The sequence below is a fragment of the Conger conger genome, chromosome 14, assembly GCF_963514075.1.
Source record: "Conger conger chromosome 14, fConCon1.1, whole genome shotgun sequence".
Lineage (NCBI taxonomy): Eukaryota > Metazoa > Chordata > Actinopteri > Anguilliformes > Congridae > Conger > Conger conger.
The window spans coordinates 25,355,016-25,476,911 of NC_083773.1; the positions used below are offsets into that span (position 1 = coordinate 25,355,016).

The 121,896-nt window shown below is 45.7% G+C and overlaps 4 protein-coding genes and 1 long non-coding RNA gene across 8 annotated transcripts; 1 reads left to right on the forward strand and 4 right to left on the reverse strand.

Annotated features, from left to right (window-relative positions):
- Positions 1–8,466: 8,466 nt before the first annotated feature.
- On the reverse strand, positions 8,467–14,229 carry LOC133109288 (uncharacterized). Its single transcript, XR_009704715.1, has 4 exons — positions 13,782–14,229; positions 12,729–12,781; positions 10,263–10,314; positions 8,467–8,773 (listed from the first exon to the last, which is right to left on the reverse strand). It is a non-coding gene; the product is annotated as an uncharacterized LOC133109288 (long non-coding RNA).
- On the forward strand, positions 13,779–19,754 carry LOC133109287 (MRG/MORF4L-binding protein-like). Of its 2 annotated transcripts, none has more exons than XM_061218547.1 (5): positions 13,779–13,928; positions 14,962–15,083; positions 15,163–15,244; positions 15,513–15,587; positions 18,356–19,754. In XM_061218547.1, exons 1-5 carry the CDS (start codon positions 13,874–13,876, stop codon positions 18,541–18,543), a joined length of 522 nt encoding a protein of 173 aa, XP_061074531.1. In that variant the 5' UTR covers positions 13,779–13,873; the 3' UTR covers positions 18,544–19,754. The 2 variants fall into 2 exon arrangements, with proteins under 2 accessions (XP_061074531.1, XP_061074530.1); XM_061218546.1 differs by having other exon boundaries at positions 13,779–13,932; positions 18,356–19,753.
- Positions 19,755–22,083: 2,329 nt separating this feature from the next.
- On the reverse strand, positions 22,084–23,375 carry LOC133110189 (DNA-binding protein inhibitor ID-1-like). Its single transcript, XM_061220106.1, has 2 exons — positions 22,776–23,375; positions 22,084–22,616 (listed from the first exon to the last, which is right to left on the reverse strand). Exons 1-2 carry the CDS (start codon positions 23,142–23,144, stop codon positions 22,581–22,583), a joined length of 405 nt encoding a protein of 134 aa, XP_061076090.1. The 5' UTR covers positions 23,145–23,375; the 3' UTR covers positions 22,084–22,580.
- Positions 23,376–51,914: 28,539 nt separating this feature from the next.
- Positions 51,915–66,481, reverse strand: LOC133109597 (minor histocompatibility antigen H13-like). 3 transcript variants are annotated; one of them, XR_009704767.1, is made up of 14 exons: positions 65,964–66,481; positions 63,886–63,984; positions 63,217–63,299; positions 62,781–62,869; positions 62,327–62,412; positions 62,028–62,153; positions 61,719–61,776; positions 61,478–61,561; positions 60,601–60,637; positions 60,411–60,513; positions 60,241–60,326; positions 59,170–59,331; positions 58,009–58,054; positions 51,915–52,078 (listed from the first exon to the last, which is right to left on the reverse strand). XR_009704767.1 is itself a non-coding variant. In XM_061218986.1 (13 exons), the coding sequence occupies exons 1-12, from the start codon at positions 66,177–66,179 to the stop codon at positions 59,193–59,195; spliced, it is 1,206 nt and encodes a 401-aa protein (XP_061074970.1). In that variant the 5' UTR covers positions 66,180–66,481; the 3' UTR covers positions 56,956–58,054; positions 59,170–59,192. The 3 variants fall into 3 exon arrangements, 1 of the variants encoding a protein (XP_061074970.1); XR_009704768.1 differs by lacking the exon at positions 51,915–52,078 and adding an exon at positions 55,537–56,307; XM_061218986.1 differs by lacking the exon at positions 51,915–52,078 and having other exon boundaries at positions 56,956–58,054.
- Positions 66,482–66,689: 208 nt separating this feature from the next.
- LOC133109596 (nuclear receptor coactivator 3-like) lies at positions 66,690–121,524 on the reverse strand. The gene is made up of 23 exons (XM_061218985.1): positions 121,400–121,524; positions 94,330–94,396; positions 87,798–87,902; positions 86,625–86,785; positions 84,767–84,867; positions 84,066–84,240; positions 83,671–83,847; positions 82,460–82,546; positions 81,708–81,848; positions 79,749–79,896; positions 78,785–79,317; positions 77,523–78,478; positions 76,621–76,750; positions 75,660–75,851; positions 74,781–75,005; positions 74,343–74,463; positions 73,885–74,056; positions 73,109–73,396; positions 72,784–72,885; positions 71,666–71,933; positions 70,655–70,835; positions 70,153–70,423; positions 66,690–69,430 (listed from the first exon to the last, which is right to left on the reverse strand). Exons 3-23 carry the CDS (start codon positions 87,881–87,883, stop codon positions 69,419–69,421), a joined length of 4,527 nt encoding a protein of 1,508 aa, XP_061074969.1. The 5' UTR covers positions 87,884–87,902; positions 94,330–94,396; positions 121,400–121,524; the 3' UTR covers positions 66,690–69,418.
- Between the last annotated feature and the right edge of the window lie 372 nt (positions 121,525–121,896).

The window sequence follows — 121,896 nt, forward strand, 5'->3', positions numbered from 1 at the left end:
CACACCATGCCACTGCGCCTCTCTCTCACACCATGCCACTGCGCCTCTCTCTCACACCATGCCACTGCGCATCTCTCTCACACCATGCCACTGTGCCTCTCTCTCACACCATGCCACTGCATATCTCTCTCACACCATGCCACTGCGCATCTCTCTCACACCATGCCACTGTGCCTCTCTCTCACACCATGCCACTGCGTATCTCTCTCACACCATGCCACCGCGCATCTCTCTCACACCATGCCACTGCGCCTCTCTCTCACACCATGCCACTGCGCCTCTCTGTCACACCATGCCACTGCGCCTCTCTGTCACACCATGCCACTGCGCCTCTCTCTCACACCATGCCACTGCGCCTCTCTCTCACACCATGCCACTGCGCCTCTCTCTCACACCATGCCACTGCGCCTCTCTCTCACACCATGCCACTGCGCATCTCTCTCACTGTCTGTGTTTCTGTGTCTGTGAAAAAAAACTCTGTTTATGACTATTTAAAATTAAACATGAAAAACTGTGTTACATAGAAAACAGTATTAACACAAATGTCACTGATGCTGCCCTATAGAGTTTGGCTCATAGGCTTGACAGATTCTATTTTTATGGGAAAACATGGATGGAAGAGGCTCCAAAAAGTGGCCATCACTGACAGTAACCAAGCTGTGTTATTATATTATTTAGATGTAGCTCTCTAATTATTATCTCACTTAAGGCACAGCTCCAACTCTGTACAGACCTGCAGCTGTATTTCACTTTGTCCTCCGTCACCTCAGCTCAAAGCACCATGGGATTTCCTCATGGAAATGGGGCGGTGACACAGGACGCACAGTGTGTCTCCCATATTGCAGGCTTTATATTTATAATTGTATCAGTCTAGACTGCATTGTCTACAGTAATTAGTGACATCCTCGGTGTCTCTCAGATCCTCGGACACGCACCGCTCTGTTATAACAGTTACCGCGCTGAACAAGACAGACAGACGGGGAGTCACTTCTCCTCCCAGGTAATTAGAGAACAACTTCACCCCAGTTAGGCAGTGGCAACCTGGCAGATCTGGAAAGATCAGCAGGTGAGAGAAGTGAGAAAGCAGATACTAAAATAGAAAGCGAGAGGAGCATAAAACCTAGCACAAATACTAGTGTTAATTTATGGACTACACTCCAGCAATATTTCTTAAATCATGCATAATTTAGTTGAACGTTAAACATTTAAAATATTGTTTCTTGCTCTTAATACCAGGAGAGATTGTAAATGAGTAGTTTAAGACTAACAAAAAGGTACCTACGTTACTATTACCACAGTGATAAAACGTCATAGGGCCTTTCAGAATGCATATACAAAGCTCAGTCATGAATGTACTCATTGTCATTGGTTTGCAGTAAAAAAACCCAGCTAAATACTAAACATTAATAATAATATAACATAAAGTGCAGGGCAAAAGAAAATAATGGAATGACAGCAACAATGTAATGAATGAGTGCAAGAGGTATGTACATATCCTTTCTGAATCGAGATTCAATGAAAGGCTCATTCAACAAATGCTTTTGTAAAAGGAGGCAGATGGTCATCAACAAGAAATCTCTCCTGGAATCTGACTTCTTGTTCCATTCTGTCAGGGGTATTTCTGGTAACTGTCATTTCTGATGTGCCAATATTGCACCTGGAATGGTCACTTATTGTTAATTTTGTGAGAGAATTTGTTTCCTAATAGCTGTACAGCATTTTCGTAAATGCAGCAGATTTATACAAACAATGTGTCATTCTCAGCGCCTGAATGTAAGCTATAGAGGCAACAGAAAGATCCATTCACCTGATCAACACAGAACTGAGGAACAAAGGCTTCTACCTCTTCAGCATAGCCTAGATTTTTAAATAACTCCACTCAACACTGCTGTCTTGCTGCACTACCTGCTCTACCTTGAGGAAACTCAATATATGTTCCTTAATCCAGCAAGATAAATGTAAATTGCATTATTAAAAGGCACTCACGAACCATGACCTTGCATGTGTGAAGTGGCATAGAATGTGCCGTCACTAGAAGCATCTCCTCACTGTAAATGTGCCATGTATTTTGCAGAAAATCCAGTAAGTTTATTGAAATTCTCATGCAACTGGAATCATTTGCAATAATATTATTGTGTGCTACTGGGTCGGTTCAGCTCCTGGGGAGAGCTTGGTAACAGAGTACCAAGTAGTACTGGCAGTTGTGGGTGCATGAGTGCACGTGCAAAGCTGGGGTCTTTGCAGTGTGCTGTGCTGTCGTCTGGTCCATTTGGTCGTTGAAAGATGTCCTTTTTCCATGAGGAAAAGTCTGTTAGCTGCATGTTGTGCTGCAGTTCATTGTGGGCAGCTGATGCAGCGATGTGCGTGTGCCAGATTCCACTTGGTTAGGCCTGTAGACTTAGTTACCGCCTGGTAAGCCACAGCATGTCTGTGAGGCCTAGTCGCTGTGGAGCACTCGAGCTCTGTCTGCATTGGGAGCAGAAGGCCAATGAGAGAACGGCAAAGAGAGCCAAGAGCCAAGTGACTGGACAATGGGATTGTCCTAGCTCTTATACTGTAAAAGTTTATTGCTTCTGGCGTCACAGTATTGGTTTAACTGTAGCTAGACATCATGCCGTCAGTGCTGTAAACACTGCGGAAGTTCCAATCTGTGGGGAGCTCAGGGCTGTAAACCGTGATAGTGGCAAGAGGGAGGCTGGGGTTTTATTGCCCTGCTTTGCAAATAAGAGGCGGGTAAGCATCTAAGCTGCTGTTATCGCTAGCAGAGAGTCTTTTTAACAATCTGGCATCGCCGTTTTGCGTTTTGTTCTTTGTATGATATAAATATGAACGCAACAAGAATGAGACGTCAACAACTCACCACAAGGGGACAAAGTGGATAGGGCTAATATGACATATCCACAGAAAAGATAGTGTCTCCTATATCTGCTCTGGATGTGCCACATTTAAACAGGACATTTTTAGAGTATCTTGGTGATATTTTAAGTGACTGAGTGGACCCTTTCCAGTGAGCACCTTGGACACTTTTTAACTAGCTCTCAGCCCAGCAGAGCTCCTTTTCCTTCCCCTTCACACTGACTCTGTCGTTGAGTAACTTTGACTCTGATGCGGTACCTGTACATTTCATAACTACAGTCCAGGTGTGATGAATGTGCCAAAATTTGAATAGATGAGTGAGTACTGTGACAATTTCTTTTTTTTAATTGAATTTTTTTGCAGTTAGCGGCCCTGTTGGACACAGCCAAGAAATTATGGCAAAGAAATATCTTCAACACATGTAAATGAGTTGCTCTCCTTTACTGATGAATTAGCCCTGGCATTTATTATTCCATTAAAAATAAGCTTTTAGTACTGCATTTTCTTCGCCTTTTACATTACACTTTATTTATCAGATGCCGTTATCCAAAGCAGCATACAAAAAGTGCATACCAAGGTCATTGTAACAAACTACGGAGCAGGTCAGATAAGGCACAATTCACAGAATCAGTTGTATAGACATGAATATTAAGTCCAGCACACACAGTAAATAGGCCAGGCCTGTAAGTAATATGGTGAGGAACTACAGGACTTGCTTTAATTGAAATTATACTTCATATAGGAATAGGCATATGTGGCAGTGTGTGATATAGGATGTTTTACATACTTACATACTGTACATTTCTGATGACCTGCTGATTTTGTATTGGCTGGTATTTTAAGTAAAAAAAAAGAAATACACTTCATGTCACTCCAAAGCAGATTGCACATTGTCACCTAAAAAATCCTTCATCACACACAAAAAAACCACAGAAAATAACTGAAATACTGTCAGAAAATCCAGAAACAGAATGATCCATGTAAATAAGCACTGTGCCCAAGGATGTAATGTCATGCTTATGATTCAAAACTACAATTATAAGCTCAATTTGCAGTGCCAGAACTAAATCAGCTGTAACCAATTGGCTAGAAGGCTCAAAGAATCTCCTAAACTATGCCTACACTATGGGGTAATTCATCCCCTCTCAATTATTTATATGCAATTTTTAAAAAACTGATAATGCATTATAAAACAACTGATAGTGTTGTTACCTGTTATTCATGAAAAAATTGTGTTTTTGAACTGCCAATAGGTTATCTGTTTATATTAGTGTGTGTGCCTTTGTGTGTGCATATCTGATGTAGGTGTATCTGTGTGTATGTGTGTGTGTGTGTGTGTGTGTGTGTGTGTATGGGTGTGTGTGTGAGAGTGCACGTGTTTCTGCTTGCGAGCATGCTTGTATGCGTGTGTTGTGTCTGTATGTGTGTGTGTGAGGGTGTGCACCACACATTTATGTGCAAGGGTTTTCAAGTGCAAGTTGCCTGTTGCAGATGGAATATGTCAACATCCTGCAGGGAGAGTTAAGTATTGAAGGCAGTGTGGGTCTACGCCCTGCTGGTTTATATGCATTAATACAGACGCCCTGCCAGGGAGAGGAACGAGACTACAGGCAGTGCACAGAGCCTGCAGCACTTCACAGCTGTTTTCATACAATATTATTACTGTCTAAATTACTGTATTTACACATCCAGCAAAAATGCTGAAATAGACCCATAACAGCAAAAACATAACGACTAGCAATTATCCTTAAAAGCAACACGCAGGCATCACACTAATGTGAACAGCAAGTCAAACAATGGCCTGAAAATGCCACATTACTGTAAATCATAGTCTCTGTTTGGTGCCAGACCATTACCAATAAGAGACTGTTTCAGTTATCGTGGTAAAAATCTCCAAGTTTCAAGCAGTGAACAGAAAAGACCATTCTGAGCAATATCAGAAATGAGTTCATGCTGGGCACTAGGCAAAGGACTGGCCCTGTTCTGGACACAAAGGTGAAGTGCAGCCTCTAACACCGTGGCCATGGCTAATGCAGCTAACACCAAGGCCATGGCTAACGCATCTAACACAGAGGCCATGGCTAACGCAGCTAACACAGAGGCCATGGCTAACGCAGCTAACACCGAGGCCATGGCTAACGCAGCTAACACCGAGGCCATGGCTAACGCATCTAACACAGAGGCCATGGCTAACGCAGCTAACACCGTGGCCATGGCTAACGCAGCTAACACAGAGGCCATGGCTAATGCAGCTAACACAGAGGCCATGGCTGACACAGCTAACACCGAGGCCATGGCTAACGCAGCTAACACCGTGGCCATGGCTAACGCAGCTAACACAGAGGCCATGGCTAACGCAGCTAACACAGAGGCCATGGCTGACACAGCTAACACGAGGCCATGGCTAACGCAGCTAACACAGAGGCCATGGCTAATGCAGCTAACACAGAGGCCATGGCTAACGGAGCTAACACAGAGGCCATGGCTAATGCAACTAACACAGAGGCCATGGCCAGCACAAGCACATTCCTATCCGAAGGCTGAAGAGGCCTGCACATGTGGCAATTTACTTACTGTAAGATCCATAACTGAATTTTGAAGGGATTACGGCAGTCCTGAATAAAAGAAACCAACCCTATTAGTATAGTAACCTCCACTAGTTGAATCTAGCTAAAGCAAAATTACAAATACCCCTTCCCAAGAAACCATCCAACATTTGTTTGGAATGACATGTTTTATTCTCAACTAATGCCTTTCCTTTGATACAGCAGCTAGCAAAACGTTTGTCACTTTGAGTGAAGCTCCAAATGTCACAGCAATTAGTCAGGAGCGCGCTAAACGCCAGCCTATCTGCAGCAGCTGCAGGATTTCTGATAAAACGTGTGAGCTCCGGGAGAGGGTCCCACCCCGATACACTACTGATACCGCAGACTGTACACTGTGACAAACAATGTGACAGGCTGAATTTTAATCAGCCTGTGCAATCTTCCAGCAGGGAGAAACTTAAGCTAAGTGACCATCTACTGGAGCTTCAAAGTAAGAAAAGGTCATTTGTCTGGGAAGGTAAAGGAAAGACAGCACTATACACAAACAATGCGCCAAAGTAATTTGTAAAATGTTTGGATTATGAAGCTGTTCCTTGTTTAAGATAAGCACAAGAAAAATGTCCTCACAAGACAGGCCTCTGCTCTGTGTAGACAGACAGCTGGCGTCTACCCCATCAGGCATGCTGTCATTGTGAGCCTGCTGACAGCTAGAGCATAGCATATGGGGATTAACATATTTCAAAAATTTTCCTTGTAAAAATAATTTAACAACATGTCTTAATTAGATCTTGCAGTGAATATGTGCACATGGGCATCCATCCAGCCATCCGTCCATCCAATAAAACAATATGGACACTTGTAGATATTGGGTCACGTTAAAAATCCCACACGATCAGTAATGGCAAACTGCTTACAGATTACTGCTGCATGGATTTCGCAGCACGTTGCAGAAGTTGATTATGTTTGATGCCAGGGCCCGTTATTTAGTTTCATTATTTGGAATGTAAAGTAGGTGCTCTCAAAGCCAAGATGGTGAGCCTTCATAAGGGGTACAGCACTTCCCGGAAAATATAACAGCAGTGTGCATGCAGCTTCTCACCCTTTGGTTTGCACTTTTCCTCCAAATTTTTTATTCAGAAACATACATTTCATCTTCCAAATAGAAGCTAAACCTTTGTTTGCAACAATGCACAGCTGGAAAGAAAACTATTCTAACGTTTCTTGTTTGGCTTCAGTTTGAATGTTTGACTAACTGCACAAACCCAAAAAACCACCCCCCACCCCTGCTTCCTTCCAAAGACCTTGGTTTGACTAAACAGCAGTAGGCCTCATCCCCATCCACACAGGCACACCCTCAAAATAACTGACAAAAGGCCACTTCCTGTCACCATCAAGAGGGATGTGATTGTTCCTGAATAATTCCCAGAAAGTTCAGTTGTGTGATGAATGTGCTCTCTAGACACATTACAGACTACTCATATTAATATGGGATAAGAAACTTCACGTACAGCTTCACCCAACCGAAAGAAAGCCCAAGACAGATTCGAACAGTTGGGAAGTTCTGTGGTTGGCTGCCCCTAGTCTCAGACCTTCAAACCAAACAGCAAACGTGTTCACGTCCATGAGCCTCAGTGTTCACAGTTACAGGCAGCCTGATCCTATGATGGATTATTCATGCTCACCCTGAATTATTTATTCCTCCTGGTTATATTTGGATTGTTCTCTGAGGTCGTCTGCTGGATTAAAGAGCCATGAGGAGCAATATGTCACCTTTCAGAGAGTTGTGTAAATTAGCTTTGGCAGTAGTAATTGCAAACAGGTGCCTTCATGGCGAGAATGTGGGATGAGACACAGTACACCCGCACGCCCGTAGCACCCAACAGCCTTTAAACAAAGGATGGAGCAACACTACCCTTGTAATAATCGTTTGTCTCAATTTGTTTTATCATCTACCTAAACCATGTACCAATTATCTGAATAATCTATTGGCAAGTCATCCCAAAATTTTTATCATATCTCACATTTTACCACTTTCTTTTGTCCCATTAGAGTATGTAAGTGCTCAATTAAATTAAATCAGCTTAATAGTTACAGCATGCTGCAATGCTCTATTCATTGTAAAACATCACACCTTTTTTTAGTGCAATGTGTAATAATGGTAAGAAAAATGAACTTCAGAAAAAGCTCTGCTTTTTCATAATCATGCTAAACAGCAGAAACTATGCAGATTAGGATAAGGGATCTATATGCCAACAATATTCCCTGAATACTTTCACAGACAGCACAGAAAAAATGTCGAACAATCTGTGGAAAACGCTGCACTATTGTTTTTGCTAAAAAGAATGCTAAATAAAGAGAAACAATCTGAAGCTGATTTAATTGTGTTCCGTTAGAACCTCCCTAATCCAGGAGTGGGTTACTTCAATATGACAACAGGCAAAAAATAATGCTACCAAAGAATTACCTGGAAGAGATTAAGGCATACTAATATAGAGTATTCTGATACTGGTAGACTGCTAATCAAAGAAAATGGATGTCAACAGGTTGAGGACAACGATTGGTCTAAGGGCATGACTCCATCAGTACGGAACACACTGGCTGAGCATGGCTTGGTGCTCCTGTCTGAAAGCTATTCCATAGTATTTCTGCCTCTGTCCTGAGGTAAACTTTGAGTACAGGTCTTCAGACAGATTTACCCTGCTCACAACGGCCACTGGGAACAATATATTACATTATTTAGTGGCCTTATTCAGGGCCTGTTAGTGCACCTTCCATTTAGACAGCCGTTTAACTTTTTTCCCGAGGAAATTCAGATCGAGTTCCTTGCTCGATGGCACCAGGGAAATGGCAGACCTGTGAAATAAGAAGCGAAAGAGTCCCAGACCTGCTCCTCTAATAACCCCCTAAATGGGCCAGCATGTGGCCGAGGACCCACAGCTCAATAAGACTGAAAGTGTGACTCTTTTTCCCCAGACCCATTCAGGCTGCAATGCACTGTCTATTTACCACAGAAGGACCAAGCAGCACACATAAGTCATGATGTTGATTTATTATGTGTCTATACCAGACATACACAGTAAAATGTTCAGTGTTGAACCAACTCTTAGAGAGTGCATATCGTCCCCTATATTTACTCTATTAGCATTGAATTAATACTGGATATTTTACTGCATATGTATAGCTGTTTAATTAAATATGTATTTCATTTACAATAATGTGTAAGCAAGAAGATGTTTGCCTATTATAAAGTATGTACTGAATGTAATATGGAAGTATAAATAAAATATAAATCAAAGGGAACAATTATTTCTTGGACTCCATTCGGGAATATGATTTATCACCAATGGATGTTCATTCTTCAAATGAATTCCCTGGAGACAAAGAAAAACATTGACGTATCATAAATATACAAACATTTCCTATTTGGCTAAAACACCGTGGAAGGCAGCAGGTATGCATGAACCTGGAAAAGCAGCGATGATGTACTGGAACAAGGCACAATGAATGAGTGCTATGCTACAGGAAACCAGGAGAGGCACATTTCTGGAACATATGATCACTGATTTGCATATGTACCTTCAGGACAGAAATAAATGTCTTTTGACATTCTCACTTCTGCATTTGGGATGTCTGTTTTTTTTTTGGCCGTCAGACATCTGCATTGCTTCTATATTTTCAGAACAAGTCGTCTTTAAGTGGTCATTTATATGAATGCAAAAACCAAACTTATTAATAACTGATCAAAGGCCACGCAGTATGAAGGCTATATTCCTTCACTGGTACTGCTTCATAATGGACACAGAGGCACAGACAGGACCATAAGAGCAGTATGAAGGCTATATTCCTTCACTGGTACTCCTTCATAATGGACATAGAGGCACAGACAGGACCATAAGAGCAGTATGAAGGCTATATTCCTTCACTGGTACTGCTTCATAATGGACACAGAGGCACAGACAGGACCATAAGAGCAGTATGAAGGCTATATTCCTTCACTGGTACTGCTTCATAATGGACATAGAGGCACAGATAGGACCATAAGAGTGGCAGCAGTGTGTGCTGCACGGGAGGAGAAGGCCATTCTGCAGGTTTTCAGCGGGTTATTCAAGGCCTGTGATGAGAGCTGCAGTTTTCATATAGCTTACTTGAAACTTTTTTACTCATGAAACATTTAGCTCCATTTATATTGCATTCCTCTGCACACTACACTGTCTGTTTGGCGGTGAGGCAATCGCTTAGTGAATACTGCATGGATCCTGCCACTAAACCCCATTTCTCTGTACTTGTGTTCACCAGGTGGGCATGGGGCAGGAAAATGGAGGCATAAGCAATATCCTGGCGGAGGATGGACCCCGTCTGTGCTCCACAGCCCATCATACCTGCTGTAATTACACGGCTTGTCTTTTAATCACAGCCTCAGGCTTTTCCCCAATGTTTACCAAATCAAGCAAAAGAGGGATGCGTGTACCAACCAGCAGACTCAGCTGAATACCCACTAATATCTGCACTGTATTCCAACATGGTGGGATGCCTATGTAACAAGAGGGTGGCTGGTTCACCTTTTAACTGGTCAAACGTGTCCTTTTTTACGTTCATCTTTTGCTCACAAAAATCTGACTTTAGATCTGAGCTACCAGCCCAGGTACGGTTGGAAGGGCTGTGGGTCTGTTGTGTAGTGAATGTAATATTTTCAGTGTTCATCTAAAGCTATTAATCAAAATTGTATTCTATTATAACTAAATGTATCATAACTGGTTTAAGGCTGAGCATTTTTATCGGGTTTGCCTAATCCGTATTGGAAAATGAACAGTGACTTCATTAAAGTGTAAAGCAATGGTTAAAGATAGGACTGTACTGTACCAGGCCGGCTGAGAGCACAGTCTTGTCCATCCTTTGGCACTGCATATGAAACCTAGATGAAAGAAAAGCATTTTCATGTCAAGTGTGATGATCTATTATATTATTTACATGTACAGTCAGGTCCATAAATATTGGGACATTGACACAATTCTCATCTTTTTGGCTCTATACACCACCACAATGGATTTGAAACGAACAAGATGTGCTTTAACTGCAGACTTTCAGCTTTGAGGGTATTTACATCCAAATCAGGTGAACGGTGTAGGAATTACAACAGTTTGTATATGTGCCTCCCACTTTTTAAGGGACCAAAAGTAATGGGACAAACTAACAATCATAAATCAAACACTTTTTAATACTTGGGTGCAAATCCTTTGCAGTCAATTACAGCCTGAAGGCTGGAACGCATAGACATCACCAGACGCTGGGTTTCATCCCTGGTGATGCTCTGCCAGGCCTCTACTGCAACTGTCTTCAGTTCCTGCTTGTTCTCGGGGCATTTTCCCTTCAGTTTTGTCTTCAGCAAGTGAAATGCATATCCAATCGGATTCATTGGCCATTAACATTCCACTTCTTTGCCTTAAAAAACTCTTTGGTTGCTTTCACAGTATGCTTCGGGTCATTGTCCATCTGCACTGTGAAGCGCCGTCCAATGAGTTCTGAAGCATTTGGCTGAATATGCCCAAGCAGATAATATTGCCCGAAGCACTTCAGAATTCATCCTGCTGCTTTTGTCAGCCGTCACATCATCAATAAATACAAGGGAACCAGTTCCATTGGCAGCCATACATGCCCACGCCATGACACTACCACCACCATGCTTCACTGATGAGGTGGTATGTTTTGGATCATGAGCAGTTCCTTTCCTTCTCCATACTCTTCTCTTCCCATCATTCTGGTACAAGTTGATCTTTGTCTCATCTGTCCCTATGATGTTGTTCCAGAAATGTAAAGACTTTTTTAGATGTTGTTTGGCAAACTCTAATCTGGTCTTCCTGTTTTTGAGGCTCACCAATGGTTTACATCTTGTGGTGAACCCTCTGTATTCACTCTGGTGAAGTCTTCTCTTGATTGTTGACTTTGACACACATACACCTACCTCCTGGAGAGTGTTCTTTATCTAGCCAACTGTTGTGAAAGGGTTTTTCTTCACCAGGGAAAGAATTCTTCTGTCATCCACCAGAGTTGTTTTCCGTGGTCTTCCGGGTCTTTTGGTGTTGCTGAGCTCACCGGTGCATTCTTTCTTTTTAAGAATGTTCCAAACAGTTGATTTGGCCACACCTAATGTTTTTGCTATCTCTCTGATGGGTTTGTTTTGATGTTTCAGCCTAATGATGGCTTGCTTCACTGATAGTGACAGCTCTTTGGATCTCATATTGAGAGTTGACAGCAACAGATTCCAAATGCAAATAGCACACTTGAAATGAACTCTAGACCTTTTATCTGCTCCTTGTAAATGAGATAATGAGGGACTAACACACACCTGGCCATGGAACAGCTGAGCAGCCAATTGTCCCATTACTTTTGGTCCCTTAAAAAGTGGGAGGCACATATAGAAACTGTTGTAATTCCTACACCGTTCACCTGATTTGGATGTAAATACCCTCAAATTAAAACTGAAAGTCTGCATAAAGCATAAAAGCTTAAAGCATATCTTGTATAGAGCCAAAAAGATGAGAATTGTGTCGATGTCCCAATATTTAAGGACTACACTGTATATGTAGTCTATTAGCAGACATCCATATAAAATATTACTTCCATAGCTTGTGAATTGCAGATTCTGCACTGACTATTATTGATTAGTGTTGTTGCCTAGGTAAGGCACTGTACCTTACTGAAGGTACAACAACATATCCCACCTTGAGTTAATGCTACAAATCAACCCTATTTAATCTTATAAGGGTCCATAGCATATACCAATACACTGAACCAGTACTAAAGATTCTCCTACCCAAACCAATCCTTTGCCTCTTGCACTGCAAAGGCAATAATGAGACATAATATTGACTCTGGAACTGCGGAAAGGCAGCATCTTGTTCATTTATCCTGTTATGATTAACTATGTGTCAAGTCGTCATAAAAATAGAAATACCAGTAACTACTGCAGCGCATAGTTCTATAATTGATGATTTAATTAATAGATTAGCATAAATGTGGCAAAACATCTCTGTACTGGATAGATGAGGTGCCTCAGAGTTGGTAGAAATGGGTGGAACATGCCTGCCCTCTAGTGGTCATTGCTTGCGTGGCCACTGCTTGTGGCCTGTACCTATTGGGTTACACTGGCTTGTCACTGGGACAGTACCCTCAAATGTATGTTATCTTTGTATTTAATCAAACCATAGAGGATAAAAATTTACCCATTTTCACATGGGGGGGGGCAATAGAAGAGTAAAACTTCTGTATTATGTAATGTGTGTGATAGACAGTGAAAAAGGATGCAGCATGAATTCAGTAGATACTCACATCAATTGCATGGGGCCATCAGGGCAGACCCAGGAAAGTCCATGAGAGACAACCTGCACACAGAAGACAGCACCCAGCATGTGTAAATAATGCTTATCATATGTAAACAAGGAGAAGCTGAGCCACATCACAAGTTAGAGACATCATCACCTTAAATACCACAAGAACGATATTTAGACTTTCAAGATACAAACGACTTTGTTACTTTTAAATTTGGTGAAGACCAAAATACCCTTTTGTACATAAGGAAGATTACCAACATTTTGTATAATTTTTGTATCTGCCTTTTTTAGGCATTATCTCCTGCTTAGTCTAATCAACTGTACGTCACTCTGGATTAGAGCGTCTGCCAAATGCCATTAATGTAACACTCACATGCACTTGCAATTTTCATGTTTGTTTAAACTAGGACATCCAAATTTCTGGAAAAAAGACAACACAACTTTTTAAAATAAGTTCCTTATAAATTATTGTTGTAGTGTTTACCCCTGTAAAAATAATTCCGTTCTTCAGCAATCAATGTAATGTTAAATAACACTGAATCAAAGAAAGATCCATTTTCAAAAGATCGTACATGACATGACTTCATCCAATCACACGGTAACATAAGCAACGTTTTTTAAGGAATTAATAAAACTTGCATATTTGTTTTCCCACCAATTCTTCCTTTGTGAGCCTAACACCGAAACATTCTTACCTTTTTTAAGAAACATTTGCTATCTGTCCTTCAATCTACTTTGTCGGGTTTCTATTTTCGTTGTTTTTCTTATTTCGACAATTTAATTGTATGGCCTAATTATCCGATGATGCCGTTTATATCCCACAAACATAGACAGTCAGACGAAAATTGTACATGTTTACTAATAATTCTTCAATATTTACAAATGACTAATGTTCAGCTTTCATATCCGAAATAAATTGCCCTCTTTTCTCCCCAAAAACAGAGGTTTCTCTGCCCAAAATGCCAGGCTGCACTGCCGTTCCTATGGCTGTGGTTGGGGGGCGTGCTTTGCCATTCTTGCTCGGGCTCTTCCTCTCTACTCCGTTTCTTACCAGAGCAGAAGAGTTATGGGTGAAGCTGACGCGTCTCCCACAGAAGAGAAACATGAAGATTCGGGGATTTATCCTGCCGAGGACTCTGTCACATGGAGCCAGGAGGTGGAGGTGTGCCTTTTCCATGCTATGCTGGGACACAAGCCTGTAGGTATGACTGTAAAAATGCAACTCGTCGTGTTTTGTACGTTTAGGCCTGTAGACCCACGGCTCTTTCTGACACTGGCAACCACAAAGCAGTCGATTTCAGGCAAGCGTGGTAGTTACCTAGCTCTAGCTAACAAGACCGCTACATTTGTTTTGGAACATTGGTCTATCGAAGTGAAAAATGTGTTGGCAAAAAATAGCACAATAGCTTCCAGGTAAAGGATGGTAAACCAGACCCTCAGCTGACTTCAGCAAACTAACTTTAGCGTAAACTTTTTGACTGCATCGACGTCGACAGATAGCTAGGTGACGTCTCTAGCGTCATTGCGTCAAAGCGTCTCGAAAATGTAATTTTACATGTGCCAGATATTTTTGACAGAATGCTCATATGCAGTATAATAAAGTGATACCAAATCAGAGTCGTTTACGGTTTCGATTAAATTGGTTTAATTCATTTCAGTGTGTGTGCGCTTAGTACTTTTAGTAAGTAGCTAAGTTCCTGGCATAACCACATATGCAGAATGATATGATAGGCTACTTCGGTCTTATCACACATTTAGATGTTTTATAAATATTCCATACGCAACGTAGTTGTTCATATACTATTTGTTTCCTAAGTGATTTAACTTTAATGTCTAATCGTGTTTCTGCTGCTGCCTAACAGTGACCTACTCCATTTTGAGGTTGCATTTTAAAGACCAAAACATACGTCGGTCTAAACATTATTTTAGTCATTTAGATTGCATTTAGAGATACAATATTATTTATATGACATTTTCGCTAAATTAAACAGAGCTATTCAGAGTAATTTGACAGTTTGACTCAATTTACTTATTTTCACTTGCAGTAACAAGCTAATATAAAAAAATATAAAAAAAAGATTGTCTCTTTACAAGACTACAACACTTGTTAAAACAGATTATTTGCACTGTGTAGGCTACACAGCATCAGACTTTCAGTTAAAAAGTCAATGCATCATAGGTCTATCTGTTTGACGTTTAATTGTGGCTATGTTTTCTCCTGTCCATTTTAGGCGTTAATCGGCATTTTCACATGATTTGCATTCGAGATAAATTCTGCCAAAATATCGGTAGACAAGTGTCCTCTAAAGTGATCTGGGATCATCTCACTACCATGTATGACATGCAAGCTCTGGTAAGTGGGGAGAAAAAGTATTTTTACGTATCATTCAGTTTGGACCAACTCAAATAAATATGTTTCTTGTTCACTGCAGGATGAGTCTGAAATATTGCCTTTTCCCAACTTGGAGAAGAGTTTTGTCCTTCCAGAGGACATAATTCAAGACGTGAAAGAAGGTAGAGTGGTCCTCCTCTCTGAACAAACTGACACACATAGCTGTGCATTATTTGTGGCTGCGAGCGGGAAAAAAGAAGCAGAAAGCTTGAATTACAGGGGAAGAATGTTTTTTTCCCTCTTGCATTAGAGGGGAATAATTGCTCTATGTGCATATTCTGAGCAATCATTCTTACTGTAACAGCAGGGGAACCTTTAGGGGTTCTGGTTGCTATTTTTAGGTAGCCGGTTCAGAGGGCTCATTGGCTCTTCTTATTCCCGCCGTGGCAGGTAAACTGGGGCAGGAGGAGGAAACCACAGAGGACGCTGGAGAGGAGGACGCCCTGTGTGCATCAGCCAGAGAAGGTTCATATGTTGTCCTGTAAATCTTATTTCTGTTTTTATTTCTCTCTGTTTCCTCTTTGTCTTTTTGTGACCCGAGATTGTTGGCCACACCACAGCTGCTCTTAGCTATGGCCGTGTAATAAACATCAGTACCTCACCTTTGGCATCTAAGTCTCATTGTCCAAGGTCAGGCTCCAGTTTTGGCTGGCCAGGATTTTTAGAGGCATGGACAGAAGAACAGTTTCACTGTCCAAAGCTCCAGCAGGAGCTCAGAACATAATGTGCTCATAACCAGAGGCCTTTTGTGTGACTGTGGTGCACACACATTATTGCATTTCTCCTTTTATTATGAAGACTGTGATACTTCTTTGGTTTTGTTTTTAGCATTTTATTTTATTAGATTTTTTTGGCTTTGGTACTGCGTGCTATGACCAGGGCTTGACGTTAACCAGGGCTAGAATTGAGCAGTGTCATGAAACTCACCACTTTAGTGGGTTAAATTGTGGTAGCATTTTCTATTAACAAAACGTATTGTTGTTTACAAAAGGCATCTGAAATAAGTCAATTTGAGGCTATATTACATCTTACTACTACTCCCATGAGCACTGGGTGTACACTGTGTCCTCTTCAGTCAAGCTGGGAGTATATTTGATAAGGCGAAACCTCAGCAGAACACAGTGCCGTATACAGATGTGTTTGTCATAGAGTTCAGTGGTGTATAGGATACTCATAGTGCCTTCAAACTGCACCAGTGGAGAGTGGAGATTCAGATTATCCAGTTGTGATTGCAAAACACATTAGTGACAGCGACTGCCAATACCAACAGAAAAAACAAGGAGCATAATACAGAAGGAAATGGGCAAAGTGGTCAGCTTCACCAGTGGCAAACGGTGTGTAAGCCTACACAGTACGCAGGTGTAGTTATTTCCACACCGCCAATAATAATTATATACAATTTTTAATAATATTTTCTAGAATAAATTATTTTCAATTTAAAATGAAAGTGAATGTAAGAAGGTGCATTAGCTTAAACTTTATCGACATTATGAAATAAATATAAGCATCATTCTCAGTACCATCAGCCAGTCCTCCTCTGCCATAGGCAAGTAATAAAATCATTTTTATTTACATTACAATATTGTGTGTATTTTATCAACATTTAAAAGTGTGGATACATGTGCTCCTCGTTCGCCGCACTGAGAATATTCAGGGCTAATTTCAACAATCTTAAAGCACATGTTTTGTTAAAGATAGCCTGCAGGTTATGCTAATGCAGTAGCTAAAAGAGGGATTTCTGTTCAAATAAAATATTCTTTCCTAACAAATGCATACAATTACATTCTCCAATGACCTATGTTTAGTGTTGGCTGGTTTTGGAAAACCACTAGCCACAGTGACTGGTGAGCCAAAAATGTTATGTCAAGCCCTGGAACATATGACATATAATGTATGACAATCATTTAAAGTGTAATATTCAAGGTATTACCTTCGTGTTTAAAATGACGATGCTATAGTGTTTACTTCAATAGATTAACTATATTTGGGTATTGTATACGTTTTTGTTTGGCTGTGAACTATTTTTCAGTCATTTTAATCTTTGTTTAATTCATATAACATGATATTTCAGATATTTTCCCTTCATTTTTTTAACCTGGTTTACCATATGAGATGGTTATGACTGTTAGAGCGTGCATGCAGTTTAATAGGCACTTGTTGTTACACAGCTTTAGGCTGAATTACTGTGTTTGTTCTTTCGAAAAAGGACAAGCAGGTGGTCTCCCTCAAAAGGAGTGTACATTAGACATTATGTTCTGTATTCGGATTAAAAATCCTGACCTGCAGGAGTCCTTTCTCACTTTATACATTTCCTAATCTCAAGTAAAAACTGTAACTTTGCTTCAACTGTGTGGGAGTTATTTTACAGGTCTTTTGATTATTCTGAATGTTTCCAATGCCAGTGATCATTTAGAGGTTTCAACACATATTTTCTATGGACTGGATTTTACTATTTTACCGAGCCACCCCACAGGATTATGACAAAGCTTTGAGGCAACACCTTGAAACAGGGAGTTAATGCTTAATGTTAATTTTACATGGAACTGTACAGAAAATGTAGATGCCAATCTTATGTAGCAGTGCTATGCTAGACTTGAATTCAGTCTGAGTTTCATACACAAATCTAAACCACACTGCACACTATAACCAGCTTTTTTGCTTGTTTGTATGCAGTGTGTCATGAACATTTGAGCGCACACACACACAGCCTACTGGCTGTGACTAACCATAGTTCTAATCTAATTGCTGGTTTATTCAGCTGTCTCACCTACGCTACGTTAACCCCGGAGGAGGGGGGGGTCACAGGTGTCTGTGTAATCTGTGCAGCTGTGGCTGCTGACCGTGTTAGCATAACGGCTCGTCACATTTGACATGCAGCGGGTGGGAGGATATGCGATGTAGAAGACCATGGGTCAAAGAAAGAAATCTAACAAGCTTCCATACAGCAGTGCAGCAAAGGGAACGTTTGGGTCCTTGTCTGCACAGTCTGTAACTGAAGGAGAAAGATAAGACCGATAAGGCACGAATACAATTTAATACATTCCCGATTGGGAGAGAAATAAATTGGGAATAAAAATACTTATTTCCAAAGGATGGACAATCTGAATGTTGTTATGTGTACAGTGAGTTTCAGTCTGCAGTGTCTTGCACCACCCCGAAGCCCCGAAAAGCTGAAAAACAAGAAGCGGTCTCTCTCGGTTCGATTTCATTTCTGATGTTCCTGACCCTTGCAGGCAGCTCCTCTGACACGGCCGCAGACAGCCCCCCGTCGAAAGAAGAGAAGGACCGAGAGAGGGGTCCGAGCGAGAGCGGCGCGGCGGAGACCGCAGAGAAGAGGAAGAGGAACCGCTCCGTGGAGAAGCTGCTGGGCTCCAACGCTGACCCTTCCAGCCTGAGCGGGGCCAAGCGCCGCAGGATATAGCCACCAGAGGGCGCCCGTGAGCCAGCGAGGACTGGGGGCCCCTCTCCTCAGGGTTCTGTGAGGCTGCGAGGGTAGCCTGGGGGATCGAGGACCTGCAAAGGATTGTTGGAGAAAGTGATACTTCAGAAGAAAATGGACAGGATTTGTTTTTGAAGGAAACCTTCCAAAGCTTAAAAAAATGGAAAATGTTCCAGCCTAGGATAGGCTGCCTTCTCTCATGTTCTGTCTTGAGATGAGAGATCTTTACCACTTGAAGTTGCTTGGTCTGTTAGCTGTCCATTTTAAATATGGACTTAGCCAATGAGAAGTAAGTTCCAAGGAAGAAAGTTATACCGTGAGGGCCTGTAGCTGCAATGCTAAGGTTGTGCATTCTCTCTGACGACGACCTCATCCTCAGTGAAATCACTATAAATCCTTCAGTAAAATATGTCAACCTGTCCTGTGCTGAGCGGCAGTGCCCCACGGGTGGGTGTAATGAATGGGCAAATGGACTTGACATATGGCTGCTTCTGTCCCTGCCAGTACGCACACTTAATGCAGAACTCATTTCTGCATGAAAAATAAAGAAAATGTTTCAAATCCTGTTGGTTCAGGCTGACTGTTAGCTGTTTCTTGTGTTAGCAGTCTTGGCTTAATCCAAATGCCCCATTGAAGAGAATTGTACATGTGTAGTATACTCAAACTGCACGTGTTGTCAGTGTGCACTTCTTTGTAATGGTGTGCCTTCCCTGCAGTAATTCTGACCTGTAGGTGTTTACTGGTTAATACTGCTTCATATGAATCCTTTTCTTTGTCTGTCTTTGTTTTATTTGTATTTTTCTGGCCCATGTACGAGGCTTTGGGTGAATGTTTGCATTGGTACGCTGACAGCAGCATCTCCCAGCCTTGTTTGGGCATTCATGGGAAATCAATGATCTTTCCCACTTCATTTCACCAAGAGTGACACAGGGGTGCTGTACGAGCTGTGATATCTGTAGCTCTCAATAAGCATACTCCTTTTCCTCACAAAACCTGTAACATCATCTGTTTCAGGTTTCCAGTTGACGCCAATATTCTGTCAAATCCACTCACTGAATATAACAAAGGACATTTCTTTAGCTGTCAGTGTACATTTCTTTAGTGCGGGAACTTTCCTTTTCTATTTTTTGCCGGATTGTTCACTGGTTTCATTTCATTTTTTTAATTTATTGTGCATACCAGGTACTGTTTTTGTCTGTTTTATTAAATTTTTTAAAACAAGAATATGGGTTTGTTTCATTCATTTTCATTAAAAAATAATTCCATCCCTTCTCGGGGATATTTACGTTGTAATTGGTGAAGGTGGGATGTATGAATGCTGTTAGCTGTCATTATGATTATAGAGGGCTGTGATACCGCAGTCTTGTGATACCGCAGTGCTTTAGTCCAGCTCGTTTTAGCTCTTCTTCATATCCGGGGGTTTCTAGCACTAATGGAGTTAACTCTGTGTACTCAGCATTAAACGGAGGGAAGATCACTTTGGGGTGTTGTAAGAAACAAGTTTTTATTTTTAACGCTGATGGCAGCAAATGCTGAACTCCCTTTTACCAATAAAAGTCATATTTTAGCCATAATGGCCTATTAAGTAATGTAACCTACTACACTATCAGGAATTTAACAGTAAACATTCCAACCCGTAAGACATTACGACATTACAAGATATTTCAGAATCATTTTGAAAAAATGTGCATAGTTATATGGAAATAAACAAATATACAAATAGATATCTGCATGTGATTTCTAAAGTACTACAGTCCAAATACTGTCAACTGATTGTGTAATTCTAGTGAGTGATACTGTGATTTAAAAGATCGTTCCCCTGCCATTTATTAAATATCTACCAAACTGCATGCAAAAAGTCATCAAGCATCAGCCATTAGAGATTTTTTGTTTGTTGAAGTTGCGTTGCACCCTTTAGAAAGACACCCCTGTTACTTATCAAGCATTAAGCACAAAACAAAACACCCATACAACAGATAGGCTAGTACAAAAACAACTCTCATTCTGAAATTGCCTATAGCCATTTAGTATGTCAAAGAGGCCAGCTCTATGTTTAAAAGTATGAGGCACTGCAAAGATCTCAGAATTTTAATTTATTTTATCTGAACTAACAAGGAAAACATTGTTTTAATGTGGCTGTTGGGTTTAAATTGCTGTACAAATATTTTGAGACTCATAGCATAATCTCCCCCAGGAAGCCAGAAAGAAAAGCAGTAGTTTGTTCTGGAAAGGCAGTGGTTAACTGTGTGCTGTGCAGCGCCGGGTAATGGCGATTCGCTGCATGATTTATTTTATCTCCCTGTTTTTCCCATTCCCCTGCAGTGCGATGCACACAGCTGCGGAGCAAACGTTCGAGCAGAGCCAGAGTGTGATTCTGTGTGTGCGATAGCTTTGTGCCAAGGGCACAGAAGGGCAGGCAGCCCAGACTGAGAGGCGCCTCGCCACACCTGGAGAAGTTCAGGTTAAATAGCTCCGCATTCCTCAGCGCACAGCTGACTGAAACATTAACAAACAGTAATCCCTGAGCCAGACCACAGATGGACTGGGACGGCAGCCAAGCCTCTGTGTGTGTGTGTGTGTGTGTGTGTGTGAGAGAGAGAGAGCGACTGTGTGTGTGTGTGTGTGTGTGTGTGTGTGTGAGAGAGAGAGAGAGAGAGAGAGAGAGACAGCAGCCAAGACTCTGTGTGTGTCTGTGTGAGAGAGACTGTAGAACTTCAATTATAGAATTTGTTGAAGTGTTTCAGAATTGTTTGACACTGCAGAATATTTAATATACATCTACTGTATATTACAGCTTTATATCTACAGCTTTAAACTGCCACACATCAAAATTATTTTTGTGAATAAACTCAATGGTAATTCAGTTTTTAACTTTAGAATTTGTTGAAGTGGTACAGAATTGTTTGACACTGCAGCATATTTCATATGTCTACAGTCGTAGCTTTAAACTGCCACTAATCAATTATTTTTAGTGAACAAACAATGTTAAATTAATTACTTTTATGGACAATAGTGTAGTATGTTTTGTGCATCACAAGTACTGTGGTGAACATCACAGTTTATTAGTGGCTTATTTCAATGAACTTCTCAAATTCAACCTCAGTAAAAACCCAATAAATTGTAGTTATCCCACATTCAAGTGACTGTGGATCCTAGATAAGTGTTGCAATTGTTAGTTGTTACAAGTAGCCTAACTCAATTGTTTCAGTAAATATGTCACTGAGCCAACATGAAAATGTTGCTCTAGGTAAGGATACATGATCTTTATATATATATATTGTTTGGATATACCTAGTACATGAGGTCATAGCAAGTGGACATTTACAGGCTCTTGCAAACATCCATTCTGATAAATGTAATTTATAGATTTAAACTGGAGCATGAGTTTTGTTATGACTTTACCATACAACTGTGATAATGATGGCCTAGCAATGTTAAGAGATCATTAAGAGATGTGTTCCTAAGAGTTTGGTATATGAAAGACAACCCACACACTAAAACATGAGTCATTTTTCCAAAAGGTTTTCATTCATGTTTTTAATAAAAAACTGTTTTAGATACATTGTAAAAAAACAATATGACTCAAAGTCGTAAAGCATTGTAATATACAATACAATATTACTCAGCAATCTGAGAAGTTGACATTTCTTTAACAAAATATAAAGTCTCCTACGTGCGAATTACAAATGTAACAAGTAAAAACAAATAAAAAAATAATAAATGGAATGTCTCTCGTGGAATCAGATGCAACGCAACAAGAGCAGAGATGGATGTGGCGCTATACATTGCCACATTTGTGACCGTTGATCAATCGTGGAGTCTTTCGGAGTTTGACACAAACTTGTCGAGCTCTTCTGCCACCTCACGGGACATTTCCTCTTTAGTCTCTTTACAGATCACACTCGAAAGTCTTTCTGCTATCACGGGAGGCTTGCTAAGTCCCTACTTGGTTCAAGGTTTTGGGAAGTGATGGAAATTCACTCGTAGTAACCTTGTTTGTTCTTCATGTTGGTATTGATCTAGCGGCACAGGATTCGATCATCCGAACACCCATTCTGTGAAAAGGAGAGAGCATACATTTTAAAATTTGTGACATGATGCACTGCATTCACATGGTTTTAAGCAGTTCCTTAGCGTAACATGACATTTAACACCCGTGCCTTATACCATATTCAGTTGGTAGATATAGTAGCTTTGTAGAATACAACACGTACCTCAACAGCGATGCTTGCCAGCTCTGTGTTGAGGGTAGTCAGTGGCGAGCGGCTGAGAGATGCTCCATTAGTCGACTGCTGACGGTTCATGCCTGGCTCGTCCAACTCTACCTGAAGGTCCCAAATGTAGTCAATGACGTGCTGCAGGATCTCCATTTTGCTGGCCTTCTTGTTGGCAGGCAGAGTGGGTACCAACTCTTTCAATTTACTGTAACAGCTGTTCATGTCCTGAAGGAAAACGCTCATCTGTTCGTCCAGGAACGGAATTTTACACTTGGAAATCGCCAGACTCTGGTCAGCGAGGCAACGGACCACCTCCCCGCTGCCAACTTTGCCGTTGAGTGTGCAGGTAGATCCGACAACTTTCATCTTGGCTTTTTGCTGGTTTCGGTTGCACTACTTCAAGGTTAGAAAAAGTTAACTGCAGGCAATTTTGCAGAAAGACAACGCTTGCAAATTAAAAAAAATGACGTAGGCTATGTAGCTAAACTGTTTTGTAGCCCGGAAAAGAAGGAAGTTGACTCGAAAGTGTATTTTTAATTTTTTTTTTGGCACCGAGTTGACGCTAAGATATTACTCCTTCGCAATGACAGTTTGTATTTCTGCCGGCCCCAGCGGCTCTTATTTAAGGGGCCTGGGGATTTCTGGGCGTGAGTGAGTCAGTCGTGTTTTCTGAGAGAGTCCAATAGGAAGCGCACGTTTGCATGAGAAAGGTGGGACTGCACTTTGCTCTCAGCCAATAGGAACGCCGGTTTGCTTATCGAAATTAACAATCTGTTAGGGGATGGTGTTACAAATGGAAACAAATGTGTTTTTTTTATGGGTGATATGTGGGAACCCAGCTGTCCGTCGCTCGGGGACTCCGCAGGTGTAGAAATTGCTTCGAGACAAGGCGGACGCGGGAGGGGGGCGTGCATTTTCATAAGAATGCTGCAATTACGTGGGATGAATAGGCTTTTAATTATATACTTTAGCCTACTTCACAGGGCATGTGCTCTGGGTGTACTATAGCCCAAACTATGAAACTACGATTCTCAATACACTGATATTAGTTGTTTTATAATTACTGTTTTTGCAAATACTATAGATAACAGTTTCATATACATATTATAATGGATTATAAGAATCACAATATTCGTCGTGATACAATATTTTACGAGTCTTAAGTGCAAACTTTGGAAAAATAAATAAACGTAGCCTACCAACAGCATAATGCTCATCGGAATTTTTTTTTTTTAATTGCAAGGCAGTATCACAGTAAAATGTTAACTGTTATAAAGTGTTAAATCAACTCTTAAGAGAGTAGGCAATATATTATCCCTATTTGACTCATAGATAGCCCACTCTTGAGGCTAAACATACTTCTGATTGCTACGTGTTTTATACGATTGCGAATTTGGAAGTAGGCTAGATGACGTCTTAAACTCGGAAAATAATTAACATTTTATGTTTAACCTAAATTGCTAGTAGGTATTTGGAGTTGAATTCAAGTACTTAACGCTACGTTAAAATTCATATAGACGGGCAGATGGCTGTGTAGTGTTGCATTATAATGAGACTGCGTCTAGCTTTTTCAGAAAATTCCCATACACCTTGGCTTGCTATCCCGTCGTTTAACATGTTAAAGAGGTCTTTATGCTTACAAATTGCATATTTTTACTCTCGCCCTACCCCCTTTCCCCTTATTAAAAAGGATTCCCTGTGAATAGCTCCACAGATTTTTTTCACATGTTCCCACTGTGTTTAGCGTTATGTGCATCGCTCTGCTCTCAATCTTCCCCAGATTGTCCAAACAAGCCGAGGCAGACTGGCAGGCGCCAGCCCCGTGACGTCAGCCATTCATACAATCCCTGACGGCTGTCAGCCTGGCGCCGCGCGGGCGGTCTCCATGGAGACTACAAACAACGGGCTCACACTCCCCCCATTCACCTGCGCAGCGCAAACCATGAGAACAAACTGGCTGCAGGACTCGTCATTCATTTATCACCTAAAACCCTCTCTCTGATGAGATTACCGCCCCGCACACCTGCAAACGGTCATTGTCGCCAGCTTGCTCGATCTCCTGTCAAAAGGAAGAGAAAAAAGAGCGGCGTTTTTTTAATTAGCCCATAGCGATAGTTCCTGGAAGTCTAAAGAAATGTAAAGAAAAAAAAAAAAAATTAGCCTAGTCTTGAACTATGGCAAGGGAAATGGCACATACATTTGAGCGTTATGTTGAAAGCTCTCACTAATCAAAGCATATTCATTGTTTACATTAACAGAAATTAAGAAGCGTTTAACTTTACATTTTAAAATATAATGGTCTTTGTATATAAGATTATTCAGTAGCATACACATGTATTTTGAGATTTTAGTTGTTTGACAAGTCTTGTCCTGTCTGCCTGCACTGCCCCCCCCCCCCCAAAAAAATAAATAAATAAATAATAATAATAAAATGAAAACATAAATAAATAATTATGTTAATAATTAATTAATTAATTAATTAAAATAAATATAAACAAATGAAGCTTATTTTTCTAAGTTGGTCAATATCAAACAAATTATGTCATTTCTTAAAGGCTGCAGGCTTTATACTTTATACCTTTTTTTACCTCCTGTCTATTTCTCTTTCTGTTTCTCCCTTCCTCACTCTCTTTCCCTCTCTCATCTCTCTCAACAGTCACAGCCAGAGTTTTTAAACATCCTATTGTCCCCCCCTGCTACCCAATGTCTCAGGTCATGACTGAGGGAGTTGGGCCAGGGGGAGGGGGGCAGTCAGAACAATGGGAGCAAAGAGCAAAGGATTGTGGGAGAAATCTAGCTGGAGCCACTGTGTCTGGAGCTCCCCTCTGGTCTCTCATCCAGCTTTTGTTCAGCTGCAAAAGCTATCAGCACTTCCTACCAACACCAACAATAACTCCACACAGCTGGTCCTTTTAATCTTGTTTACAGCACATCAAGGCAGGGGGGAAGAGGTGGGAGGGGGGACAAAAAAGTGAAACATTTTAGCTCCTGATTGTAACTGACAGTAAGGAGTACGCACCGCCCCCATCACTATCAGCCTCCCCCAGACTTATGAGGGCTAAATGGGTAACGGTAACGTTTTAGCAGCTGCTTTTAAACGAACAATGAACCGATGTTCCAAATAACAATATATAACTGTTCCTTTTTTTAGTGGAAGTTGAGAGTAAATCTAATTTTAATTTGGGTGCTAATCTGGTGGCTAAATTCCAGTACCCACCTCAAGGGACAGAGGGACGGGGGGGCGGGGGGGTCATGTACTAACTGCTGTTTTCACAAGCCTTCACTGCCGAACGCCCTTTCCCTTCATATTGTACTTTCCTTTTCAGAAAGAGGAAGTGTATTGGTCAACCACGCACCCTCTTTATCGCTGCAAAAATAGACGTCCAGAGGCTGTGAACAGGATGTTGTGTGTGAGAAAAGCTGGATGACAAGTTTATGTTGAGGAAAAAGGACATTCCACAAATGTTTGGATTTTTTGGGGGGGGGGGGGGGGGGGGCTGCTGCTGCGCTTGTGATTAGAACAATAAGTACTGCCCATGCAATTACAGGAATATGCTTTCAGCGTAAGCGCTGTTGAATGGAGAATTGTGTTGAGACTAGCTGTGACACATTACAGCCTTTGATTTAATCTGTTTGATGGTCGTGGTGCTTCCATGGCAGCAAGCTCTGGGCTCATGGGAACATTTCCACAAAGTGTGTGTGTGTGTGTATGTGTTTGCGTGTACATCATTATTCTTTAAGTAGCAGCATCATTGGAGGAGCTGTATTCACATGTACATTTTATAATTTTATTCTACATTTTATTTAAACATTTAAAAAAATACTAAAATAACAAATAAAATGAATTACATCATCACATCGTATCCAAATACAAACATAATGCCCATGAATGACCTTGACTTGCTATTGTTCATGAGAAGAATGTCAATCTCATCTTAAATGTCCAGTCAGATGTTCATCACTCATCACTGCTGACATTCCCCTGACAGTTCTGGATTTGTCTAGATGTATTTTTGGCTTCCTATCAAGTTATTATTATTCTTTATTTCTGGAGAAAAGGCCAAAAGCTGAAAAAATAGCTGTCATTCAGATGTCTGTCAGCAACCAGCAACTGCAGCAAGTGAAATGTATTCCGCTCACGCCCTGCTCTGCGGTGTGATTTGGGCGTGCTACCCGATCTACGCCTTTCCTGCTTGGGGGATAAGGCTCACCTGTGTGCAGGTGTGCACACTACAGTGGGGGTGGGGTGGGGGTATTAACCATTAGCTTTGCTGTAAGACAGAGGCACGATGAAGCAATCTCTGATGTTCCATACAGGACCAGGGGGCAGGATTGTGCAAACTGAGGTTTCATATGAAGCACCAAATGAGAAGCTATTCGCTGGAATAAATCTGACATTAGAATGTTTCTATTCAGGTTATTATTTTTAACCCCAAAACAGACCTGGGTTGATTTACACAGATTATATTGTACTCGGCATGTATGTATGCGTTCCATTGTATCTTCACAGAAGAGATTCAGGAAATGATCATGTTGAAAGACAAGCTGAAATCAAAATTAACATTTTCCTCGATTTAGTCAATTCTTCATAACCATATGAATATTTCCTCAAATATAAGTATATTCCATAAAATATATAAAATTGTAATACTTTAATATTTTAATGCAAATCCACTTCCTGGAAAACACAGAGGATGACATAGTGTGTAAGTACAGGCTGCTCAGTGAGGTGAAGAGGTCAGAGGTCAGGCAGTGCTGTGTGCAGTGGTGCAGTGCACCTGGCTGGCCCTTCATCTGTGCGCTGTTCCAGAACCCCCAGGGGACTGCTGGTTAATGAGGGTCCTCCGGGAGACACTTCCTCCTGTTCACAAGAGCGGCCTGTTCACTGACACACCGCGTGGGGCTCTGGCTAATCCCAAACATGCAGACCCCCTCCCAACCCCAACCCCAACCTCAACCCCAACCCCAACCTCATCACCAGCCCCAAACCCCAGCCCCAGCCCCAACTCCAACCCCAACCCCAACCCCAACCTCATCACCAGCCCCAAACCCCAGCCCCAGCCCCAACTCCAACCCCAACCCCAACCCCAACCCCATCACCAACCCCAACCCCATCACCAACCCCAACCTCAACCCCAACCCCAACCCCAACCCCAACCCCAACCCCATCACCAGCCCCAGCCCCAACCCCAACCTAAACCCCATCACCAGCCCCAAACCCAACCCCAACCTCAACCCTGTCACCAACCCCATCACCAGCCCCAACCCCAACCTCAACCACAACCCCAACCTAAACCCCATCACCAACCCCAACCCCAACCCCAACCTCAACCTCAACCCCATCCCCATCCCCATCCCCATCCCCATCCCCATCCCCATCCCCAACCCTAACCTCAACCTAAACCCCATCACCAGCCCCAAACCCAACCCCAAACCCAACCCCAACCCCATCCCCATCCCCAACCCCAAACCCAACCCCAACCCCAACCTCAACCTCAACCTCAACCTCAATCTCAACCCCATCACCAGCCCCAACCCCAACCCCAACCCCATGCCCATCACCAGCCCCAAACCCAACCTCAACCCCATCACCAGCCTCCCCCCCCCTCTGCCTGTGTTAGGCCCTGTGTGTGGGTAGGGCAGGGTAGGACAGGGTAGGGCATGGGGGGGTAGGATGTGTGGATGGGGATGGTGGGGTGAGGGGGGGGGGTGGGGGGGATACCGGGTGCTGCTCTCATAGACAGGCATTCCAGCTGAAATTCAGCCACATGCAGCAACAAAAGAGCTCTTTAAAGATGAATGACTGACCGACCACCAAAAAAAGGGAAGAAAAGGAAGAAAGTAGAAAAGGCTGAGAATTGTCCCGTGGCAGAAAGGCGCTCTATATGAAGGGCTCCTCTCTCCCTGCCTGGGCCGAGCGGCCAGCGCTGGGCAGCTTGTGTGCGTATTGAGGGCCTGAGCGGTAGGGTCCCCGCCAGCCCGGTTCCCACACACGCTATCAAAGCACTTAATGGCCTCTAATTAGCTCACCATCTGCTGGTGACAGTGCAGCAATGGCACGCAGGGACCTATTGAGAGTGCGGTCATTGTGCTCCAAATACTTTCCACTCCAGTGACAATTGCTGCGAGAAGCCAGAGCCATGGGAGACAGAGAGGGCCTGGGGACCCAGGCACATCACAGCCGACAGTGTTACAGCCTGTTGAGTCCTTTCTGCCACAACCCCCATAACCCCGTGCACCCCCACAACCCCCATACCCCCCCATATATATGCTCTCACATACATTCACAGCCGCATACCTGCACACACACGTGCAGATACATAATTGCGCACACACACTCATAAACACACACACATAAATAGATACGTGCTCACACACACACACACACACACACAGACACACACGCACTTGCACGTCCGACCCTCTCCACCCCCCACATAACCCCATCAGCTGCATCGCTTCCTCTAATCTCCCAAGAGCATCTCATATCTGTGAAAAGAGGCACTTCCTGCGACAGAGCAGCCGGGTGGTTGGAGTAATAAGTGCGATCAATCTGGCCATTGTGCCCCCGCGCCCGCCCCCCTGAGGGGGAACAGAGTGTCTCTGTGAGAGCCCGGTGCAGGGGCACCGGTGTGAGCTGGGCCCGCTCCACAGAGCCCCTATGCAAAGCAGGTAGCAGCTCTGCAGCGTGGGGCGGGGACCGTGGGCACCGGCCTTATCAGCTCTGTGATGGCATCTCCAGAACCAGATACTGAGGCGCAAGAACATAGAAAAGATCAAAGGGATAGGGAAAGGGTTGGTATGAATGCGCTGGTTACAGTAGATACAGACAGGACTACGTCTTATTATGCTCTTATAACAGTGTACATTCTCTGAAGTTGTGCAGCTCATTTATTAAAATTCACACGTCTTTTCTGCCAGGCAAGAGCAGTTTTGCCAAATAGTTTTATCATTTATGTATTTATTAGTTCATTTAGAGGCGGAATATCTCTCTGAATGAGCCCTTTTAAAAACCCATTACTCTGGTGGTTTGGATTATCTGACCATCCCCTCTGTTTCCCCAGTTGCAACTTCAGACACATTTTTTGGAGGGAAGGGGGGTGGGCTTAGAAGAGCCCCCTTCAGGGAGACCAGCTGTCTGCAGCTGGGCAGCAGCAGGACATCTCTGGCCAGGCGAAGAATTATAGCCTCTCAGACGCCAGCTGTCAGCCAACGGAAACGAGCGGGCGAACAAAGCGCCGAGCGAACCCAACCGACACCAGCCGCTCGGCTTCCTCCTCCTCCTCCTCCTCCTCCTCCTCGCGTTTTTAAACCGGAGCGCCTGACCTGGACAGCGCACCTGGCGTTCCCGCCCGGAGATCAGGAGCGATGCGTGTCCACCAGAGGAACGGTAGCTGATGTCACATGCACATGGCGGTGATCCAGACATTCTGATGGGCCCGGATACAGCTGCATGAGGAACCCCAGGGAGAGATCCCCCCCCCCCTTCCCACTATTCCCTGGACTGAGTCCTTCAGTCAGAGCCTAAAACGTGGGCACTCTGTGGCCCAGTGCATCATGCATTTTTAAATCGTAGAGAATAATTACCTTGCACATGGACCCCAAAACAACTGTTTGTTAATTAGCTACGGTTTGATGATAGCAGTATAAAAAGCATTCACAGAGTTCAAAGACAGTGCCAAGATACTCAATGTCCAGTACCATGCGGAGGATTACAACACTGCCCCTGCTTTCGAGCTGTAAAGGGATATTACACTACTCAAGAATGTATCTATTTATCCTGCTATAACAACCATATAACTCACTCTGAAAAAGTCAACGATGCTCAATAAATCGATCAATAAATAATATATGTATACTATGAATGTGCTTGTTTTAGACAAACTCTGCAAACATCACAGCTGAATGTTTGTCAGTGCTGACCAATGAGGGTGAGTCTGATCACTTCTGTCTGGCAGTAGGATAAAGACTGGCAGTGACCTCACTTCCTGATCAGTGTTAATGGCCAATAACAAACAAAGCGGAGACTGATACCGACAAAAGCAGAATAAAATTAGTACCAGTTGAATTCGCAGGTGAATCTATCTAGAATCTATCAATTTATACACCAGTCGTTCTCTCATGGGCTCTTCCACTTTCCTCACCAGCTCCAGCAGGTCCATGGCCCACCTTTCAGCCTCAGGCCCAGAGCTGCTGCAGGAAACAGGAAGTAGCACTAAGATAGAGCAAATTTACATGGCTAGCCGCAAGGCCCGTCGTTCTTCATTTTCCTTGTTGTTTATCTTACCAGATATTACCACAGTGTAACGGCTTCCACCACTAATAAAAAAGATTAATAAAAAATAAAAAAACGAAATAAAAACAAACAGCCATGTGATGGAATAGGGGCTCACTTTGTGGGGCAGTACGGACCACCTGTCCAGGGCACTGTGGGATGCCATTGTGAAGTGGCTGGCCCAGGACAAAGGACACAAAGCCCAGCCCTGCATTCAGAGCCTGGGAATGGAGAACAGGTGTTCAGCCCCGACCGGCAGCCAGTGCACAGGGGAACTCCTGCCAGCACGTGTGTGTGCAGCGCTCCTGTCTGCGCAGTTCTCCTGTCTGTGTATGCACGGCTATCATGTCTGCGCACGCGCAGTTCTCCTATCTGTGCATGCACAGCTCAGCTCCCTGCATGAACATAGATCTCCTGACTGCATGTGTGTGTGTGCAGCTCTCCTGACTGCATGTGTGTGTGTGTGTAGCTCTCCTGACTGCATGTGTGTGTGTGCAGCTCTCCTGACTGCATGTGTGTGTGTGTAGCTCTCCTGTCTGCATGTGTGTGTTTGTGGCTCTCTTGTCTGCATGTGTGTGTGTGTGTGTGTGTGGCTCTCCTGTCTGCATGTGTGTGTGTGCAGCTCTCCTGTGTGCGTGTGTGTGTGTGTGCAGCTTTCCTGTAAGTGAGGACACAGTGGTTCCACACCTGCTCCATACCACACATAACTGTACCCCCATCATTCACTCTCCCTCCATCCCTCCCCTGTACATAAACAAATTGCAATAAATGACATGACAATAAAACAAAATTTGCCCAATATTGAATTTGCTATTGAAAGAATAAGTTCTACCAGATTATTATTTAATACGGTTATTATTTCTGCTACAATTAATAATAGCTAATACATTATATGGAACAGCAATGATTATCATGTTGCTATTTACGAGCAGTAGCAATAGAAATACCAGTAGTTCCCTGCATTCACTCTGTGTTTTGAGGAATTAAAGTTAATACATGCAGGCATGCGTTGAGCACACATAGGAAGGGAGCGCTACACAGTGTGAAAGAATGTCCCATCTGTCTTCATTCTTTTTGTCCGCATTCTGGTAATAAAGGAGTGAATGCTGCTCCCCTCCCCCACCCCTGCCATGTTTAAAGAAGTGTAGTTCCCATAGCATAGCTCACGCAGTCATACAGGGCTGGGGCTGTTGTGCTCCCTTCTGTTGGAGCTGTGCAGCCTGCCCTGTTTTCAGCCCGGGCTTCTGTTAACCTGGCAGACCTGAATGCACCAGAAGGTGTCCCACTTTCTGTCTCAACAGCGTGATTGTTTTAGGTCACAGACAAAAGGGAGAATGTGCTGAGTGTCTGTGTGTGTGTGTGTGTGTGTGTGTGTGCGCGCGCGCGCGTGTGCTTATTTGTACATTTGTGTGGCTGTATGTGTGAACAGGCATGATGTTTGTGCAGACATTTTTGTGCATCTATTGTATGTGTGTGTAAACATGTTTGTGTGCTGTAAAAATGTGCAGGTTTGAGCACACATTTTTCTGCATCTATGTGTGTGTGTGTGTGTGTGTGAAGTGTGTGTGTGTGTGTGTGTGTGTGAGAGAGGGGCCAATAGTGGAAGAAAAAATGAATGGGTCTTCTCAACACTAGTGAGAGAGAAATAGAGAGAGAGTACGAGAAAGAAAGAAATTCCTCTGTCCGAGACAGAGGCTGTGTCTTTTTCTCCCGGCTCCTGGGAAAATCAAACAGGTGGTTACGGCCAGGCTGGTAAGCTGCTGCAGCCAGCTGTGGGCAGCGCTAACAGGCTGCCGGGCCTATCAAAAGTGCTCCTGACCAGCTTAGCCAGGACCGCAGAGAAAGGCCGACGGCTTCATTACCATCTGAATTCTGGGAACGGGCGGGAGCCCCGGGCGACACCGGCCGCCCAGCCCATATGCTGCCTGCTCTCCCGGCAACCTGTGGAGCATCATGGGAAATCTCAGAGCGGAGCGCTGATATCAAAGGCTTCTGGCGCACAGCAGACTTCAGCACGGCCCTCCACATTACTCCTGCTGAGCCGGACCACACAGGGGACACACACACAGCGCTTGACTCCCACATTAATGAGAGCTTTCCCAGCTAGTAAAGTTCTCACTTTTTCAGGTCATTAAGTTTCCTTTGCCCCTGTCTGTGATATAAGAGAATCACACAGGCTGGCTATTGCACCAGTGGATTTGTCTATCCTACTGCAGTAAAAAAAAAAAAAGAAGAAAAAAAATAAATCCATGCCACAATTTATTTACAATTATTTGCTGCATTCTAGAGCAGGTGTTCTCAAACTAGAAGGCCCCCATGCATGCTCATTTTAGTTACAGCAAGAATCTTGATCAATTAATGGTGTTAAGTTTTTTCATATTTTTTCATAGAACCTATTAATCCTGCTTGTTGGTATTTGTTTATATTTTCATTTTTTCCACTTATAGGTTCATTTGCCATACAACACATAATGATGAGAATGATTAATTAATCTTGCTAATTTAAAGTCCTATAGATCACTTATTGCATAGGTGTTTCTTCCATAAGGTGGTTTAACAGGGTAAATCACTCTTCAATAGACATTACAAGTGCCTGATTAAGAAGAATTAACAGTTTGTCACAATTATTATTGGAATCAACATCAACAGACAAGTGAATGGGGTTAGCCACTGGCTGCTATGAAAAGTGGTCTATGGGGGGCGGGACTGATGGGGTGGGACACTGTCCTCATGGATCACCCACCCCCTCTCCTTACCTCTCTTACCACCTTACCTCTTCTTTCTGCTGGCAGTCAACATATCTGAGCTGCTAACAACACATCAAGCAGCCCCCTGTGACAGGGACACAACTCCCTCACCTCTTCTCCACACCGTCATACCCAACACACTCCTATTCACCGCCTCTTCTCCACACCGTCATACCCAACACACTCCTATTCACCGCCTCTTCTCCACACCGTCATACCCAACACACTCCTATTCACCGCCTCTTCTCCACACCGTCATACCCAACACACTCCTATTCACCACCTCTTCTCCACACCGTTATACCCAACGCACTTCTATTCACCGCCTCTTCTCCACACTGTCATACCCAACACACTCCTATTCACCACCTCTTCTCCACACCATCATACCCAACACACTCCTATTCACCACCTCTTCTCCACACCGTCATACCCAACACACTCTTATTCACCACCTCGTCTCCACACCATCATACCCAACACACTCCTATTCACCACCTCTTCTCCACACCGTTATACCCAACACACTTCTATTCACCACCTCTTCTCCACACTGTCATACCCAACACACTCCCATTCACCCCATGCTAGCTTGGGTTCATCAGGTTCACTCTGTCCTGATTGGCTGGTGAAAGAGCAGGATGCAGCCTCAGGGCACTGCCCAGGTGGAGCGGTGTGTAAGGGCAGCAGGGCCTCAGGGCCTCAGGGCACCGCCCAGGTGGAGTGGTGTGTAAGGGCAGCAGGGCCTCAGGGCCTCAGGGCACTGCCCAGGTGGAGCGGTGTGTAAGGGCAGCAGGGCCTCAGGGCACCGCCCAGGTGGAGCGGTGTGTAAGGGCAGCAGGGCCTCAGGGCCTCAGGGCACCGCCCAGGTGGAGCGGTGTGTAAGGGCAGCAGGGCCTCAGGGCCTCAGGGCACCGCCCAGGTGGAGTGGTGTGTAAGAGCAGTAGGGCCTCAGGGCACCGCCCAGGTGGAGTGGTGTGTAAGAGCAGTAGGGCCTCAGGGCACCGCCCAGGTGGAGCGGTGTGTAAGGGCAGCAGGGCCTCAGGGCCTCAGGGCACTGCCCAGGTGGAGTGGTGTGTAAGAGCAGTAGGGCCTCAGGGCACCGCCCAGGTGGAGCGGTGTCTAAGGGCAGCAGGGCCTCAGGGCCTCAGGGCACTGCCCAGGTGGACGGTGTGTAAGGGCAGTAGGGCCTCAGGGCACTGCCCAGGTGGACGGTGTGTAAGGGCAGTAGGGCCTCAGGGCACTGCCCAGGTGGACGGTGTGTAAGGGCAGCAGGCAGGGCTAGGGGAAGGGTGGGAAGCTCTGGAGTGCCACAGTAGCAGGGCTGTTCAAATGGGCCGCTTCCTGCTGCAGCTGCCCACAAAATGTCTGAGAGGAAAGAAGGGAGAGAGAAATAGAGAGAGAGGGAGAGAGAGAAGGGGGTACTGAACCCAGCAGGGGAGAGTCAGAAGTATACTGCATGCTGGTGGGCCATTCTTTAACCAGCTGCCAGCTGCTACAGAGAGAGAGAGACTGCGTGCACACACACACACACACACACACACGCACACGCACACGCACACGCACACGTACACACACACACAAACACACATACACATGCATACACACAGGCACATTTCTCTGCTTCCTCACAATATCTGAGATACATACACCTTCAGTAAGTCACAGTTTAATATACAGTACACACAGACACACTCAGCTCCTACTAAACAACCACTGCTGTGCTGTCATTTTATGTCTAACATTCCTGTTTTATTACAGCTTGTTCTATCAATAGTATGTTCTTATTCCTATATTTAAAATATCGCAATTGCTGCAAGACATTTTTGAAGTTCCAGCCTCATTATGGTTTTATTCTAGCAATCAATGGTAGTTATAATGTAAATTAAGAACATAATGACCTAAAAATATGCAGCTGAAATGCACTTTTAAAGTAGTCAGATACATTTATATAATTAACCCCTTAAGTCACACCATGGCTGGGCCGGTGTGGGTTTTTTTGGATTAATTCAGTTTTTAACAGTGCAATTTTCAATCACTATTGTAACACAATATATGGTTGGAAGCGCTAAAACTCTGTATAGCCTATTTCGAGATGCCATTGCTTTAGCAACAACAGTTCCTTATTTTGAAACATGTGGGTGGCAAAACAGGCCTGGGGGACCTCATCTTCTCTGCATTTTCGAAATCCATATCCTACACAAAATAAGGTAATATAACAGTCCTTTTCACGGCAATGGTCCAGCAAACCAAATGCATAATAATGCAATTACAAAAGCGTGGAGAAATGTCGATAGAAGGTCCACTGTTCACATAGAATGTCACTGGAGAAATTGTCATTGTTATTTGTTTCATCACTGCATACTTCTACAAGAGTACTTGTACATATGAATGCTATTACCTACGTTTTGTATAGGCTCTCCGGAACAAGAAGAGCCCATGTACAAACATCTCTGAACAGTATCAGTAGACCTGTTGCATAGTGAAGGTGTTATCCCCATCCGTGAGCCAAAAATACAGTATAACTTAAGCTGAACCGGCTAGTGGTATGGTATTGAAGTTACGACTGAGAATCATGGTAGCTAATGATATCACATTTCCAATGGTGTATAGTTTGTTATGCTTTCATAAATTACACAGCATTTGTTTGCCTGCATAATGAAACAGTAGCATTTTCAATACGCACGCTAAGACTGTTATACTTCGGCAAAAACTATTCTTGAGATTTTATGGCCAAAAAAGTTGACATTAACAAAAAAATTGCAATGCCTAAGCCTAAATAGAAGACTTCCATTGGGGGACTTCCAAGTAATCTCTCATCTCTCTAACCTGAGGAAGACAGTGAAAACACCTTTGGTGACACAATAGAGGGCATTTTCATCATCATGACCCCATTTTATATCATAAATCATCTAAATACATTCTCAAAATGTTGTATTATTATTCAGAATGTTTATAAATAAGGAACAAGACTGGTTTTAAATAATAAATAGCATGTGAAATTCTGGAATGTCTGGACCTCAATGAATATATTACTATTGCACTTATTTTTTTACAATCTTCCTGACCTGTTGCTATCTGAGGAGAGCACAAGGAGAGGGGAAGGTAGGGGGAGGATGACATGTGGGGGAAAGTGCAAACATATAAAAAATATAGTATTTCACACACTATAAAACCCATAATATCATTCAGTTTCCACGTGTCCTTTTTGGAAAACTGCCTAGACATAACTTAGAAAAAACAATGCACAATGCAATTTTTGGTGATATTGTCATCAAATTTTAAAGGGGATTTATCCAGTGTTGGCTGGGGCGCTATTCTGTTTTAAAGTGCGCCAGGCACCACCACAATACTCTGTATCCACTCAAAAACAGTGAGAAAATAATCTGCCACTTTCACTATTTTTGAGCTTCTGTAACTTTTATTTAGTCATACTTGTTAGTCATTCTGATTGTTGGGAAACAAAAAACCTTTCAGAAGACAACAGGATTACGCCTGTAGTCAAAAGGGTTCAAGAATAGTAAGCAATTTATTTTGGGCATGTCATTTTCAGGCTTGTGTTAAGAAAAACGGTGATACTTAACCGGTTACAGAGACCTGTTTCCCTGTTTTTTGCCCTTCTTTGGAATACCAAGTTATACATATAAGCCTGCAATGCTGGAGTGGACTCGGAAGGGAACACAATATTTTCTTTCAATTATTCAATTAATCAGAGTCACTATGGCCATAATACCTTTTTTTAACCAGACAAGACCTTTTGGTTATGCCATCTGTGACATTTGCAAGTGATTGATAAGGTTGTAGATAGATGCAATGAGCAGCTATCTACCCATAGATGTGCTGAAACAGTTGTCTGACATTTCATATAAAGTGTACAAAATTGGAACAATCATGTTTTTGAATACACACACTGTACCTTCCTATATGGGATAAATACAAAGGATTGTTTTCAGAGAAAGGGTCAAAGAGAGCCAACAGATCTTGTCTCAGCTTGGGCTTGTGTTAGTAAATCATGAATAGCTGAGGTTGTTGGGTGGGTGAGGTAGGCTTACAGCATGCTGAGTAAAGATATGCGGTAAGAATTTTATTATGAAGCAATTCCGTACTTTTATCTGTCAGCTTTGGTGAAGAGGAACAGCCATACTTAACTGAACAAAAAAAAAACACACAGTACGTTTTGTACTTAATTTGCGAGAAAATGTGTAAAGCCTTTAACTACGGGACACTGAGAGCTCCTCACATACTGCAGCCACCTGCAGAGCTTTGGCTACACCCCAGCCCCAGGGAGAAGCACTGACAGGGGCCCAGGTGACGCCCTGAGGGTCTCCTGGGGTTAGCGCGCACACACACACACGCACGCACACACACTAACGGAGACAGGCCTTCACACACCAGCACACACTGCAGGTGTTACTGTGACCCACAGTACCCCTACACATCCACCATTAGCAGAATTGTGTCTCTTAAATCAAAAGGGAACTGTAGAGGGAAGCAGAGAGAGGCGTAGAGAAGGGTGGGATGATGGGGGCGAAGCTGCTTTACTGGTGCGTGTGGCTACGCGTCTCGCAGACGTAGGTGTACGGAACGATGAGGAGCTAAGAAGGGTCTGACACAGCGTTTAAGACTTTACCTAGACTAACATTTCTGTGCAGGGCGATTCTCCATTCAAGTCGCACTTTAATAGATCACTTGTATCTTGATCTCGTAGTTCTTTTGTCTTGGCTCTTCGAATTGCGCCTTACTTCTAGGTAAAGACTTAGTCATAGCATTACTGACTTAGCCTTCAGGCTTATCTTTAGCTTTACTGTGTAAACTAGACTTGATGTTCATGACTATGGATAATTGGTACTTTATGGCAGAATTGTACTTTATCTGACCTGTGTTCATATTTGTTCAAATAACCTTTGGTATGCACTTCTTGTACATCACTTTGGATAAAAGCATCTGGCAGTTGAATGTAATGTAATGGAGCGAGTGAAGGAGGAAGAGAGGAGAATCATCCCTGTGACTCACTCTCTCACCACCCCACCCTCACCCCCACCCCAGCTTGGCCCACAGCTGCAGCTGCTGCCCCCACATACTGCCAGCACCACTCTCCTTATTTTGCAACATCTCCCCATCCGTCCTTGGAAATTCCTTTTTTCTTCTCTTCTCCGCTCCCTTCCACCCGGGCCACGGTCTTTCGAAAGAGGCTGACTGTAAAGCAGGTGCAGGGGTTAGTCACGGCCCCCTTTCCGGAGCGGCCTGTGTGTGGGGGGGGGTGTTGTTACTCATCGTAGCCTCGAATGGGATTCGCCCTCATGACGTACCAAACCCTGCTCATTACCTCCTGACCACGGACACTCCCCTGGTCACAGGTAGGTGTTGTAATCATTCTCATGAGAACCTGCCCAATGGCCACCTGTGAATGTCCCCAACCCCCCTCCCCCCACACACACACACACACACACAAACACAAACACACACACAAAGCACACCACATAATGACTCCCACACACACACACACACACACACACACATAGACACACACACACCACATACTGACTCCCACACACACATAGCACACACTGACTCCCACGCGCAATATTCTAAATACCTAAGCTTTTCTGCAAAACTAACACATTCTCGGTCCACACCAAAAGGCATTCTGCTATCAGACCATTTGTTCTGGACGTACAGAATGGACTTTTTACTCCAGCAAAGTGTCAATATGTAAGCAAAACCACAGAAACCAAACCCAGTCGGGCAACAGTGTAGCTGTCAGAAAGCCCTGTGGCGTGAGCAGGTGGTGGTGAGTCAGTCCGCCATTTATCTATTCTTTTATAACCTTAAAGCAGCCCATTGGTGTGGATGTCCTGTTATCTGCCAGGTCACAAACCCATTTCCTTCAGATGTCCGTACCTTCTTCAGATGCTAATGGTGCAGCTCTCAGCATCCTCTCATTGGCATGACAAAGCTGGGCCAAACTCTTTCACTGTGGAGTGAAAGCAGCCCTGCACCTTCAGGGCAATCCACTGTGGCCACTGTGCTTATCCAGAACTCATACCAAAACTAATGAGCTATCAAATGTCAACGAAAGGCCCATTCAGAAATAGACCGTTAAAGAAGAAATGAAATTAGAATTTGTCATTGAAATGATAATAATGAAAATGAGTGTCTAGTAACCAGGTTAGTCTAGAGCAGCATTGTTCTCTCTAAACAGAGACATTTACATTAAATGTCATTAAAATTATTTTAGGATTTACTCTAGTTGGTCTTGCAGAAGATATTGTATATTGTATTAACAGTATATGTCTCTACGGTAAAGGAATGTGACAGATGGATTCTGTATGAAGAATAAAATGATAGAAAACCGCACAGAAGCCTGATGGACCACACATAGCCATATAGAGAATGTTAAAAAAAACATAATGATGGATAAAGGAAGGAAGAAGAGGAGAAAAAGAGGCTGATGGAATAAAGAATAAGTGAAGGCCACTGTTCACATAGCAGGGCTTCAGAGTTCAGACCACCAGACTTCTGTACTCCACCAGAACTGCAACAACTGCCCTGCTCTCACAGGTTAGGATCAGTTGGACATTTTCCAATAGACTTCAGTGGACTGATAAGGTTGCTTGTAATCAAAGATGTTAGAGGAACTAAGAAGACAGTCAGACTGTAGTCCATTGGGGAATTTACTATACAGTACATTGCAACTGAACCGTCTTAATGTATGAATATATCGATACTAAATACTATAACAGCATCTGGACATTAAGTAAAACAATTATTTCCAGAGCTAGATAGAAATCAGGTGATTTGAACAAATGTATTATGTTACTCAATCCAGCAAGGTAACTTCCCAAACAAATGTCAAACTTTTACATTACATTAATGGCGAACTTACTTGATTAATGTGCATGATTGTTCCCAAAACTATAGTTTATAGTGGAAATGTGTTGACACATACCTAAATAATAAGAAATATGCCTTGTCTTGTGTGCAGGCTTGGATATGTAGGCGCACTAATTCCTCTGCAGACTGGAAATGCAGGATTTCCCTCTCTCATCACCACCTGTTGCCATGCACCAGCTGAGCCAGAGTAAATATGTAAATCACCGGCAGGTGAGCGTGAACTGTCACCTGCTGCTTCTGGCCCTTTCTGCAAACAGCTTTCCAATGGCTGACAATTAGCAGCCAATGGCCCATTACTACCTGCATCTGTAACCCCTCCCCTCTCTCTGACTCCATATACTCACAAATGAGCCTCACGACAGCCCTGTGTTAGTACAAACAAATATTTACAGCACTGTATACGAGACCAGCTGTAAAGAGCCACTGTATTCACCCTGGGAACAGACAAAAAGAACTGTGACATGTACACAGCTTTGCCTCAACAAAAGGATAACAGTTCTGTTTTTACAAGACTGCTGACTGCCACTTAAAAAGAGCAATTGAATGTCATCACAAACCACAATCTTTTTCTGCTGGTGTTCCACTGTCAATTGTATGTGCGAGCCTATCTCTTTCTCTCTCAGTTTTTACCATAAGGTCGAAAAGCACGACAACGAGTGATTCAGATTCAGTTGGAATGAGATGCCTCAGTACTGCATATCGTCAGCCATAACGAGGGCTGCACACTTTCAGGGTTAAAAAAAACATTAGCAAAAGAGTTTGATACATGTTTTATACTTTAACATGGGTCTGGTATGGTAGAGACTGTGAACAAACAATGGCACTGACTCTCATCTGTCCTGTTTTATAAGCCTGTATGAGGCCTCTATCAATAGACACACATGAACAGGAAGTCCCTACAGGAAGTGACAACCTCCACATTCCATTAATAGAAACGAGCAGGCTTGCACAGCCTGTGTGTCCTCAAGAGGGATGAACACACAGAGAATACTGGCTGTTTAGGAACAGGAACACATGGATTTCACGTGAGAGAGCCCAGGAAAAAAGTTTTCGTTGGGTGGTTCAAACAGTCGCCAATATACTACGCACAGGACATACATCATGCCTCACAGCGGAGCTCTTTCTCTTGGTGTAAACACCCAACACAAATGCCAATGATTATGGAGGCATGATGGATTATTCATTAATAAAATGTGGCAGTACCACACAAAATCTTCTGCTTGTGCGGGCACAGTTGGGTGAATTCCAGCAATAGAAGAAACAGTTCTGGATTAAGATGTGCCTTTTTTTTCATCAAAAAAGTTGTGAAATCATCACAGCTGGGTGATAGTATTATGAGTAAGGGAAAACACACTTAAATTTTTTTAAAAATTTTTGGTGAACTGCCCCTTTAATAATAATGTGTGCAACCATAGTCCATCATAGTTAAATAAATCTAGTGATTCATTGTTTTGAGTGCGTGCATTTGTAGCTGTTTAAAAGTAGAAAGGCTCCACCCTGCATTTCAGCGTATTTAAGGAGGAACTCATGAGTAAATGTCGCACAGCTGCAGCAGGGCAGCCCGTCATGCCCTGGGAAAACTGCGTTTTTTTCTCTCTCTCTCTCTCTCTCTCTCTGCTTCCCTTCCTTATGGGCTCTCTCTTTTCCTCTCCTCCACACCCAGGCCCCAGCCAGACTGACTGGAGCCAGTGCTGACTTCCTGTCATTTTGTCTGACTTCCTGCCACTCCTCTCCGATTGGCTCCTGAAGAGGCTTCACTCAGGGGCACTTCCTGTGCGAGGCCGCAGCTGCCCACAGCGGGGAGATAATATCCACTTTCTGCTTTTGTCAGGATTTTTTTTGGTGTTCTTCTCTTCATAGCTGTCCTTTGCTTTCCTCTTTTTTTTTTGATCCCTTTCTCCGCTGCAGATTACATGGAGTGGAGCACGCCCCATTTCCGCTCGGGATATAAACGTAGTTGTGTGTGTTTTAGAAAGAGGCAATGGAACGGGCCTTTTCTCAAAGGGACGAGAGGAAATGGCCGTCCTGACAGCCTGTCTGTCTGAGCTGACTCAGCGAATCACACACGGCATTGCATAGGCAATTAATGGGCATTTCTGATCTCTTTATTTCACTCGTAAAGTGTGGAACAACTTGGCTCTTGCGTGAACCTTCCCCACCTGTGTGTGATAGCCACAGTAGGGTGATACACACAGAAGCATAGCTGGGTGCTCACCTGTACAATTCCACACTGTAACAGTGTGTATGTATTTGTGTGTGTATAAGTGCACACACAGGTCTCTCTCCTGAAAGAGCTTCTTATTCCTCGCTGAGGATGTGCTGTGGGGGCGGGGGGGGTCTGTCTGCTGACCACAGGTCTTCCTGTCTCCTGGCAACAGCAGGGGAGCTGGACCCAGGCTGAGGGGTATATATCAGTCATCACATTTCAGCAGAGAGACTAACTCTAACTCAGAGTTAGAGCATCTCATCTGAGACACAAGCAATGCCTGTGTGCAGGCAAGGTATGTACATATAAAACCACAGTCACTCCTCAATTATTCATCACGCCAGTCAGTTACCACAACTCAGCTACCACACACATATAGGCTGGCTACTGCTACACTGCAACACTGCACCGTGGCTAAGGTACATGAAGTCACCCAGAAGGTTGGTGGTTCAAGCCCCAGTGTAGCCAAAATAAGGCCTTTAACCCAGTATTGCTCCAGGGGGGATTGTCCCCTGCTTAGTCTAATCAACTGTAAATCACTTTGGATAACACCGGCAGCTAAATAACAATTTGTATTATTAACTCAGTTGCCACACAGTCACCGAGTTGCCACATGTGTACTCAATCTGTCCCTGCAGAGGTTATCTGGCATTGTAAAGCAGTATTTTTACACAGAGCTGTGTATTATTAACAGCTGGGCAGCCTGCTGGAGCCAACCTCCCCTCTCAGAACCGGGGACCTCCCGCACAGACGTGTGTGTGTGATTTAGGCACCCTGACCCCAGCCAGGGAGCCCCCCGCGGCGCTGACACGCTCCCCACCTCAGCCTGCCCGACGCCGGGCCACGGAACAGCAGGCCCCGGGGCCCTGTGGAGGTTCATACCACAGGGCCTGAACCGTAACACCGCCCCGCAGACACAGCTTCCCGAACGGCCCCAGCGCTTCTGTGGCGTGTGTGCTCCTCACTGAGGGGAGGGGGGAGGGGGGTGCTGCCTCTCTGTGTGTACTGGGGGAGGAAGAGAGGGGGGAGGGGGTGCAGCTGTTCGGAGCGGCTGCTGTTCCGTGTGGGAGGTGACTGAGAGGAGCTGAGGCCCACTGCAGCACTGCAGGGGAGTAACATGAGGAGCACACGCACACACGTACACACATACGCATACACATGTATGCACACATACGCATACACACACACACACACACACACACACACACACACACATACGCATACACATGTATGCACACGTACGCATACACACACATACGCATACACATGTATGCACATGTACGCATACACACACACACACACACATACACATACGCATACACACACACACACGCATACACATGTATGCACACGTATGCATACACAAACACACACACACACACACATATGCATACACACGTACGCATACACAAACACACACACACACACACACACATATGCATAAACATGTATGCACACGTACGTATACACACACACACACGCATGCACACGTACGCATACACACACACATATGCATACACACGTACGCATACACACACACACATATGCATACACATGTATGCACATGTACGCATACACACACACACATACGCATACACGTATGCACATGTACGTGCACACACACACGCATGTATGCACACACATGCACACACGTATGCACACACACACATACGCATATGCCTGTATGCACACACGCATACACATGCATGCACACACGTATGCACATACACACACACGCATACACATTTATGCGCATACACACACGCATACACGTATACACACACACTTGCACACAAGCCACACGTTCCGTTGATCTCTGCATCAAGTGGATCAGCGATTGTTCTTTGCATCGTGTGTATTCTCTGTTTCGTGCACCAATCCACTTATCTATACATTGTGGGGATTGTCTAATTCCTGCATAGATGCACCAGTATCTATGGCATATGGACCACTTGACCCTGCAGACACGGGGACAGGGACCTGGAGCTACCCTGCTTCAGCTGCGACTCAAACACAGCCACAGCAAGCACATTTCCCAGCATGCATTCTCGCTCTCTGATCTGCACCAGATGTGATGTTATTTTAAATCTAACAAATTGCGGTATGCGAGTCAAACAATTCACCAATCATTACACGGATGGAGTATTTGACTGGCATGTTAAATGAAAAACAATGGCACATCTGGTATTGTCTCTACAAACACAGAGGCTCCACATGCTACAGACTTATCTCCATTGTTGTTCACACATTGCAGAGCTAAGCCATTTTCACAAATGTGTGCCGATTGCCCTGCTGTTGTGAGCTGCAGTAAGAAGGGAGATGTCAATACAGGGCACTATTTCACTTACTGTTTTTATTTATTTATTAATTAATTAATTAATTTTTTAAATATGAGAAGTACCCTGATTAATTATTAAATGTTATGTGACGCTTGATGATAGACAACAAATTAGTCTAGAGGCACTCCCTACTATTAGTGCCTTTAAGGTTATGCTACAGAGAGCCCTACAGGAAACATGTAATTGCTTTACCTGATGCTGACTCAATTATGCTTTTTTAAAATGCACTTGTAGCCTACTGCGTCTGTGTTTGACTTTTTTTTTTTTTTTTTGTCATGTATATTGTATATGCCTTATTGTTTCTCATGTTGTAACTTTATGTGTGCCGTCTTGGCCAGGACTCCCTGGAAGAAGAGATCTTGTATCTCAATGGTGACATTTCCTGGTTAAATAAAGGACAAATAAAAAAAAATAAAAAAAATAGAGCACATTCCTGTTCCTGTGATCCCTAATGTCCTCCTACTGCTATTGCACATGCAAACACAGGCACCATCACGTATATAAACATACATGTATATGCACATATTCAAACGCAGGCAAACACAAACACACACAAGCAGACTGTAATGCACTCAAACACACACACATATAGATGGTAATATACAGTACACACACACAAACCTGCACACACAGACATGTATGCACACTCACAAACACACAGTCGCATATGCGCACACGCGCACACACACACCCACAAACACAGTCATGTATGCATACACCCACCCACACACACACACACACACACACACACACACACACACAGACAAACACAGTCATGTCTGCACACACACACACACACACACACACACATAAACACACAGTCATGTATGCACATACACACACAAACACAGTCGTGTATGCACACACATACACACACACGCGCACACACACACAGTCACATATGCACACACACCCACACACACACACACACAAACACACACACACACACAAACACACACACACACGGCGCTCGCAGGGGGAACAGCAGTGAGGAATGGCGTCTCGTTTGTCGGACACTCTGCGGACTCTCCGGCGTCCTGCTGTCGGCCGGCAGCGCACTCGGGGCGCGGGCCCAGGATTCCTGCGGCCTCTCTCCTCCCGCGGTCCTCCCCCGCGCAATTTACTCCCCGACCAATGACATCTGCTGCTCATATTTACACAGCTGCACACATCTGGAGTCTAGACTCACTGGCTCTATGGTAGGCCTCCAGTGCTGGTGAGTGCCCTGTCCCCACTGTCCGTGTTTGAATAGCTGGCTGCATTTAATCAGCATTAAAGTGACTCCTCTCTCTCTCCCACTCTCAGATTCATATTCAAGATGCACTCCCGGCAGGAAATACATCTGTTTACGTTTCCAAAGTGTACAGCTGTACATTATTTAAACATCAACACGGATCATTATGAAGCAAAAATAACTAGCTGTGGAAAGAAAAAATATAAACCGTGTTTAGGGGTAGATACATTCATAAAAAGAAGAGTGCAAGTACAGCTCGAATAACCTTCACATCGGACTGTTCGTCGTTAAGTCTGAATAGAAGCTAAATACAGATGAAACCAGACAAGAGGCTCAAACACACCTAACTGATTAAAAGCACAAGCACCCTTGCTTCATGGCCTGAACATACAGTACATAACCTGTATGAATATTTATATTTGTGCTGTATTCACGCCCTGCCAGATGGGAGTCTATCAAGCTTCTGTTTCCCCTCTCAAAGCAGATATATCATCAAACCACAGAAACTGAACCGGCGCAACAGTAATGGTCCTGTTTACGAGAGCTAAACTGGGACCCCACACTCCGCCATCTCCTTCAGGCTTTTCTGCACCGTACTGCACCACACTGAGGTTTCTTACGAACACGAACTGTCTCTTTCACACTTTATTTTGCACTTTAGCAGCATGAAAGAATTTGCAGCAGGTAACTGTGTCCTCCTCATGCCACTCTGGGGAAAAAGCAGAATGGCAAGAAAAAGAGGAAGATAGGCGGGGAGGAAGAGGAGGTGACACTTGAAAGCCTGCAATTACTTATCTTGCAAAACAGCAGTCCTGCAGCGGTCTCTCACTGTTCCACTGCCTCCCACTAAGTGAGAAATGAGGGAGAGGAGGGTATGTTGTGTAAAGATGAGGATTGAGCGGAGTGAACAGAGACGGGCCTTTCTGCCCTGGCTCCCTCTGTTGTAAGATGTGTGCAAGTGCCACAGGCGCTAAGGAACGATGGGGCTCACACCTGAAGAGAAGACGACTAATTTAGCCAGAAACGTCCACCGCTGGAAGGAGGGAACCAGTCATCGCATAGCAGAGATTTACGGACTGAAATGAAGATGTTTCCCGAAAGGGAGTTTGGCATTTTGGTGTTCAGCACATTGCGCTGTGGTCCTGCCACAGTAGTCTTAGTAATATATGACCCTTTCAGGCTTCGGTATTAAACAGCTCATAAAAGGGAACTGACTCACGACACACGGCTGTTTGTCATCTTTTCCAGCGCTGCACACATTGTACTGGCTGCACACACTTTAGTAGGTCCTTTTTTTTCTTCAAAATAAACATCTGGAAGGTGCTGGCTTTGGTATCAGGAACTTTACAATCAGGAGGAAAAAATGTGAACATGTCCTCACGCAACGCATAGATGTCCAGACAGGCCAAAATGGAGCATGCTCATAAACACAATAAAACTTTCACATCTCTAAACATGCTCGTTTATCATGCTTACTCTCACTTATGGCCCATTTTGCGCACAATGAGAACTCGTCCAACGTGCAGGAACACTGACAGCAAGAAATAAAATGAGTTAAACCTCCTGGTGCGAACTGCCAGAAATGTCACTGAATGTCAGTGACAGGTGAGTCTTATGTATGAATCGTGTGCTTATACATTACAGTAAATTACAGTTATTTAGCCGATGCTTTTATCCAAAGCGACTTATATTGATTAGACGAAGCAGGGGCCAATCCCCCCCCCCGGAGCAATGTAGGATTAGGGGTCTTGCTCAAGGGCCCAACAGCCTTCCACTTCCCAGTCAAGCACCGTAGCCACGAGGTCATAGACTTATACTTCTTTAAGTGAAGTGCTTCTGCACAAATGAAAGAACACAGGATGTGATGAGTGGGGAGGATGGTGTTCTCAAAATGGTGCAACACCACACAGTTGTCCCTGTGTTAGCTGCGCTGTGGTGATGTCAGCGACTGTGCTGATGTTTGTTCAGTGCTGGCCCTGCTCTCTGTTCTTGCTCACAAAAAAACATTTAAGACAAAACAAAGTCTCACCTAAGAGGTAAAATCCTAACCCAAATATCAGCATGTTCCCAGAAGAAGACGTTTATTATTCGTCCTTTCTATTATTCACATAACTCCTGCAGTAAATGATTTGTTTTTTCCCTGACTCCAGATCACAATCTGTTTTTGATTCTCAAAATGGAAAATAAGGCAGAAAGTGGTCATTTATAAGAATTTATTTGCAGTTAGAAAAAAAAAAAACTCTGAGTGTCTGAAGCAGGTTCCTTCCTGTCTCGTGGCCCGGACAGCTGTGGAATGGAAACCCTGTCCTTCAGATATCAAACTGAAGCTTCATTATTATTTATTTGCTGAACAGGCTTTCTTCACCACAATTTTTTTTTCCCCATTCTGTCCATTTATACAACTGGTGAATTGATGAAGGAAGTCAGATTCTCTACCATGTTCAAGGGAATTCAACTGACAAAGTAAATTGCAAGACCAGTTGCTTAATCCCACCACAAAGCTGCTGCAATATACTTGTGTTTAACAGTTCAGCTATATTGTGCAAAAACGGTTACAGAGACCCAAACTCTACTGTTCCCAATGAACTAAACTTCAAGTGCCTCCCATTGTTCTCTGAATTGAGTTAAAGAAGATAATGTAAAATAACAATCTGAATTGAGTTATAGAAGATAATGTAAAATAACTGAAATATCTAGCAGACAAAAATAGCAAGTCTCATATAAGTAGGCCTCTTGACCACTGGTTTTTCTCCCCTGTGGAGGCCAAAGAGGTCTGCAGCATGGAGCGACTCCTCAGAACAGAGCAGACTGCTGGTCAGCAAGGGGGGAGTGTGCCAGGGTGGCCAGAGGCTGCAAGGATAACTTTAGCAGGGGTCACCTAGTAACTGCCTAGCAACAGGCCACGCATATTGAAAGGGGTTGTTCCGATTTTGGGATGGGGGGACAGGGGTCACGGCGTGGCCAGGGTGAGAGCCAGGCTTTGTGGAGCGCACCTGCAGGTGAACACACATGTAGAAGAATGCTGAGAAGCAGGCATGAGGGAGAGAGAGAGCGAGGGAGAAGCAAAGAGGGAGAGAGGAGGGCGGATAGGCGCGTTGGGGCAGTTCTGGTGTCCCCGCTCTTTGAAACCTGACCTCCGATGGGTGTCTGGTCCCTCCTTCCTTCCCGCGCTCGTTGGCCATTGTCTCCCTTTCCCTGGCTGCCATTGATGAAGGCCTCCCCACACAGGGGGCATTATTCGACTCGCTCAATGTGCTGGAATGAGGAAACGCCTCGCGCTATTTTTCAACCGCAGTGCGATGACACCCCCCTCCCGCCCCAGGGGCACACACCACAGGGCCTGACAATGCACCTGCATCTGCCGGAGACGTGTGAGAGACTGCACACAAGCCCCTGAGTCACAGGCTGAGGGGGCGGTGTGCTGGGAACATTTCACAATTTTGCATCTACTTTCCATGAGTTTTATAGATGTATGTCATCCATCTGCAGCCCGTTCCTGTTCTGTATCTATCTGATTTGATAGACCTTTGATTTGAAGTGAACAACAGTTGAGCACTCTCGTTAGATGCTACTAAGTTAAAGGAGATGGAGATGTTGACGGCTGATCCTCTTCAGCCTTTTCAGGCATGAAGAACAGATTCAGAAACAGATTCAGAGACAGACACAGAGACAGGTCTGATTCAGGCTGTTTGATGGAGTTTGAGACACAGAGCGAGGTCTGATTCAGGCTCTGTTTGATGGAGTTTGAGACAGAGACAGGTCTGATTCAGGCTCTGTTTCATGGAGTTTGAAACAGAGACAGGTCTGATTCAGGCTCTGTTTGATGGAGTTTGAGAAAGAGACAGGTCTGATTCAGGCTGTTTGATGGAGTTTGAGACAGAGACAGGTCTGATTCAGGCTCTGTTTGATGGAGTTTGAGACACAGAGACAGGTCTGAAAGCTCATTAATCGCGAGTGGTGAAGACTGTGTATTATTGAGGAACTCCAAACAGTCAAACTCACTCTAAAACGTGTTAAAATAGGCGAGGGAGGGTAGGGGCGGCAGCTGGCTTTAAAAACTAGTCATACTTGTTTTGATATGAACCCATGTGTTTTTCCTGTGAAGCACCTGAAGGTGAAAGGTCACACTCTGCACTGTCACAATGTCAGATCGCATTACAGTCTCTTGGCCATGTTCCCCACTAACACTCACGCTCCTGGGATCTGTATTCAAAGCAGTAAATGGAGAAGTGTGATACAGCTGACAGGCATGCAAGCATCCATGAATTAATGGTCATGTGGGAATGTGTGTGACTGCGTGTGCCTGCGTATGTTTGTGTGCGTGGGAGTGCAATAGTGTAAGTGTGCCCTGAGACCCACCTACAGTTTGCTGTTCCACATCAAACCCACAGGTGCACACCACCCTCATCACTGAGGGCAGCCTCTGTTGTTCCCAAAGCAACTCCGACTAAGGTGTGATGAACTCTGGGATACGAAACAGGCTGGAATATTCAGTTACTCAGGGAAGGTTATGAGAGTCCTGCTTAGCATCTCCGCCTGAACAGCAGTAACCAGAGAGAAGTCCTTCCGCCAGAGCTGGACTTCCACACACATCCTCTTAATGGGTAATCCCTCTCCGAACAGGACATTTTAGCAGTGCCATAAGAATAATAGTCAATCACTCACCAGGCCATGGAACTTAGCCAGGAACCCTCAGGCTACAGCTGTTTTTGTTCCGTCCAATGATATGCCAGGTGCCCTGAGCCCTCTCATCCAATCTACAAACTTTGTTCGCCTTATTTACATGACCAAATTTGAAAGAAAAGGGGGTATTAAAATTCCGAACAGAGCAAAGAAGTAGGATAATGAAGAAATTACAAAAAAAATATGGAATAAACGACACAGATACTGCAGACTGAGGAATCCAGACCAAAATCAAGACATACACAGCTGTTTTTCATTTATTATTCAAAAAGGGCAAACACAAAACAAAGTCACACTTTCCACTGATGAATCAGTACTTATTAATATTGCTAAAGAATATAAAGTCGAAAAATCAGCAGTACTTCATATAAAGAAAAAATTCAAGTTTGCAAAAGAAGCCAGTAATAGATCGCACTGCAGATTTTGCCTTTGGAAGTAGGCATATAAAACCAATGCATCAAAGATATCTGAACAACCACTGGTTTGGTCAATTTTAATACAACTAAGGTTATGAGCTATACATTTTTCTTAGCATGACCTCCCTTTGTGAAATATGCATATTGCACAGTATATGGCCCAGGGATAGGCAAATCCAGCCCTGGAGGGCTGGTGTGTACGCAGGACTTTTCTGCTACCAGTAACCCAGGCTCAGTCAGCTAATTAGCCATATGCACCATGACTGATTCACGCATAAATTAGACCACGATGAAATGCTACAAGACAAGAACATTTATCAGCCGCCGAATATGGCTTAAAATGACAAAAATTATTGTGCTAATTAAATAATAGCACATGAATAAGAGCAGAAATTAGTCTGAAATTGAGAAACAGATATATCCCTCCTTGCCCATCCCTGATACTGACTAAGTAGGTTCTTCTGGGATTCAGGTGGATGCTGCCAGAGTGGTGCTGTGGGTTCAGATCTGAGATGGGAGACATGGGGGTTTAATTCACTGAGAATACTAAGAGAATACTAAACTACTTAACCCCAATCACTGTAGCAATGAGCAGCTGGATAAATAGGTTACAGAATACACAATATAAACAATATAGCCATCATTGTGAGTCACCCAGAATGAGAGTGCATGTTGATCAAATAAACAGTGATAAGGGCTTTATATCACATTTATTTTTGGAAAGCGATCCTGTTTGAGAGCAGAGAAACGTGTTTATTGATGATGACATGGTTGTTTTCACAGTGATTGCATTTGATAAAATCTCCACTGGAGGTCCAGGGAAATAAAAACAGCATTGCCATATTTCTGTAGTGTCACATGACCCAGGATGATTAGCCCTGATTTGCTCCCATCACTTCCTTGGGCATGACCGTTTAAAGCAGACGTGTAGGTAACAAATATCACTCTCATCATGTACACTTTCCTGGCAAATGGACTGAACAACAAAGCCTCCAACCCGTTTTAACAGTCATAAACACCAATAACATCACTGCAGAATGTGGAGTAGCCTGCCAGGTTATGTAGTGGATGGGGGTTTTCAAGTCCAGACTGGATATGATGCTGGATACCATCTAGTTTTGAGTTAAACAAAGCACTAGGTACACATTAGTGGTGGGAAAATGGTGAGCATTGTTGGGCTAAAAGCATTATGTTATGTTACTATAATGTTCTTAACTGAAAATCCTAACGCGAATGCAACGGTCACTACTGGTCACAAAGGATCGGACAGGATAACTATCGAGGCACGCATAATCCTACAGCATGTTTCTGGAAAAAGCAAAAACATTCCTCAGATACTTAATGTTCTTTCGACACAGAAGTCCGGCTGGCTGTTAAAATAAACCTGCGGGGCTCCCTGGGATATCTCAGAGCCCCTCTCTCTCTCCCTCTCCCTCTCCCTCTGTTATGGTATGCTTTTCCTGTCATCGTTGGCATTCCCTGCGACTGTCAACAGACCGGGATCTGGAAGTGACCCACGTATGAACTTGTGTTCCTGCTGAGCCAAGGGTTCTCATGCCATCTCCTGCACTGATTGGACAACAGGCAGCCCTGTGCTTATCCAATGGGCTTTTAAAGTCAGGGTAGAGGGGATGTAAGCTGTGAGTCTCAGTCACGTAGCTGGTTAAGGGTAGGCATTCATTAGCTAGTGATAATGCTACAGAATCAATATACACATTGTAGCCAAAAAAGAGCATGAAATGTTGTGTGAGGTTAGAATTTCCCACTCCCAGGTTTTTAAATGTACACAAGGATAGACCATTTCCAGTTTTTCACAGTATAAATAATCTTTTTCACTCACAGCAATAGGAAATCTGCCAGTGTGCTTCTTACAACAGACTACTTATTCTGTCCTATATAAAAACAGCAAGTTTTCATTGCCGTTTTACGGCTCAGCCATACAGTAATTCCCAGCTCTCAGAAAGTACTTAGAAGTCATTAGGAGTCCTCATTTGCTCTTCAACGTTTTGTCATTTTATCAAAAATTATGATCTAGTTCAGTGGTACCCAATCATGGGCTATGGAGGGCCCAGAGTATGCAGATTTTCATTCCAACCCATCACTACACCAGCTCATTTCACAAATCAGTTCCTCAACCTGGTTTAAGGTGTGTTAATTAGTGAAATCAGCTCGTGCTGTGACTGGTTGGAATGAAAACATACATACTCTCAGCCATGGCACAGGATTGGGCACCCCTGAGCTAGTCTTACACTGAAGACAAGGATCTTCTACCAACTATACTGACTGTGGCGGCCTCTAGTGGAAATGTCCTGTAAGCACATCCCAGATTAGCTACGCTTGAGGAAGGAACTTACATTTATATTACATTTTGGTATTTAGCAGATGCTATTATAAAATCCATGTATACAGATGGATATTTACTGAAGCAATCCAGGGTAAGTACCATGATCAGAGGGACAAGTGCGGTGCCCCAGCTGGGTATTACAACCTTGTAAATGGTTTATTTTTTCCATTTACTGGCTCCAGTTAACATATTCCCCATTGCAATGGAACTGCATTACAGTTTCTCAAACTTATATGAATGCACAAATTAGAAATACAGATTAAATCCAAGTGAACGCCCTGAAGAAATGTCCTACTAGCCATTAATTTACAGCCACACAAAAAATTAATGAAGTAAAATTGTTTTACAGTTATAATTGAACATTCCACTGCAGTGAAGACCAGAGGGATTCAGGCAAGAAAAGAGAAAAGATAAAGAGTGTCTCATTCCCTTGGTGGTTTCCCCTTAAAATGACAGCAATAAAAAAGATATAAAAAAATAGCCTCAATGGCAGACTCACAAGTTTATAGCCTCTATGGGTGTAAAATCTAAAAGAGGAAGCAGACGAAACAAAATGTATCCTTAGCCTTGTTCTCAAAAATATATATCCCAAAGAATATCCCTTTAAGAAACAACTTTCTAAAATAATTGAAAGGAAAACATGAGAAATGGAAGCGAGAAGGGCATGTTTTGTTGTTTAGAATGGGTCTTCTTTTTCAATTATACAGCAGTTTCCACAATGGCTCTATTGTCTAGGAGAAAATGTGTGAAACAAGGATGTAGTTAACCTGCACTACAGAACATAATGTTCCCCAACTGACCCCGCGGTCTGAGTTTTATGAGGGCACCCCCACACTACCTCTCATCCGTCTCGGTGTAAAGCCGAGACCAAAGAGGGACGTCAACAACTGTAGATTTCCAGAGTTGATGCTGCTTCAAACGAGGGCCCCGCGGCATTGATCGCAAACTGACACAGGCCAAAACTAGAAGCATTATGTCCAATTAAAACGTGTCTGTAGGTGCTTTTCTCTACCATTTATCAACCCCAAAATGCCCCCTTTTTCAATTCGTACGCCACCTGCAACATCCACCTCTTCTATTATTTCACTTCCTTCCGTTTCCACTCGCAACACTAGCCTACGTCACGGACTGCGTACTAATTTAACTGCTTCTAATTTCCCCCCACTTCACGCCAGCGCCGGTGCGGTTACTTGAAATGTTAAGAAAACATTGCCGCGCATGGTGTGATAAACACCTGCTTCGCAAGGGCACCGAATGCGAGACTCGCAGCGACTTCAGATCAATCGAGGCGCTTCTGAACAGCGCGCCGCCTCGGAACCCCCGGGGAGACAAAACTGCCCCTATTCAACCGTACATCTGGCCCGACCGGATCAAACGCATTCTCCACGTCACCTCCAGGAATGCTCGACTGCAGCTGGGGAAGAACTCACAAGAGAGGAATCGCACTCAGCGGTATCTGACCAGGATGTTCAAGGGAAACACACATTTGTACTGCAAATGGAAGTGCACGCTGACGCGCGCGCAAAAAAAAAAAAAAAAAAAACCTCATCCCGTTTCACTCCCAGAAATCCCAACAGCTGCGATAATCATGATGGGACCGTATTTCTTAAATTATGGACAGTCAAAAACCTTGCATAAACGGCACAAAACTCCGAAAAAGCGTAACATTCATAAGTGGCAACCTCAAAATTTCAGATGTTCACAAATACCCACAATTATCGAAGATAATGAGCCCCAAATACGCACAAGAACCGAAGCTTATTAAAAGTATAAATATGCAAATGTATCCTGCAGACTGTAAAATCTGTCTACTGTACAGCCAGTTTTTATGGATTCAAATGTCTTTTCTCTGCATACATTTAATAGTATCTGCAATGGATAAGCATGCAGAGAGACAGGAATTCATGCAAACCATTTACAGCAAAACCGCTCCTCAATAATAGGCCTTATTGGCCTTACAGCATCCAATCTTTTCTTTTTGTATTTCAGAAATGGCTTTTTCTGTGAAAATCTGCCCGTCAGGCCAGCATCCTGGAGTGCTCTTCACTGTTGCAGATGAAGCTGATGTTTAGTGGGTGCTGTTCAATGAAGCCGCCCGCAGAGGACCTGAGAGGCCTGTTTCTCAAACTAGCGACCTAGTGTCCTCTTGCACAGTTGTGCATCACAGCCTTTAGAGTCCTCTTTCTGTCCTGGTTAGATCCGGTTTGCTCTCTTCTTTCAAGGTAGTGCACACCTTTGTATGAATCTTCAGTTTCTTGGCACTCTCAGGCATGGAAAAGCCTTCATCTCTCAAAATGAACATTTACTGACGAGTTTCTAGAGAAAGAGGTTTCTTTTTGGCCCCCAAAAAACCAAGATGGAACTTCAGAAATGCCAGTGTACTAGATAGCAACTGAAGGAAAGATATATTTAGCTTCATTAAACAGCACAATTGTTTTCAGGTGTGGTTAATATACTGGAGGTGGTTTCTCTAGTATCAAATTAAGAAACACATTAGCATGATTATTTAGTGAAGTGGCAACACAGTGTTCAGACACTGAAGTAATGGCTGCTAAAATGGGCCTTGACAATCAGATGTAAAGACTGAATTAAAAATAATAAACTGTAATACATTCATTCATTCATTCATTCATTATCCTAACCCGCTTATCCTGAACAGGGGGGGCTGGAGCCTATCCCAGCATAAATTGGGCAAAAGGCAGGAATACACCCTAGACAGGTCACCAGGCCTTCGCACACTATTCACTCACACACTCATACCTACGGGCAATTTAGACTCTCCAATTAGCCTAACCTGCATGTCTTTGGACTGTGGGAGGAAACCGGAGTACCCAGAGGAAACCCACGTAAACACAGGGAGAACATGCAAACTCCACACAGAGAGGCCCCGGCCGACCGGGATTCGAACCCAGGACCTCCTTGCTGCGAGGCGGCAGTGCTACCCACTACACTAGTGCTGCCCTAAACTGTAATAGCAACTTGCAATATTATCAATGTCTTGGCAGTATTTTCTGATCAATTTAATGTGAATACAAGTATTCAATTTCAATTTCTTTGAAAAACAAAACTAGTGGTTTCAAGTTTTGTTAATGTTTTGCTAATGCCCACCTAAGAATTTAGATATAAAGTCATCCTGATGAACGATCGTTTTGAAAGATTAAAGTGTATGAGAAATTGCATACATATGTAACACTTTATAACCAAGAGTACCAAGAGAACTAGATTTAGCATCCTAAATAGAACTCCCGAGCTTGCATTACAGTTACCTGGGAACTACTACATACAAACCATTAAATCCAACTTAAAATGTGAGGTTTTAAAAGACTGCATAATTGGTGTACTGATCAGCACGTTCTCAGTTGCGTGCTAGAGTTAATAGGCAATAAAGAAACCTGCCCTTGATAATCTGAGATAAACCTTCGGGAAGCATGAGCAACATAAGCTAGCTCAGCTCTTGTGCACTTTAACTAGCTGTATTGGCTTAACCTTGTGAGTACATTAATTACACTGGTGTAGTTCAATCATAAAAACACCCTCAGCAGCTAACATCAGTTAGAAGCTTACCACTGTTAGGACTAAATACAGCAATGACTAAAAGATCTGTCAAAGATACTCTTGTTTAAAAAAATGTAACACATACAAGTCTGAATTCTGCACAAATGCATACAGAGAATCCTTTTCAGCAATACAGTCTTCTTCAATGCTTTTTGCTTAATTTCACTCCCAGTACAGAAATTGAACTCCTGTCTCTTATATGAATTCTAATACAGTCTATGCAAATGGAGTTGGAAACCATCAAACTTTTTACCCTTTAAATAAAATCCTACAAACATAACACCTAGAAACATCCAGTCATACAGTCACTTAATATATTATACCAGCGCTACTCAACTCCACGTCCTGTGGGCCACGGTATGAGCAAATACCTGCAGACACTGTGGCCCGCAGGACGTGAAGTCCAGTAGCGCTGTATTAAACACTTCCATACGCAAAGGGGATTAAGAGCGCCACCCTGTGGTAAGAGTGCAGCTCAGGCATGTGTAAAAGAAATGGGAAATGTGTTCATTATGAATCTTTTTTTCTCTGAGTCTACCTCTTCTGCAGGTGGAGTGTCCACCTTGGCTAGAGATTCATCACAGCTGGAGGAAAGAGGACACAGAGAGGCTGGGTTATTAACATACAGGCATGCGGGCGGGCACACACACACACACACACACACACACACACACACACACACACACACACACACACACACACACACACACACACACACACACTCTCACACACATGCACACACTCTCACACACACACTCACACACACTCTCACACTCACACATATGCCCACTTGAGTACACTGTTATTCAGCACGCATACACAAGCATGCCAATACGCAGACACAACATGTAGCACACACAACACACAGTAGTATGCAACACACAATATGTGCGCTAGGACATGCACACAGCTTAGCATGCAACACACATACACATGTAAACTGCAATATCTATCAGGGCAGAGGAATAGGTTCTGAGGAGGAATTAGAGGTCTGCACTGAGATGACTACAGCAGCCCCATCCAGACAGAGCAGGACTACAACGCCCAGCCCACCCCAGCAACAAATGCTCCCACAATCCTGAACCACCTGCAGAGCTGAACACATCACTCCATAAATCACACGGGGCTTCATGGTGCTTGCGGGCCTATTTATAAAGCGCTATTTGTCCACCCTGCAGACGTCTTCATCCTCAGACGTAATCCATCAGAAAGCTTCCAGCCTCACACCCCACACATCCCAGAAGCCCTTTATCCAGCAGCTTCAACTGCCGCAGCCGGGATATCGTGCCTTGAAGAGGCGCCTTATGGGATTTAAACACACAACCTTCTGAATCTTCCCACTAAACAGGGCTCTACAGTGCTCCTAGTATTTACTCATGGAAATTGATGTGTGCTGACTGGAAAAATATTTATTTACTAATTGGGACGCTGTAGTGTGATGTAAAAATAGCAATTTTGGAGCATGTGCTCCTTGGAAAAATGGTAATGTAAAGCAGGGATGATGAAATCTGGTCCTCAAATCTTTTCTTCCAGGTAACTAACTGAACTTTTAGTGCCACTGACTTCACACCTGACTCCCAGGGAAAGGGAGGGCGGAAAAGCAGCAGTTCTCGGCCGTGAGTTGATGATCCCTGGGGCAGAGCTGAATGGCTGAAGGGAGCACAGAAGAGCAGAGGACGCTGGGATAGGGGCGGGGTACCTGTCCGGTGAGAGGCGGAGCCCCTACATGCACGGGGGCGCGTGGCGCGGGCGACAGGGCGAGGCCTGCATGGAGTTGGCGATGGTGGCGGGCGAGCCCGAAACGGAGGGGAAGTGGGTCAGCCGAGGGGTGTGAGGCAGAACCTCCGCTGAAGACTCATAGCTGGGGGAGCGAGGGAGGAGAGAGGGAGGGGAGAGGGAGGAAAGAGAGAACAGTTTCAGAATTTATATAAATTCAGCCTTTCACACACAACCACAGAAACATATAATGTGAGAATCAGATCCAGTGACAGCACATTACAGAGGAAGGCCATTAAATGGACTGAACTGTCTTACAGTACAGAGAACAAACAGATGCACAGTGTGTGATCTGGGGTAATGCTTAGGTGCAAGAGTAACAAACTATTTTGGTTTGTGTATTAAAGGTACAATAGGTAAGATTTTTGTGTTAAAACATTGTTACAAGACCATTGTAAATCCCTTCCTATCATTGAAAAAGGCTAATTGACATGTTGACTCACCCTCTGCTTGTGTTTATATTCCTTACATTTGTGTTTCAAAGTGTAGATTTGACGGACCGACACTCTGTGCCAAAACATTGTATAGCTGTACAATAATTCAAGCTCATTTGTTGGAAATTGGTTCCAATTGCCACAGCCAATGGCATGGGGGAGGGGTTCAATGTCAGCACGTTCACAGAGAAGGGAGGTGTTGTGGTTTGAGGGTATTTGTTGCTGCAATTCCTTTCATGACTGGTAGAAGTCTGAAATTACCTATAGTAACTTCAATTATGTGACCTACTCTACCAAAAGTCGTATTGACCTCAAAACATATTTGGAGTTTTAGAAACGAATCGGAAGAGGGGAATGTAAGCTTTCTAACGATACCAAAGTCTCTCTACTCCAGATATCAAGGGAGTTTCATTTTGAGTGCCACAAAACCATGTTTTTCAGAAAAATGGCTTCAAAGAGGCTGCAAGGCCACCGACACTGGCTAATGAAACTTTGGGGCTATAACTTGTCATCACACTTGTCACAGCTGGAGAGAGAGAAAAACAACACGAAACATTCACCTTAACATTTCTGTTAATTCCCCTTTCACAAGGGCTACTGCCACAGGGAACCCAATGCATGCTGGGACCAGGTACAGAAGTGCAGGCTGGGAAGGTAAAAGAGAGGACCAGTTATAATTCAGCCAGTGAAGGAGTGATTCAGGTCTGAGCCGAGGTGGGGGGGGTCTCACCTGTGCGTGTCTGAAGGTGTGCATGACGAATATGGTCAGCCCCAGGCCAAAGACGTAAGCCAGGAAACTGGTGTAGAAATAGGTCCGTGTGTTATTCTTTAAGCTGGGGATGAGGATATGATTATAGCGGCTATGTACACACATATAATTATACTATAACTGCACTGTGACAGAAGCATAATTTCAGTACCTGACATCAAAGCGCAGAAGTAATGCTATAAAGATACCTGAAAAAAAATGACAAAAGAGGTCTGAAGCTGCTAACTGGACAGTTCAAAGTATTACAGTGCCATCTACTGGAACTGGAGGTAAATAGCATAAAACTGCATAGCGCTTACAGAGTACTAAATGTGCATTTAAATCTTAAGTAGAGGAATTAATTGGAACTCCCAAATTCTTGTTTCATGAGCAAATACATGGTTGAAAAAACTAAAGAATTCTAAAATAGCTCTTAAAGATGAATGCTTATTCAGTGTTATTTGTGGCAGAATATTTGCGATTATTGGGCCAATGTTTCCGGAGCATCACCTGTGACCTTACAGGTAGCCTGAGGCAAAGTGTGTTCAGCCTTACAGGTAGCCTGAGGCAAAGTGTGTTCAGCCTTACAGGTAGCCTGAGGCAAAGCGTGTTCAGCCTTTCAGGTAGCCTACGGCAAAGCGTGTTCAGCCTTACAGGTAGTCTACAGCAAAGCGTGTTCAGCCTCATAGGTAGCCTACAGCAAAGCGTATTCAGCCTCACAGGTAGCCTACAGCAAAGTGTGTTCAGCCTCACAGGTAGCCTACAGCAAAGTGTGTTCAGCCTCACAGGTAGCCTACAGCAAAGTGTGTTCAGCCTCACAGGTAGCCTACAGCAAGGTGTTCAGCCTCACAGGTAGCCTACAGCAAAGTGTGTTCAGCCTCACGGGTAGCCTACAGCAAAGTGTGTTCAGCCTCACAGGTAGCCTACAGCAAAGCGTGTTCAGTCTTACAGGTGAGCGAGTGCTACAGTGATGTCATCGGGTCTGAGTAAGTCAGTTCAGAGATGAAACTCTGATTGTTCTCCTTCCATATGGGAAAGCTTTCACTTGCCTGGGATGACAATATCTCCCAAACCCAGCATGGCAAAGTTACTGGCATCCAGTCCATGTTCCAGCAGGTCCTGAGGGAACACCACTGGTGACAGAGAGAGAGAGATAGGGTGGACACGCACACAGGTACACATATGAACACACACACATACGTACATACATACAGCCTCACTAAACAAAAAAGAGCATGAAGCATCTGAAGTATGTCAGAGCAGAGTAAATGGAATATGAAAATGACTTACATTTGACTGGCGCTTCAAATGACTTTGCCACAGTTACCATGACATTGGTCCCAAAAACCTAAAGAGAAAGAAGCTCATGGTTAAAATTAGAAGTGCATGTCAGTCATTTTGAAGAACCATACAATGAAGAAAAAAACAGAGAAGACAGGGGAGTAGGGGTGTGTGAATCACAGGTAGCAGGTGCAGTCATGGTGGGGGCATGCCTTACAGTAACCACACTCTGGTTCCCCCATGGAGACAGGTGGTGTCAGGAGGCTCACATAGACAAGTACAGACAGATATCACAGGGAGGGCGGTGGATGTACTGACCCAGAAGACGTCATAGACGAACAGCCCCACCAGCAGGATGCAGCCGGTGCAGACGTTGTTGAGGTGAAGCAGCTCGACGCCGTTCAGAGCAAACGCCAGGCCAAACAGATTATTAGCGATCCAGTGCTGGGACACACACACACCCACACACACACACACACACACAGGCAGGCAGGTAAACCATGAAGGTAACAGGCCCTGGTGGTATACACAGGGCTATAATACCACTCATTATGCCTGCTTACAGCGTGCACATCATCTCCAGTAAGAACCCAGACAGAGAGGAAAGCCAGACCTACCTTCTTTAGTATGTACCACACCCCTATTACTGTGCTGATACAGATGCAGAGGAGGTCTCTGGTGTCAAACTCATAATTGATGATTTCTGTGCGTAGGATAAGAAGGGATCACACAGTGTCAATCAACCCAACAGGCCAGCATACACCAGTTTACAAAGGAAAACTGCAACGTCATTGTGCTGGAGTGTATAAGCAGATCAGACCTGGGTCAAATACGTAATTGTTTTAGATTAAAATACTTTTCTGTGCTTGCCTTGCCTGGTGCAATTGAGCCAACCAAGCAGACCAGAAGGTCAGAAGTGTATTCTTAAGAACTGGAACATGAGAGAGACCCAATACATGAGTTACTTAAGAATGATGTTGCATCTTTACAGATGGCCAAATGGAAGAGTAACAGAGGGTAAGGATGTTCCCCTGAAAAGCCTGGTCACAGCAGCACGGGGATAGGACTCACCCTCTCTGCTCTCCTCTGTACTCTGGGTGAACAGAAGCTGGTACTGCTTGTTGGGGAAGGTGTCTGGAAAAGCCTGGTTCATGAACGGACTGGGTGAAAAGGAGAGATGGAGAGACACAGGGTGATGGAGTGTCAGTGGATTTTGTTCAGAAGCGCTGTACTAAAGTGTAAAATAACGAAAAGATCCCAAAAAAGGTGCACAGAGCAAATAATTCAGAAGCAGTTGCAGCAGTATAGAGAGCCGACTAGGCACTAGGGTGGGCCCCACTCTGCTGGATCGGGGTTCCCACAACGGTCTTGGGACCCCTGGAGTTCCACAAAAGTCTCCAAGCATATCCTCAATACCACAGATACAAATGTGCCATAAACACTACTTTTTCAATATTTGCCAGTGAAATAACCCAAACATGGGACACTTACTGCAAAATGAGCTTACCTCATAGTGTGGGATAAAGCCAAAATCCCCAACATGAAGAAGTATATTGACAGCAACATATTAATATATTCTTGAGAAAATATCTACAGGAATGAGAATACATTGTTAAAAAAGTTGCTATGCAACAGAATACAAAGTGTCACTTAAAGTAATGAGAATATATAATGCGTTCTGGCTTAGCTTCATGCGTTAAATTCAGACACCCAGTACAAAAGCAAATCCATGCAGATAAATCTAAATATTTTGGGTGCTACTGAACACTCAGCCTCCTCCTAACCCACAATACCCACTATCAGCACAAAATAGGGAGGTAAGCCTCTAACAGAGTGTGTGTGTGTATGTGTGTGTGAACAGGTTCTTGGGTCGGTTAGGGTGTGCCTAAGTAAGTAAGTATGCGTGTGAAATTGTGTGTTTTTGCATGCAAGTGTTTTATTGTGTTGCGTCTTGTGGGTGTGTGTGTGTGTGTGTGTGTGTGTGTGTGTGTGTGTGTGTGTGTGCCGGTTCTTGTGTCGGTATGGGTATGGGTGTGTCTGTAAGTAAGAACGTGTGTGAAAGTGTGTGTTTTTGCATGTGACAGTGTTTTATTATGTTGCGTCTTGTGGGTGTGTGTGTACGAGCATGTGTGAGAGTGTGTTTATGCATATGCACAGTGTACTGTGTTTGCCTTACTTTGAAGAAGAGGTACAGCCCAAAGAGGGCACAGCTGGCAATGAGAGGGAACCGGGCCGCATCCCGGCTGGTGATGGTTTCCGGCATATCTGAGGAATTCTGGGAGGACCACACAAAGGAAAAGATGGGAGCCAGCACAAAGGAGCAGCAGAGGTCACAGGGAGGTCACTGCCCTCAGTGCCCTGAATGAGGCTCACTGCTGTTCTATGTTTAAAATCAATGGTGTGACTCATTTGAAATTCAATTCTCTTGTTTTTGGATTACCGCTCTAATTGACAACAAATATTCACTAAATACTGAAGTTGGGCATTATATCAAATGCCTTGTGGATGCTGTGGTCATATTTTAATGGTAATGGAAAAATAAACATTTTCAACTCAACCAATTTCCTGATAATCTGATTCCTGATAATTTCATGGAGAGCACTTTATGGAAAAAACAAAATGTGTAGAATATATTTTCTGCATTTTATTGCACACTGAAGAAGGCAACTGCCAAAACATTTGGCTTTGCATGCTGCACATATACATCTATTAAAGCATCATTTTGGTTTTTCCAGAGTGCCGTCCATGTTTTTTCTACCTTTTTCTACCTCTTACCTTAAGGGGCTCTAAAATGAGAAGGTTTCAGAACACTGACTTAAAATACCCATAAATAATTAGAAAGTGTGCATGCGACACACGGCTGAATTTCCATAGCTTTGCACTTAATTGAAGGCAGAGGCTCCTGAAATCAGACCACAGCAAATCCCACAGGGATTGGATAACATAAATTTAGAAAATCCTTAATTAAATAGTTTAAAAAAGTATTACAAAGGGTGACTCCAATTAGCAAAGGATGTGAAAGCGCAAAGAAGTCGCAACACAGCTTCGATTATGTGCCTTGTGTGACCTATGATCTCCTGTCTACTTTGGGATAACTTGTAGGTGAATAGCTAAAGCTATCTCCTTTGAGATTAATATATCAGTATTCATCCTCAGAACTGAAACAGGTGGGCTCAGCACATTAAACACAGATGTATTGCTGATAAATACAAATAAAATAAATTAAATTTTTCCTATTGTTCAACAGGGGCCACAATATGCTGTGGAAATTGGTAAACTGGTGGAATTCTGTGTCCAAAACTTGTCCGATACAGTGACATATCGAATACAACATACAGAATGTGCACTGCACTACGGCAAGAAGGTCCATTCACTTGAAGGTTCCGCCGAGTTCTATGCATCCACAATGAAAGCACGGTAATTCCAATCCACACACTTTTACACACCATCATCACAAATTAAGGCCCGACTCAAATCCAAAACCAGCCCTAGTTTTCTTTTCTCCCAGGTAATTAGTGTTACTGGTTGGTCATACTGTCTTCACAACCGAGTCCCAGATAATGGGATTGTGGAAAACCAGGAATAAGTGATCAAAAGTGTGATGTTGCGTAATGATCTCTCGGCAGTGACTCACTTATCCAAGAACGAATTTTCTGGAGATGATGTTAACAATTTAATTTAGGTAAAAACGCAATCCATTTAATTTTCTTTCATTTTGGGGTTAACATAATACATATAAACAATATAGCTGGCGTATATAGTGATATAAGAAGCATTTATCGACAACCTACAGTAATTGAGGCAGGGCAAGTCAAAGTCATGGAGTAATACACATTAGTGCAAACTTTGTTAGCCCGTATCTCCCAGATTAACAATCGAAGACGAGTGTAATTTCGGTTCCAGTGGTGGACAAATCAGCATGCCAAATCTCATTAAAATCTAACAGTTCAAACAATCTGTTGAATTGGCATGGACCCATGCTATGTCCACTGAAAACTGATTCAAACATGCGTAAAAACGTCAGGATATTCACATTTGATCTACAATATAGACTACTCACCGGACATGTTAGGTATACATTTACCAACTTACTGCAAGAACGTACAGTTGTATCGTTCGGTAGCAACCATAACATGGACGAAAATACCCCTTAATTTAATTAAGCTGATATTGTTAAATGTTTAAAACAATGTATATGTATCGCTGACCAGTCCGTTTGTTCTTCAGTTGGCTAGTTAGCTAACGGCACGTTACCTTGCTCTTTGCGCAGCTGACGGATCGCAGGGCACCGAAGAAGATGGGGAACAGAGCCATGGAAAGCAGGCTACCATACGCCAGCGCAGATCCTTCAGGTGTGGAGACAGACTTGCCAACGGTGGCGTTCGAGGAGTCGGTAATCGTACCATTTGTCAGGATATCTTGAGTTGGAGTTTCACTTGGAAAAGGCAATCCTAGGTCAACCTTGGCCATTTTTGCAAGCTAGTTGTAGGCTAGTCAACCGGTGAAATGTCTACAGAGTAGCAACACATGCGAAACGTTATACACGGTCTGTACTACAGAACTGTATACTCCGTGTACTCAATCCTCGGATCAACGTTAAGCAGCAAGCATCAGTGGCAGCGGGCTCCGTATCATAACATATACGGTTTTATTACACGTGCTCTCTGCGCAAAAATGAAGCGACTTCCGGTGACCATACTTGCGGAAAATTCTAAATAAAAGCAAAGATTAGACAGTTACCTTTTCTGAATGGCATTGATAAGCGAAATGGAACTACGTTATACATCAGAAACAGTTAAATGTGTTGCTAAGAGCTTTGTAGATGTCAGGCTCCAAGCGTCGCACGTGCAGCTGGAAACAGCTGTGACATTTTCTTAGTCATGCTTGATGATTGATTCCAAACCTACTTTCAGGCTCACATTTTTGTCTGTAATGGCACACAGAAAAGATGCACACAAAAAAGAGAAAAGGCCACAAATGTTTAAATAGAAATTTGTATTTACATCAATATTAACATCGCAAAACAAGAGAAAAAGCAATGTACATCCTGGATTCATTTTCCGTTTTTCATTTAATCAACAACAGAGCAAAGGGAACTTTTCTCTGCATCGCAACGCCTGAAAACAGGAGCAAGGACGAGTCCCCAAAAGGGTGTACTGAACAGTTTAACTGAACTAATCGAGACAAAAATAAAACGAAATAAAATCATCTCTAGGCTATTCAATATAATAAAAATGAACCACTGAAACCTCTCCATCAGTCAGCTCGAAAAAAAGTCAGCTGTTGAAAAAAATTTAGTTCAAGACAAATGTCACACAGCATTTAATTCAATCGATTCTCTCTGTCTGGAACAATTTCACAATTGTGGTGGCTTTGTGAAAACATAAAAGTTGAACCTTAGCAAACAATCTACAGAAACCCATTCCCTGCTGCACTGAAATAGATTCCCCACTGGCCATATTCCCCTCAGAAAGCTGCAGAACAGGAAACCCATGTATTCCTTCTGTACTATACAATATACAAAATATTAATTTCATATATATTCATTTAATATGTATCTATATCTGTGTGTAAGCTTGTGCACACACATACACACATAAATACACATTTGCACTGTCAATATAAGGAACCTTCAAAGCATTGAAACAAAATAAATCTTTGGATTGCGCATGTCTTACAAGGTAGATTTCTTGATGAAAATCAAGCACAGAATAAAGGTAAGATATTTAAAAATCCTCAGTAAAGATTAATGACAATAATTACAGCCAGAACTTCCCCTTCAATTCAATATCATGTTCACAATGTTTTACCTTGCCCCAAGATACATTTTAGCACCACCAAGAAAAAGAAAATGCTACTATTTTGTGCCTGGAAATATGCTACTTTAGAAATTGCTTTCTGACCTCTGTTTTTCAAAAAAGTCAGTGAGTGAGTGAATTTGGTTTTCTTTCGGATACTGTCCATCAGGATGGCTTTTTCTGTGTGTTGCTGAACTCTGTGGTGCTGCCAAATGTCTGGGTCTTTCAGGTCCACAGAAGAAGGCAGATCCCTAGAACTCATTCCAGCGAATGGAAGGGAATACACTCAAGGGTGTTTACATTAAATTAGTCAGTCAGTAAAGAAGCCTTCTCCTACACACTCAGTGTGTTCCTCCACTGGGAAAGTATAAAGTTACCTTAGGAAATCGCTTGGTTAGTGTGTGTGTGTGTGTGTGTGTGTGTGTGTGAGAGTGTGTGTGAGAGTGTGAGTGTGAGTGAGAGTGTGAGTGTGAGTGTGAGTGTGAGTGTGAGTGTGCGAGTTCCTCAGGAAAACCCCCTACTGGTAGAGTGGAACACTCTTCTGTGTTGGTTTGTCCCAGGTCTCTCTGGTAAGGAATAGGGTCTTTTTCCTCTACCAGTTACACTGAGGAACTTCAGTAAATGCTACTGTGATGATACATTCCCTGCACCTCTCCATCTCACCTTTATGGCCATCCTGACAAATAAAACCATTTCAGGATTTGTTTTTCAATATCACAAATAAAAGTGCCTTTCTTATTTAAAAAATGGCAGCTGTACAGTTTAAAATGTATTCAAAATTAGGGCACGACAAGTAATCCCTACCCTTGCCCCCTTCACCAAGAAAAAAAAATTGAATAAAAGCTCTATTCACCTTAAAAAAACAGAATAAGAATTATACTTTAAATACGAAGAAGCCCTACAGTCTGTGCAAAAAACAGTATGTAACCTACAAAAGCATATAATACACATTTGAAGCATATGTACAATTCATATACACAGACAAGAAATAGCAAAATGTGACATTACAACTAATACTGCAGTACCTTTGCTTTGAGTAAATGATCCATTGAGCTTCAGTCTAAAGAGTAGAATGTTTATTGCTTAAATCTGCATAATATAGAAATATGTGCTTACTGCTCTGCGTTAACATTTTTAATTATAAAGAGACCGATGAAGGAAAGGTTTTGCTATGTGCATTGATTTTTGAATAAGGCTAAAATGACTAAGAAATATTGCAACAGTCCTTTCAATATTAGCCTTTGTGTAAAGTGCAATGCAATCGCAACTAAATAGTTCTGCCTCGTACCCTAGACCATCACATTTCAAAGCAAAGAGTTTTTCCCGCAACAAAGGCGAAATACTGCATGCCACCTACACGGTCTAACTGCCTGAAAATCAAGAGCCTCTGCTTTGATTGGAGGAACAGGCCGTGTTCTGATTGGCCAGCGGACAGAGCTGGGCTCCTCCAGTAGGAAAAGGAACACACAGAGGTGTGATGCCACAGCACAACTACATAAATACATGTTCTCTTCCTGAGCATCGCTCAGCTGTGTGTGTGTGTGTGTGTGTGTGTGTGAGTGTGTGTGTGTGTGTATGTGTGCGTCTGGTTTTGTGTTTTTCTGTGTATGAAAGTGAACATGTGTGAGAGTGTATCAGAGAGGAGAGAAAGAGCAAGTGTGAGAGCGCGTGTGTGGCTGCGAGCGTGTATGAGCGAACTGTGTGTGTGTGTGTGTCTGTGTGTGTGTGTGTGTGTGTGTGTGTGTGTGTGTGTGTGTGTGTGTGTGAGAGAGAGTCTCAGTCTGACATTAGGAGGCATTCTGTCAGCACCCCGTTGATCTCTGGTGGGGAGGTGGAGCACAGAGTGCTGGAGTCACAGCAGCCCCGTCCTGCAGGACTCAGAGCTCAGAGTCACACACTGGAGTCACAGCATCAGCAGTATTTCTGAGGGAGAGAGGGACAGAGTCACCATGAGTGCACACATACAGTCACCATGAGTGCACACATGAGCACAGACATACAGTCACCATGAGTGCACATGAGCACAGACATACAGTCACCATGAGTGCACACATGAGCACAGACATACAGTCACCATGAGTGCACATGAGCACAGACATACAGTCACCATGAGTGCACATGAGCACAGACATAGTCACCATGAGTGCACATGAGCACAGACATACAGTCACCATGAGTGCACATGAGCACAGACATACAGTCACCATGAGTGCACATGAGCACAGACATACAGTCACCATGAGTGCACACATGAGCACAGACATACATTACATTACATTAACAGCATTTGGCAGACGCTCTTATCCAGAGCGACGTACAGTCAATTAGACTAAGCAGGAGACAATCCTCCCCTGGAGCAATGCAGGGTTAAGGGCCTTGCTCAAGGGCCCAACGGCTGTACACATCTTATTGTGGCTACACCGGGGATTGAACCACCGACCTTGCGGGTCCCAGTCATGTACCTTAACTACTACGCTACAGGCCGCCCACATGAGCACATACATAGTCACACATGCGCACAGACATACAGGAGCGCTCTCTCTCTCTCTCTCACTCACACACACACACACACACACACACACACACACACACACACACACACACACACAAACACACAAACACACAAACACAAACATTGGACCCACCTGCTCAGACCCCATCTGCATCCGTCCCATGGCCATAGGGTTCATGCCCATCTGCCCCTGCATTTGCCCCTGCATCTGCCCCTGCATTTGCCCCTGCATCTGCCCCTGCAGTTGCCCCTGCAGTTGCCCCTGCATTTGCCCCTGCATCTGCCCCTGCATCTGCCCCATGTGCGCTCCATTGCCCCCGTTCACTGGCATAGACCCATTCATCATCATGCCCCCATAGGAGCTGGGGTTGCCCTGCTGGGGAAGCTGCTGCTGGGGGTACATGCTGGAACACAGAGAGAGACAGAGAGGGCATTCACTCACCTGCATAAACACTGAAAGCACACATTATTACTTACTGAAACAGAAAACACATTTCTCTCCCACACACCAAATAGAAGAAAACATTCTTTCACTCAAACATTTTGCTCTCTCATGAGCAGTATGGGTATTAGGCACTTAAATGGCGCATGAAGTTAGCATAGTGCATAGCTGAAGTATTGTGTGGATAACTTACTTATTCCTGGGCATATTGCCCTGTGTCCAGCCCTTCATGTCAGCTGACTGGTACATGGGGCCACCCTGGGGGTGCTGTTGCATCATGGGATTTTGTGGAGGACCAAGGCGTCCAGGCATCATGTTGCTGGGGGGACTGCCAGCTGAGCGTGCGAATGAGGGGTCCCCCTGCTGGTTCATCCCTAGAACAGCACACAGAAATGAGAGGGTTTCAGGAAAGTATGCAGCCTCTGGCTATAAAATACAAAAGCTTTAAAAAAGAATTCACACATGTGCATGCACACACGCGCACACACACACACAAAATTCCACTATGCACACATATACTAGAGTGTTTTACTCTATTACTCTCCTTCAGATAGTTGTGCAGATGACTACATTTGTTTTATGGTTGGTTTTAAAATCTGTGTCTTGCATAACATACTGGATAAAATGAAAGGGTGACATGTAACTGACACCATGGACTACAGGTTTTTACATACAATGAGCACAGAACCACGGCTAGCACAGACGGGCTGGGTTATCTGACCAACCATCGGATCACTCCCGTGAATAAAGGAATAAAAACAGCTCAAAGCATTTCAGCACAGGTCTTTAGCATACACCGGCTAGTTTACCCACACCGTCCAGTGAGTGGACTGTATGCACATGCGATAGAGGTCCACTAGATGGCAGCGGAGATATCTAAACCACTGAACAGACAATATCTTTCTGTGGCCCATTAATGATTCAATTAGCCCAAGGGTGGCCAACCCTGGTCCTGAAGAGTCAAAGTGTAAGCTGCTTATCAGGTGTGCCACCCCTGCTCTACCCAGTGTTCATCTACACCGAGACCACCGACTGCTGGGGCATGGATTCACTCTCAGCCCTTTGAGCTAAACATGCACACAGGCATCTGAATGAAGCACAGTGTTTACTCCTGAATGTAACTAAGGGATCAGCAGGACCCGCACACAGACCGGCCCAGCACATTACAGAGTGTCCGGGATGTCGGGTGGGTGGGGGGTCTCACCGTAGCTCCCTCCGTAGGGGAAGGCCTGCTGCCCTGGCTGGGTCATGGGGGGTCCGGCCATGGGGGGTCCGGCCATGGCGCTGTCCATGGCGGTGGGGGCGGTGACGTTGGGAGGGGGGCTGAACCCAGCTGCAGCCTGCTGTTGCTGCTGTTGCTGCTGCTGCTGCTGCTGCTGCTGTAAGGCCATCATCATCCTCTGTCTCCGGATCTGGAAGTTCATCAACTCCCTGTTCCTCTGGGCCATCATCTGAGCGTTCAGGAACCCAGGCTGATCAGGAGAGAGAGAAAAGGCCATCAGGGTAACCACCTCCCAAGCAGCACGTCTGTCTCTGACCTTACAGTCAGCACAGGAAATGACATCACAGGTCACTGGTATTTGTATGTGAACACTTTCTTTACTATGTCATTTCAGTTGCTAATAAAATGCTAATGGTGTACAACAAAAAGAGAAAGATATACGTTACAATACTGCAGAATTATGTTATAATTAGACACTACTTCATTGTTCACTATCTGTCTTCCGCATTACATTCTTATCCTTTTTTTAATAACAGACACTTTGGAGTTCTTGTTCAGCTCACACCATGAAAACAAATTAATCCCTCACTCGTCAAGTAAGATATTAAGAAGAATAGCAAGCCTTTTAGTGTTTAGTCATTTTAGCTAGCGTTTTGCCAAATAAACCGTACATTGCCAGAGTAGCCTTATGTGAACTGCAACAGGAACAAAGGCTCAGTATTATAGAGTTCAGTGGGCTAAGCAAAGTTGTTGCTCAGATTACCAAGACACCAGTGCAAGATGTAAAGAACGACACAGTACACAGAAGTACTTATGTGCCATCCATATCATTTTAGTCAAAACCGACAGTTCTGTGGAAATGACAGTGAGGGCTTTCAAGTAGCATCTGACTTCACAAATTACAATAAAAAAACTATTCTGGGCTACATATTTGAATGAAAGGTGCATTACAACTAGAACCACCGTTTGTGTAATTCCAGAGAAACTGAATGGAAAGTGGAGTCACTTTTCATGAATCTAGTTTTCCGTGCTGTGATCTAACTGCTGAATACAGGTGTTTGAGGCAGTGGGCAGCAGCAGGTGAAGGAGGGTGAGCTCACCTGGGCGCTCATGCCCGGCTGCATGCCCGGGCGAAGCATAGGGCCTCCTGCAGGAGCGTTCTCCATCTTCACCCCGGGACCCTGCCGGGTCTGGTTCATGAACTGCAGGGAGGTAAAATATCACTAATCAGGCACAGCTCACACTCAGCCTCTCAGACCATCTGTCTGTTTCGCTCTCTCACGCGCACACACACACACACACACACACACACACACACACACACACACACACAGACACACACAGACACACACAGACACACACAGACACACACAGACACAGACAGACACAGACAGACACAGACACACAGAGGCTGTGTTAAAGTACCTGCTGGCCCTGCAGTCTCTGCTGCAGCTGCAGGCGCATGGGTTTGGTGGCGCTAATCATGCGCGGCTGCATGGCGCGGGGGTGCATGCCCTGCAGCGGGAAGCCCCCCTGCTGCCCCACCATGGGGCCGAAGCCCCCAGCCTGCCCCGGCATGGAGCCCCCGTAGCCCTGTGGCAGGGCCATGCTGGGGGGGCCGGGGTAGCCCTGGCTGTACAGGGACCTCTGCTCCATCACCAGGGGCGACTCCGGGCCCCCAAAGTGCTCCGGGGGCTGCTCCCCACCCTGGCCCTGCAGGGGAGGAGGAGAGGAGACACAGGAGAGTGTTATTACTTACTGGTGCCTGGGTGGTTCTGACCCATTCACTCCCAGGCTGACTGCTCTTTATTCACAACGCTAACAAACCCAAGACTCTCAAAATTTTTAAGTGTGTGTAATGGTGCATACAGCCACCATGGCGCTCATAGGCGATCTTTAGTCTTTTTCTTTAATCATACCTTTCTTTAATCATAAATGACAGAGACATGTGAAAAGCTTGGGTTGTTCATACGATAGCCAATCAGCTACTGCGATTTGAGATATACATATGCATATCTAGTGACGTGTAGGGATGAATAAGGAGCTTGCAGTGCACAGCACTTCCAGGTCTTGCAGCAGGAACGCACACTCAGAATGTGCATCTGTGTCGAGCGAAACCTGGAACGGCTCAAACTGCTACACACCGGGAGCCAATGAAAGCCGTATGGGTGAGCGCGTGTAACCGTGGAGACGGGGCTCACCTGGCTGATGAGGTCAGGGATGCCCAGCGCCCGGTCGATGCCCTCCAGCGTGTTCATGTCGGCGTTGTTGAGCAGCGAGTCCAGCTGGTCCAGGAGCGCGCGCTCGTCACTCTGCCCCTCGCTGGTGGAGGGGGGCACCAGCAGCTCGTCCAGGGGGTTCCCAAACTGCCTCCTGAAACACAGCCGGGGAGGGGGGGGGTCAGTGTGACGCTCCTCAGAGAAAGAGAGGCCAGTCCTGTCCCTGTATCCTCACAGAGAGGAGGAGGTGTGTTTGCAGTGTTCACAGGTAAACAGGACACCTGCTTGTGTGTACAGACTTTATAAGCATACTTTTATGAATTAATGACACCCATGAATGATCCAAAAGATCCAAAAAGCCGTTGGTAGAAGCAGAGCATATATTTGGTTGATGAGTCGTGGGCTCTCAGGTGGAGAACAGGTGACGAGAGAGGGCTTACCTGCCACGCCCATTTGGGGGTCCCGGCTCCCCGCCCATCACAGAATCTGGCCATGAGGGGGACTGACTGGGGGGCCCCTGCCCACCGAAGGGCCCCATACCCACACTCACTTCATTTGGGCCTGGGGAAAAAAAATAACATTTTCATTGATTAAAAATAACATTTTAACAGCATGAATAAAGTCAGCCTGAAGGGGGCGATAGAGGCATCATCCCATTACCAACACAGTGGCATTGGCACCACCACTAACAGCATGACCATCATCATCACACACACATACAGTAGACACATTTATTAGTTGGGAATACAGCAAAAATTACCATATTTTTAACCTCTCACACTCTCACACTCTCACACTCTCACACTCTCACACTCTCACACTCTCACACTCTCACACTCTCACACTCTCACACTCTCACACTCCTCCCAGTAGCGTACCCATATCCATCAGCTGCTGCTGCAGCATCGACCTGCTGCCTGGGACACTGTTGGACCTGTTGACCATGGGCCCTCCCATCATGGCCTTGGGCCCGTACTCCATTCCAGGGCGGATCATGGAGGGGTGCCCCCCCGGTCCCGCAGGACTGCCCCCAGGCCTCCCCCAGTCCACCGAACCCCCCATGGGGGAGCGCTGGGGCATGGACATCCCCCTGTTCAGCATGCCTAAGGAGACACAGTCCGATCCTAAGCTTCATCAACCAAAATTACAGGACCTTCTCCCGACACATGCCAAGCTGTGCCAATCAAACTGGTATTTCAGTCAGCAGAATCTTTACAAAGCTCCAAAAAAGAAATAATTGAAAGAAGCAGATTATTTTCCATGCCCTTTAAAAAAATATGGCCATCAAGAAGGTGGGAATTCACAGCATTACATAGAGCCTTTTACAAGAACATTTGGAAAGTGCCCACTTTGGAGAGAAGGGAGAAATGTGTCCACCCACAGCATGCCTGGTGATAGACATAAATATTAAACTGTGGGGTGGTTGGGTTGTGTTGACTCATTTTGACATGTGAAATTATTGACTTCAATTCTCCCCCCAGTTCAGTCATGGAACTCAGTCGCGGTTTAAAAGTCGGCATTGTGTTCACAGAGGTTACCCTAACCTCCCTTCTCCAGCTGCTCAGTTCTGAGTGGCAGCCCGAGTGGCAGCGTCCAGGGGCCATGATTCACCAGTTCTGGCAGTGCCAAGGGGATTTTCACAGACTTTCACTGATTTGTTCACGTGGGCGCTTTGCGACAGCTTGGAGAGAAGTATGAGACAGTGTGGGAGATGTACAGTCTACCCCCGTCCCCGCCCTGCGGAAACGGACACCCACCCATGTTCCCGGGGACGTTGGCGGGCGTGCCCATCCCGCGTGGGCTGTCCAGGCTCTCCTGCTTCACCAGCATGGGACAGGGGACGCTGCGTCGCCCTGCCAGGCCCCCTCCAGCCGGGGGCTTACTGTCCACCGACATGGCCCTCTGGAAGGGCGCACGCCCGGCCGGGACTGGACCCGGACTCCTGGAGTCTGGAACACAAGAACATACCACCTTAAACATTTAGTTATGTTTATACAGCAGATGGCAGCAGTAGATATGTACCATACTATAGTAGCATGTTTTAAAAAACACTAATAAATTAAGTGATTTAGGAGCTGCTTTGCTGTAACGTTACAATATGCTGAGCACGGTGAATTAAAGTATTAAAAAGAGGGTTTCATGCACACTTGGACAAAGAACAAAAACGAATACTTTATTGACAAAACCAATACATCTCAGAAAGATGCCTTTGTAAAGGTTACCTTCGCTAACTCTATTAACAAAGAATTTAAAAAACGGGCATCAAGTTGAGATTATAAGCAAACAGTAAAAACAGAACATTTTATTTAGGCAAACAACTTAAAATGGTCTGCAAGAACATCTCTACCTTAAATCAGAGTGTTTATCGTGTTTACCTTGATGCATAAGGTATGAACACGATATAGAGGCATAAAATGAACATGAACCTGTAGCGTTCTGTTGTCCAACCCTGTTCTTGGAGATCAACCATCCTGTAGGACTTCCCTCCAACCCGAGCACACCTCATTCAACAGCTAGAGATCTCGCTGAGCTGCTAATAAGCAGAGTCAGGTGTGCCAAATTCGGGTTGAAATGGAAACCTCCAGGACACTATACCTCCAGGAACAGGGCTGGGACCTCTCACTGCAGACCAGATATGACACCCGCTGGTTATGATAGGACAGCTGACAGACAGCAGGATGCAGAATGCATGGCAGGTCCACCTCACTGCTTTCCTACCTTGCATGCTGTCCTCCAGACACGGCCCCTGCTTGCTCCTCGCATCACTGGCTCCTCCCATTCCTGACTCAGGGCAAAACCTGGAGCCGGAGTTCCTGAGGCCTCCCAGGATCGTCTCCAGGCTTTCAAACTGAGAGGAGAGAGGAGAACTCCACATGAGCTACACCTGCATACACTTATCAAACAGACATGCATGCACACATGTACTACAAATGCACATGCATGGGTCATTCCATGTCAACTCAACACACTGGACCTCATAAACAGATTTTCAGGAGATTTAGCAGGCTGATTTGGCCTTTCACCCCTAGAACCGAAATTACAATCATCTCAGACTATTGATGTGGGAGATATGGGCTAACAAATTTGCACTAATTTGTGTGATTCCATGTCTTCAACTGTCCCCTTCTCCATTACTGCAGGTTGTAGAGAAATGGTTCTGACAATAAGCTCTATCTTTTGCATATATAATACGTTCACCCCAAAATGAAAGCAACAGAGTAATGAGTGATTGCAATCCTTAAATCTGATTTGCAAAAAAATCTATACTTTATGATAGGTTATAATGTCACCACCATCTGCAGAAAATTTGGTCTTGGATATTTGAGTCATTGCAAAGATATCATTACTTATCTGTGGCAGCATCACACAGTTTTGGATCACTAATTCCTGGATTTCCACCATCCCATCCCATCTGGGAGTCAGTTGTGAATACGGCCTGGCAAATCAGTAACTAATTTCCCAACTGTACCCCAATTAATACATGTGCTCAAATTATTTTTCACGGTAGGATATGCTCCTAAAATGAGAGTACTGTAGAGCCCTATGATTTAAGGTGGGAAATGGCCCACAGATCAGATCATACAGGCAGAGGGAGACAGACACCAGATGGCCATGATTACCTCATCTGGGGGCTCGGTCTTGACCTTCCCCTCGGCATTGTTGCTGGAGGAGGTGCTGCAGTCCCCCTTCCCCTCCTGCTCCTCCACCTTGGCCTTGATGTCAAGCGGCTCCTCCTTGTTGAGGAGGTAGTGCAGCAGAGCGTTGGTCTTCTCCTTCCGGGGGCTGTGCATCTCCTGCTTCACCTCTGCGCCCCCGGCCCCGCCCCGGCCAGCAGGCCCGCCCCCAGGCTCTGCCCCTGCGGACACCTTCCCAGTGGCCTCGGCGGTGATCTTGGCCACCTCGTCGGGGGTGTTCCAGTTCTGCAGCAGCTTGTGCAGAATTTTGTGCTTTTCCTGCAGCGAGTGGCTGGGGAGGTGCCCTGCCCCACCCTGCTGCCCTGGGCCGCTGGAGGAGGAGGACGACACGCCCATGGAGGTGGGGCTAGTGACGCAGCCCGAGGGCTCCTTGGCATCCGGGCCACTGGGTGTGGAGGGTCTGGGTGGGGCCAGGGGGTGTCCCCCGGGGCCCCCCAGGTCCAGCTCCCCCGTGGGAGACGTCAGCAGCTGCAGGAGCTTTCTGTGACCTTTCCCGTCCAGCGAGCGCCTGGGGGGCTCAGAGCTGGCCACGCCCCCGTCAGCACCCTCCTTGCCGCCGGGTTGGCTGTCGGGCCTGTCCACGCCTCCGTCCGCAGACTGGGGGCGGTGCTGGTGCGGGTGGACGTGCGGGTGGGGTGGGTCTGCCGGGCTCTTGGACTCTGCCGGGCCAGGTTTTCCCAGCTGGCTTTGTGGCTGGGAAGGGGCCAAGCCGGGCGAGCTCTCGGACTTGTGGGCGGGCGAGGTCAGGGCGGAGGACAGGGCGCTGCCCACCCCCTCACTGATGGCCTGGAGGGCGTTCAAGGAACTGCTGGAGAACGAGCTGCTGCCTCCACCACCAGCCGACCCGCCAGCACCGCACGGCCCTATGGGAGACGGCATTCCTAGGGCACAACCCAAACAGACAAGCGTATGAGAAACTTCTACAACACTAGTACATTTCTCCACAAATGTGCATTTTTAAACTGGAGTATAAGCAAAACAAAAATAAAAATCAGTGAGTCAGTCTGTAAAAAGTTGAGCAAATGGGCAAGCCAGCGAGTCAGTGTGAATTAGCTCTCGGGCTGCTGCTTCGAGCTGAAGCCAAATTGTCAAATCATATGCAGATGGCTTTGAGAAATAAAGTAAAGATTCATTAAAAAAATCAGGTCAGATTGATGGGACTTGATGTGAGAGCACACCAGACATACCTCCTGGGGAGAACTGGCTTGCTGCCATTTTGGGGCTCCCACGCATCCTCATCTGCTGGGGGGCGCTCATGCCCGGGCTGCCATGGGACGGGCTGTTCATGCCCAGGCTGTACCCCCCACTCTGGAACGGGGGCTGCTGCTGCTGCATGCCAGGACCAGGACCAGCGTGGCTCATCTGATTCATCTGGTTCACCTGACTCATTGGGTTCATCTGATTCATTTGGCTCATTTGACTCATCTGATTCATTTGATTCATCTGATTCATGGGATTCATCTGAGTCCCTTGATTCATCGGATTCGCCTGATTCCCTTGATTCATCTGATTCATAGAGTTCATGGGATTCATCTGCATCATCCTGTTCCCCCCGCCGTACGCGCCACTGCCCATTTGGCCCATGGTGCCGTGCTCATTCCCGCCGTAGGCGCGGTTAGCACCCATGGACACAGCGCCCCCAGGCTGGGCATGAGAGCTGGCGTTGGGCATGCCCTGCGGCCTCATGCCACCCGGGTTGGTGCGGTATCCATTCTGCTCCCTGTAACACAGTGACACAAGCATAGCAGCCGTGACTGGCCCGCTCCACTGGGAGTGAATATCGTTTACAGCTGGATGGGTCTTACAGACTCTGCAGTGACTGATCGCATCAGAAGAGAGTCTAGCAGCAGAGACCTTTAGGAGGCCTTTAGGTCTTTATGGACACAAGTGCCAGTGTTGGCACACGTGTGCTATTAATGCAATAAAAATGAGAGCTTATTTTATTCATCCCAATGAGGAATGCCCATTTCTATTAGTAGGCTGACTCACTCGATGAGCACGAGCATACTCTGAAGTGCATACTGGGAGCCACTCCTGTATTGGCGGAGTGCACTTCAAGGACAAAGCCACAGTCTCAGTATGTGCAGTTGACACATATAACCATACAGTAAGCACGATCAGGCCTGTGTTACAGCAGTAAGTTGAGGTCACCTCTGCAGCAGATGAGTGGAGATGAAGCCTTGCGGTTCGTTGTTCACGTGGTTGCGCCACAGCTTGCTCTTGGTCTGCGCCGTGACCGGCGTGCCGTCCGACAGCGAGAAGCGGTACAGCGGGGTCTCGGCGTGGCCCTGCATGAAGGCTGAGGGCCCGGGAGGAAACCATGACAACCACATCAGTGATGCCTCACACCACGCCTGAGCCGTGGAGAAACAGTGACAGACTAAGCCTATTTTTTTTTTAAGTGGTGATCAAGCCCCTTCACAACATTGGTCAACATTCTGAATGGACTTCTGTATGCATCATGTGAAACCCAATTATAAAGGCTTTGGTCCATCTATTATTGTTCCTATTATTACCGTATGAACAGATAGTGACTACAGCAGGCTAGACTCACCAGTGGCCATATAACTCACTAGTCTGCACCAATGAAACTGCCTTATTGTGGAGTGGACAGCAGTCTAAACTTAATAATAAAAAATGGCATATGGTGTGTGAAATAATTAACGGTGGGTTTGAATTTCACACCTCAACCTCTAACACCCTACAGATGTAACCTTTCCTAAAACATGGTACAAAACAAAAAAAAAAAACGACAGAAGTGCAACATAGTACTGAACCAAGAGGTCATTTCTGGCACATTGAACTGGTGTGTCTGAGTTTCCAGATGCACTTTGTGTTGTGCGTCACGTTGGATAAGAGTGCCTACTAAATGCCTGTAATGAAATGTGCTGAGCACAAATTAAACAGGGTGTGGTAAATATGGAACACTGTGGGTGTTCTTTCTCAGATGGAACATTCTGAAGACACAGTGGGTTATGGTGATGGACACAGGCACAGCGGGTTATGGTGATGGACACAGACACAGACACAGACACAGACACAGCGGGTTATGGTGATGGACACAGACACAGACACAGCGGGTTATGGTGATGGACACAGACACAGACACAGACACAGACACAGACACAGCGGGTCATGGTGATGGACACAGACACAGACACAGCGGGTTATGGTGAGGGACACAGACACAGACACAGCGGGTTATGGTGATGGACACAGACACAGACACAGCGGGTTATGGTGATGGACACAGACACAGACACAGACACAGACACAGACACAGACACAGCGGGTCATGGTGATGGACACAGACACAGACACAGCGGGTCATGGTGATGGACACAGACACAGACACAGCGGGTTATGGTGAGGGACACAGACACAGACACAGACACAGACACAGACACAGCGGGTCATGGTGATGGACACAGACACAGACACAGCGGGTCATGGTGATGGACACAGACACAGACACAGCGGGTCATGGTGATGGACACAGACACAGACACAGCGGGTCATGGTGATGGACACAGACACAGACACAGCGGGTTATGGTGATGGACACAGACACAGACACAGCGGGTTATGGTGATGGACACAGACACAGACACAGCGGGTCATGGTGATGGACACAGACACAGACACAGCGGGTTATGGTGATGGACACAGACACAGACACAGACACAGCGGGTTATGGTGAGGGACACAGACACAGCAGGTTATGGTGATGGACACAGACACAAACACAGACACAGCAGGTTATGGTGATGGACACAGGCACAGACACAGAGGGTTATGGTGAGGGACACAGACACAGCAGGTTATGGTGAGGGACACAGACACAGCAGGTTATGGTGATGGACACAGACACAGACACAGCGGGTTATGGTGAGGGACACAGACACAGACACAGCGGGTTATGGTGAGGGACACAGACACAGCGGGTTATGGTGATGGACACAGACACAGACACAGCGGGTCATGGTGATGGACACAGACACAGACACAGCGGGTTATGGTGAGGGACACAGACACAGACACAGCGGGTCATGGTGAGGGACAGCGCAGGGGTGCAGTAGGGATGGAGAGCTGAAGAGCCGGGGGCCGTACCCTCTTGGTAGTGACGGCGGTGGGACCAGGGCTGGCCCTCGCTGTGATGCAGGAACATCTGGATGCAGCGGCGGAGCAGGTCCTCCCAGCCCGGGCGCATGGAGGCACGGAGAGAGTTCGGGTCAATCTGGATCAGCTTGCCTGCAGTGGGACAGACACGGGTCAGGTTTAAGCTGCTTTCACACGATCAGCGTCAAAACATTCCACACGGTGTCGAGCCATTCAATTCCTGTGCAGGGAGAGTTGAAGCCCGACCTGGCAGCAACACTAAGCCTGGCGTAGTGCACAGCTCAAAATAAAGCCAAGTTGAGAGCCATCAGGGTTCAAACAGTTTAAACTTTGACCTTGTTTGAAGCTGACCTTTCCTAGTGTGTCACAGACACATCACAGCTTTGTATGAAGCAGGCCTACGGTACCTAGCAACACAGGCAGAGCAGTTTCACGTAGGCTACATGGCTAACTGAAGTAGCCCAGTTAGCTTCTCAATGTTTTGGGATAAACCCAGTATTATTGGTTTCCCAAAGCGAGCACACAATTTATAATTTTATAACCACAGACAACCTACTACCATCACATAATGCTGTGGCTAGTTACAGTCTAAGAAACAAACAGCTTCCTGAATGGATGACAACAAGATTCAACAACGGCCGGCGCTCGATTCTTCCCATGCGTCGTCACTGAAAGCAGCTTTAGAGCGCAGGAAGCCTGGCAGGCTGAAGTGATTTCGGGACAGTCCCGGGACCGGGCCTCACCTGAGATCTCGTGCTTGGTGCTGAAACTCTCCGTTCGCTCCACCGCAGTGATGCGCCGTGCCACACATATCATGCAGGACTGCAGGTCTGTGGAGGGAGAGGTGAGGATGTGAGAGGAGTTTCCTGACTACGCGAGTGTCTTCTAATGCCTGCTAATGCCACTCACTGCAGTGGTTTTCCAATTCCACTTGGTGGTGACTCATACATGTTGATCAAGTTAGCTGTATTGAACTTTTAGACATTTCTTCTGGTACTGCATACACGTACTTCCAGGTAGCCCTGTTTAGGAGCAGGTGGGTATAGCCCTGTTTAGGAGAATGTAGGTAACTCTGTTTCGGAGTAGGTGGGTAATTCTGTTTAGGAGTTGACAGATATAGCTCCGTTTATTAATAGGCAGGTATAGCCCTGTTTAGGAGAATGTAGGTAACTCTGTTTAGGAGTAGGTGGGTAATTCCGTTTAGGAGTTGACAGATATAGCTCTGTTTATTAATAGGCAGGTATAGCCCTGTTTAGGAGAATGTAGGTAACTCTGTTTGGGAGTAGGTGGGTAATTCTGTTTAGGAGTTGATAGACATAGCTCTCTTTATTAATAGGCAGGTATAGCCCTGTTTAGGAGAATGTAGGTAACTCTGTTTAGGAGTAGGTGGGTAATTCTGTTTAGGAGTTGATAGGTATAGCTCTGTTTATTAATAGGCAGGTATAGCCCTGTTTAGGAGAATGTAGGTAACTCTGTTTGGGAGTAGGTGGGTAATTCTGTTTAGGAGTTGATAGACATAGCTCTCTTTATTAATAGGCAGGTATAGCCCTGTTTAGGAGAATGTAGGTAACTCTGTTTAGGAGTAGGTGGGTAATTCTGTTTAGGAGTTTATAGATATAGCTCTGTTTATTAATAGGCAGGTATAGCCCTGTTTAGGAGCAGGTGGGTATAGCCCTGTTTAGGAGAATGTAGGTAACTCTGTTTGGGAGTAGGTGGGTAATTCTGTTTAGGAGTTTATAGATATAGCTCTGTTTATTAATAGGCAGGTATAGCCCTGTTTAGGAGCAGGTGGGTATAGCCCTGTTTAGGAGAACGTAGGTAACTCTGTTTGGGAGTAGGTGGGTAATTCTGTTTAGGAGTTGATAGATATAGCTCTGTTTAATAATAGGCAGGTATAGCCCTGTGTAGGAGTAGGTGGGTTCGCCCTGTTTGGGAGCAGGTGGTTGGCCCTTACCCTCCCCCTCCTCCATCATGGCTTTGGGCTGCGTGAGGGCGAAGCACTGCATGGTCTCGTATCGCGGGCTGCCCGCTGCCTCCTCCGCCGAGCCGGGGACCAACTTCACCAGCATGCGGCAGTTAAAGGTGTGGCTCTTCTGCCGAGGGGCTTCACCAGACCAGGACACGCCATTCACTGCGTCAGCACACACACGCACACACATTTTATTAATCCATGCTCGCCTAAGAGGAGAGTGTGTGTGCGTGCATGTGTATGTTCATGTGTTCGTTCAAGTGTGAGTGTGTGTGTGCGTGCGTGCGTGCGTGAGTGTGTGCGTGTGGGTATGTGTGCGTGCGTGTGTAGAGATGAGTGTGCGTGTATGTGTGTGTGTGTGTGTACATATGTGCTCGTACTGTTGGACTTGGGCAGGCTCTTGTGGAGCTGGTCGCGGTCCTCCTCGTGCAGGATGTTGTAGACGCTGGTGCTGATGAGCTCCTCGTGTTTGTACTGCAGGTACTGCGTCACGTTATCCGACACAAACACGATGCTGCCGTCCCGGCTGACCACAAACAGGAAGCCGTCCAGAGCCTGGACAGGGAGAACACCAGCCCAAATAAAGCAGTGAGACACAGACTTCCATCCTTTTAAAGCCACAGTCAGCCAGATTCAAGAGAACCCTTGTCAGATTCCCAGTCCCAGTCAAGGATTTATTACAGTGATTTTATCTTTGTTACTCACTCATTCAGCATACCGTCATTTAAGATGTTTTTTTTATTTTTATTTTTTATGACAGCCCAAAATAATCAATGTATCAATAGATATAATTGATATATAATAATGGTACATTGAGGCGTTATAATGGGTGAAGCTGCTTGATGTTGAGAATGAGACATGTATGGACCTTTGTGAAGGAGGCTAATCAAGCCTTCCTGAACTCCAAAATGGGTTACCCAACTGCTTCAAAGGGGTGAGGTCCACTTGATCATTGATCAACTGGAGTGACGATGTCACTGTGCCTTTCTTCTACCCAGCCTCACCTCTGACAGACCCTGTATGGCCTCATGAACCAGAAAGCTGGTTTCAGGTGAAGCCCTGACCTTTGACCCAGGCTCACCTGAAGCAGCAGAGGCCCCAGATGGTCCTTGTCGATGACCCCCTGGCCTGTGGAGGACACGTCGGCTTTCTGGACGTCATCGTCATTGGAGGAGGCTTTCCCTGGAGACGGCACACACAAACCATGTTCTGAACATAAAATAATATCATATAATATAATGGCCGTTCAGCCCAGCAATGCTCGTATTTTCCTACCACTAAAGTGTACGCACTGCTTCGTCCGCCTAAAAGTGAAACCGTTTCTAGCACCGTATCAAGCCTGGTCTTGAAAACCCCCAGTGTTGCTGCTTCCACTACATGTGCTGACAAGCTATTCAACACAGTGACCACTCGGTGTGGAAAAAATAATTCCTAATATCTTGGCCAATTCCTATTTATGCCTCCTCGTTCTGCTAACCAAACTCACCCTGAAGAATCGCCTGTTTTCACTTTGTTAATCCCTTTAATTCATTTAAAAGGCTCAATCAAATCCCCCCCTAAATCTCCTTTTACTAACCTTAAAGAGATTAAGCATTTTCAGTATTTCCTCATAACCTTTATCTTTTATACATGGAATCAATCTGGTGGCACTTCCCTGAACCTTTTCCACCGCCTCTATATATTTCTTATAGTGTGGTCCCCAGAACTGCACAGTACTCCAAGAGTGGTCTAACAAGGGTATTGTATGAGGGGAGTATAACTTCCTTATAACCAATACTCTTGGCTATGCATCCTAGAATCCTGTGGGCCTGTACTGCACATTGAATAGAACCTGAAAGGCTCTGATTAACCATTACCCCCAAGTCTTTGATTAACCATTACCACCGGCTTAATTGAAAAGTCTTTTTTTAATTTTGTACCGTCCATAAAGTAATGTTTCAATTTCCCACATGTAGAACTTTACATTTAATTACATTGAATTTAATTTGCGAGGTTTCTTATTACATCTCTACCAATCACGACCAGTCAATTCATTGTCACAATCAAAATTCACAGTAATGGCAACATTCAGACAGATTAAAGACAGCAATAATATAACATTTAAGTGAGATGAACAGATACTGCCATTTTCGAGAAGAGCACAGGGCCCTGCAAGCTGTAAGGGAAAGTGTGCGAAGTGGTCTACATTCACAGAAATGAACAGACCAGTGTGAAGTCCTCACTCTCTCCACATTTCACAATCTACAAAATCAACCACTGACAGTACGAAGAAGGGGCTATACTATAAGCCTGCCTAGTTTACAGCTTGACAGTAGGGAAAGGGCAAATTTAACCACACCGAGAAAGAGAAAGAGAGCGAAAGAGTGTGGTTTCAATTCTTCACTTCCTATAACCATGGTAACCCCTCTTCGCAAAGTCACAGCTCTTCCCCTTCAATGGATCTGGTAGAAATTCTGAGAAGCATCATCGCTTCCTCATTACGAGGGGGGGGGCTGCATGTACACAGTCTTTCACTGTCTCTCTCCTGCCAGGTGGCCTATGCCAAAAGGAAGCACAGTGAAACCATCTACTCATCTGTCCAAAGAAACAGACAAAACATCTCTGAAGACTCAGAAGTCTAAAGCCTTAAGATGGGAAACCAGGGTGGCTTGTCCTGTCCAAAGTCAAGGTTTCAAAGCAGTGATATTCCCAGTGCGTGGTGACCATCGCCCCACTGTGCATACACTCCATTACCTGATACTGAATTTCAGAGGGTTGTCCCTCTCTCAACAGAGAAGAAACTGCAAAGATATGGCAGCATGTGGAAACAATGTGCCTTCACTGCCACACTGTGTGTGTGTGATAGGCATTGTGGACAATATCTGAAATATCTTCAGGATTGATAAAATACAATTGAATTGTGTTTTCTAAATCCAGGCGGGGGAGCTAGAGAGCGCTACCTTGCTCCTTGATCAGACGGATCTGCCGCACTGTCTCTTTGAGGATGGCACACTTGTCCGGCTTTACGTTGAAGTTATCGATGTCGCTGAGGTTGGCGGAGATCAGCTCGGCCAGCTCTTCGATGTACTTGGTCTCCTGCTCCCGTCTCCTCTTGTCACACCTGCAGAGGAAGACACCCCGCCTCCCCGTTACTCACTGCATCTCCATGACGACCCCATATTTCAACACCTTGAGTGACAAATAAACAGACCGAGGTAACCAACAACATTGGAGGGAAAAATAAAGAAACACGCCAAGCATTCCGGCAAAATAAAAGTTCCACTTATTAACATATTAGCACTGACGGCTAGTTTTTTCCTGCCCCCAAAGCCAAGAAGCCACAACTGCTGTTGACAGGTGTGTAGGGGTGTGGTCTCATGGGGGAAACAGGGTGTTAGGTGGTGGGACCCACCCAAGGCTGGGCATGTTGCAAGTGGAGAGCTTTTGTGTGTGTGTGCGCGTGTGTGTGTGTGTGTGTGAGAGAGAGACTGGTGGGTGGGGGAAACGGGCCGTGGGGAGGCAGGGCCCACCCAAGGCCGGGTGTGTCATGGATGGAGAGCTTGTATGTATGTGTGTGAATGACTGGTGTGGGTGTGTGTGTGTGACAGGTGTGTGTGTGTGTGTGTGTGTGTGTGACAGGTGTGTGTGTGTGTGTGTGTGTGTGTGTGTGTGAGACAGGTGTGTGAGACAGGTGGCTGGGGGAAACGGGCCGTGGGGAGGCAGGGCCCACCCAAGGCCGGATGTGTCATGGATGGAGAGCTTGTATGTATGTGTGTGTGTGACAGGTGTGTGCGTGTGTGTGTGTGTGACAGGTGTGTGTGACAGGTGTGTGTGTGTGTGTGTGTGAGACAGGTGTGTGTGGGTGTGTGTGTGTGTGTGTGTGACAGGTGTGTGTGTGTGTGTGTGACAGGTGTGTGAGACAGGTGGTTGGGGGAAACGGGTTGTGGGGAGGCAGGACCTACCCAAGGCCGGGTGTGTCATGGATGGAGAGCTTGTATGTATGTGTGTGTGTGACAGGTGTGTGCATGTGTGTGTGTGTGTATGACAGGTGTGTGTGTGTGTGTGTGTGTGTGTGAGACAGGTGTGTGAGACAGGTGGTTGGGGGAAACGGGTCGTGGGGAGGCAGGACCCACCCAAGGCCGGGCGTGTCGCAGGTGGAGAGCTTGCGTTTCCGGTCGGAGCACAGTGGCTCCAAGGAGTTCTCCCCCAGTCCACTCATCGTGAGCACATATCAGCGCCTGCAGGGGGCGACAGAGAGACACACAACGGTCACTATGAGGACAGGGAAAGGACAAACACACACTGGTCAATATGTGAACAAGGGAAGGACAAAGCACTATGGTTGGTGTAAATGACTGATCCACCCATCATGAAACCCCACTCTCCCATTAAAGTGTGGAACATGCGACCGGACACAATTACACAATATTACACACCCAACATCTCGTAGGCCAAATGCAGCTAATTTCAGATGGGCCCTATCAAACGCGCTCATTTCAGTGGGGGTCCCCATCCATGACGTACCCACCAGGAGAGCATCCTCCCGACTGCAAAACAGTGCTGCACCTCACAGTAAGCTCACAGAAGGGTGCAGCCAGTACCCCTCATACATCACTGTTCCATCACATTTATCTGTGTGCATCCTGAAAGCACTTACAGCAAGTAGTAATGCTGGACTACTGTGTGCACACACAGACACAGACACACACTTAACCACACTGCACATACAGACACCAATGCAGAGACACGGTCATTGTTTTACATAATGACTCCATATGTTCTGATTGTATTACAGAAGCATGCCGTATCTACACAGCTGTTCATCTAAGCTCATTACATGCACAAAACACTAAGTGGCTGTGTGTAAGGGCGCCGGCTCAATGCAGAAATACACAGAAGACAGGATGAGAGGAGGGCGGGGGTCGGAGGGGCAGAGAGCGGGGGTTAAGGACAGTCCCCGCGCACCTAGCTTCAGATCTGACCCCACACCACACCTGCGCACAGCCCAACATCGGTCAGCCCCTCGTCACAGCGCCATGGCAACGAGCTGGCGGCTAAGACTGGCCGACGCGGCTGTGCCAGAGGACAGGCCCTCCCCCCCTCCCCCCCAAGCCGACCTGAGACGCGCTCAGCCCTGGTTTAGCTCCACAGCGACTGAGCCACACTCCATGACAAACCCTCCCCCTCCTCCCAGCATGCCCTACACTTCCAGAACATCAGGAAGTCAGCGCCCAGGGAGAAACAGCCAGCAGGAAGGCAGCTCTGATTGGCTGGGAGCTGCCGCTTTCCTAATACTGATGTCAGAGAAGAGCAGAATGCAGGGGGGAGGGGGGGGGGGGGTCAGGGGTAATTAGCTTTAATTTCATTTAACCACCCATCTATTCTTATATGCAGGGACGAAGGAGAAAAAAAATAAAACATTTGCCTTTTTTCACCTTCATATAATTAAAATGAAACTCATTTACATCCCGGTGTGTGTCCCTGTGGTGGGCTGAGCACACCGGCTGAGTGGGAGAGAACACACGTGAGCAGAAAGCTACACTGAGCCGCCCGTCAAACCTTCAGCCAATCAGAGCTCACTACACAGAGACGGGCAGCCGTGTCTGCAGTCCCACACCCCCTCACGACGAGTGACATCACCGGCAGAACATGTAGCACTGCACACGTGATCACAGCACCCACCAACGCTACAAAAACCCCGACGTTAAGCAGCGAGTGGATGGCAGGATGCCAGAACACACAAGACACGCACAAGACACACAAGGCACACACAAGACACACACGACATCTCTCGCCCTGCCCAGAGTAAAAGGAGAAGGAGGGCAGAAGTGGTTGTAGTGGCAGGAGCATGGGTCACTGCTGCAGCGGTGGCAGTTGCATTAGTGACTGCTTTATTTGTTAACTAAGTGATAGTTAAGCAATTACAGCACAACATGCTAAATTCACATTGCAGGAGTGACAAGAACCAAAATAGAAAGCACTGCAACGAAAACGCTGGGTGCCCAACAGAAGCCAAGTGTTGAAACGTAAGCATGTAACCACAGCTGCCACAGTCTACACACAGCACACAGCACACTAGCTATCTTTTCAACACATACCTACATTATATGCACAAGTAGAGGGAGAAACAGAAATCAGTTTCCCTGCAGCGTGGCCTCGGAATGGATCTCACCTCCCGGTAACAGACTCAAAGGAAGACCCAACCTGCATTCCCAGTTTTACAATGTGGCAAATGGAGATGACGAGGGCTGCTTCAAAACAGCTGCCTGCCCAGACACCAACTGTCATATTAGGCTTCTAAAGTTAGCCCAGCACACAGCAGCCCGTCTTCCCTGGGGACGACTTCCTGCCGACCGCACCCAGGCTGGGCAGTACAGCATGTCTGGGGATCGGACCTCTCGCTGAAGTAAAGCGCTGTTCTGGGCTCTGACACGGGAACCTCCTGTACCTGCCGTATGTGAATGACAGCGAGAGCTGCTTGAGCACTGCAATGATGGATCACCTCACAGCACTTCCCCCCTCTCTCCACACACGGAGAGGTGCCTGAGTACATATGAAAGGACAGGAGTGATCCTGAAGGCCAACTGACCAATACTGCCAACTTACACACAACATCTCTCCTTCAGGGTTCGGTTTCCTATAGCTGTGTGTGTGTGTGTGTGTGTATGTGTGTGTGTGTGTGTGTAACACAAACATACCTATCCACAAATGATATTTTATTACAGTGCATTGTATAATATTAGAAGTATATTATTAAGGTTTCAATAACAACTCAAAGCACTGGCAAAGCACTAAGCGCATTGCGGCCACTTGTCAACAGTTAACAGCTGGACTTCTGACGCACACCTCGGGAGAGGATGGGACAGAATGTTTTAATCCCGGTTTGTCTTAAATCACCAAACTGTGTTCCTTTAAGTCACTTCAACTTGGTGGTTAAGAAGAGGACTGAAATGGCCAATAAAGAGGGGTGCTCTGTGCTGACCCAAAAGCCAGGGAAGCTCGTCAAAACAAAAGAGGAAGACCAAAGAGGACCGAACCTCCATGGAGACGGGAGAGACTGGTGCAGCAGTGCCTCATACTTCTCCTCCCAGGCTGTTGACTCACAGCCTGGAGCTGCAGTCAACAGCCAGGAGAGGGCACATTTCATTAGTCTAAATAAAGTCAAAAGAAAGCTCATTTCACTATGCTGAGCTGAGACAGGAAACTGCTGGCTCAAATCCTGCGTCTGCAGACTCTACTTCCTTCCCAGCCCATAAACTCAGAATAAAACATGGAGTTCGAATGAGAGGACAAGGGTCTGACCAAACCTTTTCTCCATCAGGAAATACATCGGCAAATCACATGATACTGGCAAACAAAGTGGCATAATATATGCGGTATGCCAAAAGATAACAATAACAAAGTTACCTCACATTTAACGAAACACTCACGCAGATGGTTAACAAAAAATGGAAACGCTTGGGTAAATGTGGGACAACAACCATTTGCAGGGGCAACAACACAGGTGTGGCGCAACATCCCAGCATGCACAGCGCTGCGTATAACAACGGATGGGTCTGGTGGCCTGTAATTATGCCTGGCGTGGCTGATTGCAGAGGCGCATTTAGCAGAAACTGCAGAGACAAACACAGCTCGACTTTCTGATCTTTCATGGTAGCTCTGAGGGAAAGGAGCCCACTCTCCAGAGCATTTCTCATGTGCACACATTCATCTGCCTGATAATCTCAACCTGGGCTGAAAGCAAAGCATTTTTAAAGAAGTGCTGCTAACCCTTGCCCTGTAAAGGTTATATTGGCTATTTTGATTTGATGTTGCATAACACTGAAAATAAGAAATCAGTTAAAAAAAAAAAAATCCAGCAGAAATTCTCACACATGTGAAGTCACAGCGAGTGTAGTGTACCTATATATACCTGAAACACTAGCCAGTTGAGAGTTTTGTAAACTGCCGTATCAGTAACATGTACTGTATATGTACACAATATAATTATTCAATTAGTAAATAAATGCAAACTGATGTGTGTTGATAAGACATTGCAAACATTCATTGCCCTACCATTTTCCCTCCGAAGGGGTTGATCCAATCGGCAAATTTCCACGGGGCCATTTGCAGAGAAGCTAATGGAGGGTAGAGGCCAGACCTCGTCAAACGCTTCTAAATGTCAAGTCCCAAGTTCCCCTCCCGTTAGGGTTTCTGTGGCCCACCACAGCTCATCCTTTCCTGTGCTCAAAAAGGTTCCCTATTGGGGCTCTGAAAATAACCGCCATAACAAGGGTTCATCGCCATTTTACTTCCATCATTTCAAACTATAATTTCAAATTATGAGGTCTTTGCGCATTTCTGGGTCCAACTTCACAATGACCAATGTTTAAACAAAAACTTTGACAAAAAACAGTGTTAAAATAATCATTCATTTCAAAGTTTCACCGGTGTGTGACTAACACAGCAACCAGAACCAGACATCTCTGCACCTCTCCAGGGATGATCTATGCATGTTCTGCACAGCAGGAAGCCTGGGACAGATTTGTGTTGTTTTTGGGAGGCATGCCTCCCTGAACTTAACTACTTACTTCCCACAACTTTTCAGCATGTCACATTGTCTTAGACCCTCAACGCAGAGGGTCCTCACAACTCAGGCAGGTTTTCCTGGGTGTGTGTGTGTGTGTGTGTGTGTGTGTGTGGGGGTATGTGTGTGTATGTGTGTGTATGTGTGTGTATATGTATGTGTGTGTATGTGTGTGTATGTGTATGTGTCTGTGTGTACATCTCTCAACTCCCAGGCTGTAACAACAGTCTTTACTCTGTGTCTGTAATCTTATCTTTTACCATTTACATAAAACTGTTGAATGTGCTTTTGAAAGTTCCTCCCCAAATGTGATCTTATTTAGCTTCTGCCAGGATATATTTTTGAAAAGGTGCAGGGGCTACCTGGTGTGAAATAATTTCAGCCTCAGGATCAGCTAGCTGAGAGGACTGGGTTCAGCTCTGGGTCATGGTCACTGTTAAGCAGCCGACTATGACCCTGATATCACTTGTGAAATAAAGACCATTGGTATAATACTACCCTGCAAGCACTGTTGGGACTTTTCCTATTGAAATGAAGGATATTTGTCCCCTTTAATCAAGTTTGAAACCTATGTTTTCCCATCAGCCCCTTCTCTGTCTTTCGAACTCACTCTCTCCAAACATCTGTAATTACCTCTGTCCTCTGCAAAATTCTTTAAATACATGTGAATAACAGTGCAAGCGGCATACTGCAAAATGACTACAAAAATCACCAAAATGGCGCGTTTGCAGTGAGTATATGTTATTTTTGCTCAGTGAGTCTCAGGAACAGGTTTCACAGGTGAGTTAGCTTCTAGTCACATCATTACCTGTGCTGTCGGCAACAGAGGAGGGAAATCCAAGTTCAGAAAGCAAAAGTCCAGCCCAGTATTTTGTTCCAATCACCTGGGTTTGCAAATTCGCAATTCTTCAGCGAGAAATGAAGTGTGAAATCAGACGGGTGGAAGAAACACAGGGCAGGACTTTTACCTTCTGACCCCGGGACTCCACCTCAGGTCAGGAGGGTTTTGGGGGACATCAGTGGCGTGACACGATCGCTCCTGTGTTAAAGTGCTCATTGTGCAGGGAGATTGCGTGAAGGCAGATTGAGGTGTACTGCAGTGAAACCCCCGCCCCTGTTATTTACGCCCAGGGGGCTGTCACACCTCCAGACGGGAGGGAGATTAATGCCCCGTTTATGTCCCTGTGGCAGCAGGTGGATGGAGCAGAATAATTACACTCCTTCCTGAAGAGCATCCACACCTCCTCCTGCACACAGCTTCCCACTGCGTCACAGACAGACAGACAGACAGACAGACGCACGCACCCCTGCCAGGGGCGACGCACTGCAGAATTAAACCCTTAAACAAAGTTAACAAAGAAAGTGACTTAACTGTGTGTGTTTGTGTGTGTATGTGTATGTGTATGTGTGTGTGTGTGATTAATTAAACGGGTCTGTTCCTTGCCGTAATAATTCTGTACATGAACAGAAGCACGTGGAAGTGGACGTGTAGAAGCCGCTTCCCATACAGAGAACAAGTGTGAAGCAGGATGTGTTTAACCTGGCAGGAGATTCATCCCTAACCCCAACACAGGGACACCACTCACTGCACTGACCTTCACAAGGAACCTGGAAAATGGTTTTGAGTGTTGACGGAGGACACTGAAGCAACGACACAATTCGGAACACGCAACGAATACAACTGGACGTTGCAAACAGAAGAAGGGTGGGGGGGTTTAAGCTGCCGTTTTTCAGTATTGTGGGATGGTGCTGTGGAACGTGTCAGCAGTGCACTGCCGATAGCAGGCTGCAGAAACGCATGGCGTACCCAGCGGTACCGTCACACGTGCTCGACCTGTCCTCTCTCACACGTCACACTCCAGCCCCCTTACAGGTTACAAGGGATCTCAGTGGCGGTGGGAATGTTTTCACTGGGTGGGAATAACACTTCCCTGTAAAGTAGGAGCGGAAATGAACCAGAAATTCTGTTCTCAGCTCATCTCATGTTCTCATGTCAGGATCCAGATACATCTCCCCAGTGTGCCCTGGGCCCCTCGGTTCCACACAGAGGCCCTTTGGGGGTGTTAAACACCTGGGTGTTTAACATCTTATTCACTCACCTTTGGCGCGAGTGTGATCTGTGCTTGACCGCAGTCTGCCCAGAGTCTGGTCTGGTCTGGTCTGCTCCTGCCAGGGAAAGAAAACAACAAAAAACGCAGTCAGTTTAACTGCTGATCTACAACTCTCAACAGTCATGAGAGGGGAGTATGAACCCCCTCTACTTCCCTCCAAAACTCACCAGGGGCTCATCCAACCACTAATGACTCAATCTGAAACTGCAAACACAGTCTGAAACTGCCCTTTCAATTATAAGAGTGGAAATCTGGACATATTTGCCCCATGTCTTGGAATTTGCGAGATATAAGGAAGTATATTGTAGATCTCACTTCTTTAACTTTTTTTCCACCCAATTTGGACCAGTGGTTCCTGAGACATGGACAATGAATTCTGGCCTCTAGGGGGCCTTTTCCACAGAGGCCAGAAAAGATTTCAGATTTGGCCCAAAGCAACAATCACAGAATATAGAATCAAAGGAAACGCATGGAATTTCACTCAAATCTTTTTCTAGGGCGTCAGGTTCAAGGTTAAAATAAAAATAATGCAGGAGTACAGGACCTTGCGCACATCATGAAGGTTGGCCTTGAAGTCGGCCAATGGCCACCTACATTCACCAGTCATTGACCAGCAGCATTGCTTCAGTATAGAGTATGTCCAGCAGTATAAATGTACACTATGTTCACCAGTCATTGACCAGCAGCATTGCTTCAGTATAGAGTATGTCCAGCTGTATACATGTACACTATGTTCACCAGTCATTGACCAGCAGCATTGCTTCAGTATAGAGTATGTCCAGCTGTATAAATGTACACTATGTTCATCAGTCATTGACCAGCAGCATTGCTTCAGTATAGAGTATGTCCAGCTGTATACATGTACACTATGTTCACCAGTCATTGACCAGCAGCATTGCTTCAGTATAGAGTATGTCCAGCAGTATAAATGTACACTATGTTCACCAGTCATTGACCAGCAGCATTGCTTCAGTATAGAGTATGTCCAGCTGTATAAATGTACACTCTGTTCACCAGTCATTGACCAGCAGCATTGCTTCAGTATGGAGTATGTCCAGCTGTATAAATGTACACTATGCAAAAAGAAGCAAAAAGGTGTGCAAGTCGCTCCGGATAAGAGCATCTGTAAATGCCTGTGATGTACTGTAATTACTGGTCCCGTTCTTCTGACAGTAGCCAGCCAACACGGACCATACGGAACTTTCTCAATGCAGAATCCCCGACCGCACATTAAAGATTCTGTCACCAGTGAAAGAAGACTAGTGAAAACACTTGCCTTCTGGACCGAGCTTTAAAAAGTGGTCCTGAACGGTCATTACAGATCCCACTGTGCTCATAACAAGCATAAGGGTTTCCCCTTCGCCCTGGCCAAGTTCCAAACTGGATCTGGCCACCTAATAATTCCCAGTGTCCCCGGCTCTCCCTCCCTCTCCGTCGGAGCTGCCGTGTGGTGAGAATGCCTGCTGTGCGTCGCAGTGTGTGGGCTGACTCTGCCGTGGCCACGCCCCTCTGCCCCCACCATTACCGCTGCTCCCCCGGCGACAGGCGCCGAAGGCCCTCAGTAAAGTGCAGACTTGCATGTGCTTCGACCCCTGACCCTGTTCAACTCTCTTGTTTTTACTGGCTCTCGGCCAAAGCTTCTCCCATTGCAGGGGCATGATTGGCTGCTGCCAAGAGAAGAAAAAAAAAGGAAAAAAAAGCTGCAGCCCTCCCTCGCCTTCCTGTCCCATAGCTGAACTAAAACTTTTCTGAACTTCATGGGTGGAAAAAAAAAAAAAAACAACAAAAAAAAACAACAGGAAGCAGCAGAAAGGCAGCTTCCTGTTTTGCGTTCCTTTGCACAGTCAGTCACCATCTCCAGCCCCTTCCTGGAACTGTCATAAAGCACAACTCCCTACATCATTTGCATGCATGTTTATCTGCACTGTCCTTCTCTGAACCTTCCCTCTCTGACTGAACCACCCCTGCCTGTGAGCTCCCCCCCATATTCAGCATAGGACACGCAACACGCACTGGACGAGCAGACCTGTACACCACAACCTGTTCCCTCTACTTCCACCTACACACCCACAAACCCACACCAGCAGCCTGGCCTCAGCTGAACATAAAAGAGCCGGGGACCAGTCTATGTGTCCCTAGAGCAGCTATGAGCTAGGCTACATGGTCCAGCTGTGAGATAAGCTACATGTTCCAGCTGTGAGCTAAGCTACATGGTCCAGCTGTGAGCTAGGCTACCTGGTCCAGCTGTGAGCTAAGCTACATGGTCCAGTTGTGAGCTAAGCTACATGGTCCAGCTGTGAGCTAGGCTACCTGGTCCAGCTGTGAGCTAAGCTACATGGTCCAGTTGTGAGCTAAGCTACATGGTCCAGCTGTGAGATAAGCTACATGTTCCAGCTGTGAGATGGGCTACATGTTCCAGCTATGAGCTAGGCTACCTGGTCCAGCTGTGAGCTAGGCTACCTGGTCCAGCTGTGAGCTAGGCTACCTGGTCCAGCTGTGAGCTAGGCTACCTGGTCCAGCTGTGAGCTAAGCTACATGGTCCAGTTGTGAGCTAAGCTACATGGTCCAGCTGTGAGCTAGGTATCCTGGTCCAGCTGTGAGCTAGGTATCCTGGTCCAGCTGTGAGCTAGGCTACATGGTCCAGCTGTGAGCTAGGCTACATGGTCCAGTTGTGAGCTAAGCTACATGGTCCAGTTGTGAGCTAGGGATCCTGGTCCAGCTGTGAGCTAGGCTACATGGTCCAGCTGTGAGCTAGGCTACCTGGTCCAGCCGTGAGCTAAGCTACATGGTCCAGTTGTGAGCTAGGTATCCTGGTCCAGTTGTGAGCTAAGCTACATGGTCCAGTTGTGAGCTAGGTATCCTGGTCCAGCTGTGAGCTAGGCTACATGGTCCAGCTGTGAGCTAGGCTACATGGTCCAGTTGTGAGCTAAGCTACATGGTCCAGTTGTGAGCTAGGCTACATGGTCCAGCTGTGAGCTAGGCTACCTGGTCCAGCCGTGAGCTAAGCTACATGGTCCAGCTGTGAGCTAGGCTACATAGTCCAGCTGTGAGCTAGGCATCTTGTGTACCTGTGAGCAAGGCTACCTGGTCCCTTGCCTTGCATGGTTTATGCAATATGGCGGTCAGTGTTGCTCTGGTTACTGTGACACACCAAGCATTCACAAGCTGGCAAAGCCAACTGCAGCCAAGAGTATTATAATTTACTGGGAGACACTGGAGGAGGGCCTTCCAACCAATCAATTACATGACTGGAATCTGGCTCCATGAAAGCAATAACTTCTCAAGAGGACAGCTTCAGTCAAAGCATCCAGAGGCTTGAGGTTTACTCTTTAGATAGCCGTGTGCATACGCAGATGTAAGTGAGGCAGAATAGGGGGCTTGATGTAAATATTCATGAGTGGAGTGGAAGCAGGTGTGGAGCTCGCTACGCACGGCAAGGGCTGGTTAAACCGTGCCGGGGAGGAGCAGGTGGCGTGCTCCCGCCTCCACCCAGGAAATCAATGGACTCACCTCCTTCCTGCAGCGAAACGCAGTGACGGCTTCTCCTGAATAATTTAACAGCAGAGCCTGAGTTAATGTTGCTTTGTCCACTGGTCTAAATATACGCATCCATGACTGATTGCAGGTACTGCAGCTACTGCGCACGGTTAAATACAAAACATACTAATGACACAAGCACTGCGTGAGCAGGCCAGGCATGCAAATGCCTTTTATTATATTTGTGGAAAAGACAGAGCCAGCCAGTAACATGGACATAGATGCCACTGTCTGGTTATTTGCATTGCTGTGACCTTCCTCTCATTTCTACCAGTCTGGGCCCTCTCCTCTGACCCCTCTCATTAATGAGGCCTTTCTGCCCGCAGAACTGCTGTTCACTGGATGTTTTTCTGCTTTTCATACCATGCTCTACAAACTTGACAATTGGGCGAGACAATCCAAGGAGATCAGCAGTTCCTGAGATATTCAAACCACCCTGTCTGGCACCAACAATCATTCCACGATCAAAGTCACTCAGATCACATTTCTTCCCCATTCTGACATTTGGTCTGATAAAATTTGAACCTCTTAACTATGTGTGCTTTTATGCACATGACTGGCTGATTAAATATTTGCATTAACAAGCTGGTATACAGGTCTACCTAGTGCTCAGTGAGTGTACATGTAGGTACACTCATATAACCATGCACAGGCACCACATACAAGCACACACACCCAGAGACACACAGACACACACACAGACACACACACAGACACACACACAGACACACACAGACACACAAGGAAATGCCACGGGAGCAGGAAGTTGTGTCGTTAATTTTTCCACACCGCTTCATTGTGTGAACTTTCAGTAACTCTGTGTTGCACAGCTCTCTGACAGAGAACTGGTGTGTTAAACAAAATGCAAATTGGAGGCAGGTCAGTGTGGAAGCTGGTGCAACCTATGTGCTGAATAAAGACCTGCTCATACAGTTCACTGCCTCCACTTTCCTCTTTTTAAAAGCTCTGAAACACAGCCGCCATGGTTTAAACCTTAAACCTTAAACTGTTAACCTGGCCCCGCTGGCTGGAATAGCACACTCAAACTGCAGAGCGCCAGCCCTCGTCCCAACCCTGAGGAAGGGAGAAAACAGCACTTTACAGACATACACACACTGTGGTGAATATGCAAAGGAGGTGACACGCTGGAAAGAGTGCAGGAGAACGGGTTCTGCAGGAGGGCGATCGCGGGCGTGGCAGGGGAGAGGGCGCACAGTAAGTATAAACACAGAGAGAGAGAAAAAAAAGAAACTTGGCCAACATCACATTCCATCAACCAGTCAAAATCCTTTGATTATGCAATCAGACTCTGGGGGTGGCACCGTCTCGAACATCAGTCCAAATGAAACACGCTAAGTGTGCAAGTAGCACAAAGGAACAGGAATTGACAGACAAACAAAAACTCTCTCTGAAAGAATAAACACGGACAAATCGACTGTTTTGAGATGTACATGGAAGGGCCTCTATATGGAGACATGCCGGCCGGCCCAAGCCATCCAAACATTCACAGAGTCACCGGCACACACAATGCGCGCACACACACAACGTGTGTACACACACAATGCACACACAACGCACACACAATGCGCGCACACAACGCGCTCACACAACGCGCACACACAACGCGCACACACAACGCGCACACACAACGCGCACACACACACAACGCGCACACACACACATCGCGCACACACACACACACAACGCGCACACACACACAACGCACACACACACAACGCACACACACAACGCACACACACAACGCACACACACAACGCACACAAGGCACACACACAAGGCACACACACAAGGCACGCATACACACACAAGGCACGCATACACACACAACGCACGCATACACACACAACGCACGCATACACACACAACGCACGCATACACACACAACGCACGCATACACACACAACGCACGCATACACACACAACGCACACACACAAGGCACACACACACAACTCACACACACAAGGCACACACACACACACACACACCACGCGCGCACACACAACGCGCACACACAACGCGCGCACACAACGCGCGCACACAACGCGCGCACACAACGCACACACACAACGCGCGCACACACACACAACGCGCGCACACACACACAACGCGCGCACGCACACACAACTCGCGCGCGCGCACACAACGCGCGCACACAACGCGCGCACAACGCACACACAACGCACACACAACGCACACACAACGCACACACAACGCACAAACAATACGCACAAACAATACGCACAAACAATACGCACAGGCACACACATGAATTTCTGAAGATGGCTGCCGGGAGTTTAGGATGCAGTGACTTCCTGTTTTTCATGGTAAAGACAGGCTCCATCTGCGCAGCAGACAGCAGGACGAGCCACAGAGGCTTTGACTGGGACAATGACCATCTCTCTTCCTCTGCCTTCATTAGCCTGGCGGCCCAAAGCAAACCAGAGCGGCTGAAATGACCAACGGCATATGGAGCCAATTAAAACCTGACGGGATGTGCGGTCACAGCCAATCAACGCCTCCGAATGACAAAAACCGCGGCATGAACTGCCAGGCACCAGCTCACAGTCAGGCATTCCAACTTCACAAACTTCAAAAATCTGGTTCACATTTTCCCTCGCACCTTTTAGATAGCAGGGTAATGAAATTTACGTCATTCCAGCTGTGTGGAGACAAACACTGAAGCAGCAGTTAATGATTGAAGAAGTGGAAATGGCGAGAATGCGGTAAGCTGTGTGCTGCAGTGAACAGTATGATGGTAAAAATACAGTATGGTATGTACAGGAGCTCTTTTAACACGTCAGTGGGAGGAGGTCTCTAAGGCACAGCATTTTATGCAGAGTTCCCATTGACTGCATAAGAATATATTCGTCCAAATCCTCCAAATGTTTGAATCATCAGCAGTAACATAACACAACAGCAATTTTGGGAAAAAGGACTGGCCGCACAGAATGTTTTCAAACCGGGTGGAGAGATGATGCCTACTGATAGGAACAAAGATAGTTCTGGAGACTAGTGCCCTGCACCATTTCCAGTTCCAGGGTCATTTTAGAACACCCAGAGCATTTCTTCTAGAAGAATCCATCTACTTATTCATACGCTTCACATAAAGGCTATATGGGGTTTACCCCAGGAGAATATTTAGTGGAGGGGGGTGTGCCTCAGTGGGTAAGCAGAGGGGGTGTGAAGTGGTGAGCTGTGGAATTACCATGGTATAGCCTGCACCTGACCTTGTGAAAACACCACCACACAATACTGGCTTAGTTACGTAGCACACATTCACGAAATGGTTCAACATGAGCTAATGGAGAATTGGAGACGAGAGCTTGAGGTTTGATAGATTTTTCTCTGGTGTTTCCAGAGATGCTTGTGAATATGGCGGAGGTGTAGACCCAGGGAAATCCCTGCTGCGTCATAGACTACCACACCTAGGTACAGGGTTAGGTAAGTTCATATTAACCAAACCAGTTGGTTGAATGGGTTCCGTGACAAAGCTTGAAATGTGGCTCAGAATCGAAACTCCAGGAGAGATTTCGGTTGGTCAAAGCAGTTAGTCAAATCAGCCCTGTGAAAAAGCCAGAGGAAGAGCGTAATTTAAAACGTGGGATGGTTCTGGGAAGCCTTCGCCTACTTTTACCCATTAGGAGTCAGATTTTAGACCCTCTTCATTCTTTAAGGTGGAAGAACGCATTTGGGGGCCACAATGACTGTGCAGACACACAGACGTGAGAGTACGCCTGTGCCTGTTACAGTGAGTGAGTGAGAGAGAGAGAACATTTACATTCAAGAAAGTAAAAGAGAAACACAAAATCTCCCTGCGCTCATATTTGCTTCTTGCCTTGTTCCTTCCTGTGTTTGTACAAGATATCTGTCAGTGATCATCTACAGTGGTGTGGTTTCTTTTTTGTGTAGATTTCGGCTTTCATACAGTAGTAATTTACAGTGCTTCTGGCACTTAAATCCACTGTAAGTTTGCTCGGGCCACATACAAGGCACATTTAAATGTGAATGTGAAGTCAGGCCCGGGTGCCCTCAGGTTCAGAGTCTAGGTCCAGAGGAAGAGGGCCAGCGGGGCTGGAGCCGGTGCCAGCAGACAGGGTGGGGGCCCCGTGGCGTAGGACCCAGTGCACGCAAAGCGCCAGTTTCCTCATGCAGTGGGCGGGTGGAAACCCATGACTCACTCCTTTTCCCCCCCCATCAGAGCTGTGCACTCTCTGTACGTACTGGGCACCAAACTCCGCTTCAGGCCCTGCTGATACACAGCCATCTAAATCAACCACAGAGGAGCACATTCATTCACTGACATCATGTAGCCAGTCATTATGATATACGAGCATATTAGTCCAGTACAGTACGAAGCTTTTCAGTTTTTACCGCGATTTTAGGGTTTGATTTGATGGTTGAGAATTGCATTCGAACTGAAGGCAGGGAGACACAGGCAGTAAGATGGAGGGGGGAGTGTCTGATTAACAGAGAGAGAGAGATAACGAAGGAGAGAGAGTAAGAGAGAGGGAGGGCAGAAGGAATCTTTAGACATATGCTGAACATGTGTGTACATGTGCCGCTAAGCTATGTCAGGAGGAATAGAGCCTGCATTATCCTCGCATACGCACCATTATCAGGAGCGAGAGCAGAGGAGCTCTACTGTCCACGTCGGAGCTGTGAAGACCGTCAGCTGGGTAACCAGGGAAACGCGCAGATGTGGACAGCAATACATACAATCACAGCCCCCCCCCTCCCCCCCCCCCGGAGAGAGAGAGAGGGGAGGGCAGAGGGGGATTCCACACCAGTTAAAACTTTGCCAGGATACAAATGCATGACAAGTCTGCAAACACACCCCCACACACACACATGCAGATACGCACACACACCCTAGACTTATACCATGACCTGGTTCCAGCCTACATACCAATCACCTGACATCATAAGAATGGACCAACTAAATATCTCAGCGATGTTAAACATCTTAAACATTCACCAACCCATTCACAGCGGTGTAAGGCTGATTATCCAGGAGCAAGGCAGAATGGGGCCAAGAGCAATACCTGCCTGATAATGTGACAACACAAACCTCAGCTCCTGGGCCCTATAATCTCAACAGTACACGACGCTACGCATCTGTACACTAAACTACGCAATGTGACACTAATCTATTCTACACTAAAGTACACACAGTCACTTCAAAGCAAGCCCTGTGACTGTGCATGAAAAAGAAAGCCATCCATAAAACAGCTTGTGTTTGTGCGTGTGTGTGTGTGTGTGTGTGTGTGTGTGTGTGTCTGAAAGCATGAGTGTGTGATTGCGCGTGCATGTGCAGAGGCAAAAGGTGAAGTGTGATACTGTTGGTTGCTAGCAAAGGGCACACAGTATTTCTGTTAATGTGGCAATATTCTCAGTAGGGATGTTAATCATTTACCTTTTTAAAGGAATTCAGTCAATGTTTTCAAGTCTACCACATCTGACTCTAGAAGCACAGATATCAATTCCGTTAGTCTTCCTTCATTTCTTCCTGATTTAAAGGTACACTTCACTCTATGGCTGAAGTTCTTCAAACAGAAATAAATGTTCTTAAAACAGATTGCACCCAAGTTCAACCGAACATCAACATCGAAGGATCAACATCGAAACTGCTCTCCTTTAAACATATAAAGTGCATTTGTGAAGTGCCATAAAACTACATCACTGAAATTCACTTTCTCCTGTGAGTATTGGTGACTGCAAGAGGCAACAAAATCACTGTTGTTGACATTAGCAAAGTTTTATTAACACGTAATAGTATGTGCATCTGCCCATCTTTAAATACATTTCCTGACTACGATTAAAATGATTTATTCACATGGTATATCATTACCATACAATACAGAACCAGTTAACCAGTATCTATTAAGAGGCCATTTGTTTGAGTTACACTAGAGGCACGTAGGTTGTACAGATTCACTGTAATTAATACAGTATGTTTAGAAAACTGCCTGTAATGTGGACATTATATAATAACCTCCCAACATTCCACCAACATATGCCGTGTTATTTAGTTTAGACAACCAATTACACTTCTCAGCACATGAGGTCTATATTCTGTAATTCAGTTTAGACTACTGACTGCACTTGCAGTACATAAGATATACATCAATCAAATAATAAACAGCTGAAGTAGTTCATATGTATTGTGCTGATTATTGGTTATGCACTATTTTTCCCAAAAACCACACCCACGGTGTGCTGTGTATATCAACTCAGTTGTTGTCCGTATTACAGCTTTAGCAATAGTTTGACTGCCGTCTGTGTGTGTGTGTGTGTGTGTGTGTGTGTGTCTGTGTCTCTGTGTGTGGCTGTGGGGTGGGGGGTGGGGGGTTAGATGCATGTGTGCATTTGTGCCTGTCTCGCCCCCAGGCAGGGTGCTCTGTACAGTGCAGAGAACTGGGCTTCAGTCCTCATCCCCCAAAGCAGACAGCTGTAATTTAGGGCTTTTGCTAACAATTCTCAATCAGGAATAGAAAATTATACCCCTCCTCAGAAAATTACACAGCTTCAAAACATTTGGTGGCACTATTTATAATCTAATTACAGGATGTGAATGAAGAGGCAGACGGGGCAGCGATTTTACGGCTCTGTTAAGCCAGGGGCCGGCAGTGTCTCTGGAGTCATCTCAGACCTAATTACTGTAATAGGGTCAATCAATGCATCCTGCCCACCCCGTTTGGAGTGGCTGTCGCTCCTCGGGCCGACAGGGCCCGTGTCCTACGGCCGTGCGGCCTTTAGACTGGACCCGCGCTGGGCGGCGCGCGCGCCGTGACCTCACCGCTGTGGGCGGAGCCTTTCGGGAGCCGCGCCCTTTCTGAGGCGGGAAGAGAGAGTGTGGCACACACAAACCCCAGTCACTGCTAAAAGGAAAAAGAAAAGAACCACAATGGCCTGGGGGAAAAAAAGCAGGGGCCCTGCACTAGTATGAAAATGGACGACAGACCTAAATTACATCGAGCTGGTTTCACCGTGCATTGAAATGCCCCTAAGTGGTACTCATAGCTGATGCTTGAATGGCGATTGTTGACAGCCTTGTAGAGGAACAGGCAACCTTTAGTCCACAATGCTTTTCTGATTCACGACAGGTCAGCAAGGCAGAGAACACCCTACAGACCTTCTCTGTCCTGAATGTGCTGAGTCGCACAGGCAGGCGGACCTAACCGAGCACAGCCTCACCACACCTCTCACACGGCTCACTGCTCCACAGTGACCCCTCTGGTTAACCGAGGACCTGCAGCCTGCCTGCACACTACCAGCGACCTGCCTGTAACTTGCCTACACACTACCTGTAGCAGCTGAATAGTCCTCCAGCACAGTAATCTCAATTTGTAGATTACAGACTGAAAAGCAGCACCCGCGGTTAGCGTCAGCATCAGCTGAACTCGAGGGGACGGTGAAAGAACGGACATCTGGACTAAATCATCAACAGCAGTTCACCTACAAAAGTCCAAGCACACTAGATTTATGGGGAGAGCTATGCCAAAGCCGGAAAATTATGTATTTAAGGAATTACAGCCTAAAATCCCCATCTCACTGCGGCCGGGCTGACACTAACCACGGGGCTGGAGAGACACTCTGGATTTACTCCATACCTCAACTGTAGAAACATCCTGCACAGGAAGTCCTTCACACAGTCCACTATTTCCTCATAAAGAGGACCTTCAGTTATGAGTGGAGCCCTAACCCCTAACCCAGCCCATATTATTCCCTTCATCTATGAGTGGGGTACGTGGTAAATGGTGAAAGGTTGGCATTTCTACAGCGCCTTCATCCAAAGTGCTATACAATTGATGCTTCTCATTCACCCATTCATACACACACCAATGACGATTGGCTGCCATGCAAAGCACCAACCAGCTCATCAGGAGAATTTGGGGGTTAGGTATCATGCTCAGGGACACTTCGACACACCCAGGGCGACACTGAACCGGCATCCGACTGCCAGACGACTGCTCTTACCTCTCTGCTCTTACCTCTCTGGTCTTAACACCTGAGCCAGTGTGACCCCTGCGGTAGTGCTCACAGCTTCACAGGAGCAGTCACGGTCAATTGAAACTTCCGCACCTCTGCACCCCTTTCCATGGCACCCCTCAGGGGGCACGCACAAGAGCAACCCGCTCAACCAGCCTCCATCTTCACTGTAAAATCAGACTCTGCGTCCAATGGGGCACCCTGGGTGATCACCGGGGCACCATGGTAACACTCACCCTTTGTTTTAAAGTCACTGCCACTAGGATAACCAAGGGATTCTCACACGCACACCTGTGGCACCCCATCCCCCCAAATCAACTAGAGGAAAAATTACCCAAAAAGGAGTCAGTTTTACTAATTATTTCCTTTGTTGGGTGCTCTATGGGAAATATTTATTTAGAAAGTGGCTACATTTCCAATGAACTGAGCCTATTTATACACTGATAGGTGAAACCAGCGAGCATAAAACATTTATGAAAAATGAAGAATTTTACGGAAAATGAGAGATTTTCCATCAACGGTCGGAAAGATTTGTCTGTCAATCTTTTGTTTGTTCTTTCCCCACCCAAGAAGCTCAGGGCTGTCACGACAGACTACTGCACACACTCACACACACACTCACACACACACTCACACACACACTCACACACTCACTCACACACTCACTCACACACTCACACACACACACTCACACACACACACTCACACACACACACTCACACACACACACTCACACACACACACACACACACTCACACACACACACTCACACACACACTCACACACACACACTCACACACACACTCTCACTCACACACTCACACACTCACTCACACACTCACACACTCACACACTCACACACTCACACACTCACACACTCACACACACACACACCTCCGCGCTTGAATTGATGAGGTGCTTTAGCCACCCGCAGGAGGTGCATAACCATCCATTTCCACAGCAGGGGCGCATCCCACGGAGTGTGTGTGTGTGCATGTGTATGTGTGTGTGTGCGCGTTTATATGTGTGTGTTCAGCAGTTGGGGGGCAGGGTTCTCGCACTCATGTGAATCAGCTCTATTTTTAAAACACCTGCAAAGTTGATGGCCATAGAAAAAAAACCCCTGCCCTTGGAGACTCCTCTCTTTTCTGTCAGCCTGTCCCTTTAAGATAGTTTTTTTTATTTTTTAGTTAATGCTTTAGTTTTTGCTCGTGTATAAGGATGTGTGTACTTGAGAGAGGGGAGAGAAAAAAAGAAAAAGAAAAAAGAAAGCACAACACCATCGAGGACGGACATTTCAGCCTCACAAGACTGGGATGTCCTGTGGTGCATGCAGTCACAGGCAGAAAAAATGACAGCCAATCAGAGCCAATCACTGGCCGATCTCATCCAATCCCAGCCGACTTCTCCTTCCAGGGGATTTACACACATGGGGAGAAGAGAGAGGTTGTTCAGAGGGGAAAGCTGCTATTTGAATCAAGGCTGCATTTTCAACCAAGGCTTCTCAGAGAGAGCATATCTAATATCCAACCCCCCACCATCCTGCCCTGCCATTTGCCAAAAAAAGAAAATGGTGGTGATCAGTCCTGCAGAAAGAAAATGAAGGGTTGGAACAGACCGGGCTGTGGGGCAGAAAACCTTAACCGCTGGAGAATCCAAATCACATTTAACTCCCACTCATCAATCACAGCTCAAACAAAAGAGACAAAGAAAGGGTAGATAACTGCATGAAAGCACACACACACACAGACTCACGCACGCACGCACGCACACACGCACACGCACACACACACACACACGCACACGCACACGCACACACACGCTCACACACGCTCACACTCACACTCACACTCACACTCACACTTGCACACGCATGCACACGCGCATACAAAATTTCAAATGCCAAGGCTGACTACAGAAGGGAATAATAACACCATCGATGCTTAAAATGACCACGGTGAATGGTCTAAGGAAACAGTGTATTCGTTGTTGATACCGGGCTAACTCTCTGTAAGCACGGAGCTCTGGGACTCTTTATCTAATGGACTGGCTCCTATGGGTGGAGTAATTAGATTCAAGAAGAAAAATGTCCAGGGGATGGCTAATGTGAAATCCATCCGTTAAGCAACCATATGGTGCCCTCGCCTGCCAGCCAGTGCCAAGCCGCAACACAGGGCTCCCCGCCCACAGCCTGTTCTTCCTCAAATCCATAACCATCATCATCCTCCCCATCATCTCCAGCCCAAAGCGGCCCACATGCATAATGTTCAACCACCCAGAAAGCCCTTATACCACCACAGCGCTCACAAAACAATAAAAACCATTTGGTCAGTACACCAAAAGGCTGCTTGCAGGATGAAGAGATATCCTGGGGATTGTGGAATATTAAAAATAAACTGCTGCAATTCAGTTTTTACTTAATGTGTATGAGAGCAGACGGAAAGAGACAAACATGTACGCACACGCACACGCACACGCGCACGCGCACACACACACACACACAGGAAAAGCTACCTGACTTGAGGACACCGTGTGTGCAGGGGACTCTTAGGACAGTGTGGCCATAAAAGCCGCAATTGTACTGTGCCACCTTTCAAACAGAGAGGAGCGGGAGCATGTCGGAGGTGTCCGAGTTAATCAGGCCCCTCCTACAAGGCCAAAAGGTCCTTTTCTCTCTGCCACTGCCGCATGAACAAAAGTGGCGTAAAACAATTAGCGCTGGTCGCGCACGTGAGCCTGGCACGCCCCCTTTCCCAAAGCCATAGGCCACACCGCACACTCCTCTACATCTCCTCCAACGAACGAAAGAGAACACTGGCACTGAAAACCGATACCTACATTTCTATTCTATCGTCATTAAACAGAAAGCTAAGTGTGTAATTATGGTGCAATGTTGAAAAACCTGCATTCCTTTTGTCATTCTTTCTCCTTTACACTTTTCCATTGCTCTCCCGCACGCTCTCGCTCCTTTCTTTCCCCTCCCCTCTCCTTTCCTCCCCTCCCTTCCCTTCCACTCCTCCCTCCTCCACCCCTCCCTCCCTCCCTCCTTCGCTCTAACCCGCGAGATGGGGGGGGGGGGGGCGGATTCCATTCTACGCCAGGGCGTGTGCGCTGAGCTCCTGCGGGGTCAAAAGTTTACAGTGGATTTAATTTCACCTTTCCTCAGCCAATCACAGCGCAGCACTGCCGAAGCAGCTGAACTATGACCCCGCTGGAGGAATTCAGCTCCAGAGATCTGCCCCCTCCCTTCTGCCTCGCTCTCAGCGGCTTCCTTTAAAAACCAAAGAAGAAAAGACACAGCGTGTACAGCTCTCTCACGCACACACACACGCACACGCACACACAGATATAGATGCCATTTTTGTTTTCGTAGGGAACAGACATTTGTCAAAGCAGTGTGCTGAATTCAAAGTGCATTGTCCCTGGCTATGAAAACAAAGAGTACTCTGTATGTCAATCTGCTGCAGTGCACGTCCATTTCTTCTCAGATGCACTTTTACACACTGCAAGTCCTGCATTTCACACTGCGGAAGGCACCGGACACACTCGATAAGTCTCCCTCCTGCGCTCACACACAGAGCTTTTATTCTCTCAGCGAGGGCTCTGGGTCGCCCTGAGGGGGGGGGGAGTTTAGGGAAGTCAGAGGAACAGTAAACGAGAGGACGCCCGCACCTCCCCAGCCCTGGGACGGAGACTAACGCAGAGCCCAGTTAATCTATGCGCGGCAGCCATCGCCTCGACAACAACATCGGCAGCGTCGATTGGAAACAGCAGGGCGATGCGCAGTCTCTGCCCCTCCCCCTCAGGGTTACCCGACAGTCCACCCTGTCCCGAAAAAGTGCCGGGCTGCTCCGCTGAGCCGAGTCACGGATAATCATTAGACATTTCCTGTATTTTCAGCCAGAAAACCAAAGAGCACGACACATTCCTGTCTGGCAAAGACGGCTTCATTTCCAGACACCTCTCCACTGTTGTTGTCTGACAGAAAAAACATTTCATTTTAATGAAGCCTGTTTTTGTTCACTTGTTATGCCGGTGTCCTCAGCCCTTTCAAATTCTCTGAGTGTGGAGGAGTGCTGTGGCTCACAGTTCAAAAATACTGTACATATACATTTATAATGGGTACAAACACCCCTGAATTTGTTCATAGGCCAGTGAGATTGAGTTTAATGTAACGGCTTGAGGCTTTTTATATTAGCCTGCATGATGACAAAGGAATTATTTAAAGTGCCAAAAGAAAACTGTCCCCGCGATTTCCTGCACTCTGAAGAAACAGTCAACCACTGTTAACACCTTTCGCTTTGACTTTCTCACTTCTATACAGATAGAAATCAATGTCCAATCATCAATATCCATGCACTCTGATGTTACTCTGATCTACATTTACAGAACTACCACCAGAACATGTCATCATTGGGCCTAATGTGCAAGCCAGGCTTTAAAAATGTTCAGTTCAGAATGTTTTTATATGAATGTTCACCTTGCATTCTATAGACTGGCTGAGACCCCTTCATTTCATTATAAACCTATGGTGGCGGACACAGGCGCAGGTTAGGAACATGACAAAGTTGACGTGCGAGGCAGTCAGGAGCACTACAACCCCACCCGTCACCTGTTGGAGAAACCACAACTGATAAGTAAAACGTTCAATGACCTGACCGCACGGCAGCAGCACCGCTAGGCTAACTGCTGACATACAGAGGGAGTTACTGTAGACACATGCAGGACACATAACTCACAGCTCCCCTCCTCTGACCTCACCCTGACAGACCCCATGCTCAGGGCCCCGGTGCTTAGTAACCCATAGAGGCCTTTAACTGACACAGAAACAGCATGAGTCAGCCTGTCACTGAGAAGGAGCATTAACTTCAGGACAGAACATGGATGTTAGAACAGGCACAAACAGCACCGATGGGCGGCCCACACGCAGAACATTCTTCAGACGGAAGTGGAGGACGTGTGAGATAACCTTTGACCCCTCCTGAGGACAGGAACAGGGCCAGTCCACGTGCCGGGCTCGTGCGGTTGGTTTCTGGGCGTACAGCATAGGCGGAGCCGACAGCTCGGTCTCTGGCCCGGACACCCATCCCAGAAGGCACAGCTCTGAGGGTCATTGCATAGGTAAAGGCCCGCCCATATAGGGCTCAGTATCAGTTCTGAACCATCAACACCGTGATGTCACTGTGATGTCTCTGAGCACTGGAGAAGAACAGTTTCAGAGCAGCGTCACGCAGGTGACCAGAAGAGATTCTCTCCATGTGCTGTAAGGCAAGCGAAGCCCTGGAAGATAAAACCCACCATCTCCAAACGAGCCCCCTTGACCACTCCAATTTTGCTCAAACTTGGTGTAAATGTTCTTTATATCTTTAATAAAGAAATCCAATATATTAAGCTCACTGGATTTGTCATTTTAGAGATGCTATTAAAACCCAATATTTTAAGAGCCAATATCTCGAGAATGACAAATCCAGTGAGGGTAATGTTTTGGATGTTCTTTATTGAATACAAAGTTTGAGCATTTGAACATTTGAGTGTGATCCCACAGCCAAGATATGTAGCCCAGGAGGACATTAGCTGCCGCATTTAAAGAAATGTTATTGCCCATGTGAAATAAACAAATAAATAAAATATTTTATATCACTAAGAGCAGAGAGAAGGGAGAAGATCTGTGTACCTACGTGCCTCTAGAACAGCACCCCTCCACACCAATATAGGAAATCTATAAATACACAATGAAACAGTGGAATTTTGTGTACATTTTAGAACATTTAAACAATAAGAAACGTGTGTTTGGTGGACTTCCTGCTGTACGTTCCAGCACCCGCACACACGCACACACACACACACACACACACACAGAGCGCGTCAGCACCGAAAGCCCTCGTCAGCGGAGGATCAGGTTTCAGCCGGGGGGGGGGCGTGGCCTTCTTCCCCAGTCAAAATGACAATAGCAGCTCCTCCAATGGCAAGGCGAGCCTCGCGCAGAGCTCCACCCCCTTCAGGAGCGGCTTTATGACAGCGAGCCTCGGAGGAGACGGATTACAGCTGGGGAACACGTCTCGAATTAGCGCCCGTGTCACCGAGCCTGCAGTCAGATCGCATAATTTGTTCCACTGTCAATAATAAGCCCGAGACCATTTAGCAGACTTACACACAAAGGCCAACAAGGCAGGCAGGCTCCCAGCAGCCACCAGCCATTCTCCTGCTATTCTCACCAGCCCTAAGGACAGCCGCTGAGCACTTCTCCCAGACCGTATTTATTTACGCGGTATTTATGGCCTCTTCAGGTGAGCGAGTAGACGCAAAAAGCAATTCATTTACTCCCTCAGCCATTACCAGAATTAAGCCCAATGCATTTTACAGCTGAGGGCACATTTGGAGGGCTTACTTCGATCTGAACTCATTATTTTTTTTAGGTCGTCCTCCAGGTAAGAGCGAGGGCAGAGGTGCGAGCGCTTTCTGCGCGCAGTTTTTTCCTGGCGAGCGGTGCTCTTTATCAGCGGGGTTTAAGTCCGCTGGGACTGCTGGGGTTAATGAGCCAGTGAGATAGCGAGTGCCCAGCAGCCACAGGCTGTCAGCACTGAACGATGTGCCTCTGCTCTGCGCAGTGGCCTTCCCGGGCACCAGGCAGAGGTGCCCACACCACACTTTAGCCCTAAATCCACATAATGCTCTCTCCCCGCCCAGCCCCGTCGGGCAGCAGGGGGGACGGGGGCGAGCCCTGCGTTCCCCGCCCAGGTGCGGGCGTCATCAGTCACGGGAGCAGACGGAGGCTAAACGCCCCGCGGGTGCAGCCATCCTCATGAAAGAGGGGAGTGGGACACGGCAGGGTCCACCTGGAGGTGCTGCGGATCCCACTGTCGGCGATGGGGAAGAAAGCGCTACAATGCTAACGGGTACAATGGGGAAGGAGTGTAACGCATTCAAGCACGTGCTTCGGCTGATCCCCCCCCCACCCCCCACGCCCCTTCTGACTGCGCTGACCCGGCCGGAGCTCCTCCTGTTTAAAAGGGTGAGGAGGTGCAGGAACTGTCGGCAAGGCAACTGGCGACCGCGTGGCACGCGGGCACGACCGGACGGGCGTCTCGCCGGCGTTTGCGGTTGCGGTCCCGGGGTAACCCGCGACGGTCGGCCCTGCCCAGGAAAGGTCAAACAACACCTGGGGCGGCAGGTGAATTATTGATGCAGTCGCAGTGCCCCCTCCCTCGCTCACACGCAGGGTCTGCGCTGGTATTTATAGCGCACTCAAAGAGTGCAGCAGACTGCTCTCCCTCTTGAAGTTTCAGCTTAATACAGGCTAAATATATGCGTTTCCCCTTCCTACTGGATGGAGCGGGGCTGAGGGGAGGGGCCGAACCCTCAGCTTCCTCGTGTCGGGCTATTCCTGGCAGAAGCAGCGATCTGTTGCATCTGGGAACACGGACAAAGAATGCGATGCACAACTATGCAGCCCGGCACCATTGCAGCCATACCAGCTGCCATGGCCTGTGTGCACCAGCACCCCCACGATTGCAGTACACACCCCCCCCTTACAGTACAGATATCACTCTCCCGGCTTCTAGATCACACTTCAGCTGCTCTGCTACAATAAATACGGACATAATGTCGAAGCAAAAACCACCAAAAAAAGCAAGAAGTCACAAAAACCGTTTTGAATAGAGCACTAGTAACATTACGGCCAGTAGTAAACAGCCGAAACAGGAGCGGTCACCTTAAATCCTTTCCATTAGGTACGCAATTCCCAATAAATGGCTCTGTACAATGCACACAATGAGAAGGCAATGATGCTAATTAAAATGTCTCCCTCCCTCTCTCTCTCTCTCTCTACGGCCCATTTCACCTGCGGAACAGGCCCCGACTGCCCGTCGCCACGGACACGGCAGCCGCACGTCACAGCCTCTCTCTCTCACATCCGTCACTCTGCCCTGCTGCCCAGGGCGTTCACTCCTCCACTCCTCTCTAAAGGCAGCGCATCGCTTGTGTGCGCGCGTGTGTGTGTGTGCATGTGCGCTTTCATCTGTGTGTGTGTGAGCATGCGTGCGCGCGTCTGTTCATCTGTGTGCGTGCGCGCGTGCGTGCATGCGTGTGTGTGTGTGCGCGCCTGTTCATCTGTGTGGGTCTGTTCATGTGTGTGTGTGTATGTGTGGGTCTGTTCATCTGTGTGTGCGTCTGTACTGCTCTGCACACCCAAAGAAGCATGTACAGAAAACCCTTCCTAGAAAGCCTGTATCTAGTGTCAGACTGTGTGCCGGTGTTTGTATGTACATCTGCATTTAAACACTCCGCACACTGCAGCTCCGACACAGAGCAAGCACCTCCACCCATCTCAAAGAGCCGACGGTCACTATCAGTGTGTGTACACACCAGTGAGTGCCAAAGAATGCCATTGTCTTTACACTCTAAATGACAAACAGAAACAGACAGAAACAGAGGGAGAGACAGAGAGAAACAGAGACAGAAAGAGAAGGAGAGAGGGAGAGCTCTTAGTGTTGTTCAGATACATAGACAGGCAGACAGTGAGAGGTGGAGTGAGGATGTGTGCAGTGAGGGTGAAAAAAAGAAACTTGATTGTTAAAGAGATAAGTCAAATAGAGAGACGGAGAGATGGAGCGGGGGAAGGTGAGAAACAGACTACACAGGCTAAGTGGCCAAAGAGCAGGTAGGCAGAGGAACATGCAGAAGGACAGAGACAGAAAGAGGGGACACAGACAGATAGACAGACAGAGGGACACACAGACAGACAGGCCCTGAATGCTGTAAAGAGACCACAGCCCTAAAGATGCAATCCCAGGAGCCTTTTCCCCTGGATAGAGGGACACACCAAACCATGGCCTGGACCATCCTCCCCAACAAACAAGCTGAAAGTGGTGTGCTATCTACACTGCCAAAACTAAAAAATAAATGAACCATAACAAGTGTCTTATATTTAGACTTAACTCTTTCCGTCTCAAGAGTGCAAATATAGCACACAAGTGCAGCTACCAAAGCTGCACGTGCCACATGGGACTCTCGACATTCTCAACCTAATGAAACCCTACTAAATTCTCAACTTTCTCAAGCCAAAACCACTTACATGCAGCCACTTCATACTGGGCTTGGGACTGAAAGGGTTAATATCTCATTTCTATTACATTTTACAAAATAAGACAAAAATAAAGATTTTAAGTGGCATTACAAGATGAAAACACTTGTTAAAACAGATTATTTTCTGTGTATTAAGACACAGCCACATCAAGCACACCAGGAAGGAACCAAAAACATGGAGCATAACCTGACGTGTGACTAACCTGCATCACACCATTTCAGCCATATCTGGGCTAATTCAGAGAGGACAGTGGGGAAACGTAGGCAGGCTCAAGACCCTGCTGGTCTCCGCTGGCTCGCATTCAAACAGTGATGGAGCTCTTGAGGAGAGGAGAGGGTCAGGTAATGGCTCAGGGGTTCATACAGAGTTGAAGTACTAGGGTATTCTGCCTGACTGGTGAAGCATCTGGTAACATTTACTGCAACCTCAAACCCAAAACAGGGGTCCCCAAACCACCCCACCCCCCCCCTCAACTCAGAGGCTCATTTTTACAATGAAGAGCTGAAAAAAAACAGGGCCCCCTCCCCCCACACTTCATTGGAGGGAATCCATTTAACAAGCATTCTTATGAGGCTGGCAGAGACAGGGCCCCAGCAGGGGTGGGGCCTCAGGCAGATGGGAGGAGCCTGTGTGTCTCATTGCCTGCCATTCAAACCCAGCCACTGGCTCAACTTCTTCCCCCCAGGGCTGAGCTTCTAGTTCATGTCCACTGGTCGACACAGTTCATTTCATTTTCATTTTTGTGTTCAGAAGCTCCCTGTGTTGCATGGTCGTGGTGAAGCCGTTCTGGATGCAGGAAACGGGCACACAAGAATAGTTCTCCAGTGTGCCGCGAACAGACTCGAAAAAAAAAAAGAAAGAAGTAAAAACAAGAAAAAAGGCAAGAGAGAAAAAAGGTGAAATCCCTGACAGAATGACACATCCTGTCAGCCAGAAAAAGTATTTCATTCTCAATCACTGCCTCTCTCTCTCACTTTCCCTCTCATCACCAGGTTAATGTTCTGTTTGATGGGCAGGCTCGTGCTCTTAGAGTTGCCATGTGGTTTTTCTCCTGTAGTGCGGCGTGCGTGAGCACCCCGCCAAGCCCAGGCACAGTTCAGCATCGCTGGATGAACGACCTTGAGACAGCGTGTGGGACTCTGCTGCCATGGCAACGTCTCTGCCTACAGCCTGTAACAGCTGGATACTACACGCACGCGCAGACACACAAACACACAAACACATTTTCAGAGAGAGAAAGAGAGAGGGAGAGAGAGCGCGAGCGCGAGAGGGACACAATTCTCTCAACTTATGGGGAATTAAATATTTATTTGTTCAAAATGTACTTTCAAGTCTTTGGAATATTTTTTCAAAATTTCAGAGAAAGAAATGCTGAAGGCTGAAAAGCAAAAATGAAAAACACTTGAATGTGAAAGGCAAGTCGAAGCAGTTTAATGTGAAGTAGCTAATAACCTGCTAACCCACAAACATCACAGAAATCTGCTAGCACATTTTCCTACACATTTTAACACTGTCAAACAGAGCCAAACTGAGTTTGGGAACTGATGTGTTGTCAGTGAATGCCAGAATGCTTCTTGGCTTCATTTGTTGCGTTGTTAGTAATGAGCGCACAAACATACGGCCACCATATCTCTCCATAACAACCGCCAAATCCTTCCAGCACACAGGCACATGCAGCCCTTGAGAGAGTTTAACATTTAAAAGGTGTTTACCATCTCCTCCCCCACCTTTCTTGTTTTCTTTGTCTTCTGCTTCTTCCCTGACAGCCCCACAACCAACCGACAAAGCCCACGTGCAGCCCTGCAACTGAGTGCTGTTCAGGGAACGCTGGCTGCACACCTTCAGAGTGAGAGTGTGTGTGTTTCTGTCTCTTTAGTCCCCCTCCTGTGTGCAAGTGTGTGTAGATAAGCAAAGATACTAAAAATTAAATGACTCACAATGCCTCATCGAATAATTCATGAATCTTACAAAATATCTAATTGCCTCAAACAGCATAGTCTGAAATGCTGTCAGTGATCAGCAAAATGCCCCATAACACATAAAACACATACACATAAAATACATTTCTACAAGAGCTTGCCCAAATTAAACAGACTCTTCCCTCCAGAACTGGCTTGGGCACTTTTAAATTAATTGTACCAGACAGCAAGGCATGCTGGCCTGGACAAAAACATTTAAAACCTGTTTATCAAGAAAGGAAGAAGCAAAAAAAACAAAACAAGGAGAGTTGTAAGTCTGTTCTTTTGATCGACCAAAGCTCACTTCGACCGCCAATTGCCAGGGCATCAAGTTTCAATTAGGAAGCGTGTGGCCTTCGTGTTGGGCTCCTCCCTGTCACTGGCGTTCTCCAATGAGTCCAGCCCCAAACGCACAGCACCCCTGAAGCCATGCCAGAGGAATGCACTGCATTCAAGAAGCAGAGGAGAAGGGTCGTCTCTCAGCCACCGACTGACTGACAACACTCCCTCCAACGTCACTCTCCGCCTCGCTTCACACTGGAAACTTTAAAAACGCATTCTCACCGCCAGCCCCAGGAGGGTTTCACAACCGCCCTGCGCATCGAGACTAAGCCTTTCCAAGGGAGCCGACACGGTCAGGAGGTTAAGGTCCGCGCCTCCCACGGTTACGAGACACCTGCGCGAGGCTAAGGACAAATCTCTCACGGACGGGTTGAAGGTCACATGGGCAGGGTCAGAGGAAACACCAATTACAGCAACAGTTTATCAACAAAACCTCAGAGAGACAGAGTGAGAGAGACAGGGATAGAAAGAGACAGACACTGAGAGTTCACAAAAACATATTGAATAAAAGCAAGCCTATTTGATAGCCTCTCTATATACATCAACAATACTACACAGTTAGGTGCAACATAAGTACACTAAAATGGGTTTCTAGACTAAGATGCTGGAAGATAATGATGTAGGATGTAATGCTTTCCTGCAAAAACGGAACCATCAGGCAGCAGAACCTATATTTTTTTTCCTCCTGAACATCCACAAAGAAGCCTTAGAGTGTAAAATAACTCTTTGCTATCATTAATGTTACCGGCTGAAAATGAGTCAGAGATCTTTCTGCCACCGATCGGTGTTTAAAACAGGCGGGCCCAGAGGAATGAAGTGCTTGGTAACTATAGAATACTGCGATGTCAAAGTGAGGCGGCAGGCCCCCTCCCCCAGCGCTGAACGCACAGCCGAGCCGCAAGCCCGGGCGCGGGCGCGGGCGAAACGCTCCACGCGTCGGGCCTGCTGCTTTCCCACACATTTCCACACCAGCTTCAATAAGAGACGAGCGGGGGTGGGGGCTTCCCTCTCCAATCTCGCAATCTCGCACAAGATTGATCTGTTTTTAATGCACGTGACAAGCCGGGAGAGGAGGCCCCTGTCCAACGCGGGTCACGGCGACGGCGCGTTTATCGGTCGACGGGGCTCCCCGCGCAAGACGCCGTTATTGCCCGCGCACCCCAGGACCTGTTTAAGAGCACTGTCCCGTGTTTGAGGCTGCCCTCAGGTGCTGAAAAACGGCTGTCCTGCTGACCCCAAAAACTCGTTTCTCACCCGACCCCAGTTCAGCGCCTCAGTGTCATGCATCACTGTCAGGCCGGATCTTTATGCATTCATCGATTCACTGGCTCACTCATTCACTGGGCCCCCCTGCCGGAGCGAGCCCTTAGGCCCAGCAGCCCAGCCATGTCCCACCCTGCCTGTTAACTCTGATTTAGGAGCCACCTCCAACTTAAAGGCCATTAAAAACAAGCTGTTGTTTGTTAATTGAGGGACAACTGGCAGATATATGTGCCTATAAGGAGCATAAATCTATCACCGGCAGTCGCTCAAGGGAAAGGGGGAGAAAACACTTTCTTTGTCAGAATCCAATCCCTCCAGCCCTGCAAACAACAGGTCAAAGGGAAATAGCAGGTTGCCAGGGAAACATCTCACCTGGAAGCCCCACCCAAAACTACACTACATTCCTTAATCTGTTCAACAAGACAACCGCATCAATAATACAACCAAGTGCCCCAAAGACCAGACGCACATGGAATAACACATACAACAATTATTTACTCATCAGTTCCGTTAAAGATAATGCATTCTATATCATCACAGTCCATTGTCAACAAACATAGTGTAGCATGCAACCGAAATCAAGCCTTTTAAAACACTCTCAATGTACAGATTATCAATGTGAAGCATTCTGAAGATTCAGGAATCAAACAAAAAATGAAAAGGTCAAAGGGTGAGTATACAAGATAAAAAATGTTCCATTACACCATGGTTCATTACAAGCAGAGTGATTAAAGAGAATCAGAGTACTATAGACCTTAAGGGACAGTGCTTCCAAGCTCAATGGTGCAGGTTTCAAAGGGTAAAGGAAAAGATTGATCAAATGATCAAGTAAATCATATTCAAAGCCCTAACTGACATTTGTTTTCACTATCATGAAAACATGAAAACAGTCAAAACATTGGGCTCACATTCTTTAGGAAGGAGTACATAAACCCAGGTCTTTTCTTCTGTCAGCACACTTCGTATTTCCCCTCCAATATGAGCAGGGACGATGAATTAGATAATATGATGTGTAACGCATTAAACCAACTCACTTAATTTGTGTATATCAGTGATGCACATGCAAGACACTAGGCGAAGAAAGGCTCACCCTTCCAGCAACACTTTTCAAGCGTATAGTTTCAGCATTGAAAAAGCGACACTTCAACAGGTGACTAAACTACTGCTGGGAATTCAAACGCGCGCGCACGCACGCACGCACATATAAAGTGAAACAAAATAAAATAAACGTGTACTTTACAATTATAAAGCATCGTAGCAGGTACAGTTGACCATGGTTGTCAATATAACTGAAGCGACACGCTTAAGTTAATGTCACTTCAGATTTCATAGTGAACACTCAGCTTTGCACAAATCAGTCATGGAACGAATAGCTCAATATTTCACTTCCGCATTTATTTCGTTAGCACTCTTTCTGCTCATGGAAAATACTAACAGAAACTGTTGTTTCTGTTGAATACGAATTCATGTGTTGCATGCAAATATTAGACTACAATTAAATGGAAAACAAGCGGTTAACGCGTAATAGCCTATAAATAATCACTTGAATAACTAGCTACAAACACTAGCAACAAACGATATCGTTGTTATAAACAGCGGAAGTTAAGATGAATAAAATAGACTGGTGTCTCCATGAGACACTATTTTAAGTTGCATCCCATGTTAAATGTTGCCAAATTAAAAAGTCGTTGCGTGGTGGCATAAAGTAACCCAGTCGTTCTCCCTCCCTCTCTCTTAACGACTTAAAACACACATGAAAACCCAGCTGCGTAAACGGAGCCAACTACTTTACAAGCAGCCTAGTATTCACAGCAAGCTACAGAAATGAGTATTAACAAAGGCACTGTATAGTGGCATTTTCAATGCAGGAGCATCCGATGATAATTGATACCCAGATAGTAAGGGCACACTTACTGATAATGGACTACAACCGACAGTGGACAGTAGCTAGACAAACGTCAACATCGAGTCACGTTTTGTTTCATACACTTAAGCGGCATTTAGCTTATAATAAAACATGTTATAATAAGTAATCCGATTTTGCTTTGCTCCAGAAAAGTGGCAAGACGTATTCGAACTCAGACAGTCCGACGAATTGGCCGGGTTTGCAATAGGCTACGGTTTGAATTCCTCAACCTCCGTCTATCACCAAAAGGCAATGATACAGGGAAAAAATCTCCACTCAAACGTATTTAACTGGAAAGAAATCGCTTTCACGCAATTTAGTGAATAAGGCACATTCTCAAGATTAGTTGTCACTTCAAAGGATATGGGGTGTTTAAATAGACTTGGGTAAGGTAGCTGCTGTATGGCCACGACCAAATTACACGGACTTCAAGAACGCAACACGTCCTGGAGCATATTGATAAGTTTGCCAAAATGGTTCAAAAGCGTAATGTAAAATAAATACACTGCAATGTTCATGAACGAAACCATTACTTGACGCCTCGAATATTTATAAGAGATCTACGGTTTTGCGTTACGTCCAACAAACTTTGCAAAAATTTAGCTACTCAAGAATAAGTCTTTATCAACATTGTACGAAAGGAAATAAGAGACTGCAACTAATGGCAGGCATTAATTCATCCTACGCTCCGTTAAAAAAACAAATTGTACGCAATGATCAATTCAAAATAAGTGTCCTCAGTCAAAAATAAACGAACGCGCACGGCTCTGTGGTATACAGCTGAATGCATAGACCTAAGCTTGCTAGCTGGTGATAGCAAACAAGCACGTATGAGATGGGTAAAAAATGAAGACTTAGCGTTTTCTTCATGGCTTACCATGAGTAGCAACGCCGTACACAAGAACCAACGGCGTAGACACCTCCACTATGAAAAAATAGAACCGTGAAAAACTTACCAGATTCAATGTATTCCTTGGAGCGCACCAGTTTCTTTTTTCCACTACTATTAACTCTCCGCCATCTTCAGGACTGTGTTTGTTTAAATGGGAAAACACTCCCTAAGCGCAAGTAGCCAGCTTTGAACCAGAGAGACAGGATTTGTGGGTAAGGTAGTTATTCATCGCACACCCGGCTTCCAAATTCCGGTCGTCCTCTGTAAAATGGACTACAAGTACATGAATGCTCACCGAGCAGTAATAGTCCTCTGGTGGAGATGGCTCGAAGTAGCAATTTAACAGTAAGGTATTGAATTTATTATTAGTCAAAGAGCAACTCTTAGAATTAAAATGAACTTTATCAGTGCACTAGAGTAGGCTATAGCTGAATATCTTTATAGATTCCTGGTTCCTTCTCTTCAGTTGGTACTGAATGTTAATGTTGAAATTCACAGGGGTGGGGGTGGGGTGCGTTTAAACAATTAACATGTCATGGAAGGTTATGTAATTTTAAATCT

Bases quoted from the DNA above. Each gene is read 5' to 3' on its own strand.
- LOC133109287 (XM_061218546.1), top strand. From the start codon at position 13,797: ATGGGTGAAGCTGACGCGTCTCCCACAGAAGAGAAACATGAAGATTCG. The intron at 15,084-15,162 runs GTAAGTGGGGAG...TGTTCACTGCAG, and splicing joins TGTATGACATGCAAGCTCTG to GATGAGTCTGAAATATTGCC. The intron at 15,245-15,512 runs GTAGAGTGGTCC...CCGCCGTGGCAG, and splicing joins AATTCAAGACGTGAAAGAAG to GTAAACTGGGGCAGGAGGAG.
- LOC133110189 (XM_061220106.1), bottom strand. From the start codon at position 23,144: ATGAAAGTTGTCGGATCTACCTGCACACTCAACGGCAAAGTTGGCAGC. The intron at 22,617-22,775 runs GTACGTGTTGTA...TCCTTTTCACAG, and splicing joins TGGCAAGCATCGCTGTTGAG to AATGGGTGTTCGGATGATCG.
- LOC133109597 (XM_061218986.1), bottom strand. From the start codon at position 66,179: ATGGCCAAGGTTGACCTAGGATTGCCTTTTCCAAGTGAAACTCCAACT. The intron at 61,562-61,718 runs GTAAGTCATTTT...CTCTGTCACCAG, and splicing joins ATTTGAAGCGCCAGTCAAAT to TGGTGTTCCCTCAGGACCTG. The intron at 59,332-60,240 runs GTGAATGTTTCG...TCGCTCCCCCAG, and splicing joins GAATTAACAGAAATGTTAAG to CTATGAGTCTTCAGCGGAGG.
- LOC133109596 (XM_061218985.1), bottom strand. From the start codon at position 87,883: ATGAGTGGACTGGGGGAGAACTCCTTGGAGCCACTGTGCTCCGACCGG. The intron at 83,848-84,065 runs GTACGAGCACAT...GTGCTGACGCAG, and splicing joins GAGCCTGCCCAAGTCCAACA to TGAATGGCGTGTCCTGGTCT. The intron at 79,318-79,748 runs GTGACCTCAACT...ACTGTGTTACAG, and splicing joins TCCACTCATCTGCTGCAGAG to GGAGCAGAATGGATACCGCA.